Raw genomic sequence first — 121,145 nt, forward strand, 5'->3', positions numbered from 1 at the left:
TTTTTATTGGACCACCGCGTATGTCCGATAATAGAAAAAAAAACAAATAATGTGAAATTAATGCAGAATGTAATTGGGAACCGTACTTCGTATATTCAGCAGACAATACTTGCCAAAGGGGCGACCTGCATTTTACTCACTGTACTAAGATTGTAGAGCTGAAGAAATGGGCCAACTAAACCTATATTTTGCTGTATTTCCTGGTTGACTGTGCCCCCACATTTCCCATCAAACACTGGCTCCAAATCCTTCGCACAACTTACATTTACAACATTTTACACGAAATGGATTTATATATAAAACACGCCTTGCTAGCATTAAACTCCATACACAAGAGACTGCAGACGCCGGAGTCTGGAGCAACACAAAATCTGCTGGAGTAACTCAGCGGGTCGAGCAGCGTCTGTGGAGGGAAAGGAATTTCAGGACTGACGCAGGGTTTCGACCCGAAACGTCGGCAATTCCTTCCCTCCAGCTAGATGCTGCTCGACCCGCTGAGTCCCTCCAGCAGGGTAGCATTGGACTGCAGTGGTTTCATGCACTGAACTGCCATGGTTGAGAAGCGGTCTAAATTTACCGTGCCTAACTCACGTGGACCTGTGATCTTTCGTATTCAGTGCATTAATGGGATTGGTCATTCGCAAATGAAAATTGGGATTCACAATCTAAGAATGATCAGGATTTAAACTCCTGACGTAACGTTTAGCAGCGATCTGGAAGATGCCTCAAATCACTAAGTCTTTGCATGCTGTCAACTTTCGAAAGACTGTCGCAGCTTTGGAAAGAGTGGGTCAGAGACGGGGGATGCCTGGCGGCTTCAACAGACCGTGATCCAGCAGGCAAAGGGGCGCTGCTAACATTTCACCCCCTTGTTCTTCAGTGATGCAAATCTAAAGCAAAGAGAACGGGAACAAACATGGGAGACGTTAGCAAGGAAGCAGTCGAGCAATACTTGGAGAATAACCCACAGTTTGCCAAGGAATATTTTGACAGGAAGCTCAGGCCAGAGTCGATCAGTGCAGTCTTCAACGGCACAAAGGTAGAGTTGAAGGATGGAGCTTCCTTCAAGGACCTGTGCAAGTTGGAGGAGTCTGACATTGTGTTTGAGCTGGTAAGAGAGATGCAGGACGTCTCCAATGTAGAGAAACAGATGCATAAGGTACTGCAGAGGATTTTGACCCTGGTCAACGCAGACAGAGGAAGCATGTTCTCATTCAGGTCGAGGAACGGTGTCCCTGAACTGGCCACAAGACTTTTTAATGTGACCAAAGACTCCAGTTTTGAGAGTAATCTTGTGGCGCCAGAGGCCGAGATAGTCTTTCCATTGGATATGGGGGTAGTGGGATGGACGGCACACACCAAGAAGGTGCAGAATATTGCTGATGTTAAAAAAGTAAGTTATCTTTTGAATTATTTAAATATCATGCATTCAATAATATTTACCTGCATTTCAATGTAATTCACAATCTCCATTTGAATATAGGATCGTGTGTAAGCAGTTTTCTTGAAAAAGTTATCTCCGAGAATTATTGTCTGAAGTGCCCTACATTTACACATACACATAAATATTGCAGGGCGTGTGAAGTCTATACAAGATAAAATAAGTTTAAATAGAGTTGCAGGGAACTTTCAGGTTCGTTTGGAGAGCTGGGGTGAGATTTGACCAAGGTATAAGGTAGAATTGGGAAGAAATCCTATATGCTCTTTATTTTATATCTGCTCCTCGGAGCATTACCTTGTTTGGTTGTCCCTAGACTTTAAAATCTATGCACCCAATGCAAAATAACGTGATGATGCCTTGACTACACTTCTCACTTGCCCCATTTCCCCTTATCGCCTTCAGCCTGCTTCACAATTCTCTTCTTTTTCTCTATCCTTTATTTCACTCTCCAGTATTTTGCTTCCCATGCTCTCCCATGTTTTGATATCCTTTTTATTTTCTACTCTGTTTTTCTCCCCTCACTTTCTTTTCACGTCACCCTGCTTCATTTCTAGGCTTTTTCTTATAGCCCAGATTCCTCTTTCCACATTGGTGCTTTTTCTCTTCTCCTGAGGTTCCTGTGCCTTGCCCTCATACCTGACTCCTCACCCTTCCTACCCACATTTTACTGTCACCTTCAACTACTTTGCAAATGCAGCCTTCTCCATCCTACCACCCCTGCTCTCAAAGCCTGTTTTTTTTCTCTTAAGAGGTTCTTATAATGTATTGTTGGCTGGGAGAGAAAGCAAAAAATGGAGCTTGGACAAAGGTATAGACAGCAGTGGGGGGGAGGTAACAGGTCCACAGATTTTAGGGAAAACTAAAAGTAGGTCATTTGGTATGAAGAGAAGCCTCAGACCCGTGGCCTGTGGAGATGACTGCAGCATAAGGTCTATGGTGGCAGAATTGGAACTGAGGACGAGAGCGATCAGGAAGAAGAAAACAAAACTGGAGAAAGATCTCTCAAGAACATATGCCAACATCTTGGGTAAATGATTTGTCATGGGTTGTGAAAAGGAACTCCACTTAGTATAAGGAGGACTACATATGGGAAATAACATCAGAATCAGATTTATAACCACTGTCTTATGATGTGAAGTTTGTTGTTTTGCGGCAACAGTACAGTACATAAAATGACTATAAATTACAAAATAAATAAATAGTGCAAAAAAAAGGAATAATGAGGTAGTGTTTATGGGTTCATGGACTGTTCACAAATCTGATGGTGGAGGAGAAGAAGCTGTTTCTGAATTGTTGAGTGTGGGTCTTCAGGCTCCTGTACCTCCTCCCCGATGGTAGTAACTAGAAGAGGGCATGTCCTGGTGAGGGCTTGGAGGAATGATAGCATTTCCAGATACAGGGAAATCAGAAAGACGAGTATCTGATCTTGTATGCAGTAGAATTGGAATTGGTTTATTATTGTCACATGTACCAAAGCACAGTGAAAAAGTTGTCTTGCATATCATTGATGCAGATCAATTCATTACACAGTGCATTGAGGTAGTACAAGGTAAAACAATAACAAAATGCAGAATAAAATGTAACAGCTACAGAGAAAGTGCAGGTAGACAATAAGGTGCAAGGTCATAAGGAGGTAGATTGTGAGGTCAAGAGTCCATTTTATCGTACTAGGGAAGCATTCAATAGTCTTGTAACGGTGGGATAGAAGCTGTCCTTGAGCCTGGTGGTACGTGCTTTCAGGCTTTTGTATCCTCTGCCTGATGGGAGAGTGGAGAAGAGAGAATGTCTGGGGTGGGTGGGGTCTTTGATTAAGCTGGCTGCTTTACTGAGGCAGCGAAGTGTAGACAGAGTCCATGGGGAGGAAGCTGGTTTCCGTGATGTGCTGGGCTGTGTCCACAACTCTCTGCAGTTTCTTGCAGTCCCGGGCAGAGCAGTTGCCATACCAAGCTGTGATGCATCCAGATAAGATGCTGTCTATGGTGCATCAATGAGAAATTGGTGAGGGTTGATGGGGACATGGCACATTTCTTTAGCCTCCTGAGGAAGTAGAGGCGCTGGTGAGCTTTCTTGGCCATGGCGTTTACATGGTTGCACCAGGACAGGCTATTAGTGGTGTTCACTCCTAGGAACCTGAAGCTGTCACTCCTCTCGACCTCAGCAGCATTGATGTAGACAGGAGCATGTACACCGCCCCCTTTCTTGAAGTCAATGACCGGTCTTTTGTTTTGCTGACATTGAGGGAAAGGTTATTGTCATGACACCATGTTACTAAGCTTTCTATCTCCTTCCTGTACCATAACTCGTCATTATTTGAGATACGGCCCACCACGGTGGTATCATCTGCAAGCTTGTAAACGGAGTTAGAACAGAATCTGTTCTACACTCTCATGAGTGTATAGGGAGTAGAGTAAGGGGCTGAGGACGCAGCCTTGTGGGGCACCAGTTTTGAGAATAATCGTGGCGGAGGTGTTACTGCCTATCCTCACTGATTGTAGTCTGTTGGTCAGGAAGTTGGGGATCCTGTTGCAAAGGGAGGTGTTGAGTCCTGGGTCTCGGAGTTTGGTGATGAATTTGCTTGGAATTATAGTATTGAAGGCAAAGCTGTGGTCAATAAACAATAGTTTAACATAGGTGCCTTTACTGTCCAGATGCTTCAGAGATGAGTGTAGGGCATCAGATGTTAAACGTTATTATATTGTAGCTTAAGATGTGCTATTTTGAGATATGGCTTATTGATTCCATCTGACGCCTTATTGGTATGGGTGGTACGTTTAATTTCTCTTGAAAAGATCAATACCGCTTATATCAGTGATAGTCTAAAACACTACATAGAACGTTCTAGCTGCAAAGTGGCTTGTACACTGACAGCTGTCAATTATTGCCCATTTTAGATGGTCAAAATTTTTCCTTTTTCTGCTTAAGCTATAGCTGCTAATTTTATACCTATTTATATTAGTTTTATATCCTAACAAAGAGTACCTTTTATTTCTAGCAGTTCCTACATTTAAGCTGTTTTTATTTCTTAACAAAATCTTCTGCTCACTCTTAAGTTTTTGAAATAGTGCTCATGGTTCAATGAGTGTGAGAACAGTCAGTTATTTTTGGCCTCTGGTGTTAGAACAACAATGTTATTTTAATGCCATCCATTTATCATATAAATATTTCGTAGATGTCTCCTAGGTGATTCATATCATTTATTTATGATGGGAGATATGACACAGGTTAGGTGGCTTCTACTATCATTCATGAGCAGTAGTGCCATCTTATTCCTGGGAGTGTGGTGGTGATTTGAATGGGCTTTTGTTGCTGAAGCCTAACATTCTGTACTTAAATAATGTCTGCATATTATCAAGCAGCCAGCCTATTCTGTGGTCTGAACCTCCTTTCTTACTCTGATAATGATAATATAAGCCAGAGCTTATACAAATTTACAATACAAAATATCATCCTCCAAGATCATTGACCTGAAGTGTCTCTGTCTCGCAACCTGTTAAGTATTTTCAAAATTTTCTGTTTTCTTTTGCATATTTCTAATTCATTTGAGTTTTAGTTAGAAATACAACTTGTATTTAAATATGCCATTATTGTAGGAAAATTTCAAGGCACATCATCGGGGTGTTTTCAAACAAAGTCTGACGCTAAGCTACTTAAAGAGATATTAGGATGAATGACCAAACGCTTTGTCAGAGAGGTAGGTTTTAAGGAAGAGCAACTTAGGGAAGGAATTCCACATGTTCAAGTCTGGGTAGCCGAAGTCAACAGTGATCTGCAGAAACTGGAGGTCTATAGCAGGCCAAGATTAAGGGGTGTAAAAGTCAAGTTCAAGTTTATTGTTGTCATAGGCATAGATGCACAGGGTATAGATGTCATGAAAATCAGCTTTTTGCGGCAGCAGCACAGTACATTACAAGACGAGGACAAACATAAGTTAACGTACTTAAATTAACATAAATTGTAAATAACTTGCATGTCTACAAAATAGACATAACAACACTGGTGCAAGATCGTGAGAGAGAAAACAAACTTGAAGGGAGTTATGGAGATAGGGAAGAACAAGGCCATGGAAGGATTTCAACACTAGACTGAGAGCTTTAAGACTTCTGGACTGGAGGCCAGTATAGGTCTGCAAGCATTGCTGATGGGTGAATGGGGAATTTGATATGAATCAGTATACATATTTGTATTTCAGATTTTATGTAAGATGCAGATAGAATGCCAGTCATAGAATTGAATAAATATTACTATTTCTAAGATCAAATCAGAAAATGCTGGAAATATTCAGCAGGCCAGACAGCTGTTGTGGAGAGAGAAAGAAAGTTAATATTTGAGATCAGTGATCTTCATTTGTTCTAATGAAAGGGCACTGACCTGAAACATTGATTTTTGTTCCTCTGTGCACAAATGCTGGCTGAGCTGCTGAATATTGCTAGCATTTTCTGCTTTGATTCCAGATTTCCACCATCTGCAGTATTATATTTTTAACATTTTAGTTTTGTGTAGGTACTGTCAGTCCATGTATTGTGAATGTATATGAATGGCATACATGATTAGGTGATGTCCACATCTAGTGTTCATGTAACCATGATAAAAGCATGTAGTGTATGAATATTCTGTTTAATCATATGCACTGGAGAGGGTGCAGAGGCAATTAACAGGATGTTGCATGGGATGGAGCTTTTCAGTTATGGGGAGAGGCTGGATAGGCTGGGTTTGTACTTAAGCAGAGGAGGCTGAAAGGGGACCTGATCGAGATATACTAAACTGTGGGATATAGATAGGGCAGACAGTAGAAAACATTTCCCCAAAGCAGAGATCTAAATCTAGAGGGTAAGGGGTAGTAGGTTTCAAGGGGATTTGAGGAAGAAGTTTTTCACCTAGAGGATGGTTGGAATCTGAGTGATTGTTGGAGGCAAATACTCACTCAATATTTAAGAAGTACACAGACAAGCATTTGGATCACCAACACATTGAAGGCTACAGACCAAGTCCTGGTAAACAGGATTAGAAGAGATATGTGTATGATGGTCGGTATAGACACTGGGCTGAAGGACCTGTTTCTGTGATGTATGATCCTATGACTGTTATACATGCAAATTTGATGTGTGTTCATTGTTATTTAGATACAAACATAATGTACGTGCTTCACTAAATATTCATACCTAATTATTGTAATAATTGATGGACTGAATATATCTTGAATTTGTTTATATCATTAAAGAGGTTCCATAAGTCATTATGTCAAGTTCTACAGCTATTGACTCGCAACCACTTGCTAAATCATGGCAATGATGGATAATCCTTCTAAAATCATAAGGTTGATTGAGGTTGGAGATCAAGAGGGATCACAAAGACGTGCATTTTTTCAGGAGTCACCTTATCCACGCAAATTGTGTTCATCATAAGCTTGGAATGTCTGACCTAATTTCCCTTCTGGGAACTCACTTGCACGTGAATCCTTTGGGCTCTTACACATGTCATTATCCCTGTGTCTGATAAATACCTAGTAAGCCAGAACAAAACAGTGAAAATAGGCAGGTTTTTTGGATTGTCTGTATTATATAACCACAGGTCAAATTAACTTTATGGAAAGAAGGAAAACTAAATGACGTATACACTACAGGGACCAATAAATATCTTCTGTTTAGAATATCAGTGAAAGTTTAAAATTATACCATTTTCATTGTGTGAAACAAAAAAAAAATGCTTATGCTGGAGATCTGAAACAACAACTGAAAATGCCAGAAACACTCAGCAGGTCAGGCAGCATCTCTGGAGGGAGAAACAGAGATAACGTTTCAGAACCAATGAAGGATCATTGACCTAAAACATTAGCTCAGTTTCTCTCTCAACAGATGTTGCCTGACCTGCAGAGTTCTTCCAGCGTTTCTGTACTATGGGTGGGGATGAGCTCTGTACTTTGAACATTAGAATCTGCTTTGTAGCTCCATCTAAGGCAAACAATAATACTAATGGGCACTGAATGTCCAAAAGTATTTTTCTGTGGCCTTGAATTTCCATTGATTTTTGTAACATTGCAGGAAGAGTGACAAAAAGTCTTGGAGATGCTCATAAACTTTTTAGCTGAAACTTTGGAGAGATGGCAAAAAAAATCCAGGGAAACTCAAGAGCTTTCTTTCCACCAGTGATTATTCTGTGAGCTTCCCAGTCAACAGCCACTGCTTTCATGAACTTTCCCTCCTTCTCACATAGAATCTAGCTGCCTGTATCTTTGCTGGATGTTTCTTTCAATCCATTCCCGTTCAATAAAGTCACTCACCTTGACAATATAAACAGTAAGGTACTTGGATAGGAGAGAGTAGAGGGGCCTAATGCCAACAAATGGGATTAGAATAGATGGGTATCACGTTGTGGGCTCTAAGGGCCTGTTTCTGTGTCATACATTTTAATAATTCCATGAATTTGAATTAAGTGAAGTACAAGAAGATTCACCTTGACAAAAAAAAAGTGACCGACAACATGTTTTGGAGCAAACAGCAATATAACTCTTTGTTTCTGTCCTAGGATGCCCATTTTTCTGCATTTGTTGATAAGCAGACTGGGTACGTGACCATGAACATTCTAGCTGCTCCTATGGTACAGGGGAAGGAAGTACTAGCAGTCCTGATGCTGGTCAACAAAGTTGGTGAACCACAGTTCACAAAAGAAGACCAAGAGGTAAAAATAGATAACCCAGTAAGATTTTTGTGCAAGTTGTAGAATAAAATAAATCGATCGACTGATAATCTACTTGCATGTATTTTATATTCCTAGGTTTTTACAAAATATTTGAACTTTGCATCATTAGCACTGAAATTCTCCCACATAAATTACCTCTATAATGTGGAACAGCGAAGGTCACAGGTAATATTTTATAAAATTATTCCTTTCTCTAATGCCCACACATTATATTTTATTGTGAATCTGTTATTGAGAGTCTGATAGTCCATCTAATAAAGTAATGTTATGGGAAAGAAAGTTACATTATTCATTGATGGAGTTCTAACATGAGAACATTCTTCCTCACAGCTGATAAAGCAAACTGAAAGTGATTTATTATCACTGTACATTAATTATATATAATAATAAATACAAAATAACATAAATGTTCATTGCCTCCGCTCACATTGCTCAAGTATCTTGCATGCTTGATTTTTAAATCAATTTTTATCATTATCCTATATCAAGTCATTAAACAAATAAAATCAATCATTTTAATTACTTAGAGATTACTCCCTCCATTTTTTTGCAAATGGTGAGCACCTCAGCAAACATTCTTAAATGGTGGCCACTCAGATGTTGCAGTGTAAATCCAGTACATGCATAATAGATTGCAAAGATAGCATGCTATATACACAGCTAAGCTTCCCATGCCCAATGGATCATATCAAAACTATGTAGTCCTCCTTCATCCAGTCATAAAATATGTAACTTCAACACCTAATGCAAAGGGGAGGCCCCATGAACCTTCTCATCTTCAATGTTGGCAAAATACAGGTCATTGCTACAAGAGGTGAGTGACAGCAATCATCTTCAATTGGTCCATTTCAGTGTCCTTGAGGTCCACACTACAAGCCAGTCATCAGGAGTTGATTCACTTCACTTGCTATCAAGAAATGGCTGTGTACTATACACAACAAAGCTATGGGCTCCAGCAGTATCCCAGTTGAGTGTTGAGACTTGCATTCCAGAACTTGCTATATTTCTAATCAAACAGCTCTAATACATGCATAATAATGGCACCTACATGGCAAAGTGGAAAAGTGCCTCAGGGGTTTGCATTGTCTACAAATTTAGTTTACCCAGTTTCTGCCCTATCCGTGTTCTCAATCAGGAAAATAAAGGGAAGGGTTATCAACAGTGCAATCAAGCTGCACTTGCTCACTGATATTTGGTTTGCACCATCCAGCTTACAGTTTTGGCCCAAACACGGACAAGAAAGCTCAGTTCCAGAGGTGGGGTGAGAGTAGCATTGGAGGTGGTCCAAAGATGTTCATTCAGCTCATTCCTGGAGTGAGAGGATTGTCCTATCAGGAGAAGCTGATCGAGTTGGGTTTGTATTCTTTGGAGATGAAGAAGAATGAGTGGAAATCTTACTGAAACATACAGGATCCTAAGAGGACATGGCAGAGTAGATGTTGAGATGTTTTTGCGAGTGGAAGAGTTTTGAATGAAGGGACTTAGTTTTAAGATAAGAGGCTGGTCATTTCTATGCACCTCAGTTTTAAATTGGTATTGGTATTGATTTGTTATTGTCACTTGTACCAAGGTACAGTGAAAAACTTGTCTTGGATACTGTTTGTACAGATTAATTCACTACACAGTGCATTGAGGTAGTACAGGGTAAAAACAATAACAGAATACAGAGTAAAGTGTCACAGCTACAGGGAAGTGCATTGCAGGTAGACAATAAGGTACAAGGTCATAACAAGGTAGATTGTGAGGTCAAGAGTCCATATCATCAGAAAGGGGGCAGTGTACATGCACCTGTCAACATCAATGTTGCTGAGGTCGAAAGGGTTGAGAGCTTCAAGTTCCTAGGAGTGAACATCACCAATAGCCTGTCCTGGTCCAACCACGTAGACACAATGGCCAAAAAAGCTCACCAGTGCCTCTACTTCCTCAGGAGGCTAAAGAAATTTGGCATGTCCCCTTTGACACTCACCGACTTTTATCGATGCACCATAGAAGGCATTCTATCTGGATGCATCACAGCTTGGTATGGCGATTGCTCTGCCCGTAACTGCAAGAAACTGCAGAGAGTTGTGAACACAGCCCAGCACATCACAGAAACCAGCCTCCCCTCCATGGACTCGGTCTATACCTCTTGCTGCCTTGGTGAAGCAGCCAGCTTAATCAAAGACCCCACCCACCTGGGTCATTCTCTCTTCTCCCCTCTCCCATCAAGCAGAGATACAGGAGCCTGAGGGCACATACCACCAGGCTCAAGGACAGCTTCTATTCCACTGTGATAAGACTATTGAACGGTTCCCTTATACATTGACCTCACAATCTACCTTGTTATGACCTTGCACCTTACTGTCTACCTGCAATGCACTTCCCTGTAGCTGTGACACTACTCTGTATTTTGTTATTTTTTTTACCCTGTACTACCACTGTGTAATGAATTGATCTGTACGAATGGTATGCAAGACAAGTTTTTCACTGTACCTCGGTACAAGTGACAATAATAAACTAATACCAATACCAATTTAAAACTGAGATACATAGAAATTTCTTTTCAGAGAATAGTGTATCTCTGTAAATCTCTACCTCATAAAGTTGTGGAGTCTAGATCTTTACAAATATTTAAAGTGGAGCTGGATACATTTTGAAAGATTGAGAGCTATGGAGATTTGGCAGTGAGGAGGTGTTGAGGCTTGTGGTAGATCCAGCCATGATCGTACTGAATGGCGTGCAAGGTGGCCTACTCTTACTTCTATTTTCTTGTGTTCTGTGAATTAAAATTAAAAAAGGAAGTAGGCCTGGCTGATTCTGCAACAAAGGAACAATACTCTCTGGAAAATTCAAACTGGACCCTGATTCCACTTTTCCGTAATGCTGCCTTTACGTAAATAAAGCTTTGGAAACTATAAAATTATTACTGACCTCTGAGCTCAGGTTCAGTGTCACATCTGTTTAACGTAATACCTAGACATTTCCAAATTCCATGTATAAGTGAGCACAATCATTTACAGCTATTTATTTATTTATTGGTCACATGTACATCGAAACACATGGTGAAATGCGCCTTTTGCGTAGAGTGTTCTGCGGGCAGCCTGCAAGTGTCGCCACGCTTCCGGCGCCAACATAGCACGCCCACAACTTCCTAACCCGTACATCTTTGGAATGTGGGAGAAAACAGGAGCACCCGGAGGAATCCCACGCAGACTTGGGGACAACATACAAACTCCTTACAGACAGCGGTGGAAATTAACCCAGGTCACTGGCGCTGTAATAGCATTACGCTAACCGCTACACTACTGTCCTCTTGGATTCTATTTGCTATTAACCTACACTGAGATAATTTACAGGAGTCAATTAACTCACCAGCATGACTTTGGGATGTGGGAGGAAGCTGGAGCACCCAGAGAAACCCATGTGGTGACAGAGTGTGCAAACTCTGCAGACAGTAAAGGTCAAGTCCTGGCACTGTGATGCAGCTGCACCACCGTAGGGCATAAGAGTCTGTACCATTGTTCACTCTTCTGCTACAATTTCCCAAATAACCTCATTTTAGGTCTTTACATGGTCTGTAGGAAGATTTTCCTATTGGATGCCCAGAAATTTGTAAACCATGAATAAAATGGTTTGGACACATAATCTATACACTACAATCTTAACGTTCTTCAGGACTTTGTCATCATCAAAGAAAGAAGATACAGGTCATCCCCGGGTTACAAACACCTAAATTATGGACACCCCTACATACAAATGAACTCCCATGATATTATTAAATTCAAAAGTCTGACGAGCATACATACATTCATTCAAATGGCAGAAATAGTTTCCTCTTTCTCTCTGCTTTTAGTAGTTGTTCTTTACTGTCAGTCTTATATGTTATTGATGCCATTCATTACAATACTGTGGGGGGATATTTGCCACATCGAGTAATTTTTGTGCATTTTCCAGCTCATGGACAAAATCGACTTACGGATGTATGTGAAAACGGAACCTGTTTGTTACCTGGGGTTGGCCTGTAAATATCAATGTGCATGTTGATGTTTTTCAGGACACATCCAGTGGACTGCATTTAGATTGAAGCTGCCATCCACCAGAACCTCTACATATGATTACACATCAGCTTTTGGGTTCAAAGCTCCTTGTTTCTTCCAGTGAAAAGATTCATGATCATTTTTTTATCTCGTACACTTGTCGTACCTACTGCAATTTCCCACTGGCCACCCCATTGTTGGATATGGTGATGTAAATAATTCATTACACTGGACTGTTTCACAATAAACATAGAAATTCAAATCACACAATGTATCAGGTTACACCTAGAACTGGAAAAATATCAAGTGATCTGGGTTTCTTTTCTGGGCCTATTCAGTTTTCTCCTATCACCTTTCAGCTCTGCAACCCTATATTTTTCTCTATGAATGTCATAAAGACAGACACGTCACGTGAACAAGAGGAGATGGGAAAGGAATGGTAGAAACAGTCTTGAGTTTGCGTAACCCACTTTTGTTCCTGTGTTCCAAAATTTGCGTGCTTTTCTTTCACCCATAAGACTATGCCTCACCCCTCAAAAGGCAATGCCCTCACACTCAAGAGTACCCCAACTCTTGCAGCCTTTAGGTATTTCACAACTGAAGTTGTAAACCAGATATAGTGTTAGGAAATGACTTTTACCTCATGGATCCTGGTAAGTGTACTTTTGCTCCCTATCTACAGATTCTGTTATGGTCTGCCAACAAGGTGTTCGAAGAACTTACAGACATTGAACGCCAATTTCACAAAGCTTTGTACACAGTTCGACTTCATTTAAATGTTGAAAGATATTCAGTCGCTCTTCTGGATATGACCAAACAAAAGGTAGTTACTCTATCAATTATAAATCTTTCTTTGGATTGTTCTTTAAAATTAACATCCACAATCAAAAAGCATGAGTAATTAAATACATCTAATGAAATGCAACGTTTATCCTAGGAATTTTTTGATGAATGGCCAATCCTGATGGGTGAAGTTCCCCCTTATAAAGGCCCAAAGACCCCAGATGGCAGAGTGAGTTTATAGAAAATATCTCCATCTTTGCATTTCAATTTCCAAAATATACCATGTGTTTCTGTACCTCTAACAAACAACTGTCTCTCAAATTATTCAGGAAATTAACTTTTATAAGATCATTGATTATTTGCTGGTGGGAAAAGAGGAAATTAAAGTCATCCCGTAAGTATTATTAGTGTTTTACATAGTAGTAAAGCATATTTCATAAGGTAGGACATCTATAACATATAACTCTACCATCATTTTATACCTGTAGGTCTCCTCCTGCAGATCATTGGTCACTAGTGAGTGGCTTGCCAACCTATGTTGCTGAAAATGGTTTTGTAAGTAGATTTCTAAAAGCAGTTAGTATCAGTTATTTTCCTTTTTGTTTATCATTACATGAGTGAATGTGTCTTCAAGCAATTAAGGGATTTGTAATTAAAATTAAGATCATTGTGTAAAAGGGACCATATTCTTTTGTTTTCCTTAATGTATTATGAAAGAGATTGGAAGATAATTGAATGTTCTGAACACATAAAATAATACCTTTGGAGGTAGCACTTTAGATTACAAATCTACTTTACAACCAAAATCATTTGCGTAAATGAAAAGGGTTTACCTAAAGAATATGGCATAACTAATAAAACAACCTGAATTATTATAAGTCATTTAAATTGGCATCTTTCCAAAGCAAATTTCAAAATGCCACTCAGCTGATATCTCAATTTTTCTGTGGTCTTTTCGATATGAAGCAGCATTCTATAGCATAGGTTTCAGCGGCAATCTTAATGCATTAGACCTGGTGGTTTATGCAATGAACAATATCCTGTCTACCAAGTAAACTGTCTCACCTCAAGTCTGCCCACTCTTGCCTCCTGACTGGCTCATTTTTCTCTTGACATCTGAAATGTCCTAGTTTTTCAGGAAACATTTGCTTCGCTCTTCTGTGGTTGATGGAGCCCTCACCTGCATCTCCTCCATTTCCTGCACTTCTGCTCTCATCCCCCCCAACCCCTCTCCCTGGACAGGACAGAGATAGAGTTCCCTTGGTCCTCACCTTTACCCCTACTGGCCTATGCATCCAGCAGAAATACATCATTTTCGCCAGCTGCAATGGGATCCCACCACCAGTCACATCTCCCTGCCCCCCACTCTTTTCTGCTTTCCGCAGTGACCACTCTCTCCGCGACTCCCTGTTTTGATCATCTCTACCCTCCCATCCCTCCCCTCCCTGCAACATTCCACTGAAACCATAGGAGGTGCAATACCTGTCCCTACATCCCCTCCCTCATCGCCATCCATGGACCCAAACAGCCTTCCAGGTCAGACAAAGATTCACATGCACCCCCTCCAATCTCATTTACTGCATTTGGTCTCGATTTTGTCATGAACCAGCAACAAAAGAAACACACTGAGCATGATTCAGTGTTAAAAACTATTTTATTAATCACCACTTATGATAATACATAAAATAAAAGTAAAAATGTTAGTATGTTAGAATTCAAAAATGTTAAACCTTGAACGTTAACCCCAAAAACTAAACTCTTCGTGTGTGTGTGTGGCAAAGTCCAAAACTCCCAGTTCCGGAATGGTTCTTAAAGTTCAGTTCCGCAAGCCATAAGGTGAAACATGGGCAAGGGCTTCTTCAACAACCATCGTTGTCTGAAGATAAGACGTAGGCGTAGAGAAACATAGAGAGAGTAAATACGAAATCCAAATGTTCCACGATGGAACCCAAGCGACACTTCAGTGTTTACTCGGTAGTGACTTCCTCACCCCGAAAAGCATCCGAATCGTGGTCGTCCACACACAAATACCTGTTTCCTTCTACAGGTCAGCAACAAAGTGAACTCCACCGGATTACTTCCAACTTCCATACATGGATTTCAGTGGCAGACACAGTTATTGTTTCTCATCCATCGATAGAGAAAACTGGCAGGCTGGTGTCTCTCTCCCTTCTCTCTCTCTCTCCTTCTTCTTCTAACTTCTTCAACAACGTCATTACGTCCTTTATCTTCTATTGACGTATACACACTCATACACACACTCTCTATCTTAAAGGGACTTTCACTGAGTCCGTGACAATGTAGCCTCTTTTACATTGGTGTGACCAGACGTAGACAAGATTTTGAAGAACACCTGTGCTCTGTCTGCAATGGCCATCTTGACCTCTCGGCTGCATGCTTTCTCAACCCCCTTCCTATTCCTTCACTGACCTTTCATCCTCTGCCTTTCTCGCTGCCAGGGAGAGGCCCAATGCAAACTAGAGGAACAACATCTCATATTCCGCCTGGGTGGTTTACAACCCAACGGGATGAACATTGAATTTTCCAGTTTCAGATAGCCTGCACTCCCTGTGCTCCTTTCTCCCTTCTTCTGGTTGTTCCAGCCCTTCTCTGGCTCCAACCACCCTCCCCCCCCCCCCCTTTTTGTTCCTCTCCTCCACATACTACCCCCCCACACAACAGCTATTGAGTCTCCTATCCCCTCCTCCAATTGGTTCCACCTGCCCATCATTCCACCTTTATCTGGTTCCACTTATCACCTTCCTTATTTATCAGATTTCAGCATCTGCAGCCTCCTGTGTCTGCCCTATTTTTTCTCTTATCTGTCTCTACCTATCATCCACCAGCCACTCTCTCCCAATTCCACCCCTCACACTCCCCCAGCTGGCTCCATCTGCTATCATGACCCTCCTCACATGGTTCCACCTATCACTTGCCAGCCCCTGCCTCACCCCTCCCTCTCACCTCTTTATACCAGCTATCTCTCCTCTACACTCTCAGTCCTGATGCAGGGTCTTAACCCGAAATGTCAACTATCCATTTGCCTCCACAGATGTTACCTGACTCACTGAATTCCTCCAGTCGTTTGCTTTTTGTGGCTCATCTTTTTTGTTTCGGCCTTTGTCTGATTATCTGCTCCCTTATCTGATCTCACCATCAAAGGAACTTGTACCACTAACAGCCATACCTGAACCCTGACAACTGTTCACCACCTTCCACCTCTTCCTTGGGTCACAGGGTGGTCTGGTCACCCTCCACTCATATGTTTATCAACTGTTGGCAAAGATTTATAAGAGATAAGATATCTTTATTAGTCACATGTACATCGAAACACACAGTGAAATGCATCTTTTGCGTAGAGTGTTCTGGGGGCAGCCCACAAGTGTCGCCACGCTTCCGGCGCCAACATAGCATGCCCACAACTTCCTAACCCGTACGTCTTTGGAATGTGGGAGGAAACCGGAGCACCCGGAGGAAACCCACGAGACACGGGGAGAACGTACAAACTCCTTACAGACAGTGGCCGGAATTGAACCCGGGTCGCTGGCACTGTGATAGTGTTACGCTGACCACTACACTACCGTGCCTGCCCTGCACTATCCTGTTGCCTGTGAGGCTGTCTCTACCATTGACAAGCACTCTTGCTCAGTTGTTGTGGGAATGTCAACCAACAGTAATTCTCTTTTGCCTTGAACCTCCGTTGCTTTTGCTAAACTCTTTAGATTTTTGGTTCCATAACTACCTTCAAGGCTCTTGGTCCTTTCCCAGTTTCATTCCCTTTCTTCTTTCGAGACCCCCAAGTGTACCTGCTCGACTCCTTTGTTCTCTTCCTCTCATTTTAATCCAATGTCATCCTTGCTGATTAGAATCATAAAATCTTACTGGAATAATCGTTTAGAGAATATCCACTCAGACCATACGTATTCTTTAAAGGAGTAGTCCCACAACCTTGCTTGCTCCCACAACCTTTCAAACTTATTCTTGTCCATAACAAAACGCATCTGAAAGTCCCTTAAATCTAATACCACCACCCTTTCAGGCAGTGTATTCCACGCAAAACCATTTCCTCCTCTATCTCATTTGCCAACTATTTTAAAACTGACTTCCTTTTACGTGCTCTGTAAAAAAAAATCCTCACAATAACTCTTCTAGGTCCATTTTTAGCCTTCTGTAATGAGAATCAGCCCAACTTCTCCATCTCTCCACACAAATGCAGCCCCCTCATCTCTGAAGTAATCTTGGTAAATCTCCAGTGAACTCCCTCCAATATCTTGACATCTTCCCAAGGTTGAGTTATCAGAACCTTACACAATGTTCTGGCTATGGGCTGATCAGAGATTTGAAAACTGAGACCATCTTGTAACAACATCCTTCTCCAGTTTCACACTAGCCAACCTCTAGATGACTGAAGGAAGGTTACCTACAAGGAAGCAGTTCATGTTGATAAGCCTAATACCATCCATCGGGGGATTGTGTTCTATTGTTATATGTTTTTCAATGGTAGTATGCTCACTGCCCATACTTCAATGCTCAACAACTAAATTATGATTATACTAAATAGGATGTGCAGCATAGAAACAGGCCATTTGGCCCAACCCATCTATGCCAGCATTGTGGTTCATTTAGCTCTCCTTTAGCCTTTTCTCATCTAGATCTATTAAGTTAATTCTCCATTTGACATAGTTATGCAGGTTAATCACAATTTATTGAAAGGGAAAATTTCTGACACATCTGGCAGAGATTTTTGAAGGTAGAGAAGGGGGAAGTGGTAGATGTAGTATATTTGCATTTTACAGAAGATGTGTAATAAACTGCCACACAGTGGGTTGATACACAAGATGTAGATTCAAACATTTGAGAATAATATATTTAATGGGTTAAAGATTAGGTAGAGGATAGATAACAGTGAATAGGAATAAAAGGATAATTTTCTGAATGGCATGGTGGAGAGCACAAGCATCAGTGCCTGGACTTCAACTATTAACCATCTCTACCAATGACTTACATGAGGGATGGAGTATAATGGAACTGATTTTCTGTTGACATTGATTTTTCCAGTTTCTCAAGGGTGCAATCTGGGAGGGTGGCCCCCAACTGATTGGCTGAACGTTCTCTCTGACTTCCGGCCAACTCTTGTGCTGAATGGCCTTGACTGCCAACAATTTTGGTCCCTACATGTTTTCCAGGAACCCTCTTCATGATTTGGCCAGTCATTTTCCAAGCTGGATCTTTCTTGTTAGTTTTCAATATGCCAGGGCAGGACCCAGATGGAAAGCTTGCCTGGTGTGCTCTCCACCAAACTGATCATCACACTTTTTTCCACAGACTGATCCAACATGCAAACTTCTCAATTTTACACAATGGTATATAAGAGACCTGCAGTGTTACACAGGATGTACGGCACAACCTGAACCTTGTACCTTTCCTAGAGCTGTTGCCATATTGACAAACAACAGCCACTCCTTGGATTTGACTAGCAGCCTGGGACTTCAAGAACCAGGGGCAATGGCCAAGCTGTGGGATGGGAGATTCGGGCCCTCCTGCTCCTTCTCCAGCCTATTCCTCTTCCTTGGAAAGGCTAAGTTCAGCCTTTCCTCTGCGTCCTGCTAGGTTCTTGCTGGGGAATGGGCTGCTCATCCCCAGGCAGTTCTCCTCATGGCTTGGGCAGAGAGAAGATATCAGTGGTGGCCCAGACACACGGCCTGGGAGAAACTGTGAGCAGTGGTCCAGTCACGAGGCCCTGAACAGTTTGGGAATCACTGCTTCCTGCCTTCAGGAGATTCAGCCCAAGTTTCCAAATTTGCTGACAAGATTGTATGTTAATTGGCTCGGCACTTGATTTTTTTAAAGACAAAGCCGCACGAAGCCCAGCTGATCCAACAAAGTTCTCCTTGGGTGCATCTGTAAATGTGATAGAACTGGGAGAGCTGTTCCACTCTCTTGCCCACTTACTTGTGTGCACTGAATCATAGCTTTCAGCTAAGCCCCAGATCACACATTAAATACCCCAGCCCATCAGCGTTCCGATCCAACATAGGTACTGATGCAGTGGTGCAGTCAGGAGGAGTTGGCTTAGGTGCCCTTGTTATTGACTCCACAGTCTCGTAACATCAGGTCAGATTGGGACACACACATATCCTGCTGGTTATGCTATCTGCCATCTGGCCTCAGCATTTACCTATTGAACACTACCTGGATAAAGCACTGAGGGTCTCCATTAACATAGAATATACTCTGTTTGAGGACCTAAATATTCATTACCAATACTAGTGCAGAGCACTGCTACTGATTGAGCTACCTGAGTCTGAAGGATATAGATGCCAGAAAGGGTTGGGGGCTGGTGGTGAAAAGACCAACATGAGGAAGCAGTTTGATTTTTGTCCTTGTAAATGCACCAGTTGTAGATGCATCTATTTATGGGATTATTGGTAAGGGTGATTAATGCACAAGAGCTTGTGGGCCAGCCATATAAATGCTGTGGAAGAAGGCTGGGACTCTCAGAAGCTTTTCAACTGCTGCACAAGTCAGGAGTGGGATGGACAATCCCCCCAACATCAGTTGACAAGCAGTTAAAAAAAAACTGACGTTATGCAGGGCAAAGAGCTAACTCGATGAACTCCCCATGTAATGCATTAAACGTTCATTCTTTCTGTGCTGTAACGTCTCCAAGATGCTCAGCTGCAATTTGTCAAGAGTTTATCAACGATACCTCTCAACACCCTCAGCTTCTGGAGATACAAGACTGCAGATGCTGTCCTGATGGGGGTTGCCAACCTGAAACGTTGACTATTTGCCTACCTCCACAGATGCTGCCTGACTCGTTGAGTGCCTCCAGCAGTTTGTTTTTTGCTGTCCTCAAGTTCTGTCACCCAAGGTGATCAAACAAGCCTCTGGGAATACCATCATCTTCACGTTTCCCTCTAAATCACATATTATCCTGAGACACAGGAAATTCTGCAGATGCTGGAATCTGGAGCGATGCACAAAAAGTGCTGGAGGGCTCAGCAGGTCAGGCAGCATCCACGGAGGGAAATAAACAGTCGATGTTTCGGGCCGAGACCCTTCATCAGGACTGGAAAGGAAGAGGGCAGAAGCCAAAATAAGAAGGTGGGGGGAGCGGGAGGAGCACACACAGGCAGGTGATAGGTGAGTCCAGGTGATAGGTGAGTCCAGGTGATAGGTGAGTTCAGGTGATAGGTGAGTCCAGGTGAGAGGGGGAAGGTAGGTGGGCGGGGGGGGAAGAAGATGTAATAAGCTGAGAGGTGATAGGTAGAAGAGGCAAAGGGCTGAAGAAGAAGGAATCCCGTAGGAGGGCAATGGACCATGGAATAAAGGTTGGAGGAGGTGAGGGGAGGAGAGGAGATGGGCAGGTCATCAAGGCAGGGGAAGGGAGCCACAGGATTAAGGGAAGACAAAAGAGTTTGGGGGGTGGGAAGAAAAAGAAGGGGTGGGGTTACTGGAAGTTAGAGAAATCGAGTATGGGAGTGGGATGTGGAATTGAAGTGGGTGGCCACCGGGAGGTCCTGGCTGTTGCAGCGGACGGAGCAAAGGCATATTATCCTGATCTGTTACTATAATGCTGATACTTCATTGTTGCTGGGACAAAATCTTGGTACTCACTCCTTAACAGCACTTCAGGAGTAGTTTCAGTACATGAACTGCAATGGTCTAAACAGAAGCTCACCACCACTTTCTTAAGAGTGGTTTGGAATGGACAATAAATGCTGGTCTTAACAGTGATCCTCACATTCCATCACAGGACAAAAACAATGATTGTTTCTTTGAATGAGAGCACAGTTATATGAGGAGGGACTGAGTAGAATGGCCCTATATTCTGAACATTAAGAGGTGTTCACATTGAAATATATAAAATGCTCGGAGGGCTTGATAGGATGTAAAATGAAAAGTGCTTTCCCTGTTGGAAAGTTTTGAAATATAGAAATAGGAGTCTTAATTAAGGATAAGTAGTCAGCCATTTAATGGGATGAGGAAGAATTTTCTTCATTCTGAAAGTTGCTAATCTTTGAAATTCTCTGTCCAATGTATGTGGGTGCTCAGATGTTAAATATATTCAAAAATGATTTTGATAGATTTTTTGGCATTAAGGCAATCCGGGGATATCGGACAGGAATAGAAAAATCGAATTGATCTAGAAGTTCATCCAGGATCTTATTGAATCTAATTGTTATTAATCTGAACTTTGATAGATCTGCAACATGATGAATGCTCCAGCAGATGAGTACTTTATGTTTCAAGTAAGTGTAGTATTTACTTGTTGCACATATTTACACCGGATGACTATGGGCCTCTCAAATCAATGCATTTTTGTTTCAATGAAATGAACTGACCAGAGGGAAAATATTTCTGCTGAAATAATACCTGCTATGTGTCATGTTAATAAGTTCCTACAGTAATGCAAGGAATAAGTGACTGAGGCAGTATGGGATTTGTAATGTTGACAAATGCCAAAAGGCCCCATAATCAACAGTAAGATGAATAGTTGACCTATTAAGTAAAACATAAAATCTTGGAATTGTACAGCAAACTAGTTAGCATTTAAGAGAAAGGACAGGCTGGTGTTTGAGCTGTAAAGCTCTTCTATAGAACAGAATCTTTTGGTTTAAGGAGGTTACACAGCCAAGAGAACTTCCTACTGTCCTTACCTTAAGTATGGAATCTACAACATCTATCTGAACCCCAGACATGGCCTGATGTTAGGAACTTTGCAAAGAGTGGCAGTTTAGTTAACATAGCACTCTCTCACTACATCTCTGGAAGACCAGCTAGATTCAAGTCAGGAAGTGAGATATAGTCTTCAATGCAAGTGGTAAGTGTACTACCAGCTCAACCAAAGTGACATAACTAGTTTGGAATTGCCGTAATTAATAGCTGACCATTTTAAAAAAAATTTAATACTCAAAGGAATTCCATTATTATTGTTGGTTTTCTGTTCAAAGTCTTGTTACAAACTGTTCGACAGGAAAGACTACTCCCTTCATACAAGCAGATCAATTTTTTCTCGAAGGACATAACTACAGAAAAGTAGATTAAAAGGAGAGAAGGTCCAGGTCTTTAAAATGAAGATGAAAGCAGGTTACTTCACAATAAATATAGAGATAAAAATCTGAGTACAAAATTAATATATTAAACAAGAAATTAAACACATTTCTTTTGCACGCAATAGATTTCTATCATTAAAGATTAATGCTTCAACAATTATTAATGAGTTGGATGAATTTCTGACTTAAAACAAAATAGATTATGGATTCAATCCAGTAAGGAACCTGAGGATGTAGTGTATTCAGGACAATAACTAATAGTTTGTAATGAGAGGCTGATATCTCAGCATTGTTCCTTGATAATAGTTTGGGGATCAGGAGAGATTTACCTATGGTTCTTCATCCCTTGAGGAGATCTGATTCCAACATTGTCTATGACCATAGACAATCTGATGAAAGAAGTGGGTAAAATGACCTATCTCTGCCATACTTCACATTCTACTTATTCTTGACATGACATGAAGGGCTGTAAAATATTTTAATTGTTAAGTAATGTATAACTTAAACTTATAATCCAATGTTAAACATTAAGAATGAACACACTACATATATTCATATAAATAGATAGATTAAACAGATGTGTCCATTTATTGAACACACTTAGCATGATTCTTTTCCATTCCTGAACATGTCATTGACATACAGAATTAATGAATTTAAATTTATTCTGAACATCCATCTCTTCATAGGGCTGTAGCAGGTGTAGCAATTCAAAACTGTTTTAGGTTAAATTTGATTTTTGTCATGAAATTGGAAAATTTCCTTTGACAGTCTTTTAAAAATAAAATTTAAAGCTTTTGTTATAATTTACTTACACTTAAGTTATGAATTGGGGTTATCCTTTAGGGACTTACTGTGCTTACTTCTCATGGCATATCATTTGAATTCATTATTAGACAACTTGCTATATCTCACAATTTTTTTCATAGAAAGAAGCAGTGGATGAAACAGGCTGGGTTATAAAAAATGTCCTGTCTTTGCCAATCGTGAATAAGAAAGAAGAGATAGTGGGAATAGCTACATTTTACAACAGAAAGGATGGCAAACCATTTGATGAATATGATGAGCAGATCACTGAAGTAGGTACCACTGGATTTGTTTTCACTAGACTTGTAAAATTATCACTTTGAAGAGTTCAGAGAGTGCACTTTCCTTCCACTTTCCTGCTGTGCGACAAATGTCCATGCCTGCTCATGTTGCAATCAGTTTCTTAATCATGAGCAGAACCCATGGGGAAAACGCCACTCATTGAATGTCAGTGGAAGGAGAAACCAACTGAAGCAAAAGCCTGCTGCCAAATGCCAGTCCTCTGAAGTTGGTAGTGCAGATGTCAAATAGGCAAAGACATTCTTAGCGAGTGGTGGGGAGGAGTGTGATTCTTACAACCTTCAATCTGCTTCTGTGTGATTCCCACAAAATCTTTGGTCAGTAGGGACCTGGGGATTGAATCTGGGACAATTTTCAGGACACTCTTTGCTTGGGCTCCCCAGTCAGCAGAACGATTAGAGGGAGGGTCATTAATATGGGAACATTCCTTCAGGTGCAGGCTTAACGGTGCTGCTCCCTAGGTAGCCTTGGAAATCTTGGAGCAACATTAAATGGGCATCTCTTTGTATCCCAGGCTATGCTTCCCTGCAGAGGCTTTGTACTTGGAAAATGTTTTTCTCTAAACTACTGTGTGATGTTGTTGAAAGCAGATCTTGAAAAATTCCACTTCAACTTGTTTACAGTATGTTGTAAACCAAACTGAATAAAGGAGAATAATTTAGTTACAACTGAAAACAAGGTTGCCTTTGTATTGGTATTGGTATATTACTGTCACTTGTACCGAGGTACAGTGAAAAGCTTGTCCTACAAACCGATCGTACAGGTCAATTCATTACACAGTGCAGTTACATTGAGTTAGTACAAAGTGCATTGATGTAGTACAGGTAAAAACAGTAACAGTGCAGAGTAAAGTGTCACAGCTACAGAGAAAGTGCAGTGCAATAAGGTGCAAGGTCACAACAAGGTAGATCATGAGGTCGTAGTCGATCTCATTGTATAAAGGAACCGTTCAATAGTCTTATCACAGTGGGGTAGAAGCTGTCCTTAAGTCTGGTGGTACGTGCCCTGTATCTTCTACCTGATGGAAGAGGAGAGAAGAGAGAATGTCCCGGGTGGGTGGGGTCTTTGATTATGCTGGCTGCTTCACCAAGACAACAAGAGGTAAAGACAGAGTCCAAGGAGGGGAGGCTGGTGTCTGTGATGTGCTGGGCTCTCATACCTCACTGTACAGATCTCTCACCAGAGTAGTCTGTCTAATTATACTCTGTCAAATATTGAATGTAACCACCTACAAACTGTACATGGAAACTGATATCTAACCTGATATGAAAAGGGCATCTAGGAATGTTCATGAAAAAGGTTATTACCAAAGTATCAGAATCTTAAAGGATTTCTGTGGGCACAAATCTACAGGAAATAAGTAACTGTATTGCAATATAATTTCTGGTGAAGACCAAGGAAAAAATTGGTAAAGTGACTCCCAACTGCCCTTCTGCTATTCCTGAAACTCCTGATTTTTCACAACTTTTATCCTAGTTCATTTGTATTCATGGCTCCATAGGCCATGTAAAGCACTGGCATATAGGAATTCACTTCAAGTATCCAGGTTCAGAATGGGCACAAATTCAAAACAAAAATCTTATAAACAGCATGATATGGAATCATATTTCTGTATTTTATACTGATTAATTTCATAAACAGTTTCATTTAATTTATTTTTACTAAGTCTAGTACCGTTACTTTCTATGAATATATTTTTATGACAGTGATAAATAATGTTTCTATACCAGTATGAATTTTGTATCAAATTTCTGTGTGAATTGCTGATCACATCTCCACAAGAAGTTCTAGGCTAATTTCTATTGAGAGCACTTCTGGTATCGATCATCTTTACTAACTGCAGCTGCTTGTTTGCTCCAGACTTTGACACAGTTCCTGGGATGGTCACTCCTGAACACAGATACTTATGATAAAATGAATAAACTAGAAAGCAGGAAAGATATTGCTTCAGAAATGTTGATGTGCCATTCAAAGTGCACTGACAAGGAACTTCAGACCATTTTGGTAGGTGCAGCAATGGGATTTTTGATTCATTAATGAATATAAAAGAAGAAAAATAAATCAAAACCTTTTTCAATTCTACTGAGCATTTTACCCTTCCACAGAAAACAAAAGAGAAGCTGAACAAGGATGTTGCAGATTGTGAACAGAAGGAAATGATTGCGATCTTGGTAAATTACATTTGTTGTTTCTTATCCAATATTGGCTTTTAGGTAGCAATTGTGAATTGTGAATTATTTACCTTTTTTTAATCATGTCACCATAACTTGAATTTCATTGATAGAAAGAAGAACTACCTGATCCGAGCACTATTGAGCTCTATGAATTTCACTTCAGTGACTTGCCTGTTCCAGAGTTTGATCTAATCAAGTATGGAATTCGGTGTTTCTTTGAAATAAAGGCTGTTGAAAAATTCAAGATACCAGCAGATGTGAGTTTTTTAAAGCCAAGTTTCTGTTGTACCTTTTTATTCAACTAGTTACTTTGCAAGAACATAGTTGAGTGCTTTTTCACTTTTTTCTTTAAATTTGGATTCTGGAACGCTGATATCTTGGTCGAAGGTCTTTGCATTGGCTTGTCTTACAGTTCAGCAGCAGTTTCTTAGATCCTGATGTAACCGAGTCAATGAATGCAGATATCAGGAGCTGATTCAAAAATGTTAGGCTCCAAGAATCTAAATTAAGAGGTCATTGCGAAAGTAACTACGATGTATTCTCATTTGTATATTTAGATATTATTGAGAAATGGATGATTGGAATGGCCATTGCATCTTCATCCCGTGTGAGAGTTAAATTTGGCTTAGATTTCCTTTCTAATAAGAGTTAATTAAGAAAGAACGTGTACTCTTGTTTACTTTGGGAAAAGCACAATCATGGTATCAGTGACAATCGTGATAATCTATTTCTCAATAATATCCAAATTATTTTACAACCAAATATGGGTTTCTATGAAAGTGACTTTTTAAATTACTTAACACCTTCATGAGAAAGATTATGTGTTTTGCTTCAGGTATTGACTCGATGGATGTTTACGATCAGGAAAGGTTACCGTGATATCACCTACCATAACTGGCGCCACGGATTTAACGTTGGACAGACCATGTTTACACTTTTAATGGTAAGATACAATTTTTCAAATGAATTTGGGCATGGTAATTCTAACACTAAACTACTCAAATGATACTGATTTTGCCTTTATTGTGTTTTTAAAACTTTTGAATTCATTTGCAGACAGGTAAAATAAAGAAATACTATTCAGATCTAGAAGCTTTCGCCATGGTTACAGCAGCTTTTTGTCATGATATTGATCACCGTGGCACCAATAATTTGTACCAGATGAAGTAAGTGGAGTTTATTTATAATTGCTCTCAAATGTTCATTGTCCAAATGTGGCTGTGCCTGGTAGGATTTATAATTATTGACTATCTCCAATTTCCTGGAAAACGTAGTGGTTGAGCTCCTTCACGAACTGCCACAGTCAATAATACGGCAATTCCCAAAGTGATTTTTATTATATTCATTCCTGGGGTGTGTCGTCACTGGCAATGGTTGGGATTTATTGCCCATCCGTTAATGACCCAGAACCGGGTGGCCTTCTGGGTAATTCAGAGAACAACTAAGAGTCAGCACTAAATTTTCCGGTTGAGTATTGCAACATCATCCATTCCATCTGTTCTAAAAGTGAGTTTCTTGGCAAAGTGCCATAGCAAAGCTTGTGGAGGAGAAAATCAACTTGGGCAGTAACTTCCTGGCTTCTGCATTTTACTGCATACATGTGGATGCCAGACACAAAACACTTAGGATAATGATATTTTTTTATGGACATTCTGATCAATTAGGGTCAGAGTCATGACTCTTTAAACCACCACCGTGCCAAACAACTCATGGGAGCTGACGGGGAGACATCTAGGTGACCTGTTTGAGGGCAAAGGAGCCCTGACTGAGGCATATTATAAAGTTTGACCATTTACTTTAAAAATGCTCCATTACAGATCACAAGCACCTCTAGCAAGGCTGCATGGGTCTTCTATTTTGGAAAGACATCATCTTGAGTACAGTAAAATACTACTTCAGGATGAGGTCAGTATGCCAGTTATCTCTGAGTGCATCTGTGTAACATTTTATATAAAATTGTAGATATTTTAAACATTTACAGGATACACATTATTGAGGTTACTGATTTTCCTTTCCTTTCTCTTCAACGGACAGAGTATAAACATTTTTCAGAACCTGAACCAACGTCAGTATGAAACAGTCATGCATTTAATGGAAGTTGCTATAATCGCAACCGACTTGGCCTTGTATTTCAAGTATGTGCTTATTTACGTTACCTTTCCTGGAACTGCCTGCAGCAGTGAAAAGGGCATATTTTGACATTATTGCAAATGATAGGCATTAAAATACATACTAATAAATGATACTTTAACGAAAACAAAATACAGATCCCAACAAAGAGTTGACACCTAAATCATTAGAATGGTTGAATTTGAAGGTGTTGAAGATATGCATATGGGTTTCAGAGATGATAGTAAGAATGGAGGTGAGAAACCTTACTGGCAGAAACAAATTTCCTTGGTGATGATAGTGTGTGAATGTAAAAGAAGGGAATGGATTTACAAAAGGAATTCCTATAAATAAACAATGGGCACATACAATGCATCAGTGATAAATGGAAACATTTCACAGAATAAATTAATGAATGGAGTTAATATTAGAAAACACACAAAGCAACCAGTAATAGTATACTCATCATCGTGAAGATCCATATAATAATAATGAAGCAATTAAATAGAATAGTGTGATATTATAATCAGAATATAAAAGTACTTTTGACAACAGCTATGCTAAATTCTTGCAGTGCGGTTGTCACTCATACACAGTACACTGTTCTATTGAAGACTTACAGACAGAATGTCATCATTTATTTTCCTTTCTAGACTAACCTGTTATTTCCAGAATTTCCTGTTTTGTTTTAATCTCACAATGCTATATGCATTTTTATTTACCATCCCCGCATAAAGTAAAACTTTCTAGTGGGTGTGGAATAGAGCAGGAAGCCTGAACCAAAGAGAGTGAAGAGTATGAGCCATGAGAAAAAATGGATTGGTGCCAACTTCAAAAGGAGATCTAGAGATGGAACTTACAAGAGTAAAAATAATATAAATGTAGATCTTTAATTCAAATATTACTGCAGAGTAAACCAACAAAATAGGACCACAGGAAAGTGAGATAAATTGAGAAGGTATGAAAGAAAACATCCATTCTTAAACTGAAATCTGGGAATACAGATTTATTTACCAAGCAAGGTAAAAGAGGCAATAAACTGTAGTATTTCAAAATGATCACGATGAAGGAAAAGTATTGCGAAGAGGAACCAGAGCAGTAAAAGTGTTTTTTTCTGATTTCTGATTAATTAACTGACCTTATAAAGGAATTACTGTTTTGCCAAATCCGTCTGTTGTTTAGAAAACGCACATTCCCTCACCTTATTTAGAAGCTGCACATTATTAATGGAATGGAATTTCTTCATTGCAACTAAGGTTTCTTGCTTGAATGTTTAACCATGCTAAACATACCATTTGCAACTCTCCAAAACAACAATATAATAAAGGGAAGGAAATTGAATAGATGTTTGATTTGAGGATGACACCAAAGCATTTTCTAAGCCCGGTGCCTAAGGTAGGATACTGTTCAGGCCACCACTAGTCCTTTGGTCCTTTGAAAGAGCAAAAATAAATCACACAATGGGGGTGAAATTGAATTTGGGTTATTCTATTAAAGGGTGCATTAACAAAAAGGTGAGCTCTTTAAATTCTATTTGGTTCTTTCCATTTACAGAGGCAATGAAAACTGACATAGTGTTTAACCACAGGGTAAAACAATAAGCCAGTAATGCCTGTAGCCTACACTGTGACATCCTCTCAGTGGAAATAAATTAAATAGAATTGAATGGAAAATGCACCATTGCATTTTTGGAATGTTTTACAGGAAAAGGACAATGTTTCAAAAGATTGTTGACCATATTGAACAAACTGAGAATGAAGAAGAGGCCATAAAGTATATTTCTTCTGACCCAACCAAGAAAGAAATTGTCATGTATGTATATTTTGTCTTGTTGGCACATTTTTTTGGAAATACTTCTTTAATATTTTGGCAGTATTGACCAAATATCCTCTTGTACCTTTGCAGGGCAATGATGATGACAGGATGTGACTTGTCTGCTATAACAAAGCCTTGGGAAGTACAAAGCAAGGTAATAAAATTGCTGATCTGAAGCTTGCTGCACCTTGTATTATGTACCACTTTGAATTTTCAACCAACTACAATGAAAAGCCTGAAAAAGCTAAAATTGTTAACAGTTTAAGTTATTACTTTATAACAATTGCTTAAATCAAGAATTGGATTAGCATTTGAAATCTCAATACAACAAAAAAACTGATTCCAGATCACTTATATTGATTATGTTTTAAAATTCCCCATCTATTTCCTCCAAGTGTTTTAGCCTGTTTCAATGTTTGATGAAATGGATAATATGAATGGAAATTGATGGTGAAAAATGAAATAAAAAGTGTCTTGAATTAATTCCAAGAAAAATCTTTATAATTTAGAAATTTATAGAATCATGAAGCCATGGCAAATATTTTTTATATTTTGTATAGAGATACATGTCCAGAGCTTTGTAATTTTGTTTTAAGGTGATGGCATATGCAAAAGTCAATGGAATTTAATTGGCTACAAATTGCATCTGTGTTTATTGAAAGGATAAATTTACAAGTAGATTCACACTTTCAGCTTGTGATGCATGGAAAAATAGTAACAGAGAATTTTAGATAAAGTTTGGATTGAAATGGTCTATAACTTACCTAGTGCTATTTTAATAAATGGACACCGTAATGAGCCAACTGTTTGCTGTGAGGGAGTAAGCATGTTTCGGAATCCTTTCTACATTTCTATCTGTGGTATGCCAGTCACATTTACAATTATTTTCTTCACCTGTATTTTGTACTGTGTTTTTATTGCAGGTTGCACTAATGGTTGCCAATGAATTCTGGGAGCAAGGTGATTTAGAACGTACAGTTTTACAGCAGCAACCAATTGTAAGCTCTCAATACTTTAATAAATGCTGACTTAACATTAGTTCAAATCTACAACTAGGTTTCATGGATATATAGTAATATTAAATGGAAAGAATGGAGCTTCTGAATTACATTGCTGAATTTAACATGTGTATAATTAATAAGATTTATTTTTATGTAACTTTAAGGATGCTCAGAGTAGGATCATATTTCATGCCAATCAATAAACTTTGCTAAATAAAATACACACACTAGCTTAGGTTTTTTGCTGATGATCCTTCTGTTTTAAACAGCCCATGATGGACAGAAATAAAAGAGATGAACTCCCCAAACTACAAGTTGGTTTCATCGACTTTGTGTGTACCTTTGTGTATAAAGTAGGTAAAATATTCATGTTATTCCCTATCTGGTCTGAATTCTACAAATTAATTGACTAATTAAAATACAGATTTATTTATTAAAGCCTTAGCACCACTTACTCATCACAAAACTGACATTAAGTTGCTGGATGTCTTGTCCAGGAGTTTTCAAGATTCCACAAAGAAATAACACCAATGTATGATGGTCTCCAAAACAACAGAGTTGAATGGAAAACGCTGGCCGATGAGTATGAAGCGAAGATGAAGCTGATTGAAGAACAAAAGGAACAAGAAGAAATGGCAGCCAAGAAAGGTTGAGCAGCTCTTAAGTTTAGAACATTTTTTTCTCATTATTTTATCCAGATGAGCTCAAATGAGACTCCCTTTGAATTATACATAATATGTTAATAGTTGAACAACTTACATTTAAATGTGTTTTATTCTTTGCGGCAGAAACACAATCTCAGTGCTGATAATGGCAGGAACCAAAAAATACAGCAAGGTTTAAATATGTTTTTGAAGATTGGGTTTATTGGCCTGAATTGTGCTGTTTGATCGGGTGCTTCTGCCTAAAACCTATGTCCCTCAGCATGTCTTGGATCATCACCCATACATGAAGATAGGTGGAAGTTTTCCAGAAGCTGGAGATCAAATGTGGATGGATCTGATTGTTTGTTCTGTTGCTGGACATACTGTTGAGTTCAACAATGAAGCAGTAAATTATTTGTTGGTGTTTTAATTCGTTATAAAATCATTTGAATTTCTAATGTTTAAGTAATCATTTAAAAACATTTAAATCTATTTGGATGGCTTTTAGATGTCTGAATATCCAAGACACTTAAACTCTTAAAACCCTTGACCGCCAATGAGCTGTCAAAGGCTGTCAAGCAATTCTGGTAAGGCAGAGCTCAGGAAATGCTGCCAGAGGTCTTTTACTCACACCCTTGTCGGGGATGGGTTGGTAGCTCATTTAGTTCCCTGCATCTGGAAAAAGTCAGTGGGTGGGTGACAAGTTTGGGCAGGATCATTTGGCCCAGTGTTTAGTAAAATCTTATTAGATCTTACATTCTATTGAATGAAGTTTTTGTTTGAACTTTTTAGAATCAGTTTAGGTATCAAATTAACATAGAAGTCAAATCTCTCTCACCTTACTTTCCTGCAGCAGCAAACGGAGGAGTTGGAGGTGAAGAGAAAGGAAGTGTTGAAGGCAAACGTGGAGGAAAATCCAGAACATGTGAAATATTTTAAGAACCTTTACAAAACAAGTATGTTGCAAACTAAAAATGAGCACTGGTATGTCCATTGGATTAATAGTTCAACAAGCTTTCAATAAAATAACAACCTGTCACTATAAGGAAAAACCAACTCTTCTACAGTCACTGATTAATAAACTTCTATCTTAATGTCACATTGTTTACATTAGTGTAATTATCCATTAAAGACCGTGAACTTTTTTTTGTTAGCATCACATCCTTTGGAACCTATTGATTTTAGTAAGTTGTTGGGCATTTCATTTTACTGTAGTGAGTTATTTGATTTTTAGGTTTGCATATGTGACAACCAATGTAGCTACAGAAAAGTTGAAACAACATTAAAAATGGGAATTAGCGAAATAAATTTAAACTGAAAAAGAACCCTGAGTAAAAGCCTAAGAATAATGCAGTGGCTTCAAGGTGGCAAAGTATGTTCAGTTCATTCTGATTACATGAATTTTTGGGATTCCGTATCTATTTGTTTTGACCTAAAAATGAGAGGGCTTCGCAATCAACATAAGAAATTTGTTGTTACAGTGGAGTGCTGTGGAATATGAATTAGTTATGATTTAAACTGCACATTAATCCAGTCTTCTATTGCATTATAAATTTTAAAAAATATACATCTTTGAAATACTGATTTAATTTGAAAAAAAAACTATCAAATGTGCAAGGAAACAAAAAAAATATAAAGAGGAGCTTCTGCTTTTAAAACAGTGTAAAAAATGATAACATAGTAAATAATGGGGACTGAGGAAAAACAAAATGCTAGGGTATACAAGTGATCCCCTATGTTAAGGGGGTGGGGTTATGTTCCTCGAAAACGGTCTGTCTCACGCATGCATGAAGGAACAGGAATTGAAAAATAATAAATTTTGTGTTTATTTATCTATTTTTTCCCACATAAATTCTGTGAGAGTGAATTTTATTCCATATCTCAAATTCTTGGGTAGTGATTGAATTCTGCACGGGTGAATTTCCATTTCCTGAAATGCTGTAATGCAGGGGTCATCTGTAATGGCTTTTACCTCAAGCAAGGGTTGAACAAATTGGAGATGCATTAGTGATAATCTTCCAAAGCTCTTTCATTTGTATTTGAATACTAACATTATCACTTCATTACTTAGAGGTAAGGATTGAAGGGGAAAGTAGAGATTGCAGACCTACTGGTGTAACATCACATAGGAAAATTACTGGAAATTAAAATGGGGAAAAGATGACTGAGGATTGGTCGAACGCAAGCTGATCAAAGAATCACTGTAATTGTGACCTGCAAGTTATTTGAATTTTTTGATTTAACCATCATGAGTTATGGATTGCTTATGGTATTGTCTAAATGGGATCCTGAATTTATTTAATAATGTTCCCATTTAGAGATAATTACATAGTACAAGGTAATCTTGTGGCATAGGTTGTTAATTGGTTGAGCCAGAGTAAGATATAAGAAAAAAAGGATATGGATACTAATTGACAGGGTGTGGTGAGAGTGGTTTGTACTGGAACTCCAACTCATCCCCATATATTTATAGCTTGGATGAGAAAAGTAAAATAGATTTCCAATTACAGATTACTCACTTTAAGTGGGACATAAATTGTGTTAAGCAGAGTTGCAAAGGAATGTAGACATTAAATTAATGGGTAAAAGCAATAACATATGCATTTATATAGTACCTTTAATGCAGAAAACCACCCCAAGCATATCACTGGAGAGTTATACAAAGTCTGACTGGGCCACATTAAGGCACCAACGTCAAAGTAGATATTAAAGGATGAAAAAGAGGTAGAGGGTTTAATGAGGGGATTTCAGACCTGAATGCAATGCTACCAATGATCATCTGACTAAATCTGGGGACAATTCATGAAGCAGAATTGGAAGGTGCAGATTTCTCAGCTAGTCCGGGACAAATTACAGCTAGAGGGAGCATTGAGTCCTAAACTGATAAGAATTTTAAAATCAAGACAATGCTTAACCAGAAGCCAATACAAGACAGCAAGTATTGGGATGATGGTTGGAAAGAACTTGGTGCAAGTTTGAACATGCAGAGGTGTTCTCCATGAACTCAGGTTTAGTGAGGGTAGAACAAGGGAAGCTGGCCAGGTGTGCATTGGGGTACTCAGATGCAGTGGTATGGTCAGGGGTCCATCAGCTATTGAGCTGAAATAAGGAGAATGCTGTGTAATGGTACGCATGGGGAACTACACAGTGTTAGTGATGATGTGAATAACCTGGTCCAAAGCCTAGCTCTAGGCCAAAAATGACATCAAGATGGAGAACAGTCAAGTGAAATAGAGACAGTAGCTAAAGAACAGATTTTGTGAGGGGTCTGACGGCAATGACTCGTGGAAACTTATGCTCAACAAAGTACCTGATGTCAGATGGTTAATCTGACAATTTACGGACAGTGGAGAAGGGGGTCAAGAAACTTGGTGAGGTTGAGTTGGGTGTCGCCAATGTAAATTAATGCAGAGCTTGGCACCTCAGGGACATGAGCAAACGCATTAAAGCAGGAGGAGGAAAAACCATTGTAGATGATTATCTGGTTAATATTTCATAAATAAGAATGGAACCAAGCAGGTGTGGTCCCGGCCATCTGAACAATGATAGAGGAGACTTACAAGAAGATGGTATGGTCAACTCTATTAAGGACTCCAGAGAGGACAATAGGAACAGGGAGGAAGTGATTTACATTTTTCACAATTACTTTCTGGCCTAGAAATTGGACCCATTTGTGCCTGAATTTTTTCATGCACAAGTCATCAACTAAAAGTGTTTTGATGTATTAGTGCCCATATTCTACCATTTGGGTAGCTGGATCTGCAATTCACCCGAACACAGATCCCTTTTTCCCATCGTATTTCTAGAACATGATGAAATCACTGAGAGCATCTCATTTTAATTAGAGAAACTGGATCAAAAAGTTACAACTCACACCTTCAAAAAATAATTTAAAATAAAACCACACGTACGTCATGCTCAAAGTACTGATTGAGAGGTATATGGACTGTTCAGTGCAGTTCATTGACCCTTTGATCAGTGAGACACTGACTGAAGCTTCTTGGGATCACACATGGCCAAGGGGTGTGATGAGCCTTCACCATCTGTCAGGGGTTGTTCCCCAGGAGCCCATGTACCATTACCCCCTTATCTCATCCCAGTGCTCTCCCTCATCTCCATGGTAGTCACATGGTTCCCACAAGTCAAGGCACGAATGGCACAGCAGTTGCAAGCCTAGCAAGCAGTTAGCTCCTATGAAATGCCAAAGTCAGGATGTAATGCATTTACAGCAAAGCAGTCCATGGTAACAAACTCCTGAAGCCAGGATGTGTACATTTCACAACTTCTTCTGTGAACTTTCACTTGGTGTTGGTGCCTAATGCAGCACTGATCTAGCGTTTACCAAGTATACGTAACTTTCAATTTCAAGGCAAGGATAGCATTAATGCCTTTGATGAGACCTATTTTGGTGTCATGGCAACAGAAGAAATCTGATTGGTGGGGCTCTAACAATGAGCTCCAGGAAAGAAAAGATGTGTCAGATGGAATTCAATATGAGGATATTGGAAAACGTTGATGTTGAACTCAAGAAAAACAAATTGGAATGTTTTCTTCGTGAGAGATATGAGCTGTGGAGGAACAAAGGATTTGATTCCATGAATAGAAATTGCTAACAGCGAGTACAAAGGTATAAAAGGTTTATTCTATCAATGACCCTTATCAGAAGGAAACTGCATTTGAGACATTCAGACCACCACTGATGAAAACTTTCTGCTTCAATGCAAGTGTAATCATTTGGTTTCACTCTCACATATAGCCAACACAAATTAACCACTAGTATTTCTTTCCCCCAACATATCTCCATCTAGAAGTTTCCTAAGGGTTCACCTTTCATTTTCTCTTTTCTAATCTGTCCTGAGGAAATAACATTTCCTACTGTGGGATTATCATTGATTTGTACTGAGGTCCACTTCTACCTATTCACAACTTATTAACCTTTCCACTGCCTCTGTGCAATCAGACTGTTTATCTACTATCCATCTTGCACGAACATCATTTTTACCCTGGTATGAGCAAAACCAGAAACCTTTATCATCTATCATCGCTAACCACTCCAACCACTTCCACCAGCCATTTACTCAAAGTGTTTCCAACTGATTTGTTTTGCTGAGCTTTTGCTCCATATTGTGAATTAAGTGGTATCTATTTTGACTTCTCTAGGATTATTCAGCACCATCCCTTACCCTCAGTGCTTTTGCCACTGAAATGGCCATCCATGCCATTGACACCTCCCTAAAATCAACTTTGGTAATGCTTTCCCACCCACCTCTCCTCCTCCAAAAGTGTTTGAAACTCTGCTTCCAATATTCCACTCACCCATTACCCTTGTATTGGCTGACATTAACTCCTGATTTCCAAGGCCACAATCATAAAATTCTCATCTGTATTTAAAGCATAGGTCCATCTGCACCTTCTCTGCACTACCTGAATAATTGTTTCTTCCTTTAACTCTGGCCTTATTGCACCATGAATGGCTGCAGTTTCCTATAATCCCTCCCCTGGCCTTCCATTCTTAACTCTCTCCATCTCCTCCTACTTTAAGAGGCCTCCCAATCATCATGACCAAGATTTTAATCACCCCTCTTCTAATATGGTGTGCATGTTTTCCAACTACTTCTGTGAAGCACTCTTTTACCTTTTCCTCTGTTAAAGGTGTTTCATAAATGGAAGAAATTATGAATATTGTTAAGGAACAAAATGACTTTTGGTCCCTATTGAGTCTTTCAATAGCTATTCAGCAGTACAGATACTAACTTTTGGAAGAAAAAGTGCTGTATTTAAGAATGAGTATCCTATCATTTGATCCTTCTAACTGGCTAGATTTTGTGGCTGGCAGAAATGTACTTTATACCCCTATTCTATTTCTCCTTTATATGCCATCTTGCAGGTTGTCTAGTCATACTGGAGCACTGCCCGTTATAGTTCATAGCAGCTTTGGGTACAGTCAGTTTTTAGTAGGAGCTAAGAACATGGTTTTTATATACATGCAAAATTGGGAGAATTTAATAATGAGTGATGGGCAACTCCATTACCACACTTTGTGTGATGGTGTATGTGATGGAATGTGCATCTCAGATCAAAATAGCATTGATTTCATCCCTGTGATTTGACAATAGTGTTATTGCTGCTGAAATTCATACTGTAATTTTGCAACCAATAAGGAAATATGATGCAGCAAAGCCAGCAGGCCATACACATACATGGATATAAGCAGATTGTTTTGAATTGGATTGGGAATTTAACAAAGCTTTAAAGATGGACTTAGATTTAATCTTTAAATCTTCTGCTTTGAAGTATACTAAATATACTTAACCTCATTGAAGAAGGTTGGCAATATATATTCTTCAAGGATATTTGAGAAAGTATTTCAACATTGTTATAAATCAGTCAAGAGTATATAACACAGGAAAGATTAGAAAAAATGTCTTTCCCATTTCAAAAGATGGTCTTGGATTTATTGTAGATTAGATTGCTAGTTTAAAGTAACAATATCCTTGCATGTAGATTTCACTCCCCTCCTTTTGAGTTTTCAGTCACTACTGATATTGGGGAGGACCTCAGTTGTCACCCTCTTATTTTACATATTGGTGCTCAATTTCATAATGCTGTGGTGTCCCATGGAAGGTAAAGAATTAGCTTCAACAGATAATTTTACATGGCATCCTAGCAGAGAATCTACATTTTTATTTATAAGTAACTTGTTGAGTATCAGGTGGAATCTAATTTCTGTCTCTTAACACACAAATAAGATGATTTAATGCTAATTTCACAAAATATCTCTCCAGGAAACAGGAATGGCTGAGTTCTTGGAATATTGAACTGCTCCTTCTTTGAAGGGGTTAAGATGGATACAATGACTGCTCGTCTCTCAACCAAAGGTCTGACCACTGCAGAGTTCAATATGTGATTGGCTTCTATACTTCATAGAACATTACTGCTGTCATTTTTACATTGATTTCTATTTTAGTTATTTTATTTATTCCTTTTGGGTGAATAAATGGATGTAATGACAAGATTTAATGATTAAAGATGTAATCAGTAGCTGCAGGTTGCAAATAAAGCAAATGTTTCTAGGAAAATGTGGCTTTCAGTAGCTCCCTTCTCATCTCACTCTTAATAATCGCAACATCCCCAACTTATCACTTCCACTTCTCGCTGCTATCAATTTTCTGGTAAGTGGACCTTTCATTAGATGATTTCCCCTCTTTTCGTGCCCTCTTCCTCTGTCACTTTCTACATCATTAACCCTCTTGCCACTCAATAACCTGAATCTCTTCCTGTTCTATTAATCTCGTTTTCTGCATCTTTTTTCTCAGAGGCTTTATCTGCTTTCAAAATTCAGCTCCTCTCCTCAAAAAGCAAAAGTAAGTTAAAGGAATAAGGTGCTTGGTTGGTATTACTGCTCAAAGCTGTATACTAACTGTACTAACTTTCCTAAGTTTCACATTCACAAGTTTTAAAATCTAGACGAATGATAGTTTGACTTCATATTAGTAAGTACAGTTAAACAGCAAAAAAGTGGTAATTTGGAACCAAAAATGATTGAAACATTGATGTGCTTTAAAGAAGAGGTTCAGGAGCTGGAGGCAACTACTAACCCCAACATTCGTAGAATGTAGAAATTACTCAGGCAGTTTTTGTTCTGAATGGGAACAGATGAACAGGTCAACACAAAAGTGCAGCAGAAGCATTCAAAATGTAAGATTTTATACATGAACGTATTTGCAGTCTAATTGTTTTGATATATTGGAAGCATCTAAAAAAGTGAATGAAGCAATATATTTTGGTGACAAATATAGAGATAAATTCTATTACTTCCAAACAATCTTGCCCTTCAGAAATATATTTTTTCATTTTATACATTTTTAAGAGTTATTGCTTGATTGTACTTAATTAATAAATGTCTTCCTTCTGATGTCATTCTTCAAGATAGGTTTATGAGGAAAATCCTATTAGGGGATACAATTCTCTAACTTGCTGTCCTTTCATTACACAACTCTTCTGATCTTTATTCTGATTGACACAGAAATAACATTCTGAGAACATGTCCAGTGGCAAATCTGTTCTTTCTATACTAATGAACAATAGGGCATGGGCAAAGAATTCTACAGAACTGCAGTTACTTTAAAAATACAGGAATACCGTATCACAGAAGACTGTACTTGTATGTTGTACCTTCCATAATAGGATTAGAATTTAAGAAGGGCCTAGTGTATTAGTTTTACCTATCTGTGCTAAGTAGATCAGAAATCTTGCAGCTGAATGTCAATCCACATTTACACAGAACTTGTGATATAAGGCAATAAAATATTATTCAGATAAGGCTACTGGTTAGGTTCAATGTCTCAACCTATGTTTAATTGTTACACTGGGAATAAACGATTAAGGAAGACATCATACTGAGAGTGAAGTATATATCAACATTTACATTAAATGAAAGAGCACATCAATTAAAATAAATTGATTATAATTCAAACATTAATTTTAATAATACATATTTTAATATTTTAGACATTTTTCTATTTATTAAATTCTTTCTTAATTTACTACTGCCATATTGATAAAGCATTACATAACCCATAGCACTGAAAATATTCCTTCTAGTCCTTTTATGCGTCGATACTAATACTAAATTTCTATCCCTTTGTCAACTCACCATCATCATTCAACCTTCCACAATTTTGAACAGTTGTATTCGTTATCCCATTTAATTCATAGCATTCTGTTTTAATTAGAAGTTTCTTATCAAAATCACATAATTTCATGCCTGGCTTCGTACAAATTTGTAGCATTTCAATCTGCCCAAACTCCTCAGAATACTTCAAATCTTAGGAATGAAACAATGTCTTACATACATTTCTTCTCAACTCCTAGTTATAATACATGCAAGCTCTAGAAACACAAGTCCATTTTTACACTTTTAATCATCCTTTATTTTAATCCTCTTGATTATTTTGCTCTTTCAATTTAACAATAACTTTAGAGTTCATTTGCCTTCTACTCTCCTCTCTCCCAGAGTATACTGTTTCACATTTCTCTACATTTGAATTGCAATTGCCACATATCTATATGCCAGGTACCTGCTGAAATAACCTGTATTTTGCTAATACTCAGTAATTCCCTCCATGTCATTGTGCATACGGAGAACAATATTTTTGCCTCTGGAGACAGTGGACAACAAGGAAGAAACAGATTACTGGAGCATTATGGAAAAATTTAAATGTACACAGTGGTTTATTTATGAGGATGAGTCAGCTGCCTAATAAGTGGCACAGCACTAATATAAAAAGTTGCAGAAGAAATACATTTCTTAAACCTGTACAAATTGTCCTCTAAAAAAACAGAAAGCAATTTATTACTATCTTCACATAAAAAGCAGAGACTTCACTGGTTACACTTTAGGATTTCATTTACATGTAAGCATCTCACTGAAACATATCAGAATATTTTCAACTAATAAATTAATAATCAAGTTGTTGTAACTTCATTGCCTTATTTAAGGAGCAAATCTATTGAGTTATTAAACAGTTTTTCCCTTCATTTGGAGTATTATTACCTTTGAAACTTATGAAGAATATGGAAATTCCCCCAGATTACTTCAACATATTACTGAATGTAGCAGGTAGCAGTTCTTCTGTGAACATTACAATGTAATTAACTCCTGCAAAATATTTCTATTTATCTTCACAATTTGTTCGTTTGGATTTACAGTGTTCAATTTTCTTCCAGGCTTACTCCTGTTTCAATGTGAAACATAAATTGCATTCCTGTGTAAAATTATGTTTGAGTCTGAAAGGACTAATCGGATATTTGAGTAATAATTAAGGGATCTTCGTTTGGAATAAAATTAATGAAGTGATTAACCTTTGGTATCCTCTTCAAAGCACTGGTCACAGAAACATGTCTTCAAAATATTCATCAAATTCATCCTCCCTGCAGATGAAGGATAGAGTTTACCATAGTTTTCATTTCATTATTTGATTTCCTGTGGTATTGTTCACAAACAAGTTAAAATCATTCTCTTTCTGCTGCCTCTATTCCCAATCTCTATATATGTCCCCTTGTATTTGTCTTGTCTTAACTCTATACCGGTTCTGTTTTCATATTTCTCTCACACAGCCATCCTTGCTGTGTCTCTTTACAATTCTTTTTCTGAATGCCACCAAATAAAATTACAATTAACCTCATCTTTGGAAGAGAATTCTGACTCTACCCTTCCTGCATCATGCATGTTCCTTGATAGTTATTCTCAGTACCTTTATATCTTGCTCATGTTAACAGAATATTGTTTTTTCTCCAAAGTGACCTCAGTCTACTTTTCTCACAAGTTGATCTCTAGATTCTTCTTTTTCTCAAAAAACTCTGCTGAAATATAACTGATAATAATTAATGAAAAAAGAAACTTCCAATTGACACAGGAAAATAATTATTTGGAAATAGTCAAAAATTAATAGGGATTTTGCTACACAAGGATAATATTCAGGAAACTATGCCTGTGCCAATGATATTTATGCCAACGTGCCAAAAGCACAGGCTCATTAAGACCAAATGCAGTATGTGACAACACTGAAGATCTCAGGGTGCAGGGTGACAGAACACAAGTCAGGGAGTTAGCTATAAGCTTGCTTACAAACAGCATCTTCACTACATGTAAAGAAATGCATTTAATTCTCAACTGCATATGAAGAAATGTGTTTCATTCTGGTCAGTATATTAGCATGGAGTTCCAAGGTAAAAGACCCAGAACAATCATAGAAAAAAAACATAAAATCAAAACAAATACTTGATGAAGGAGGCATTTAGTCCATTGTGTCTATGCCGACTGAAAAAGAACTACCCAACCTAATCCTACCTTCTAGCACAGCATGTGATAGCTCTCCAAGTACCTTTTAAATGTGATGAGAGTTTCTGCCTCAAACACCCTTTCAGACAATGAGTTCCAAACTTCTACCACCTGGATGAAAAAAATTCCTCAATTTCCTTGCTAATTCTTCTACCAATACGTTAAATCCATGCCTCCCGGTTTTGACCATTCTAATAATTTAATAATTATATACCCATCAATTGATCTCCCTTCAGACTCCTCTATTCCAAGAAAACACCACAGCTCATCTAAGCTTTCCTCATAGCTATAGCTTTTCAGAGCTGGCAACATACACATAAATCTCCTCTGCACCCTCTCTGGTACAACTGCATCTTTCCTGTAATGTAGTGACCAGAGCTGTATGCAGTACTTAAGCTGCCTAACTAGTGCTGTATACAGTTCTAGCATAACCTCCCTGCTCTTATAGTCTATGTCCTCCTACATTTGATGCCCTTTCTTGTGAAGATGGTTGCAAAAAAATTGAAAGAACCTCACCCACATCCTCTGCCTCTTGCATCCACACACTTCCTTGCTTCCTTTTATGCCCTGCTCTTTTTTTTGTTATCCTCTTACTATTTTCATATTTATAAAAGATTGGTAGCTTTTCTTATTTTACTTGCCAATATTTTTCATACCCTTCTTTTGCTTTCCTAATTTCCCTTTTATTTTCTCTCTAGACCCTCTATGCACTTGCAGGTTCTGCTGTATTTAGCTCCTTCTTCAATGTTGCCATTGTTTAGTAAATACAAAATCACACGTCCTCTTATTGGAACTGGTATATACTGGCTAAAATAGATTTGTGTCCTCAATCACTTTTATATCGATCGTCTTCTAGTTAATATTAGAACAAAAGAAACTCCCCACTGTTAGTCCTGAAGCTTTTGAATGTCAGAAGTGTGCTTATGAATTTGTACCTCTATCTCCTTCTGCCTGTTTGGACATCTATAGATCAGTCCAAACAAGTGTGATCCATTCTCATTCTTCAGTTCAACCCTTTTAGTTTTGCTCGTTGATGCTTTAAACAATATTATCCCTTCTCACTACTGTGCTAGATTCTTTAATCAATACTGCCATTTCTCCTTGCCTTTTTTTATTACCCTATTTCCTCTGTGTAACTAGGCCATTAAGCTTTTAGTCTTATCCTTCTTTAAGCCACATTTCCACAACAGCTATATAATACTCATATGTGTCTGTCAGTGTATTCAAATCCTCTGCCTTTTTCACTTTTTTCCTTGCATTCAACATAAAGACCTTTAAATACATCCAGACTCTTTTTCTCTCTATTTTCTATCTTCTAATCTTTTTAACAAGGTAGTTAAGTAGATACCAGGGGTTAGGCATTCAGGATAAAAGAAAAGACAAAACAATTTGAAAATGTTTAGATTGGAGAAAAAGAATAAGGGTAATGAATGAGGGAAATAGTAAACTATGGAGGCAGACAGTTTTTGTATGTTCATGTCCCTGAATTGATGTTCAACTTATATCCCTTTTAATTGTTATTACATTGGGGTACGTTAGACAATAGTATGTCAGACAATGGTATGTTAGACAATGGTTATAATACTGAACTGGTAATCCAGAAGTTTGGATAAATTTCTTAGTAATACGAGTTCAAATCCCAATATGGCAATTGAGAAATTGAAATTCTATGAATTAATCAAATAACAAAGCTATTGTCAGTAATGGTGATCAGTGCCATAAAGATTCTCCTGATTCACTAATATCCCTTAGGAAAGTAAATCTGTTCTTAGTTGGTCTAGCCCAGTTACACCTGTAGACTGACAGCAATGTGACTGACTCTTCTGCTTTCTGGCCCAGCAAAACATTCTATTCCAGGACAATCAGGGATAGCCAGTAAATTCCGGGATCACATCTCATGAGTGAATAAAAAAAATACTGGATTTTTTATATTAGTATTATTTTACAGATACTCCAAAGAGAATTTATGTTCTTTCCTGACTTTTGAATATAGATGAGAATGTAAATTGGCAAGCATACCTAGTCTTATCTTCAGCATCCTGACTCGGTCCTTTCCAATATTCAGCCTCCGAGGGATCATCTGTATTTGGTGTATCTTCTGATTCTGATTTAATAATTACATTTCATTAAAAAGTGATAAAACACTAATTTTAACATGACTAAATACAATAAATGGGAAATAATCAAATATTTTGGTATTACTTTGGGATTTTTATATTAATCATTTTCAAGAAACAGGCAACTGAATAGAGCTCCTCGCTACTTCCATTTACTCAGAAATAAGGTGCTGAACTGTTTATTGTAGTTATGGAGCTAACTGACTTCTGAGCACATTAGGTAAATATGAATAAAGATCCTAATCATTGTAGAAGCATATTGTATACATAACTTTATGTGGTAAACAACTTTACCACATTAAAAAAAAGATTGAATGAAATGTAACTGAATTCCTAAAGCCAAAGAACATAGTGATATCCATAGCAAACTTAACATTATATCACTGATTTTAAAGAAATGTTTAAGTTCTTAATGAACAGGAGAATTTTCTTCAACAGTAATTGCTTGAATGCAAATGGTGTGTTTCTAACATAATGACTCCTATTCCAACTTTTGTTGTAAGTCCATTTCAAAGATCAACTGAAATTACCATGCAAAGCTCTATGGAAAATATGGTACCAGCTGCCTGCAGTACTAGTCTTCCATGCAAGTGGTACAGTTAACAGTACATTCCATTTTAAATCTATCGAATGGAATTGCTGGGTTCAATGTGAAATCGGAAACCTCCTGCACTTCCACTAAGTTGCCACCTGGTGGTGGTGGAATAGCCTCTTCTGTTGTCTCAAGAAACAAGTTCTTTCATCCTGATTTTGGAAAGCCAAGTAGATTTCTGTAAATTTTCAATCTCAACCTTTGTTCCTATGTTTTAGCCTTTTGAGCTTTTTAGTTGCCTCCACATATTCTGATCTTGCTAATGTGACATATCAGAGTTGAAAGAAGCCAGTGTTGGTGATTGTTATAATCATCATTAATTGAATCTTGTGCACTGCCAACATGCACGTGCTACAATCCTACATGCAAGTGTTGCTCAAAATGAACAATGTGATTTTTCAGATACAATATCTGGCAACAGGCAATTTTCCAAGACACAAACTGAACATATTTGTTACTCTAACTTTTGCAACTTTCTTCTTGATTCAGGACTCCACAAGCCCTCTTAGGCTTCAAATAGCATGTTCAGACTACTTAATTTAAATGACAACTTAAGAATAAGGTTAATTTTGAAGTAAGCAATAATAAAAGAAGAAAGCAAGGTTTCACTTAAGAATATTGATTAATTGAATTTGTTACAAAGCAATCAACAATTTTAAACAGCAGGATTTAAAAATCTGTAAAAGGTGGAAATCTGAAACAAAAATAGAAGATATCTCTAAAAGACTAGGTGACAATGGGCAGATGGAAAACTAATTATATTCAGAATTGCAAATAAATATTTTTAAGAGAGTAAAATGACAAAGAGAGGAGGAGAGAAAGAATAAAGTCAGAAGAGAAGGCAATGAGGAGCAGGGGGATATGGTGAAGGAACGAGTGAAGATGAGGAAGAAAGAGAGAATAAAGGAGAGAACAGAGAAAGATGGGGAAGGGGGGAAATATAAGGAGGGGAAGGAGGGGAGGAACGGAAATAAAGAGGTGGAGAAGTAGGGGAAAAATTGTGGAGGGGAGAAGGAAGAAGAGAAGGAAAAGATATACCAGAGAAAGACATAGATTGTAGAAAAAAGGATAAAGGATGGTGAAAAAGAGTGGGAAAATGTGGAGAAGGAGCAGAAAGAGTTAGAAAGGAGGGGGAAATAAAGAGATGGAGAAGAAGGTGAGAAGAGGTAGAAGAGGGTGGGAAGAGATGGAGGAGAGGGAAGAGGTAGAGAAGGCGGGGGAAGAGGTAGAGAAGGCGGGGGAAGAAGTTGATAATGGAGAAGAGGTCGACAAGGATGGGAAGAGGGAGAATGAGGGGAAGTGGTGAGAAGGGGGAAGAGGTGGAGAAGGAAGGGGAAGAGATAAAGGAGAAAAGGAGGTAAAGTGCATGGGGAATAATACAAGGAAGGAAAAGTGAAGAATGATTATTGGTACAAAAGACAAGCAATTTGTTAGATGCCATAAATAGTAAATTAATGAGAATAAATATGTCTAAAAAGCCAGTAGCAGAAAGCAGAAAACTGGTCCATAATAACTAGGTGAAAGATAATAGGAAAAGAGAAAAAGATGAGTGGAAGGTGGGAGGAAGAAAATATTTAGGAGTAGATCTGTACAAGGTTAAGCATGGTGCAAGAATTTTAACTGTGGCTCTTTCAAAGCTATTTAGGTAACATGGTTGGCTTTGAAGGGCAAGTCACCAATTCAAAACTACAGAAGCAAAAGTACCTTATGTCGGCTTTATTTAATAATAAAATGCTAATGGCTTTAACTGACAGAAAGAGCTTGCAGTTATAAAGCTCCATCACATTTTCATGTTCTTCCAAAATACTTGACAGCCAATGAATTGCTGCTGAAATTTACTCAGTTTTACAAGCTATCTTCCACACAAAGTCCCAAAAGCAGTAGTGTGTATTAGGGATCATTTAATATTTTTTGGAAATATCAATTCAGCACTAAATGCTAGGCATTAAGACAAAATTGATTCTGTGCACAAGTATTGCAGCTAGGCTTTAAATTATAACCTTCTGACTTAAATGTGATTGTGTTATCACAAAGCCTATGCCAATATCCTATCTAAAAATTGCATCAACAGATTAAACTTTTTAGGGTTCTATTGAAACAAATTTAATTCAATTGAGATCTAAAACCAAATAATGGCATATGAAAGGAATGAACACAAAATAAAAGCAATACTAAACGCAAAGTAAGAATTCATAGCAAGTATTGTTTATGAAAAGCTACCTTTATCAGAATCATGACCATCACTTTCTGTTCTGCTGGTGGAAGATTTGCCTGCATAAGTAGAAAACAAATTTCAATCTGTAACATTATATATAGGATTTAATTAAATATAATAAAACAGATGAACAAGTTAGAGGATGAACCTTCTATTTATATTAATGGGACACTGTGAAGTTTTAACCAAGAATCTAGATCTTGGTTAAGAATCAGCAGGGTTGACTACACTGTACTCAATCAATAGGGGAGAGGTTGTGGGCGGGCCTTGTTATTAGCATGGCAACAAAATATGCCCTGACTTGGGTCCAGAAGATCAGGCCCATGAGACTGTGGTTCCAGGTCCCATGCCCAATCTAGTTTCCAATCTCAGACTCAGTCTGGTAACTGTGCTTCTTGTCAACATCATGCCGGACTTAGATTCATTTTTCAGGGAGCAAGCATCACTGGCAAGACAAACATGTATTGCCCTTGAAAATGTGGCGAGCCACCTTCTTGAACAGGACAGCCCTCCAGGTGAATGTACTCCCAGAGTGCACTTTCGTGTGAACATGATAACCGAGTTCAGTTCCAGAATATAGTAAAGACGAAGAAAAGCTGATATACTTCTAAGTCAGGATGGTTTGTGACTTGGACTGGAACATGTGGTTTTCCCATACACTTTCTGCTCTTGTCCATCTTGGTGGTTGCACATTTGGAAGATTTTGTTGTAGTAATATAGGAATATTGTAGATGGTGCATACTGCGGCCAACGCACATTTTGTAAATGTGGCAGAACATGGTACACCAGCAGTAAATGAATAATGAGAATGGAATGCCAATCTAGTGGGCTTCTTAATTCTGAATGGCATTGAGGTTCTGCTTGGTTGTTGGAGTTGAACTCATCCAGACAAATGGAAAGTATTCCTTCACATTCCCAATGTGCCTCAGAGATGACAGAAAGGATTTGGGTGCCACAAACTGAGTCACTTGCAACAGGATCTCTGGTTCTGAATGACCATTGAGCTATAGAATCTATATGGCTGTCAATGACAACCTACAGAATGCTGACAGTGGGGAACTCAGTGACATCAAAGCTACTATATGTCATGGGTAGATGACAAGACTCTTGTCATCGATAGCCATTGTCTAGCATTTGTGTGACCCAAGTATTGAAGCTACTCATAAACCCATGCCTGAACGTAGTTGAAATCTTTCTGCAAGCAAATAGGGACTGCTTCATTTCCTGAAGAGTTACGAGTGGAGTTGTGTAATTATTAACGAACATTACTACTTCTAATTTTATGATAGAAGGAAGGTCATTGATAAAGCAGAAGATAAGAGAGCTTAGAACAGGATTCCTGTTATGATACATCCAACAACCATTTTCCTTTGTGCAAATTATGACTCCAACTACTGGAATGTTTTTCCCTAGATGTCCATTGACTTCTGTTTTACCACAGCTTCTTGATGCCATACTAGGTCCAATACTGGCTTTATATGAAAGGCAGTCACTCTCAATTTATGCTTGAAGTTCAACTTTTGAACCATGTTGAACCAAGATCATGATGAAACCAGGAGCCAAATGACCATGGTGAAACCCAAATTAGGCTAAGTTGAGCAAGTTAGTGGGGAATATTTGCTGTTTGATAGCACTGTCATTGATACTTTCCATCACTTTGCTGATGATTAAAAGTAGACTAATTGGACAATAATTAGTTGGACTGGATTTGTTCCTACATTTTGCGGAAAAGACACACCACAAAAATTTTCAAAATTGTCAGCGAGACGCCAATGTTATATCTATACAGGATCAGCCTGGCAAAAGGTGTAGGGCCTGATGTTGTCTGGTTGTCCAGTCCTCCCTGTTGTTTCTTGATATCATGTGGATAAAGACTGACTTCTATGATGATGGGGATTTGGAAGGGAGTTGAGTTGGATCATCCACTCGGCACTTCTGGCTGAAAATTATCACAAATGCTTTTGCTTTGTCTTTAGCACCTACAGACTGGGCCCCACAATTTTTGAGGATTGGGATATTTTTGGAGTCTTCTTCCATTAGCCATTCAATTGTCCAACATTATTAAATGTGGCAGGGGCTACAGAGCTTTGAACCAATCCATTGGTTGTAGGCTAGTTTTTGTCCATTTACTCATGAAGTTTCTGTTGTTAAGCACTTATATATTCCTGTGTTCCAGCTTCACCAGTTTGGGACTTCATTTTTAGGTACATACTGCTGCTTTTGGCCTGGTGTTCTCTACTTCTAACTGAACCAGAGTTGGTCTCCTGGTTTTGCTGTAATGATTTAATGATGGATATGTCAGGCTACGAGATGACAGATTATGGTGCAATACATTTCTGGTGCTTCTAATGGCCCAGAACACCTAATGGATACCCAGCTTTGAGCTACAGGATCTATTGTGCGTCTATCCCATTTAGCAAGACTGTAATGCCACACAAAATGAATGCTTTCCTCTGGGTGTTTCCATAAGGACTCTGTGTAATCACTCTTATCAATGACATAATAGATAAATGTATCAGTTAAGGACAAGGCCAAGGCTTATCCTTGTTCGTGGCTCACTTACTACCTCCCATGGACCTATTCTGATTACCAAGGATTTGGGCTCAGCAATGATTGGGCCCCAGGTATTCTTTTTATATTGTTATACAGCATGGAATCAGGCCCTTTGGCCCAACTCACCCATGCCAACCAAGTTGAATGTCTGAGCTAATCTCATATACCTGAGAAATGTATCTATTTATTGAATGAATAAGAACATTGTAAACTCAATAACTGAATATGTGGTGAGCCGCAGCCAAGGAGCTACATTTTCTTGTTACTTACCCGTGCTTTTAGAACATTGCTTCTCTCCGGTCTTGGTTATCTTTTCTGCTGGAGCATCATGGTGTTCCTCTTTACATTTCCTCTTTGCACCTTTTACTTCTTTCCTCCTTTAGCAATATTTAACAGACAATGTAAAAAAAAATCTGATTCCTGCAAACATTGTATTATTTTGTGCAATGCATAAATGAAACACTTATTACACCATTACTGATCCATGACATTAGCCATCCCATCAAAGTCAAAAGATCACAGGTTTGAATGCCACACTTGAGACTTGATCAGGGCTTGCTTTTCAGATTGTTTCCGAGGGATTGCTGCACTCTCAGAAGTGCCAATCATGTTTCCTTATAACAGAGAATGGCCTCCTTCTATGCTGTAAGGAAATACGATGGTAGCTGAGTAACAGTTTTGGGAAGCCAGGCAGCAAGTTACTTGTCACAGATCTGGTTCATTACCTAAAGACTTGCAAATGGAATTGAACAGTCTGCATTCATCACAGAACATTCCCACTTTGCCATTATAATGGACAGAAGGTTTTGATGAAGCACCTAAAAAAATGGTTGGGTCTGGTACTCTGCCCTAAAGACTCCAGCAGTAATGCCCTGAAGCTAGGATGATTGATCTCAAAACAACTAAAACTACATTCTTTTGTGTGAGCTATGATTCTAGTCTATTGGAGAGATTTGCTCTTTTCACATTGACATTCATTTTGCTAAGGCTTTTTAATGTTAAAATGCTTCCTTGATAGTAAAGGCAGTTACTCTCATCTCACATCTGAAATTCAGATCTTTTGTTTATGCTTGGACCAAGGCTTTGATAAAGCCAAAGCCAAGCTGAACATCAGTGATGAAAATCAAAAAAAAACTGCAGATGCCAGAGATCTAAAATAACAGAAAATGCTGGAAACACTCAGTAGGTCAGGCAGCACCCGTGGAAAGAGAAACAGTTGATGTTTCAGGTCTGGGACCCTTTGTCAGAACTGGGAAAGAGAGAAACAAGTTAAGTCAGTAGTAAAGAAGGTTCGGGAGGGTTGGGTGGAATTATGTGAAGTACTTTAATAGGGTAAGTTCAAATGGACTAATTGGGGCAGTTACAAACACATTATCCTTCTTTATCTGTGTAACATGTTATTAAAAGTGGGGCTGTGGAAATGCCCAGAAGGCCAAACTATAAGAATAGAATATGAAAACCTGAGCCAAAATGATGTCAGGCAGAAATGGCCAGGTCTAATACAGGTACAAATGGCCAAGTCTGCTAAAGAATGAATTACCTAAGGTTGCAGAGTTTGGTATTGAGCTTGCAAGTTTGCAATGTGCCCAGACAGATGATGTCAAGTGAAAACCAGTGGTGTAGCAATGCTGGACCTGCTTGGCTGGGATTTTGCTGGGTTCTGAAGGGTTACATTCTTATGGCACTCTAGATGTTGACGCAGCTGGTACAAAGCATGCTGCAGCAGAACAAATGTCTCTGTCCTATTAAACAAATCAAAGCTGATGAGAGTTCAAATAATAACAAACAGTGTACTGGAATGTTCTCGTAAAGCAAAATAGGTCACAGGATTGTAGCAGTCTTTGTAGTAACATCCATTGCAATACCGATGCAGATATATAGGAAAGACTTAATTGACCTTTTGTCTCTAGATAGGCTGGCTATGAAATAGCTACAGGATGTAGAAAGGATAAAAGGAGCCCCAAGCTTGTCCTTAAGACAATTAACCTCTGCACCAATGTGGGAAGATGAAATAGGTCTGTGAACTCAGAAGGTCAGCAGAGGAAATGTGACTACTATTAACAAGCCTGTTGAGGACAATGACTTTTGAAAGGAGGCAACATTGATTGATTGATTGATGAATCAATCAAAGGGATGTTTTGCTGTGATTGGATACTGTCCTGCAGTAGGGGTATCATCTTAGGTTGGTCAAAATGTGATAACTAACGTTTGTACATTGGTCAAGAAAAAGCTCATCTATGATGTGTAAGTTAGAAATGGATGATGCAGGTCACTTGTAATTATGCTTATAGTATAATAAGTGCAAGTTTTGATTTTTTAAGTCATCCTAGGGCTCTGTATCTGGGTGGCTTCTTTGCCACTCAAATAATTCAGTAAGAACAAAGGAAATTGGGTCTTGACTGATTACTACAGTTACAGAGAATGACTGAACTCCCACAGAATACTGTGGGTGCAGAGAGTGACTGAATTCCAATAACAGTTCCAAAGCCAATGAGGTATCAAATTTTAAGGCAGAAGGTTTTCCAAGTTTGTCTGAAATGAAACCCTAAACTCGGTGTCTAGGTAAATGCTAGGTGATCTGTTTGGTTTCATTCCAACTGTATTTCAATGCAGCAATATGATATAATTGAATGAGATCTACACTTTTCCAAAGGGCAGTTTAAATCAACTACATTGCTGTCCGTTCAAAGTCTCATACTGGGCTGACTAAAGACACCAAATTTCCTTCTCCATGGGACATTAGTAAACCAGATGTGTTCCAGATGATGTTTGATGGACCTTGCTGTTTGTTTAATCTTTCCTTAACTTGAGCAGTGATCACATCCAACATAGTTAGTTTGCAGGGAAGTATTTTGAGATAGTAGCACTGACTTTCCAGCATCCTTTGGAGACTTGACCGGAGGTTTGGCAGTAGCTTGATGAGGCATCTTCAATTCTGCACCACAGGAGGATGTTTGGATTTAGTGAAAAATGGGAGGGGTTGTATGCTTTGGCAGCAATGTGAGAAGTATCCTGAGGTCTTGAAATACTAGAGAAAGTCTTGTGGTTTGGATCTACTTACCAGGTTGAGGTTTTTGCACCACCCTCAAGGAACATTCTGAATTTGAGGCTGGCACGTGGGGTGTATCTGATTCCAGTGGGCCCTGGAATTTATAAGTACTTAAAGAGGCAGAGAATGGAAGGAAATAGACCATGTGCAAGCAGACAGGATTAGTCTGGATTGGATTCATGGAGAGCACAGACATCATGGGCTGTATTGTTCTATGTACTTGGAAAGGGAAAGTATGGTATAAGTCCCAGAGCACAGAACTGTGAAAGGTCAGATAAATTTTGACTTCATTGGGAAAGCACTGGTTCCATTATCACTGGGCAATCACAGGACTACCTGAATGCCTGGTGGTACTGGGTGAGGGGGGTCTAAGATTTCATGGGACTAGGAAGTTCCAAAGATATGATTAAATTGGGAGAATTAGAATTCAACACTATTTTGAAAAGTGCAAAAAACATGGGAAAGAGGAAGTACCCAAACTCTTATGATCTGACTGTGGTAGGTGGACATTACTTAGATCTAGAAACAATTCTTAACCTTATAATGAGTACTACATGTTGATAACAAATTTTAATGATGTTAGAAGAATAATTAGAGGGCTTTTTATTGGAACTAATGTTATTTCACCATTCCAATCGATGATTTATGGAGTTACAAAATGGATTAAAACTGAAAGTTGGTATGACGTAAATGCTTTATAATGTGTTAGCACTGTAAACATACTGAGAAAACCTCCACAGATGAGCAGGTTTTAAATGCCTGTGTATGACTAACCTCTTTTCTAAGAATTTCAGCCTATCCAATCTCAGGCAGCTTCTTGACATGATTTGGGCATTTTGGTGTTTTTAACTTTTGTTGAGCATATGACTTTAAGGTCTGTGAAGACTTCTATATGTCAGGGTTAGAGTTATCAATGAATTTATTCAGTATGTGGCCATGTTTGTTCCAAGACTTTGAAACGGATTTCAATTTTACTTTACACACTACCTTGGACATTCTCTTTTTTTGCTGCTATTTTGCCTACCATATGTGAGACACCATCCATCACATCAAAATGTCACTTTTGTGCTGAATAAAGAGAACAAAAAGCTGGACAAGAGAAACTGGGTTTGGAACGGACCTGCAAGCAAATATCTTGGTTAGAGTTAGGAGATAGGGCAAGTTCGGGAGCTTGAACATCAGAAAACACTTTCAGTCAGAACAGGATGAATAGCAATTGGCAGCACAGTATTTGACTGGGCTAAGCAAAGAAGTATGGGTCTGAGCTGTTGTTAGGATGCATTTAGGATGTTAGGAACAAAGAGGTGACTGGGAAGCTGTCTAGAGACCAAGTCTAACACTGAACCACCAAATAGGCATTTTACTTTTGTGGGCGCTCAGTGGAAGAGACCTATGGATGAAAACAGAAGTGCACATTGGTATAGCAACTAGAAATTCAAGACAGCACTTGCAGCTGGCAAAGGAAGAATGAATGAATTGAATGAAAATCCTAAAAACTGTCGATGCTGGAGATTTGAAATAAAAATAGAAAATGCTAGAAACATTCAGCAGGTCAAACAGCATATTTCCAGAATGAAATTTTAATTTTGTTTCTGTTTCTACAGATGCTGCCTGACCTTCTGATTGTTTCTAGCATTTTCTGTTTTTAATGCTTAGCTTGAAGAATATTTTATGTGGAAGTGCAGTTGAGCACAGCAGAAACTTTTCCTAAACTAATCGTAAAACAAATTTATGTAGTGCCCCTACAATGCTTCATACCAGTTGAGGTTCTCTTGAAGTGTAGTTACTGTTGCGGTGTAAAAAAACCCAGCAGCTAATTTGCGCTCAACAAGCTCCCACAATAGCAATATGATAATGATCACGTCACCTGCCTTTTGTGACTTTAACTAACAGATAAATATCGACTATGACATCCAGTATATTTCTTTTGCTCTTTTTCAAAATGGAATCCTTTGTGTCCATGTGTGCGAGAACAAGAGACCTCTCTAACATCACATATAGTGGACAATACTTCTAAAAGTACAGTACATCCACAGTTATCATTTTTTAATTTTAACTCTGCTAGAAACAAAAGAAAAACATGCAAACAGGATATGGGACTAAATGGTGCCAAAGGGATATCAAAATCAAAATCAAAATAATCAATTCGTAATCTGCAATCACCAAATAATTACAAACTTAGGCAGCAACATCAGATCCAAGCTTAGTTTGGACCTGACAGGCTCTTTATGTGAATACATGCAGCATTCATTACAAGATAGGTGAATTAATAGCATAAATGAAATAAATGGGTTTGATCTAAAAGCCATTATAGAAACATGGCTGCAAAGTGAAAAGGTTGGAAATTAAATTTTCCATGATATTTAACTTCTAGAACAGATAAGTAAAATGGAAAAGGAGGTGGGAAATTGTCTTATAAATTGAAACAAACAAAATACCTAAGGGAAATGTCAGGCTAAATGCAGTACTGATGATTCCTCTGGCCAGAGAGTTAGAGTATCCAGATGTCATGTCTCAAAATAAAGGGATGGCCTTTGAATGGAATGGATGAGAAGAAATGTCTTCACCCAAATGGCGGAAAGTCTTTGGAATTCTCTATCCCAGGGGTTAATGGAACTCCAGGCACTATATTCATGACAACAACTGACAGATTTTCGGATTTTAAGGGAATCAAGGAATATTGGGTTTGTTGAGGAAATTGGCACTGAGGTTAATGATCAGCCGTAAGCTTATTTAATGGCAGGGCAGATTTGAGGGCTGAATGGTCTATTCCTGCTTCCATTTCTTACATTGTTACCTAATATGCAATATGACACAAATAAAGCTTGTACATCTTTCTTTCCGTTTGTTTAATGCAGCAACATAGAATAATGCAACTTACCTGTGATGATAGTTCAACTTATAGGAGCACTCACTGCACACTCCTATGAAGGAAATTAAACACAATTAAAACACAAATTCAGAAAGATTAACACATTTGATTATAAATTAGAAAGCTTGATAGCTAAGTACCAACTTTTAGTCTGTATGATTTGACTGCGTTGTTTATTGCATTTTTTTCTGATCCACATTGGTCATACATTCATGCACTGCTGACATGAAACAATAATTATATATTTCAATGCATAAAATTTGAGAATGATAGTACTTGAATACCTGTGTTTAAATGTCCAGGGATTAGAGATTGATACATACAGTGTTGAATTGATCATTAGAATGACTGGTAAATTGTTAAGTTGGTTTATTAATTGATCTGTATGAACAGTATGCAAGACAAGTTTTTCACTGTACCTCGGTACAAGTGACAATAATAAACCAATTCCAATATGTCCCGAGGTACAATGAAAAACTTGTCTTGCATGTCATTCATACAGATCAATTCATTAAAAGAGTGCAATGAGGTAGTACAAGGTAAAGCAATAACAGAGTGCAGAATAAAGTGTTACAGTTACAGAGAAAGTACAGTGCTGGTAGACAATAAGGTGCAAGGTCATAACAAGGTAGATTGTGAGGAAAGAGTCCATTTTATCGTACTAGGGAACTGTTCAATAGTCTTATAACAGCAGGATAGAAGCTGTCCTTGAGCCTAGCGGTACGTACTTTCAGGCTTTTGTATCTTCTGCCCAATGAGAGAGGGGAGAAGAGAGAATTCTGGGATGGGTGGGACCTTTGATTATGAGGCTGCTTTACTGAGGCAGCAAGAAGTGTAGACAGAGTCCATGGGTGGGGAAAGCTGGTTTCTGTGATGTGCTGAGCTATGTCCATAAACTCTCCGCAGTTTCTTGCAGTCACAGGCAGAGCACTTGCCATACCAAGCCGTGATGCTTTCTATGGTGCATCAATAAAATTTGGTGAGAGTTGAAGGGGACATGGCAAATTATTTTAGCCTCCTAAGGAAGTAGAGGTGCTGGTGAGCTTTCTTGACTGTGGTGTCAACGAGGTTGGACCAGGACAGACTATTGGTGATGTTCACTCCTGGGAACTTGAAGAATGGACTGGCTTGGCTGCATTGTTACAATCTTGTGAAGTTTCATGGGTCGTTATCCTAGTACAATTAACAACTCTTGAATTTGAAGGCCTTGAGTACATAATCTCAAATTATATGGCCAAACCATATGGCCAAAAGAATACAAACCTTTCTTAAAGCAAATGCTCTTTTCAGATTTACCAGCTGCTCACATATTCCCATCTGTAAACATTTTATTTTCAAGTCCTTAAATCCAAATGATCTTACTTTCTTTATTTAATATTTCTTAAAACTGTTCCAGTTCTTTCTGCTTATCATCCATGGAAATAATGTTCACTTTTTCAATGACTGACTTACCTACCTTAGAATTAGTAAGCAGTGGCAAATTTTATTGCCTTTCCAACACCCTGCCATTTCCCAGATTCATAATCAAACAATTCCGCCCTTGTGCAGCCAAATTTGAAAGAACAATCCACTAAAAGAATTGTAGCAGTAAATAATTAACTAATCTCACAATCAACATACTTTGAATTTTAATAAACCTAAATGAGTGGTGAAACATCACATGAATATCAAAAACTAGAAGGCATACAAGATGGCTGTAATAATATGAAACATTATGTATTTTGTTTTAATAGACACTTTGTTTTGACCACCTTTAGTTTCTTTTATTATTGCTGAGTCCTGTTAGCACTTGCACGGTAACTATCAAAAACCACACATTTAATTTTGATTAATGTCAGTGTTTGGAACTGTTGTGTAAGATGATGTCAAAGGGAAAAATAGCACAGGGGACAAGGCAAGGACCCACGTTATCCTGAGGGAAAAAGTGAACAAGGGATGACACAGAGGAGGAACAGGACTAAAAAATTAAACTTGTTTGCAGTCTCAGACATTCTGTTGCTTTGCTGGACAGGAACATTTGTATTAACATTAATGCACACAGCCTTACACTATAATGAAAATTAATTCTATCTTTACACTATTTCCCCTGCCTATGCCCCAAGAGATGTTATCCCCTCTATTTAGGAACATCAGATCTAAGCCAAGTTCAGCTGAAGGTTCTGTTTTACAGATGAGACTTTAAAGTGATGCTTTGTGTATTCTGGTGATGCAGAAAATGTCTTGGCATTATTCAAAAAATGGGAGGTGATTTAATCTATTGTACTCAAGCAACACCACTGAAAACAAGAAATTAATCGGTCATTCATCTCACTGTTGTTTGTGGGATCACATTGTGGCAAATTGGCTTTTGTTTTTGTCTACATTACAATTAATTAGCTGTAAAGCACATTGGGACATTGTGACTGAAAGTCAAAGACAGTTTGTTCACTCCTTCAAGAGTGTTTGTGCTGCATGTTGAGTGTTTGTGCGCCAGGCAGCCCAAAGCAATCAGAATTTCTACATTTTTTCCATTCTCTATTTTTTCCTAGTATGTATTATGTACCATAGCCTTCAGTCACACTGACCAGTTAAAAAGCCTGCCTGCCACCACCGGCTGGGCTGTGAGTAGAGTCAAAATCTGTCCAGTGCTGAGATTTCTACACAAATGGAACACAAAACATCAGCTTTCTTACTACACTACTTAAATGTGTCATGTTTCATTATTAAAGGTGTTTAACAAGACAGCTGTTCCTCATGAACTCAATATATAGGACTACATATATGGTATTCAGTAATTCAGGTGAATTAGGGAACTAAGAAGAGCATTTTGCTATCCCTTTCTGCGACTGACAGCCACATGTCACTTTTTGCATTCTAAATTTAAGAAAATAATCAAATTAGCAAGCAGAGTTAAAGCAAGACAGCTGCTCAAACAAATAACTGCTCATACAAGAAATCACCACATAGTCCTGCAGATTAACTGACTGGATCAGCAGGAAAAGATTTATACAGTGATGTCATCTGGACTAATAATTCTGGTCAGACCCAAATATAGAAATACAATGATAAAGATGTGACTCACTCAATTTCACAAGGGCGTTTCTTTTTTCCCCATGTTCTATGTATCCAAAGTTAACCTCCCAACTTTTCAGACCTTCTTTCTTATCACAGTGTTTGTTTCCACAGCAAAATTGACCTAAAGTTGGAAAAATATTAAATGAATTTTAGTTAATTCACAAAATCACTGCCACTTGATGATATTCTGACATTTTATCAATTCTTGAAGTTTTAAGATAATCATAACTTCACAATTATGTAGAATGCAAGGTTTTAATACAAAACACAACGGCAATAAGTTTGAAGAACAGCATTTCTCTATAGTTTTAGGTGGGCATGTGAAACATTCACTGGAAGAATTTATCCTATTTCTCTTTAGAAAATATATTAACAATAATTTCTGTTAAAGAGCAAGTGGTTAATGTTAGTTGAGAACACAAAATTTACTAAATGTTTGGTTGACTCTCTTCCCATTGCTTGCCAATATTATTACTCAAGACTTTATGGTCTATCTGATTTTTGAATAAATTTGTAAAACTACAGAAGATTTTATTAAGAACCTTCTTACTGTTCATATCCAAAATCATAGAACATAGAACACCACAGCACAGTACAGGCCCTTCAGTCCACAATGTTGTGTCGACATTTTATCCTGGTCTAAGATCCAGCTAACCCTTCCCTCCCACATAGCCCTCCAATTCTCTATCATTCATGTGTCTATCTAAGAGTCTCTTAAATGTCTCTAATGTATCTGCCCCCACAACTCTGCAGGCAGTGCGTTCCACACATCCACCATTCTCTGTGTAAAAAAATTACCCCTGACATCCCCCTTATACCTTCCTCCAATCACCTTAAAATTATGTCCCCTCGTGTTAGCCATCGTCACCCTGGGAAAAAGTCTCTGACTGTCCACTCGATCTATGCCTCTTATCATCTTGTACACCTCTATCAAGTCACCTATCATCCTCCTTCTCGCCAAAGAGATTTATATAAATTAAATACGGATTTCTGATGACTAGTGTTTGGTTTAAAATGCAATGATTGAAAATTATTTAGTAAACAGTGCCATAACTGCACTAAACTCTCAAAAATGCAAATTGCATTTGTTCTAGATTAACTCTGCAGTGGTTTATACAAGCTGACAATTAATGGCTTGTTCTTGTCCTTAAATGTCTCAGGCCTCTGCAGTAAATCTTCCTTTAATTCTAATATTTATATTAGTGCCAATGGGATTACATTTTAATTCACTCTTGAGTTTATCATTAACACGAACAGTACAAATTTGTCCCTAAATGACAAAACATCCAAGGTCATCATAAAAACTTTTATAAAAGTATTGGATTCGAATTCAAAATTTGTTGCCACTTCAAAAAAATGCCAAGGCAGTACTGGCTGAATAATGCAATAAACAGGATCATGTAAAATCAAATGTTCTTGACTTGCAGAACAAAAAATGTGAAAAATGCCTTGAAGTAAACTCATTTCAATGTCTAGTAAGGGTTCTGTTACTTATATAGCTTACAATTGAGTTAAGTTTCTTTTTCTTCTGTTGCACCCCATTTTCCTCCCGAAATCAAGGGCGACTTGTTTCCATTATGGTTTTCTGCTTCTGAGCTAGCTAATGAGGACAATGAAGGAACCTCAGACTCTTTGACAAATGGGGGAGGAGGTGGCTGAGGAGGCTAGCAAGGGGTAGGTTGTGAAGTAATGAGCTCCTTTCATTGCTTACGCAGAGGTTCTGTGTGCTTCTGATACATAGCCTCAAACTTTCAAGCGCATCCTTGTATCTTTTTCTCTGCCTGCCTTATAATCTCCTGCTACAACATAGCTTGGAATGCTGTGTCTGGTTTGGGTGTCTGGTGTTGGACTTGTGAACAACATGGCTTGTTGAACATAGTTGACTGAAACTAACTAGGGCTTCAATGCTGGAGATGTTGACCTGAGATAGAGAGCATAGGTGTTGTTTCAGTTATCCTTCCAGTTAATTTGGAAGATTTTGCAAAGACAGCACTGATGGGGTTATTCCAGTGCTCAGAAGTGCCTATCCAGGTCACTCTGTATTACAATCAGGCAGACTGACAATTTGGCCCACCAAGTCCGTAACGCATTTTATGCCGGCCCCCCCCATTCCTAAAAACACCCTTCAAATTCTACTGTTCATCTACACTAGGGGCAAGTTACAATGGTCAATTAACCCATGTCTTTGGGATGCGGGAGGAATCGGAGCATTTGTAGTGCTTCTCTGCTTCTCTCTTTCAGATTATCAGCCTTTGCAATACTGAGCTATAGACTCAGGCCTAGAAATTTGTTCACACAACTCCAAAAAATTCAATGTTGTACAGTGAAAATTGGTTTAATCTGGAGAAGAGCAATTTTGAACACAATTCTGGGTGTACTAGTGCCCGTTAGCAACTTAGACACCTGACTTTTCAGCCGATTTTTGTTTGGCCTAGTACAAACTTTCCCAAATTTCGTTAATAGTGAACACAAAAATAATTATCCTTCAGTAAGATTTTCAACCTCATTGATCTGATAGAGAACTTATTTCCTCAAAGAACAACATTTTTATGAATCCTGTTTCTTCTGAATCCATGCAACTTAAACAGTGAATGCTCAAACTACATTCTGAGATCTGTGACCTCCTGCAAAGTTAACATGAGTTTGAACTGCTTTGCTAAAGGCAGTCAATGTCAGTCTCAACTTCCTAGCCTCAGGATCATACTAGTCTGCTGACAATGATCTCTGCCGGATCTCACAGCTTGCTGCTCACTGTTGGATTAGTGAGATCAATTAAACTCCCTACTTGGGAAGATAATTTTTTTTGTATAGCCATTTGCCTGCTTTGCAGACTCCCTCAGAGTGCATGCATTAATGGGCTGAACTTATGTCCTTACAGAGACCTCCCTGCTGTAGCGCAGGAGGGTCTCCATGACCCCTTTGACAAAGAACATGCTTCTAGCAGGCACTGTTTATGACCAGCATGTCCAGGTCATTCTATTCTCGTGGGAGCAGTCTACACCCTCCTCCCATCGTTGCAATCCTCTCCTAAAGCTGGAAGAGCTACGTCTTCTTAAAAATTGGCTGCAAAAGATCACACCTGTTGACTAAATGTCAGCTTCAGGGTGGGATGGGATTATAGACAGAAATCTGACAATGCTGTTGTGTGAATCTCTTGGCTGAAGTTTTCACTCTTTGTGCAATTTCGCAAACAATGTTAACGTTATTTTTGTTTATTCATTTTTAAAAATTGTTTGTTTCACTAACAGGAGCCATCATTTATTGCCTTTGTTCCCCCTAAATGCCTTTGACATGCTGGTGGTGGTGAGTCATATTTCCAAACCACCTACAGTCCTTCTGGGGAATGTACTCCCATGATGCTGCTGGGTAGGCAGTTCCTGGATTTAGATTCCAGCGATAACTAAGGAATGGTGATATATTTCCAGCTCTGGATGATGTGCAACTTGGAGGGGAACCAGCAAATGGTGTTCTTCCTATCTGTCTGTTGCTCTTGTCCTCCTGGATGGTAGGGTCACAGATCTGGGAGGTGACACTAAACACTATCTTAATGCCTTTAAAAGACATTTCTAGCCCAAACTCTGCAAAGAACAAGAGTAACATTACTCAAACTCACTTCAGTAGGAGCCTTACAACCAGAAAATAGAACAGACTTCTGTGGCCATACTATCCACGTGAACTGATTCAGAAATGAAAGGCCATTGACTAATCCATTGCTCCAATCAGTCATAATATTTCTTCTAAATTTTCACCCATTTAGTTTGCTTATGTCCTTTAGGGAAGGGAATCTACAACCTCTACTTGGTCTGTGTTCAGATTTACACCAGTTAACTACCTTCTGAACAGGCTTAGCCTTTCGGTTCAGCGATAAATTGAGTGGGTCAACAAATATTGGCCCAGTCAACAAGCCCCAAATCCTGTGAACAAATAAGATTAAAAACTTTGAAAAAAAATACCTTTTCCTGAAATTACTTCTTTATCTACTCGCCACCGAAATCCAATCTGTCAGATAAGAAGGTAAGACTAGTCATATAGTAGAAACTATAGTCAAGGTTATCAAAATAAAATTAATATAGGGAACATCCATTAAAGCAAGTTCCCTCAGAAACATTTGATGACATATATATATATTCAATCAGCATACCTTATTGTGTTTATATTGGCTCAAATCAGCAATACAATATTCTTTGAATAATTTATCATAGTATTTCTTTGCCAATGCTTTCTCCCTAAAAGATGAAGAAATCTTGTTTAGGTATTCTGAAGGACACCATCTACATTTACATACTTCAATGAAAATTAAAATTTCCTTCAAATCAACATCTTTTCTCAAGGTTCCCAGGTCCAGAACAAGCAAATATCCACCCAGCTACATATTAAATATTTTTCTCGGGGTGTCAAATCAAGTTCTACCATGTCCCTGAGCTTCTCTTCCTAATTGCTCAAGTTATAAATGCAGATCCGCCATATTTCTATAACTTCCATTATTTGCCGGTCACTGAGGTGAAACACTCAAAACAGACTTGACAAATCTTCAAAAAAACTGTTTAAAGATTGAGAATCTCAAAATAATGGGTTGGACTGTGTGGATATTTGCTGGCAATTGTGGTTTAAACTGAATTCCTAGGAAATTCCAAGAATGCTCTGCAAGATCTAAGTATCTGGAACTTACTGGTGAATGCAGGAGGTTGAGTCTGGCAGTCTGCTTCATTGCTGGACTTCCCATAGACTCCAGTGGCAGGTTTAATCTTGTTGGGATTCCCCAGCATTACACTGGGGAAAATGACCACTCAGATTGGATGTCAGGTCAAACCTAACGCACTACCCAAGACACCAGCGGCTCAGTGAAGAATGCTAACAAAGGGGAAGTTAAGCTATGTTTTTAAAATATTTTGCTATAGTTTAATGTTTTTAATTATTTTTAAAATAATCATTACTCATTTTTATAAATCTTTTTACATATCTTTAATAATTTAAAAAATTGTTCACTTCCATTATAATAGATTTTTAATGTCTCTGAATGTCAGAAACATTTAAAACTATTAAAATGAATAATGATGTTCACAGCTGGCAATGCTCCAAACTCAGCTTTGGCATCCATCAGGGATGTTTTAGGGTCAGGGCCTTCACACTACCTAAGGTAATTGACTCTGATGTAGAATACCAGAAAGATATACCCTCTGCATCCACCTAAAAGAAGAAGAGGCATAAACAAGCTGCAATTGAACAAGATGGGTGGGTGGGGGATGTGGAGGTTATATTTGAGCTAACATGATCTTTTGGGTTGGTCTTAGATAACAATTTAATATACCAATGAGAGAAACTCGATGCTTTTAAAAGAAGAGTTTACTATGAATCATATGGTTATCAATGTACGGCTTTGCTAGGACTCTTTCACCTATCAAAGTTTGCATTTGTGTCTTAGGAGCTCATTGAACAGTTTCCAATGATGGCAGCAGATTTATGCAACTACTCAAGTGGCAATAGCTTAACCTACAGAACAATATATCAAATCTTACTAAATGATTAAAAATTCCAATTTTCCAATTTATATCCCTGGATGCTTTCGAAGTAAATACTTTAATATAATAGTTATTAAATCCATTGCAGCAGTTAACAAAAATCTGAAGACATGTAAGTAATTATACAAGTTATAATAAATTATAAAAAATCACTTCAAAGGCTCTACTAAAATATTGTAACAGAATGAGCTGACATACAATTCAAGAAAATAAAATTGTTTCCCCTTGGTACTTCGTTTACATGTTCTGCAGAAGCTCTAGCTAGTAGAAGCAATAAGTATAGCTGTAAATGCTAAGGATTAATGCCTAGGAATTCATTTCCTGTCAGTAGTGCTAAATTCATTACTTAGTCCATTGTACTTTGTCTCTGAAATTTAGTTCCATTTACTTCAATGGAACTGGAATTTGGAGATAGAAGCATTGTGCAATTGCCATAGACTGTGGATACATTTCCACAAGTCAGAAACTGCCTGTAATTACCAGTTCATATCAGCTTCATCATCTTCTGTCCATAAGAATCTATGGTTCTCTCTTATCACATCCAGATCCGTTTTATCATTCACCCTGCCAACAAAAATGTTCAATAGACTCAGCAATCATGGAGCCTTAAAATCCAAACATAAAACACATTGCAGTCTTAAAAAGTGGTACCAATACAATAAATTAGGGCTACAAGTGTTTGATTTGGATCAGCAAAATAGAAAAAACTATTTAGAATATGAACAAATTAGAACTTGTTAAGCAGCACAAGTCAAAGGAAACTCTGCAAGATTTCTGGTATTCTGTCAAGTCTTAGATGACACTGCAGCCAAAGCTTTTACACTATTTAGCTCAAATGGTAGCACAAACTAGCTTCAAATGTTGGAAGTTTACACTTCCATAGCCATTCTCTTTGGATACAAATGAAATAGCAGGATTCACCCCGAACACTTTTGTTCAGTGGACAACAATAGCAAATTGATGCCAAGTTGTAGCAACACTACACCTTACAGATCTTTTTGGAATGTTTTAATATTTCAGAACTTTTCAGAGATGGGCACAATAACATCCCAGTAGTTTCTTAGAAATGTCCTATCACACAGATCATTTGCAAAGTTATGTTACTAATTATCAAATAAACCGCTGATTTTTCTGTTTTGATTTTCCGGCAATCCAGTTCTTATCATGACAGACAAATGGACATATATATTGCTCAGATGATTTTCATTTTGAGTTCTGTTGCAGCAAAAAAATCAAACATTTACCTTTATCTCAAGGGAGCTGGGAAGGACAGGATATTTGCTATGTTACAGTCAGATCTCATTTACAGTACTGCATTCAGTTCTTAGCACCACAGATCTGGAAGTATGCATAGACCATGGCTTTGGAACAACACAAATTCACCACCATTAAAATCTGGACTGGAAAGGTTAGAATATGATGCCACATTTCATGAGCTTCTGTTCTTTTAAGTACAAATTAAGGATGACCTAAATTAGGTGCTTAAGATGACTAAAGGAATTGATAGAATAGGAAGGGAGAAACTATTTCCTATTGTAGGGGACTCCAGCAAAAGGAGCATAACTTTGTAATTATAGCTCAACCTGAGATTGAGGATTTCTCTTAGGCATGGGCAATAAGGTTTACCTAGACAAATGTAGGGACAGGAGGTATCAAAACACAAATTACCCATGATTTAATGGTGGATCTGACTGAGGAACCGAATGGCCTACTCCTGTGCCTAACATTCAGGACCTGCGTTCTTCTCTATTCCTTTGTGGGTTAATTGTTACGGATGTACAATTATAAATATCATTCACAGTCTTTACTAAGCCAAATATTTAGTTGACTTGTCTTGCTACTGTTTGTACTTCAAACCTAATTAAGGAGATTATTTTCACAACGTGTCAATGTCATCAGCAGCACATGCATTGCAAGTTGAGCATTACTTACAATAATCAATTATTAAAACATTTCTTTTTGAACACTTACGTCGATCTCTTTAAGTCTTCTTTGGAGCCACCATAATAAAGCAAATAATCATTGATGTACTTCTTGTGTCGGGCATACTTTAAGAAGTTAAGAAAACTGACACTTTTCTACAGATGGCAGCACCACCACAAATATATTTCAACAACACAGTAACTGGAGCTTGACTCAAAGAGTGAGAAATAGTGATGCTACGGAACCAAGTCACGCATTACATTAGCAGGTGTATTCATTATCAAACACAATCATAAGGTAACATAATTAGTAAAATTATTTTCAGATTCTGCCAACCTAACATTAAAGGTACCAACAAGACATAGCATATCCATAGTTATTTATTCTGAAGAATAGAAAAGCTTCTCAGAAAGCGGAATTTTAAGTATCTGATGCCAAATCGCGAACAGCACTTTGCAGAAATTATTTCATATATTTGATCTTCAAATCTGAATTACAGACATGAGACATTTGTACAATCTTTGTATCTAATATCCTCAAGTCTGCCTATAGTTTGAAAATCACAAAACCTGCAGATGCTGGAAGTCTAAAATATAAACAGAAAATTCTGGAAATACTCAACATGTCAGACTGCATCTGTGAGAAGAGAAACAGAGCCAACATCTCAGTTTGTAAGAACTAGTGTAAGTACCAGTTGTGACAAGGGGTCTTCGATCTAAGGCATTAACTCTATTTCTCTTAGCACAGATGTCACCTGACCTGCTGAGTATTTCCAGCACATTCTGTTTTTATTCTGCCTATAGTTTGCTGCAATAGGTTGTCGCTTTCATTCCACCTCTAGGAGATTGGTGGTGTTTTGTGAAACAGAATTTTGTGTTGCCAGTTTTTGTTGCAGCTGGATGTCTGGAACTGTTGTTGCAGAGTCAGTTCAAAGTCAGAAGGACAACAGTTTTCCATCAACTGTTCCAATTTTTTTTCCATAACAGCAAATGCAAGTATTAAAGAGGATATCATCAACATCTGTGTTTGAAAAACAACATCTGGATTCTGCAATATTTCAATTCAACAATTAAACCAGTGCTCCTTTATCCTATTTCCTACAACCAAAGCCAGGACTTTGACAATAAACAAAAGATGTACTCAAGGCGTCTAAGTAACAATCTAAACCTTCATGCCAGCATCAGCTGTGAGAAGGTTAACACTGCAGAGCTTTTGCAGCAAAACTGACGAGCTTAAAAGCAGCTGATTAATTGTTCAGAATAAGAACATATTCAGATCAATAACACTCTGACCTAATGCATATTATGGCTCATGGTAGCATATTGTTGTAGTATGTTACTTTTCCCACTGGAAAGCTGATAATGTTTCTCATCGTTTAATTGAAATGACTATCATCACATGATATGGGTATGCCTTAAGATAGAACGAGAGTTTTTTCTTTGAGCTCGTCTCAGCCTTTTCCACACTGCCAAACTAATGCTCATCATAGTTACTATGCTAGATCTGACCTGCTGACTGCAGTGCCTGCTCTCTGGCACTCACTGCTTCAGATGGGGAGAGCTTGTCTCACTAGACCAGAGAGTGAGTAGGTATCAGGTGGGGTACTGTTGAGTAAACTTCAGACGATGGTTTGGCTTCTGACATTCTGAGGATATTTATAAACTGTTGATGCAAATAATTAAAAACTATGAATTGAAAAATAATTTTGTAAGCTTAATTTAAAAAATATCAACTCACTTGCAGATAATTGAAAAATTTAAATCAAAGTGAAATAAATTAAAAGCATACTTTTCTCATCTGCAGACTGGGAATTCCTAATGAATTAAAAAAGGTCTCCAACCTAGCATAGGATCAGAGCAGCAATCCAGCCATGTAATGCTGGGAAAGCCCAGCAAGACTGGGCTTCAATGATGGATTCCATGTGGCATTCAGTGATAGAACAGCAGCAGTGCCTGAACTTCCCTTCTCTGTTGCTTCTAAGATGAAAAAGTGCTGTTCCACGTGCCATTTCCAATCTTGACAAGGATGAATCCAAAGCTACATTCTCATTTTTTTCTAAGGTCACAAAATTGTCAGTCTCCTCATCTTAGGTGCTTCTCTCAGCTGATAACTTTTCCAGTTTGAAAACTCAAGCATGGCATTACCAAATTTCTCAGTTCCTTTCGTCTTTTCAATCTTGCTGGCATCCTACAATAAGGCCTTTATCTTTCACCATAGTTTCTTAAAACAAAATTCCCTAAAGCAGTTGAATAACAACTTCATAACTAATTTTTGCCTTAGTCTTATAATTTTTATAGATTTTTATAGCATCGATATTCTAATTACAATTATAATATTTTTGAAGAAATGTGTTTGAAATAAATATCCATGTTTATATATGCAAGATCAATATATTTTGTTAGTTTTATTTTAACTGTAAAATCCTTCTTAAGTTGCTTCTCCATTCACTATTATGAATTCTGATAGGTGATCTCTGATTTCAAGGATACAGCATCCATAGCAATAAGATGGAAACGCCGGTTTCTTGCTTCTTCCCTATTAAAATAAAAACGTTTCATGAATTACAGAAAGCAAGTTTGCTTACAGTTTATATAGCAGAAGAAAGCTCATGTACTGTTCTTCACAGTCTCAGGACATCCAAAAATGTTTCATAATCAATAAATTAATTGTGAGAGGTAATCAGTTTTGTAAGCAAATATGGAAACCAATTTGTGTACTACAATGTCCCACACACAGCATTACCTTCATATTGCTTGGCTAGTACTTACTGTCCCACATACAAGAACTCCCTGCTCTATAATAAAGAATCACAGAATCATTCACATCTAGCTGCAATAATTCCCATATCCTAAACTTCAAAACTGTTGTTATCCTTTGTCTGTGGATACTGCAACATAAAGAACAGAAGGGTTGAATTGACTCATGTGACTAAATGGTCCAATGCAAGATTTGCACAATCTGCTACAAGGGTTGCAAGTGGATGGTATAGTTTGAAAGCTACATACTTTTTAAATGCTGTATTAGCTCATTAGTTTGTTGAAGGTGACAGCAGTTTTCCAAGGCAGATAATCTATTGAAGTAATAGCATGTTAAAAATGTACTTGTTATCAGAAATCCTTAAAAAAATGGTTTTACCTGTCCCATTCATGAGCTGCAAGTTGCTTGTGGGGTAATCGAGTGTATTTTTCCTTTTGGAATGGCTTTTTAAATACTGTAGCATTATTTCTTGTCCTGGAATTAAAAATGCATGTATGTCAACTATTTAAGGCATCACAATGATCAGCAAAAAATGGCATTAAAATAAACAAATTACAATCAAAACTCTCAACACTAAACAATTTCTACAAGCTTCCAGTACTATTTGATAAGTGTACCTTAAGAGAAAACCAATTAACAAGCACTAATTTATTCATATTTGCAGTCCTATAAAAATAAGAGGTAAAAGTTAACTTTCAACGAGATAATTAAGGGGAAACAAATTCTAAGGTCTTAAATAGATTGGGCATGTGCTTGAATGAGCAACGCATAGAGTTATGGAATATGCAAGCAAGTGGGATTAGTATAGACAGGCATGATGGTTGGCATAAATGCGGTGGGCTGAAGGGCCCGTTTCTTTGCTGTACAGGTCTATGACTCTAAGTTAGTTTACACAAAATGAGATGTCAAGTTTTGTCTGATGATCTTCCTCGAAGCACATTGGGTCATTTAACTATGTAACAGGCACTTTATCCACATAGATGATGCAAAATAAATATTATCAACTATATATTACCAAATAGTGGATGTAACCATTCGAGAAGATGAATGTATTCTTAACAACATCCTAGCCTAACACATTAAAAGCCTTGTAGAAATTTTTGCTGTCGCTCTTAGAAATACATAGGTGCCTGACTAGTTCTAAAAGACAACATCCAAAAGGGAATACATCCAAAATTAACACTCTTAACCATTGTACAAAACTCTTTATTTTCAGATGGCCTTTCCAATTCTGCACAATAACACTCTGAACCTTCATAAACATTTATCTCCCTCTTTTTCCCCCAATCCCAGTCACATACCAAAGAGATTTCCTTTCCAATCTTCAATAGCATTGTCATTCCTTTTTGTTCCCAATCCCCATGCCACTGTTCAAAATAAACACCCTGAATACCTACACAGCACTATTCTTCATTCTTTCTGTTTTCAGTTTCTGATATTCTTACCTTTTTATTGCTTTCTTTCAATCTCTTGATTTAGTTCAATATCTGCTGTTTGCCAGAAAGGAGGTTATAAACTACTGCTTAGGTAACCTGTATGCTTCACTTGCATGCCATAATTCAGGTCATTGTTTCTGTCAAGGCAATGCCTTCTATGTAAAAGTCACATTCTTCATTTGAAATAATATCACCAATTGAAGTATCAGATTAGTCATAATTAAATAACATTTAAACAACTACCAAAATAAATATTTCCAGAAGATGTGTTTCTTATACTGTGGTCCTTTTGGATAAAGGGCAATTGTACCATACCTTTGACTTTTACAGTTAGATGTCTCTGCTTCATTTTCATCTTCACTGAATTCTGAATCATAACCCCCAAGACCATGCTCCTGTGGACAAAAGAAAATACTAACTATGGAACAAACATGCCCTTTTAAATTTCAGGACTTAAAATGCTTATTATTCATCGTGTGTTTATGTTTTAGAGCTTTATTTCAGAATAATTGAAATTTATTCTGCAAAATGGAAACTTTTTCGGTTGATCCCACTTTGCACATTCCTGCTCTTCATGTGCTCATCCAAGCACCTTTCAAATGTGTTGAAAGTTTTTGCCCTATCACCCTGCCTAACTACTCTTTGTATGAATGTTTTCTTCTGCAATTCCCCACTAATTCTTTTACCAATTAACTTAATTTTACATCCCTCAGTTACCAACCCCTCATCCAAGGGAGATAGATCCTTTCTGTCCATGCTTCTTAGGGGAGATTTAATTGACTTTCAGATCACTTGAAGAAGACTTAAACTTCAATTAAATTCGCCCTAAGAATTGTTTGACCTTATGAAAACAACCACAGCCTAGGGAGTCTCGCCTCATAACTATAATTCGCAAGCTTTGATGACGTACTCATAAATCATTTCTGCACTCTTTCTGATGTTATTGCATCCCTCCTGCATCAGTATCCAGAACTCACACAGTAGCCTAACTGTTGCTTTATACAATTCTCACATGACCTCCCGGTTGTGTGAATGATCCCCATCACCACCCATAAAAAGCAAATCATGTACATCCTCAAACTATCTGAAATAATTTACAACAATAAATCTATAAATATGTATTAGCTCAATCTAGAGACCACAAGTAAAATTTTCACTATTCATTTATTCTAGGGGCTTTTTTAGTAAAGATACTTCTGTTCCTTGTACTTCCTAGGATCCAGGGTATATCTGAGCTTTTCAGTCCTCCCTGGAGGCATCACCAAACATTTTTCAGGATTAAATTCCATCTGCCATTGCGCTGCCTATCTTGTCAACTTGTCAATATCATGCTGTAGTCAAAAACTATCTACTCACTCTCAACAATATCATCAATTTTGGTGTCACGTGTGAATTTAGGAATCACACTTCCTACCTTCACATCTAGTTTATTAATATTTCTAATCTCAAAAAGGGTCCTAGGATCAACCCCTGCAGTACACCACTGGTCACAGGCTTCCAATCGCAAAAACAATGCTCAACTGTTACCCTCTACATCCTATCACCAAGCCAGTTTTGGATCCAATTTTGTAAATTGTCCTGGATCCCAAGGGCTCTTATCTCTTGGACTTTCCTTGATTAATCCCCACCTCTCCAACTGCAGACTAATCCTATCCCTCGTGATTTTTTCCAATAATTTCACTATCACTGAGGTTAGACTCATCAGCCTGTAATTGTCTGGCTGCCTTTCTTGAATAAAGGTCTCATATTTGATGTCCTCTAATCATCTGGCACATCCTCTGTGGCAAGAGGTTTGGAAATTTATGTCAGCGCCTCAGCAATCTCCTCCTTTGCCTCCCTTATTAGCTTGAGTTACATTGCATCAAGCCCTGATGACTTATCCACTTTTAAGCCAACTAAAGAATCTAGTATCTTCTCCTTTTCAAAGGTAATTGGTTCTAGATTAATACTACCCACCCCCACCAGTCCCTGAATTCTTCAACTAAAATATCTTTCTCCATTCACTTGGATTCATCTAAGACCTCACCTGTGTCCTCCAGCTCGATGCATAAACTGCCACGCTGGTCCTTAATGGGCTCTACTCTTTTTTTGGTTACCCTCTTGCCCTTAATATAAGATGCTTTGGGATTTTCTTTATCTAATAATGCTTATTCAAAATTCTATTCTAAGTCACACGGAGCTGGTGCCGGAAGAGTGGCGACACTTGCAGACTGCCGACAGAACACTCTACACAAAAGATGCATTTCACTGTGTGTTTCAATGCACACGTGACTAATAAAGATCTGATCTGATCTGATCCTCTCATTCTTTGGTGGATGATTGTAAGAGCGCACTGAAAGCCTGCCAATTCCAGAAGCAAAAAGCCAAGAATTATTTTAGGTCATTGCTGGCTTAAATGCCATGATGCAACTAATAATACATAATGATCTCCCAATGCAGAAGACTAATTTGAAGCCAAGCCAATACTGCTTTATAGCAAGATAAAACAGGAAAGGGAGAGGGCAATTGAAATGCATTGTGGCCAGGCTGCGCCATAGAGCAGGAATTCGTCAACAGCAATACTGATTATTTTCATGGAATGTCCAAATCTTCATGGCCATAAAAGCAATCAAATACTTCCATTTTCATGAACAGCATCAACATGAAAATGGCCAGTGATGCACATTCCTAAAATGGTGCCTCCCGGGTGCCAGGGTCAAGGACGTCTTGGATCAGGTCCACAGCATTCTGAAGGGGGAGGGTAAACAGCCAGAGGTTGTGGTACATATTGGTACCAATGACATAGGTAGGAAAAGAGATGAGGTCCTGAAGAGGGAGTATAGGGAGCTAGGTAGGAAGCTGAAAAGCAGGACCTCAAAGGTAGTAATCTCTGGATTGCTGCCTGTGCCACGTGCCAGTGAGGGTAAGAATAGGATGATTTGGCAGATGAATGCATGGCTCAGGAATTGGTGCAGAGGGCAGGGTTTCAGATTTGTTGATCATTGGGATCTCTTCTGGGTAAGGTACGACCTGTACAAAAGGGACGGGTTACACCTGAACTGGAGGGGGACCAATATTCTTGCAAGCAGGTTTGGGAGGGTTTAAACTAGTTTGGCAGGGGGATGGGAACCAGAGTGATAGGTCAGAGGTTGGTGCATTTAGTGTACAAGTAGATGCAGAGTGTAGAAAGACCGTGAGGAAGGATAGGGATTTAAAAGGGCAAAATTGAGGTCAGTTGGATGGCTGAAGTGTGTCTACTTTAATGCAAGAAGTATCAGGAACAAGGGCGATAAACGTAGAGCATGAGTAAGTATATACAACTATGACATGGTGGCCATTACAGAAACTTGGCTGTCACAAGGGCAGGAATGCCTGCTGGATATTCCGGGGTTTACATGTTTCAAAAGGGACAGGGATGGAGGCAAAAGAGGTGGAGGAGTGGCTTTGCTGATCAGGGACAGTGTCACAGTTGTAGAAAAGGAGGATGTCCTGGAGGGATCGTCTACTGAGTCAGTGTGGGTGGAAGTCAGAAACAGAAAGGGAGCGATCACTCTATTGGGAGTATTCTACAGACCCCCCCAATAGCAGCAGAGACGCTGAGGAACAGATTGGGAGGCAGATTTTGGAGAGGTGCAAAAATAACAGGGTTGTTGTCATGGGTGATTTCAACTTCCCGAGTACTGATTGGACCCTCCTCAGTGTTAAGGGGATAGATGGGGCAGAGTTTGTTCGGTGTGTCCAGGAAGGATTCCTGACACAGTATGTGGAGGGCCGGCTAGAAGAGAGGCCATACTGGAGCTGGTACTAGGCAATGAGACTGATCAGGTTTCAGATCTCTCGGTGGGAGAGCATTTTGGAGAGAGTGACCATAACTCCTTGACCTTTACCATAGACTTGGAGAGGGCTAGGAGCAAACAATATGGGAAAGTATTTAACTGGGGGAGGGGGAATTATGATGCTATTAGGCAGGAACTTGGGAGTGTAAATTGGGACCAGATGTTCTTGGGGAAGTGCACAGTGGAAATGTGGAGGTTGTTTATGGAGTACTAGCATGGGGTTCTGGATAGGTTTGTCCCATTGAGGCAGGGTAAGGATGGTAGAGTGAAGGAACCGTGGTTGACAAGAGACGTAGAATATCTTGTCAAGAAGAAAGAAGCTTACCTGAGGTTTAGAAAGCATGGATCAGACAGGGCTCTGGACAGTTACAAGGTAGCAAGGAGGGAGCTTCAGAATGGACTTAGGAGAGCTAGAAGGGGGCATGAGAATGCCTTGGCGAGCAGGATCAAGGAAAAGCCCAAGGAGTTCTACATGTATTTGAAGAATAGGAGGATGACTAGAGTGAGGGTAGGACCGATCAGGGATAAAAGAGGAGACGTGCCTGGAGTTGGAAAAGGTAGGGGAGGTCCTTAATGAATACTTTGCTTCAGTATTCACCAGTGAGAGAGACCTTGACAATTGTGAGAATGGTGTACAACAGGCTGATATGCTAGGGCATGTCGACATGAGGAAAAAGGATGTGCTGGAACTTTTGAAAAACATTAGGATAGATAAGTCACCGGGGCCAGATGAGATATATCCAAGGTTATTATGGGAAATGAGGAAAGAGATTGCTGCGCCTTTGGTGATGATCTTCGCATCTTCACTCGCCACAGGAGTAGTGCCAGATGATTGGAGGGTGGCAAATGTTGTTCCTTTATTTAAGAAAGGGAGCAGGGATAACCCTGGGAATTATAGACCAGTGAGTCTTACTTCAGTGGTGGGCAAATTACTGGAGAAGATTCTTAGAGAAAGGATTTATGGGCATTTGGAGAAGTATAGGCTGATTAGGGACAGTCAGCATGGCTTTGTGAGGGGCAGGTCGTGCCTCACAAGCCTGACTGAATTCTTTGAGAACGTGACAAAGCACATTGATGAAGGCAGACCAGTGGATGTGGTGTACATGGATTTTAGTAAGGCGTTTTATAAGGTTCCTCATGGAAGGCTCATTCAGAAAGTCAGGAGGCATGGGATCCAGGGAAACTTGGCTGTGTGGATTCAGAATTGGCTCGCCTACAGAAGACGGAAGGTGGTGGTAGATGCAGCGTATTCTGCCTGGAGGTCGGTGACCAGTGGTGTTCCGCAGGGATCTGTTCTGGGTCCCTGCTCTTTGTGATTTTTATAAATGACTTGGATGAGGATGTGGAAAGGTGGTAAGTTTGCTGATGAAACAAAGGTTGGTGGTGTTGTGGATGGTGTAGAAAGTTGCTGTAGATTACAACAGGATATTGATAGAATGCAGACCTGGGCTGAGAAGTGGCAGATGGAGTTCAACCTGGAAAAGCGTGAAGTGATACACTTCGGGAGATCGAATTTGAGGGCAGAATACAAGGTTAATGGCAGGAATCTTAGCAGTGTGGAGGAACAGATGGATCTTGGGGTCCACATCCATATAGATCCCTCAAGGTTGCTGCGCAGGTCGATAGGGCTGTAAAGAAGGCGTATGGTGTGTTGGCCTTCATTAGTCAGGGTACTGAGTTCAAGAGCTGAGAGGTAATGTTGCAGTTCTATAAAACTCTGGTTAGACCACACTTGGAATATTGTGTTCAGTTCTGGTCGCCTCATTATAGGAAGGATGTGGAAGCTTTAGAGAGGGTGCAGAGGAGATTTACCAGGATGCTGCCTGGATTAGAAGGCATGTCTTATGAGGATAGGTTGAGTGAGGTAGGGCCTTTCTCTTTAGAGAGGAGGATGAGAGGTGTACAAGATGATAAGAGGCATAGATCGAGTGGACAGTCAGAGACTTTTTCCCAGGATGAAAATGGCTAACACAAGGGGGGCATAATTTTAAGGTGTTTGGAGGAAGATATAAGGGGGATGTCAGAGGTAAGTTTTTTACACAGAGAGTGGCAAGTGCACGGAATGCACTGCCAGCATAGATTGTGGGGGCAGATACATTAGGACATTTAAGAGACTCTTAGATAGCCACATGAATGATAGAGAAATGGAGGGCTATGTGGGAGGGAAGGGTTAGATAGATATTAGAGCAGGATAAAATGTCGTCACAGCATTGTGGGCCGAAGGGCCTGTACTGTGCTGTAATGTTCTATGGTAACATTCCTGTTACTTCAGGGAACCACAGATGAAGTATTGAAATGAGCGAATTGTCGAGACAAAGAAGTGCTCACCCACCAGTGAATCACTGTGACAGAAGCAGTGTGAGAGTACTAATCTTGGGCAGTTGGTAATCATATACAAAGCAGTTTGAGGTCTCATTAATACCAAGTTCTACTGGTGAGAGAAAATATATACCATTTTGAACTCTTTTTTGCAATGCAATGTGTGATGTCATTTGTAATCTGTCATTTTGTTTCCTAAACCATTTTATAAAACCATTAATCTAAAACCAAGAATGGTGCAGTAGCCAGTGCTGATGCCTCACGGCTCCAGCAACATGTGCTCCACCAAAATATGACAAATAAAACAGAAAACAGGGCAGAGCTAGGGTAGGTAATAGGAAGCTTTTCCTCATATTACTGGCATCTATAGCTAGAGGACATATGTTTATAGTAGAGGATAAGAGGCTGAGAGGGAATTCAAGGAGATACTTTTTCACCCAGAGGGTGGTTGGAATCTGGAGTGCACTGCCTGAGTGGCGGTGGTGGAGATAGATATCCTCATAACACTTAAGTATCTGGAAGAGCACTTGAATTGCCAAAGCATAATGAGCCAAGTGCTGGAAAACAGAATTAGTACAGATAGATACTTTACAATGTGCTTAGGCATGAGGGCAGAAGGGTCTGCTTCTGTGCTGTGTGACTCTAAAATGCTGGATATACTCAACAGGTCATTAACAGAGTTAATGTGTTGGGCTGATGATCTTTGAGCAGAACTGGAAACATGAGAAAACAAGCATGAGGTTGCAGAGAAGAAATATGGGTGAAGAAAACGAAGGGAATGTTTGTAATAGGGTAGACACCAAGAGGATCCAAACACACAGATGCTGTTGGTGCCATGCAAGGGAGGGTAGAGAAGCATTGTTAATCATAACTACTCTGTCTGAAGAAGACGTAAATAGAGAAGATGAATGAGGCTAAAGAGGACAAAACTATGCTGTAACTGTGAGATGCAGAACATGGGAGTTGCTGAAATACTGCAGATCAGGTAGTATCTCAGGAGAGAAAAAAGCTGAGTTAATGTTATAGGCTGGTAACCTTACATCAGAAACAGTGAGGTGTGATGTGACACAAACTTCAAAGGCTGACACTCTGAAATCATTGAATTTGATATTTAGTCCCAAGGGCTGCAATATACCTAGGTGTATAGTTAGGGTGAATGGTGTATAAAATCATGAGGGATGTAGATACGGTGAACGCACATAGTCTTTTTCCCAGGAAAGGGGAACTAAAAACTAGAGGGCATAGGTTTAAGGTGAGAGGTAAAGGAATTAAAGGGAACCTGAGGGGCAACTTCATGCAGAGGTGGTGCGTACTTGGAATGAGCTGCCAGAGAAAGTGGTTGAGGCAGGTACAATAACAACATTTAAAAGATATTTGGATAAATGCATGGATAGGAGAGGTTTAGAGGGATATGGGCCAAATGTGGGCAAATGGGAGTAGCTTGGTGGGCATCATGGTCGGCATGGACATGTTGGGCTGAAGGGCCTGTTTCCATGTTGTGTTACTCTATGACTCTAAGGAAGATGAAATGCTGTTCTCCTAGCTTACTTTGGGCTTTGTTGCGACAACATAAGAGGCTAAAGACAGAAAGGTCAAAATGAGAGTGGGATAAAATGTCACAGGCAACTGGATGATCAGGTTCACCCTTGCAGATTAAACCAGTCACCCTATCTGCATTCAGTTTCTCCAATATAGAGACCACATTGTGACACTAAATGCAATACACTAAACTAAAAACAACAAGTGAACCGCTACCATATACAGAAGGGCTGTTTGGAAATATGGTTGGTGTAAGAGAAGTAAAAAGGCAATGTTGCATCTCCTATGGTCACATGGAAAGAGCCGTGAGAAGGGAGTGTTGTTAGTGGTAAAAGAAGATCAGAAAGGGAGACACAGAGGGAAATGTCCCTTCAGAATGTTGAAATGGGAGTTGAGAGGAAGATATGTTTGGTGGCAGCACTTTGTTGAGGGTGGTGGAAATTACAGAGGACCATCCACTGAAAGATATGATGGAGCCAGAGAAACTAGGAGGATGGAAAGGTGTCCTCATTGGGAAGAGGTGTAGTGAAGATAATTGTGGGAGTCTGAAGACTTATAATGGATACATGTTACTACGTTATCCTCTGAGATACAGATAGAGAAGTCAAGAAAGGGACAGATATGGATATGGACCAAGTGAAAGCGAAAGCAGAGTGGAAAACAGCACTTATGAATTCTGTAAAATTGCAGGAAGTTGTACATCATGTACTGATAAAGAGATAAGGGAAGGAGTCCTGAGTAGGACAGAAACAAGAAACAGGCATAGTTTGGAACCCTGGGAGGTGTTTTAGCCTGTTCTCATCCAAAAGAACTTATTTCTTCCTACCTTGTTCCATCTGTTCTTTCTCCCATTGTTCATGCCCTGTGACACCTCTGATGCCCACTTCCACTTTGACAGTTTCCAGTTTCCTAGGCTAAGCTGGCTCATTTTCTCCATGAACATCCAACACTTGCGGGCAGCCACAGTAATGCAGCTAATAGAGCTGCTACCTCATAGCTCCAGTAACCTGGGTTCAATCCTGAACTTAGTATCTGTGTGGAGTTTGCCATTCTCCTTGTGACCACATGGGATTCCTCCAGGTGCTCCGGTTTCCTCCCACGTCCCAAAGATATGCAGGTTAGTAGGCTATGTGGCCACTGTAAATTGCCCCTAGTGTGTAGGGGAGTGATAGAATCCTAAGGGAGTTGATGGGAATGTGGGGAGAGTAAAATGGGATTAGTGTAAATAGGTGCTTGATGATCTGCATGAATTCGGGTCTATTTCCATTTTATACGACTCTATTACCTCCACAACTCATCCCACATCAGAATTGCCTAAGGGCCCTTCACTTCTTACTTGAACAGAGGGCCAATCAGCCGCCATCCACTTCGATGAGCTCTATCTTGCACTAAACAATTTAGCCTTCAACTCCGCTCATTTTTCATTTTTTAAAACTTTTTTATTTATACAGCATGGTAACAGGCCCTTCCAGCCCAACGAGCCCGTGCTGCCCAATTACACCCATGTTAACCTACTAACCTGTACCTCTTTGGAATGTGGGAGGAAACCCACGCAGACACGGGGAGAACGTACAAACTCCTTACAGACAGCAGCGGGAATTGAACCCGGATCACTGGCACTGTAATTGCGTTATGCTAACTGCTATGCTACCATGATTTTCTCTAAATCAAATGTTTAAGGTTTTTTCCTTATTTCATTTGCTGATTCTATCCACTCTCTCTCGTCATAGAATTACACAGCATCGAAAAGGCCCTTTGGCCCACAGTGTCCGCACCAACCATCTACACTAATCCCACTTGCCTGCATTAATTCCATACCCCTCTATGCCCTGCTCATTCAAGTACCTGTCAAGATGCCTCTTAAATGTTATTACTGTTCCTGCCTCAACCATCTCATTCCAGATACCAACTACGCACCTTATGCCCTCTTACCTTAAACCTAAGCCCTCTAGTTTTAGACACACCTACCATGGGAAACAGACACCTGCTATCTATCATATCTATGTCTCTAATAATTTAATATACTTCTATCATGTCACCTCTCAGCTTCCTTCACTTCACGGTAATCAGACTTAGCCTATCCAATCTCTCCTGATAAACCCTCTAATCCAGGCAAAATCTTTGTGAATTTTTTCTGCACCCTCTCTAGTTTAATCACACCATTCCTGTAGTGTAGTGACCAGAACTCCACACAACTGCTCTCACGGTCCTACTGACTTTCAAAGGACGGCAAAGTAACTCTACACTGGCTAATAGGACAAACCAAACTGACTGACATTGAGAAACTGCTGACTTTCAGGCTTTTATTATGTGAGTTTATCCTCCCAATCCCCAACAATGGCTAAACAGAGGATAATTTTAGATTAAAAGTACAGCTCAAAAAAATTCCAGAATTTGTGTGGAGGGCATTTTCCAATTCACAAAAGAAAGCAGATTGATAAACCTTGTCATCAATGACAAGCTATTCACTCTGAAAGCTATCAGCTAGTTTATGTCTGCGTGTCAAATTAACAATGAAGAAACATAATGCAGATGGTTAGGCACTAATAAGAATATAATCTAGGTGTCCAATCCGGAACTGATCATGTCACTAACCACAATCATGGAAGAGTATCAATAGTATTTGAGGAAGATATAATACAATTTGAATAAAACTATTTGGTTAAGGGATTCCAATTGTCTGTGTTGTAAGTTGCGAAGTTGAACCACATTAAGGGACAATAAACTTGGTAAGATTCTATTCCTACTGCTTATGTTCAACTTGCTTCTGACTTCTGTGTATGTGTGGCCAAATGCAAAATCCAAAATGACCTGGAGGTTAGATGCCAGTACATCTGACCTTCCAGTCTACTGCTGAACTCAACTTTACACCACAGCTGTTTGGCATATAAACAGCCACATGATTCATTTCATGATGTAAATGTTCATGTAAGTGGCTTACTTATTTTACCACTTAATTTCTTTCTAGTATTTCACAATGCTTAATTAAATGTTCTCAATTTTATTTATAATTATTTAAATCTATTTGTTTTTTTTATGATTCTGACTATCAGATATTAACAGTACAAAAGCCTTTGACAGGAGTAAATTTCAAAGGTTGTCAGAGTATTTTGGGGACAGTGCCTCAGTGGGATACAGCCACAGGCCAGCTTGTATCTTGGAACCAGCTCTACCTCATGGGATGAACCTTGGGTGTGGAGGATCAGTTCATTCAGCCCTTGGCATCTGGAGAAAGTAAATTCAGGCAGGCAGGCTGAGAGGGCCAGTCCAGTATATTCAGCCTTACATTTAAGACTTTAACTGTCAGACAAATTTATTAAATAGAAATAGAGCAAGCAAATTGTAGCAATAACACTATTCTTCATTATGTAGTTTAGTTAATTCCAAAGCAAAACAATGCAGATGCTAAATATCTGAAATAAAAACAAAAAAAAATTGGAGACCCCGATCTGAGGAAAAGTCAATAACCCAAAATATCAACTCTTCTTTACAAGGCAGTGTGACCTGCTGTGCATCTTTTTCTTTTAAGCTTAGCAAGTACCCTCCATCTGATAATTCAAAAAAGTCCACTAATTTGACTAGAGCAATTTTTAATTAAGAATAAATGCATAATTAGATTTTTCGCTTTCAAGATTAAACAATTTCTTTCCTCCTCTGAAGTCCCTTGCTGATAAATGCTTTCCAAACTGATCCACAAGTCGAACTTCAGTATCATAAGACAGGACCTGGCAGGTAAGTTTACATCTGACAAGTGGAAGTCATCTAAAAGTGAAATAATGAGATTTGGGGCCAATGTGCTGCCATTGGATAAAAAGGACAGCAAGTCCAGGGAACCCTGGATGTCAAGGTTTGCATAAAGACAAAAAAAGAAAACAATTGGCAGGGATAGAGAATTGAAAACAAGGGAGACCCTTCAGGAGTATAGACAGTGCTTGGAGGTACTTAAAGAAGATATGAGGATAAAGGGATGGCAGGAAATAGCACTGGTGGACAAGATTAAGGAAAATCCCAGAGCATCTTAGAAGTATATTGAAAGGATAACCAGGAAAAAGAGTATGGCCCATTAGGGAACAAAGGTGCAATCTGTGTGTGAAGCCAGGTGAGATCTTAAATGAATAGTTCACAACTGTATTCACCAAAGAGAAGGACATTGAGGGAGTGGGATGTTGAAATTCTGGAACACATTATCATTAAACAGGAGGTATTACATAGGCTTAAAGGTGGATAAATACCCAGGGTATGCTCAGGGCTGTTTGTTTAGCCCCCTGCTCTACTCTTTGTATACCTACAACAGCGCAGCTGAGCATAGCTTCAACGCCATCTACAAATTCGCTGATGACACCACTGTTGTTGGCAGAATCGCGGATGGTGACAAGGAGGCGTATAGGAGTAAGACAGGTCAGCTGGTTGAGTGGTGTCGTAACAACAACCTTGCACTCAACGTCAGCAAAACCAAGCAACTGATTGTGGACTTTAGGAAGGGGAAGTCAGGTGAACTAGCACCAGTCTTCATTGAAGGACTTGCGGTGAAAAGGGTGAGCAGTTTCAAGTTCCTGTGTGTCAACGTCTTGGAGGATCTATCCTGGGCCCAGCATATAGATGCAATCATGAAGAAGGCATGCCAGCACCTCTACTTTCTTAGCAGTTTAAGGAGATTCAGCATATCATCAAAGACTCAGTCGAACTTCTACAATGTACAGTGGAAAGCATTCTGACTGGTTGCATCACGGCCTGGTATGGGAACCCCAATGCACAGGAATGCAAGGGACTACAGAGTGGTGGACTCAGTCAGTTCCATCACGGGTAGAGATCTCCCCACCATCGACCCACAAAAGGCAGTACCTCAAGAAGGTGACATACATCATTAGGGACCCCCACCCCATACAGGCCACCCACACCTCAAGGTTCAACAACAACTTCTTCCCCACTGCCATAAGGTTCTTGAACCGACCTGAAAAACCCTAATCCTAACTCAGACTATACTTCATTCAACTTGCATTAATGTTGTTATGTTTTTTTGTTTATTTTGTTGTGTAAGTTATGTATAATTCATGTTAAGTTTATGCTTATCATGCTTGTAATGTACTGTGCTGCTGCTGCAAAATGGCATTTTTACCCTGGGTATGTATGGCCATGACAATAAAGTTGATCATGAATTTGAGGGTTAATGAGATGCATCTCAGGCTGCTCTGGGAGGCAAAGGAGGGGCTTGCTGAGGAAGTTTTGATGAAGGGTCTCAAACCTGAAAAGTTAACTGTTTCTTTTTCCACAAATGTTGCCAGATCTGCTCTGTGTTTCCAACATTTTCTGGTTTTATTTCAGATTTTCAGCATCTGCAGTTTCTTTGGTTTTCATTTATTGGGGATTTTTAAATCTTTGCTGACCACAGATCAGATGCCAGCTGAATGGAGGACAGCAAAATTGATACCTTTATTCAAGAAGGGCAATAGATGTAAACAGGCCTTTGAGACCAATGTCAGTGATAGGGAAGCAATTGGAAAAAATGTGACAGGCAGGATTAATTTATACATGGAAAGGCAGGGATTAATCAAAGATAGTATGGTTTTGTTAGGGAGAGATCCTGTCCGATCAATTTGAATTTTTTTGGAGAAGGAACAGAATATATTGATGAGGTCAGTGTGGTTGATGTAGTCTACATGTACTTTCAGTGAGATCTTTGACAAAGTTCCACATGGGAAACTGATCAGGTCAATGGAGGTCAGTTACAAGCATATTATGGTTCTTTGTCTGTGTAATGTGTTGTTAATAGCAAGGTCATGGGACATGCGCGGCAGGCCAGACTATACAAATAGCATAAGAAAAACTAAGCCAAAATGATCACAGCCAGAAATGGCCAATTTGATATATTGAAAGAAAGAGCGAGTTACCTAAAGTTGGAGAATTCAATATTGAATACAGAAGGCTGACATGTGACACCTCATCTTCTGCTTGGACTCGCCATATCAGAGATATTTGCTTTGTTCTAACCATCCGTCCCCCACTTTCTCTGCAACTGAAAACAATTTCTTTCTTTCTTTCTTTTTCTCTCTCTCTTTCTCTTTCCCAGTTGTGACAAAGGGTCCCAGACCTGAATCATTGACTGTTTATTTTCTCACAGATGCTGCCTGACCTGCTTAGGGCTTCCTGCATTTTCTGTTTTTATTTGGATCCAAAATCGGCTTGCTAATAAAAGTCAGAGGGCATTAGTGGAGGGCTGTTCTGTGAATGGACACCTGTTACCAGTAGTGTTAACAGGGATTGGTGCAGTTACTGCTTGTTATGTACGTTAAAGATTTGTGAATGAACCTATAAGTTATCATTATTACACTCAAAAATGACATGAAAATTGGTGGTCTTATCGATTGTGTGGAGGATAGCCTTAGGCTACAGGATGATGCTGATCAGATGGTAAGATGGGCAGAGCAATGGCAGTTGGAATTTAATCCTGATATGTCTCAGGTGATGTATTTCAGAAAGACTAATCAGGTTTGAACATGCAGAGTGATAGTAGGGAATATGGTGGAACAGAGGACCAAGGCTCCCTAAAGGGGGCAGCACAGGTAGTAAGGTGATGAATAAGGCGTATAGAATTGTGGCTTTCGTTAGCCAGAACACAACGTAAGAGCAGGGATGTTATTGTACAACTTTATAAAACGTTGGTCGGCCACAGCTAGCATACTGTGTGCAGTTCTGGTTGTTGCATTATAGGAAGGATGTAATTGCACTGGAGATGATGCAGAGAAGATGTTGCCTGGGGTGGAGTGTTTCAGACATAGAGTGGATAGACGAGGTTTGCTTTCCTTGGAGCAGTGAAGTCGGGGGATCCGAAAGGTGTGTACAAAATTATGAGGGGCATAGATAGGGTATACAGTAGGAAACTTATCCCCATTGCAGAGGTGTCTAAAACCAGAGGACATACGTTTGAGGTAAGAGGTTTAGAGGGAATATGAGAAAGATTTTATTTCACACAGACGGTGGTTGGAGTTGACAATATCCTGCCTGAGGAGATGGTGGACGTCGAGAGACTCAAGTTTAAGAAACATCTAGACAAGCACAGAATATAGAAGGTTACGGACCAAGTGCTGGTAAATGGGCGTAGTATAGATGGGTATTTGATAGTCGGCGTGGCCGTTGTGGGCCGAAGGGCCTATTTCAGTGTTGTATCACTCCATGAATTTTATAAACCCTCTGCTGAATTACACCCACATTCGAGCGAGGAGCTACTCCATGCGAACCCTTACATGCTATTCCCTCTATCGTTTCACAAGAACGGGGGATCATTTTTGCATCACTCCTACCCCTCCCCGAAACCCACTTAACCCTCCAGACCTGGACAAGATCGAATTTCGCCCGTGGGCCACTCATTCTTCGCTCCGACCTCAGCGGCGACTGGCGCAGCTGACGACGTCATAGAGCGGCGACGGGAAGGCGCGCGGGCACCGCTCGGGGGCAGGGGGCGCGCGCGGGCACCGCTCGGGGTAGGGGCGCGCGCGGGGGCTGTAGGGGGCGCGCGCGGGGGGCTGCAGGGGGCGCGCGTGGGCTGACGATGGCCCGTTGATCCGGCACAAGGCCCCGTTGACCAAGAAGGAAATGGCAGGCGAAGCCCCGTGAGGAGGGCGGGCGGTATCATCCACTTCAGAGGCGTCTAGGGTTCATTTTGTTCTCTAGAAATCCCTGCACCCATGTGTTTTTTTTTGACTGTACATTGCATTTTTTGAGGAGACTGTTAGGACCTTTGAATCTTTCCACCTGGTACTCATTTGTTGTGACAGAGCACAGCACAGCACAGACTGCCTCTTTTTCCAGACCTGGTGTCAGGCATGAAAATGATATGAAATCGGAAAACAAAAACTGGAGATGCTGGAAATTTGCTACAAAAAACAGAATGCTGCAAAAACTCAGAAGGTCGGGCAACATTTGTGGAAAGAGCCAGTTAGAGTTTTGGATATGCGACCTTTTGTACGAAAGTGACATGTTCATTGGAGCTGACTAAGTGTAATTATAGCCTCAATTCTGAAAATGTTGCTGTTGGCCTGCAAGAGGATACTGATGTTGGTTTGTTTAACCTGATGATGTTGGTTTGTTTGTCCTGATGAAGGGTCTCAGCACAAAATGTCGACTGTTTCTTTCCCTCCATCGATGCTGCCTGACCTGCTGAGTTCCTCCAGCACTTTTTGTGTATTGTTTAATCTGCCAGTGGTTTGGAGGATTTGCCAAGACAGTATTGGTAACAGCTCTCTAGTGCTTTTGGGTGCTTGGTGAAGCAGTTTATACATAAAAGCATCCAAAAAAGCAGGAATCACTAATGCCCAGTATACCACAAACTCTGTATCCAACACTCTTTTCCTGAAATGGCCAAAGGCTGTGCTGACACATTGAAGGCAACAGTGAATTTCATCACTGAGAGGTGGCTTCTGAGATATGGGAAGTGTACCATGTTTTCTAGGGTCAGTGTAACTTAATTGTTCTGATCTAGTACATCAGGATAGCTTGATTGAGTATTTTGTGGATGTTAAGTGTAAGGTTATTCTCTCTGTATGCTCCAGTGAATGTGATAGTAATGACTGAAACTTGGCTTCCCAATATATAGACAAGCAGCCTGTGTACTGCTGTTGACTGTTCTGGTGTGCAGGTGACATGGGTTGAACAGTTTTATCATTTGTCCTTGGTTTAACTCCACACCAGCAGGAAGCTTGTTGTTAGTGAGATGAGTATTGTAGGGAGAAAGATTGAGAAAAGGCAATTACTTTCCTTCTGATGAAAAACAGTATGATGCTGGAGGAACTCAGCAGGCCAGGCAGCATCCGTGAAGAAAAGCAGGCAGTCAACGTTTCAGGTCAGGACCCTTCTTCAAGAATGAAGAAGGAAAAGGGGAAGCCCAATATATGTGGGAAAAGTGGAGCAGTGATAGGTGGACAAAAGATGGGGAGCGGGGTGGGTACAAGGTGGTGATAGGTAGGTGCGGGGGAGGAGCGGAGAGCAGATCCACTGGGAGACGGGTCAAAGGTAAGGAGAAAAAAAGGGGTAGAAAAAGAGAGACTAGGAAAGGGAAGAAGAAGCATGGTTGGGGAAGGGGTGTGGGGATTACTTAATGTGGGAGAATTCAATGTTTATGCTATTAGGCTGCAAGATTCCAAGACAGAAAATGAGGTGCTGTTCCTCCAGTTTGTGCTTGGAAGTCTCCTGGCAGTGGAGGAGGCTGAGGACTGACATATCTGTGATAGTTGGGAGGGGGAGTTGAAGTGACTGGCAACAGGAAGATGCAGATTGTGGTTACAGACAGAGTGCAGGTGTTCTGCGAAACGGTCACCTAGTCTGCATTTGGTCTCACCAATGTAGAGGAGGCACACACTTGGAGCACCGAATGCAGTAGATGATATTAAGGGAGGTGCAGGTGAATCTCTGTCTCACCTGAAAGGACTGTTTGGGTCCCTGGATGGAGGTGATAGAGGTGGTGTAGGGGCAGGTGTTACACCTATGGTGGGGGCAGTGGAAAGTTCCCAGGGTGGGAGCGGGATGGGTGGGGGGAGGAGTGAACTAGGGAGTTGCGAAGAGAGCCGTCCCGGCGAAAGGGTAGGGAGTAGGGAGGGGAAGACATGCTTGGTAGTGGGGTCCCGTTGGAGATGGCGGAGAATGATGTATTGGATACATGGGCTGGTAGGATGAAATGTGAGGACTAGGGGGACCCTATCCCTGTTGGGTCTGGGAGGGGTGGGGTTGAGAGCAGAGGTGTGGGAAATGGCAGAGATACGGTTGCGAGCTCTCTCGACCACAGTCGTGGGGAAGCCACAGTTAGAAAAGAAGTTGGACGTCTCGGATCTCCCAGAGTGGAAAGCCTCATCATGGGAGCAGATGCAGAGGATGTGAAGAAATTGAGAAAAAGAAATCACGTCCTTGCAAGAGACAGGGTGGGAGGAGCTGTAATCAAGGTGTCTCTCTAGTATGACTCCCTGTGGTACGTAGGGTGGTCCATCTGTAGATACAGCAATCAGGTTTGTTTCCATTCTTGAAGATCATGATTTTGACACCTCTGGCATGTGCTTTTCTTCCCCGACATAGGACTTGAAGTTATGAATTTGTGACTGATTTTCATCTCCACTGAATTTTAGAACTTCAGAAGGGATACTGCATTTGGTCTTTATCAATTTCCTGTCGATCGGGGATGGCGGTGAGGCTGGATGGACAATTTGTAATGGAATGGAGTCAAGGACATCTATGTCAAGAACAGTTATGATTAAGGAGTTGTTTGAAATGTACCTTGCAGTGGGCGCTGACTGGTTATTTGTCCTTGAAAAGTTTTTTCCATTCTTGGGTGTTTGTGCCATAGATGATCTTAATGGCATGAAGAATCTGTGCACATCATAGTTATCAGCAAGTTGTTGGACCCCATTGCACTCTTTCTGTGCACCATTCATTCTTTTAGGTCACTGGTTTTCTGTAGGACTTACACCTCAGTCTCCTTTATAGCTATTTCTTTTTCCTGAAGTGTGGTTTTTAAATATAAGCAAAGATATGTCATCTGAAAATTTAGAAGTGGGTGTTAGGGAGTAGCCTTGCACAGTAGCATTTCCTTATAGGTCCTTGACATGGATTGCATTTCACTTAAGTCTGTGTTGCAGCACACATTCCTAGATCTTGGAGCATGTCGGTCAACAATACTTGGTCGTGATAGTTCCTTCAGCTGGAAGATCCCTGAGTTGATGATCTTCCAACTTAAGTTGATGTTGGCTTTGACACATCCAGGGAAATATAGTGTCACGTAGAGCAGTTTTGCCTGAATGAGACAAATACCAATGCATCTGTGTAAATATATTCTCCGCATAGGGGCACTCCATCAGGAGGTGGATGTTGGTCCTTCCTGTGGCTTCAAGCAGCTTATGGTAATGCTGAGGTTCTCAGCCTGATAGAAGGACCACACTGAGAAAGTTTCCTTTAACCTGTATCCAGCCTACATCCTGGTTCCTACCTGTTGTTTCTGACATCCAGATGTTCTATCAAATGGCATCAGCTGGAGAAAGAACTGCTTAATTGAGTTCACTCCTTTCTGCTGAGAACTCAAAGCACATTTTGTGTGGATCATTGTAATGGCAGCTGCATGATTGATAGGGTTCCTTTTCGGGACAAGAGGAGGAATAGACTACATATGACCAGCATAGTTGTGCTGATCATCCTTGGGAAGTAAATCACATTACCATCCAGGACACACGTAGGATTTGGATGAAGAAGAGTGCATGGGGAGGCTGAGTCCAGATGATGATGAGAACCTCATCTGTCTCCCAACAGGTTTCTTCCCCTAAAATAAACATGGCCATGTAATGCACCAGAGTAAGTTACAAAGATGAGTGAGGGTTGATTAGGATATGGTCTATCCATTCCTTCCCACCCTTTCTGCAACTTAAAACTAACTTGTTTTTCTCTCTTTCTCAGTTTTGACAAAAAGATCTTTGACCTGAAACATTGACTTTTTAATTTTTTTTCCTCATTTGCTCCCTGACAAGCTGAGTGTTTCCCACATTTTCTCTTTTTATTATCCAATCCAGAGTACACTTCATGGATCAGGGCAAAAATCATACATATTTCTTCCAGAAGCTGAATGTAGGAAGCTTGTCATCAGCAGGTTAAAAGAGGAAGACAGGTCAGTAATACCTTTGCAGATGCAAAGCATATAAACAGTACAAAATCCTTGTCATTCCTGTGTTTCATCTCATAGGTCAGAGAGAAAAGATAGAGCGTAGATCAGCTGCTGACTTTGGATGAACTGAAAATGTCTATACAGTCCTTTATGCAATTGTTTTCCAGTGGAATCGTTCTGTGCAAAAGGATACGGTCTAAAATTTAAATTAAAGCCTTTCAGATGTCAAGTTGAGAAACACTTTTACATGTTGAAGATGGTAGAAATCTGCAATTATCTTTCATAAAGAACACATGATGGTAGGTCAGTTATTAATTTTAAATTTGTGGTTGATATTTCTTAACTAAAGATGTTAAAGGGAGAAAGGTGGTATGTGGAACTGAGTCACATTTCAGCCAGGATCTCATTGCATGGTAAAACAGACGCAAGAGGCAAAATAGCCGACTTGTGTTCCTGTGGTCAACCCTCTGGTGCATTGTTCATTCAAAATAAACATGAAATTCAAAGAGTTTTGGAGGTTATTACATGGAATTTAGGAGAAGTACATTATGCTATAACGATTACAATTTGCATTTAGAGCATCTTTAGAATAGCAAAATGTCCCAAGACAATTAGGAATTATAACATGCGAAGTTTAATTCCACAAGAGTAAAATTACATGTATGCTTATGAATCATTAGTGAATTAAAAGAAATGGCCAATGTTGCCATTCCAAAAGCTGTACCATATATAGCTACTTGGTAAAGATAGTAAAATTATGTCTATTGTACCAGGAGGCTGAGATTTACCAGCAGAATGTGATGAATTGTTGGCTGCTTTAGAAAGACACCCAAAAGACACTTTACTATCAGTATCCTTCTAATAGAGGTGAACAAAAATCACTGAACTCCTTGTCTTTCCAGTCTACTGCTAGCATAATCAAAGACCCCAACCAACCCCAGACTTTCTCTCTTCTCCCCTTTCCCATTGGGCAGAAGATACAAGAGCCTGAAAGTATGTACCACCAGGTTCAAGGACAACTTCTATCCCACTGTTATAAGACTATTGAATGGTTCCCTGGTACAATAAGATGGACCCTTGACCTTACAATCTACCTTGTTACGACCTTGCACCTTATTGTCTACCTGCGCTTCACTTTCTTTGTAACTGTAACACTTTATTCTGCTGTTGTTTTACCTTGTACTACCTCAATGCACTGTGTAATGAATTGATCTGTACCAACGGAATGCAAGCCAAATTTTTCAAAGTACCCCAGTACAAGTGATAATAATAAACCAATTCCAATAATAGCCCTGCAACTACTTTATGGTGCCAAAGCACATAATACTACCTTTGTGTGTATCGGTGGGGATTTTATTGTCTCATTGTATAGCAGTGGTCAGATCTACAGAAAACTGTGTTGGTGAAAATTTGCTTTCATCTGAAGGGAATCCTTTATGCCAAGCTTATTTACAACTGAAGAAAGAGTGAAAAGATGGACCCAGGAAGATGATAACAATCATGTGCTGTCATGCTCATTGTAACTATTGACAGAACTAGAGAAAGTGGCAATGACAATAACTCAATACCCGAATAGATACTAGACATTCCATTATGATATTGCAGTACCTCAGATGATAGTGCAATTACCCAAAATATAACAAGTGTCATCTTCTTATACTCACACAATTGACCTGAGCTTGTATCTTTCAGCTAAATGCAAAAGGTCCCAATGCATTGGGTAGCAAATTTCTGGTTGGCATTTATCCCTCATCAAACATGACTAAAGCAGATTACCTAGCCATTATCACTTTACAGGTTTGCTGTGCACAGGTTGGCTAATGTGCTTTCTACATTACAGAGTGTCTGTACTTCAGAAATACTTTATTGACTGTAAAGAGCTTTGGGACATCCTGAAGCCATGGGAGATTCCACATAAATGCAAATCTATCCTTCATTGTTATTCTGGTAATCAACCTTCGTTTTGATTGCTGTTCTGCATTGGTTAGACAGGCCGAAATAAAATCTTTGTAACTTGTTCATTTTAAAATTCGTGAGCTATATCTTCAAACTTCACTCTTCAGTGCAACGGTTTCTGAGAATTGTGTTTTCTGTTTATTTAACTTGCACACTTTTCTGTCACATAAATCCACTCTTTAGCTTGTACACTAAGAACTGGAGAGTTAGAAGAACAGCAAGCTATATTGAAACTTCAAAAAGATTTATAAAATACCCCTCAATAGCAGACAATATTTTTAGAGCATTGATTCCTTGAAGGATTTTGAAAATAACATTTCAAATACTTTCAAAATATTAATGTAAATTTTAACAAAGCACCCTTCGTGAGCATGTATCAAACATATCTAACAAAATCATTTGTACCTAGAAGACTAACAGAAGATGCCAACTATTCATGGATTTAATTTTATAAGATTACCAAAGGGATTAAGTGCAATTACACTTACAGAATTTTGTACGTCAATAACATCTGTGAAAGGGAGTTTTCTCTATTTTGGGTGCAATCCAACCACGCAATTCCCATGTGGGGCTGTTGGACATAAGCAGTTCAAAATTAGTCTCTTTAGCCCAGTCTTACTCTTGTTCCAGCAACTGAACTTCCCACATTATTGTTGACAAAACTGTAACATGACAAGGTTTGTTGGCCCAAATTTTTCCTGAATTGGATCCACCGCCTGCACTTGCCTGAGTGTTCCCACTTCTTCAAACTTACCTTCTCTGTATTTAAATAACGTAATAGGGTGAAATGCAAACCCCAGAACTGTCGTAGAAGCCTTTGATAGATGGCAAAACTACACACCCTGATTTGCCATCTGTTAAAGCTGTCAAAGTTTTTCTATTCTCTGATATTCCAAAACATTTAAAAACTTAAAAATGAAATTTTAAATACATTGTAAACAAAATTAATTAAAAGTACAAAAACATGATTAAATGATTAAAAGGTTTAAACAAAATGCAAATAATTAAAAATAATGTAACTTACCTTTTACTCTCTTTTGCTTGTAGACCCATCAAGTGACTAGACTCACAAATGCTGTGCCAGGTCATGTCTGGCACAGATTCCCTGGAGAAAATGAAGGAGAACTTTAGAAAACTGTTACTCTGTCTTTGGATTCCATGGAGCAGACAACAACAGAAAACAGCTGAGAAATTGCTAGTGGAGCTTGGTTACTAAGTTTAAGATTTATGCATGTACATAGAGGTCTTGAAACTTACCAATACCTATGCTGAAAAGTGCCAGGCAATGTTGTATGGAACATAGACACTTTGCTTATATCTAACCACAGACAATTAAGTTTCCCAGGTCTTAGGGAATGTGGCAGTCAAAAAATGGCTGCTATTGAAAGAAAGTCAGAACATCACACACAATTGGTGTTATGTCTTGCTTATCACCCCTGTGATCCACTGTATGATCTCATATGCTGCCATGATGATTTGGACTCTAACCCCTTTATCAACCCTGTCCCCATCCTCACTCCTACCTATCTTTTCTTGTAGATTTTGGCTTTCAGAAGTGAGATTCCTGTTTGAAAGGCTCCCAGTCTTTTGCTGGTACTCAAGAGAGTGCTGCAGTGCATTTGTAAAATGCATTCTTTTATGTTTTCATTGCTCACAACTTGACACAGTTTGCAGAATCTATTTCCAAGCTAAATTCAGGCCATAGATGTTGATGAAGATGAACATCTATTAATACTGGTTTAATGCAAGTTTTTTACATAGCCAGACAGGATATAATAATTTTTAAAGTAGATTACAATTTCTTCCAAGAATTGGCTGTGGAGCTATTTATTTGTGGTAGAAAATAGCAAAGATAATTGAGAAAAGTTATATTCTTTGTGTGATGGCTATTGCTCATTCTGCTTTCCATCTGACTTGTCTGTTCACTCTATCTTGGCAAAAGTAAATGTACAGTTAATAACTATGTTTTAAATAAATAATTTTGAAAATCATTTTTTTTGTTTGAGAAGATCCAAACAAAACCCAACACATTTGGGTTTTCAATAATTTAATCTTTGTATATTCCAAGATTTGAAATTGACTTTATATTTTTAATTGTTATTGCTGTGATCCATGCCAGAGTTTTGGACTAACACAGAAGCTGGGAGTGGTTCTGGACAAATACATTGGCTGAGATAAAGACTATTTTTTGCATGTGTACAGAACTGGTTTTATATGAACGGAGTTATAAATGGAAAGTCTTTTAAGCTGTGAGGCAAAAGGAAATTTGAATGGAATACATTGTGTACCAAAACAGCAGCGAGGGAGTTTTCTTGAGTTTAATATGTGCTCAGTAGATTGTGTAACCATTGCTGCTTGATCAAAGTACTGAGAAAAAGTTGCTTTGCCAGAAGACAAGACACAGAAAGCAGCAAGAATTGTTTATATTCAGGAATATTCACTACAGTCATTGTGCTGAATGGATTCATAATGGGAGATGCTAGTAAATTTGCAGGAAGATTCACTCTGTTAGTCTGGATACTGAGTCTGTTTTTTTCAAAAATAGGTGCAAGAAGACCTAGACCAGTAAAATGTCCTGAAAGTTGTATATGTACCGAAGAAACAGCCCAGTGTGAAAACAGAAAATCGGTTCCTCTGAGTTTTCCCTCAGAAGTAGTTAATTTGTAAGTATTACATCACCAGAACTGCAATAGTTTTACGATAATCTGAAAATGTAAGGAACCTTGCTCTATGTACAAATTTATTTAACAATTATACAATATTTAGAAAATGATAATCCCTGGCACGAGAGTTTGTTTGTGTTTGGAATAAACCTAGCTTTTTTTTTAGGTGAATTTGGAACACATTCCATTATCAAAGTAGTTAAGATTTATTTTGAAATAATGTGAAATAACAGACAAGTCTGGTTTACTGTAATTGTCAAATCCTGCCTTATTTGAAATTGTGTGCAATTTAAAAAAATATATATATGATCATAAAGCAGAAATTTACTGGTTTGAGTGTATCTCAGTTTGATTTGATTCATGTCAGCTCATTTTGTTTTTAGGTCATTCATGAACTCTGCTTTCAGTGAAATTCCAGAAAGAAGCTTTGTGAATATAAAGTCACTCCACCTTCTGTGAGATTGGTTCTTATTTCGCAATTTTTGGTGTAGTACAGAAATGGATCTCAGGGTTCTTTGAGAATAAGAATGAATTGTCTGTGTGACTGTCCAGCAATGCAGCACTAATAGGTAGGAATGTTTCAAGCGTGGGCTATGTTTTCTCTCTATTTGTAAAAATTAGGAGAAAACTTAGCCCCTATATTCTGATATCTTACTGGATGGTAATTCAGGTTAATGGTAAACTGCAAACTTGTGATCAAATGCTATTAAAAGGTGCAAAATGGAAAATATATACTTTGCAAATTGTAGAATAGTTTTTGGATGCCCATGTGCTCTAGACAAGACTGCAGAAAAATTACCAGCTGTATGAGCTGTACAGAGGCTGGTAGTCAAAGTATTTGTTGTGCATTTTTTTTGTCTAACCATTTCTTCATTGTCATGTTATTCCCTTCTTTGGCTCAGCATCAATTTATCATATATTATTTCTCTGTAAAACATCTTGGAACAACTTCTAAAAATAATGGTGCTGCATTAATGCTGGTTGTTTGAAATACAGTACTTTATAATAATCATTGCATTTAACCTACCTTCATCATCGAAAGGACCTTTTAATATTTTGCAATAATTGAAATTCATAAAATATAAATGAGCCCCTCAAATTAACCCATTAAAATGAATTGTTCAATCATTTGAGTTACTGTTTATTAATTTGGAAAGTTATCTTTTATATTTGTGGAACTGATAATAACTCTTGGAACATAATAACTCATTTTTATGAAAATTAAAGTTAATGTCAAAATAGTTAGGTTGTACCTGTCAACTTTTAATATTTTTGAGGATTAATTATAAACTTTCATTTTTTGATTTTTTTTTGTGATGATCCAAATCTAAAGAAAAATTATTTTACAATAACTAGCTGTTCCCCTTCTACTGGAAGATAACATGAAGAATCAGAACAGGTTAACCTCCTAGATGAGAGTGAGGAGGCAGGAGGAGGAGGATGAGTAGGGCTTTCAGCAGGAGGCTATGTGCACCAGGAAATGCAGGAAGCACTACTTCTGCCTGAAGCTCACTATAGAACAATATATGTAGCATCCAACCTTCTATAAGGATGTCTTCACTGATGTGTGCCAGGTGTTTCAGTCTAACTTCAGAGCTGCCTGAGGACCACAATGCCAGTATCAGTTAATGCCAGAGTGCCCACACTGGATGCCTTCCTGGAACTGGAGTTATGTGCAACATATCACAATTCATCAGATGCTATTCTAAAAGGAGGATGTGGATGCTTTCTATTTCTGAGAGCTGGAAAGTCATGCTTCCTTGCCAGAGAGCTGCAGAGAGAGGGAGATTCATAAGGATTATGGATATCCCTGTGGTGTGCAGTGCAGCTGTGCGCAGTGCACTGCAGGAAATTTATCATTATTAGAAGGGATACCAGTCCCTTAATAGCTATACAGGTCATCCCCAGGTTACTGCAGGGTTCCGTTCCTGTGAACTGTTTTTAACCTGAACAGTTCCCAGGTTGGAAATGCAGCCGCACACTAAGTTCCCACACAGCAGAAGATGCCTGCAGCCCCCCAGCAGCCATCAATTCATCCCACCAGTATCCCAAAGGTTTGATTGTATGTACATGTTGTACACAGGTCAGGCATTCATAAGCTGGAGAGGACCTGCATGTGGTGTATGACTACATACAATGCATCATACAGGTTAATTCCTGGTATCCTGGCAGCAGCACTGATGCCTTTATTCTGTGACAGTCCACTGTGCCATTTGTATTTTAGCCTCCATGACAAAAGTTACTGGAATGTTAGGGTTATCTGCTCACCAGGTGCTGTTAATCTACTTGTGCAGTCCGAGGTCATGAATGCCATGCCTACCAGGAATGTTGGTGTATGCCCCTCTCACCAGCTGAGAAAGGGAATGGATGCCAAAAGGAATGCTATAAGGGTGCCCTCCAGAGAAATGTTAATAGATGCAGCTCGACTTCACACATCGGGGGAAAATAAATAGAGCTAAAATGCAGAATTATGTCACATGTGCTTTGATACTTGTGACTGTTGTTGTTTTCTGGTATTTGTCTGTGACCATGGCATAATAATTTTCCTCAAAAGCATCACACCTTTATTGAAGCCTTGCTCATGTAATGTCAGGCCGCATCCCTTAACGTTTGTTTTGAGGCTCTCCAAATAGTGTTCCTTTAGGCCTCCCTGGTTTCTTCCTTGGTTGGTGGGTTAGGCATACATCAATTGTTCCGCCACACCAGGATGCTGCAAGTACTTCCTCTAAGAGGGAGCAGGCAATTTAGTACGATTCCAGCAAGAATCTTCCTGGCAATGGAGAGGAGGGAAATGCTTTGATAGCTGACACAATTGTCTTTACATTGATTTTTTAAAAAATGATAATGATGTTCTCATTGTTTAAGTCAGTATGCTCCACTTTAAAGAGCAGCAAACAGAGCTTGTTCGTCAGCATTTCTCCCTAGGGTTTCATGGTTTCACCTGGCATTCCATCAGGTTTTGTTCTTCATTTGCGCCACTGCCATTCAGACTTCCTCAGATGTTGATAGGTTAATGATGGACAGACTGCTTATGAAGGATAAAATTATCATCAGCCATAGTTTTACAATTAGAAACTTTTCAAAATATTCCTTCCAGCACCCTCTGGTAGAAGAGTACTATCTTCTTCAGGTCTCAGCAGCATAAGGCCACAAGAGCTTGGTCCGTACAAGGTCTTTGCCTCATAGAAAAGCTCCACATATTATGTTTGTCAGCAAATATTTGGATTTCTTTTGCTTTGTCCACCCATGTTTGTTTTTGACATCTTGATTCTTACTTGAGCCATAATTTTGAGCAGAAGGAAAGTGCCCTGTTTTGACAGGATAATTACTATTTCTTCCAGTCAAAGGAAGCTTTCCTCTTCTAGTCCAAGAGGGCTGCAATCTCATAGTTATTGTTGTATTAGTCCTGATGGCTTTGGCAGCAAGGCCCATAGATTCCCTGATTTGTTTAAGACTTCTCGATCTTCTTTGGTACTTATGTTGTTGTTTCCAAGTGTATACATGGATAATTTGTTTCTGATGTGTGCTTGGAAATTCCTGGCTCAGTGAGAATCAAAGTCTTTGGATGTTGTATTGCTATCTGTGCAATTCGGAATACTTTCTGCATTTTGGTGCAGCATTGATGGACATGACTAATCTCATCAAAAGGTGGTCAATGCAATGGTCATTGGTTCTATCTGCAAAACAGCAAAACAACCCCTTGATCCTATCTTTTTAAAATGATATTGTTTAAGAGATGCCATTCTGAATATGCAAAGCTGTCAGGTTATTTTGTATTGCCTTACCAAAGCATTTTCTGAGTAAAAGAGTATCTTTGAAATTGCTCATGGCCACACCTTTCTTACCAATAGTACCATTCCATACATTAAAATTTAGGTCCCCTCTTGCGTAATGACTCCTGAAGAGTATTATCTGTCTGTATTTGAAATGGATGGTGGAATTTTGTCAAGAACAAGATCAATATAGAAGGATTCTTTTTGTTCTTTAGTGTCAAGTGGGAAATGGCATTAACCAGTTGGATGTGGATGGTCACAACCAGTTGGGGAGTTCAGTAAGACAGATGATTAGGAGCTCTTGATCACAAAGCTAATACCATGTAATTTCTTTTAGCTTGCTGGTTTGCCTTTCCAAAAGAAGACATAGCCCTCACTACCTTCCCTCAGGTAGCCTTCATCCATAGCTTTTGCCTCAGAGGTTGTGAGGTTGGTGTTGAACCTCAAGTATCCTCAGGTGGCAATTGCTTTTCTGTTTTTGTGTCTTTTGCCCTTTAACTTGACAAGTAGAGTACAGACAATCACAATTTCAAAAAACATTTTTATATTTCTACTGCATTAGGACTGACACCAATTAGATATGTTAACTAGATAGGCGTAGTAGGATTTCCTATAGTTTGTGCACCTTTTCGAACCCCTTCCGAAATGAGATTAAGAGAGTGGTTCCTATACAGGTCTACTCACCGTGGTCTCAGCTGACAAAAATATTCCCTTAACCTGTCCATGGGCATGTGAGGATTGTTTTGTAGTCACTGCTTCCGTGTAGGTCTGTAACTAGCATCTCTGGGTGACCACTTTATCTGTACCCACTGTCACTCATCACTACAGAATTTTGTGAATAAGGATGAGGATAAGCCTACTCATGGGTAGTTTACTTTGGGGAGCTGTAGCATACCAACAGCCACTCAAGGAGGCACCTGTATCTGGTGGCAAAGAAAGGCCAAGAACACTAAGGTTTCTTCTTCCCTTGCAGCCTTCACCATCTTCTTTGTCCTTCAGATCTTTGTGTTGGGCTGAGTTTTATCTTGTATCTTACTGCTATGTGTGATCCTGCCTGAAATGTTCTTAGGGTCTTTAGTATGTACAAGCTTCACAACAGCAAGGTAGCAGCCCAGGGAAAAGATAAAAGCAAGCTGTGAGGTATAACTGTGAAATCTGCATAGGATATGGTGAAGCATATGATTGTGTGATAGTGATCATTGTAAGGTGAATGATGTAGGTATGTGGTGTGATGCATGGAGTAGTGTATAAGGTTCATGAAGCATTTGGTGGTTATGGCATTTGAAGTCGGATTCACTGGCTTTAACACCTTGACCAAAAGTGTGAATTCATTGAATACTGCATCCAAATCCTTGCAGCTTGACCCTTGGCATACATCTACATAGTAGTCTCCTCCCACTACCCTTTTGAACATATGTTTGGAAGACTATTCAACCAAGTTGGTACAATTTCCACCATATGGTACTGCTCTCCTTTAAGAGGAATAGACTAGCTTTAAACTATCCAAGTTAGCCTAAAATGGTGCTAGCCAATCACAAAATTGGGCCCTCTGCTGATGCAATAAATCTCTTTTTGGCTGGTGAAATAATTATAATGAGCAGGCAGCATGAATTTTGCATATTGCCAGCAATGAGTCTAATGTGGGATAAAGATAGAGTGTGACCCTTGCATCCATTTTCTGCACGATCCTACCTTGCTTCCATCGCCTTACATTTTATTGAGCCTTGTATGCCTTGCAGGACTGAAGGTGTTACATTTGAATGCACACAGTATACGAAACAAGGTAGATGAGCTTATAGCGCAGTTAGAAATTGGCAGGTACGACGATGTGGACATCACAGAATCGTAGCTGAAAGAAGATCACAGCTGGGAGTTAAACATCCAAGACTACACATTCTATTTGAAAAGACAGACAGGTGGGCAGAGGGGGTGGGGTGGCTCTGTTGGTAAAAAAAAATGAAATCAAATCCTTAGCAAGAAGTGACATGGGATCAGAAGATGTAGAATCCTTGTGGGTAGAGTTAAGAAATTGCAAGGGTGAAAAGACCCTGATGGGAGTTACATACAGGCCTCCAAATAGTAGCAAGGATGTGGGGTACAAATTACAACAAGAGATAGAAAAGGATTGTAAGAAAGACAATGTTATAGTGGTCATGGGTGATTTCGATATGCAGGTAGACTGGGAAAATAAGGTTGGCACTGGATCTCAAGAGAAGGAATTTGTAGAATGCCTACAAGATGGCTTTTTAGAGCAGCTTGTGGTCGAACCCACTAGGGAAAAGGCAATTCTGGATTTGGTGTTGTGCAGTGAACTAGACTTGATTAGGGAGCTTAAGGTAAAGGAACCCTTAGGAGGCAGTGATCATAATATGATAGAATTCACCCTGTAGTTTGAGAGAAGGAAGCTAAAATTGGACGTATCGGTATTACAGTTGAGTAAAGATAACTACAGAGGCGTGAGAGAGGAGCTGGCCAAGGCTGATTGGAAGGGGATCCTAGCAGGGATGACGGTAGAGCAGCAATGGCAGGAGTTTCTGGGAGTAATTTGGAAAATGCTGGATCATTTCATCCCAAAGAAGAAGCAGCTTTCTAAAGGGAGGATGAGGCAACCGTGGCTGACAAGGGAAGTCAAAGACAGCACAAAAGCAAAAGAGAGGACATACAATATTGCAAAAATTAGTGGGAAACTAGAGGATTGGGAAGCTTTCAAGAACCAACAGAAGGCAACTAAAAATACAATAAGGGAAGAAAAAATGGAATATGAATGTAAGTTAGCCCATAATATAAAAGAGGATACCAAAAGTTTTTTCAGATATATAAAGAGTGAAAGAGAGTCAAGAGTGGACATTGGACTGCTGGAAAATGATGCTGGAGAAGTAGCAATGGGGAACAAAGAAATGATGGATAACTGAATAAGTATTTAGCATCAGTCTTCAGTGTGGAAGGCATCAACAATATGCCAGAAATTCGAGAGAGTCAGGGGGCAGAAGTGAGTGTAGTCACTATTACTAAGAAGAAGGTGCTTGGGGAGCTGAAAGGTCCAAAGGTAGATAAGTCACCTGGACCGGATGGAGTACACCCTAGGGTTCTGAAAGAGGTAGCTCAAGAGATTGTGGAGGCATTAGTAGTGATCTTTCAAGGATCACTAGAGTCAGGATTGGTTCCAGAGGACTGGAAATTGCAAATGTCACACCACTCTTTACGAAGGGAGGGAGGCAAAAGACTGGAAATTATAGGCTGGTTAGCCTGACTTCGGTGGTTGGTAGATTTTAGAGTCCATTATTAAGGATGAGGTTTCAGGGTACTTGAAAGGATATGGTAAAATAGGCCAAAGTCAGCATGGTTTCCTTAAAGGGAAATCTTGCCTGACAAATCTGTTGGAATTCTTTGAAGAAGTAAAAGGCAGGATAGACAAAGGAGAGTCAGTAGAGTTTGTTTACTTGGATTTTCAGAAGGCCTTTGACAAGGTGCTGCATGTGAGGCCACTAAACAAGATAGGAGCCCATGGTATTAAAGGAAAGGTACTAGCATGGATAGAAGATTGGCTGACTAGCAGAAGGCAAAGAGTGGGAATAAAGGAGGCCTTTTCTGGTTGGCTGCCGGTGACTAGTGGTGTCCCACAAGGGGTTGGTGTTGGGTCCGCTACTTTTCACGTTATATGTTAATTATCTGGATGATGGAATTAACAGTTTTGTGGCCAAGTTTGCGGATGATACAAAGATAGGTGGAGGGGCAGGTAGTGTTGAGGAAACGGAGTCTGCAGACGGACTTGGACAGGTTGGGAGAATGGGCAAAGAAGTGGCAGATGGAATACAGCGTAGGGAAGTGTATGGTCATGCACCTTGGTAGAAGGAATAAAGGTGTAGACTATTTTCTAAACTGAGAGAGAATTCAGAAATTGGAGGTGCAAAGGGACTTGGGAGTCCTAGTGCAGGATTCCCTAAAGGTTAAGTTGCAGGTTGAGTCAGTAGTAAGGAAGGCAAATGCAATGTTAGCATTAATTTCGAGAGGACTAGAATATAAAAGCAAGGATGTAATGCTGAGGCTTTATAAGGTGTTGGTCATACCACATTTGGAGTATTGTGAGCAGTTTTGGGCCCCATATCTAAGGAAGGATGTGCTGGCATTGGAGAGGGTCCAGAGGAAGTTTATGAGAATGATCTTGGGGATGAAAGGGTTAATGTATGAGACGCATTTGATGGTTCTGGGCCTGTACTCGCTGGAGTTTAGAAGGATGAGGGGGGGATCTCATTGAAACTTACCGAATATTGAAAGGCCTGGATATAGTGGGTGTGGAGAGGATGTTTCCAGTAGTGGGAGAGCCTAGGACCAGAGGGCACAGCTTCAGAATAAAAGGATGTCCCTTTAAAACTGAGATGAGGATGAATTTCTTTAGCCAGAGGGTGGTGAATCTGTGGAATACATTGCCACAGATGGCTGTGGAGGCTGAGTTATTGGGTATATTTAAAGCAGAGGTTGATAGGTTCTTGATTAGTAAGGGTGTCAAAGGTTACAGGGAGAAGCCAAGAGAATGAAGTTGAGAGGGAAAAATAAATCAGCCGTAATCAAATGGTGGAGCAGACTCGATGGGCCGAATGGCCTAATTCTGTTCCTGTGTCTTATTGATTCTGCTCATGTTATCATCTTGTGTAGTTAATACTGAAGCCTAAAATAATTCTCTTAACGTTCCATTTGGTTTGTTTATAAAAATTAAAGAACAATGAACTCAAAACTGATCCTTTGGGAGTTCCAATACAAACCACTCATTTAGAAGATCATCCTATCATCACTTATCTGCTTCCTATCATTAAACTGATTTCATTTCCATGCATTTATTTTCCCTTTAAAACCAGGGACTTCCAACTTGTTAAGAGCTTGCTATGTGCCATTTTGCTGAATGCTTCTGAAAATCCAAATATAGAACATTTTTTCACTGTAGCATTATAGAATTTTTGATTAACTTCTCTGTTACCTCAACAGAGAATTCACTTATGATAGTCAGAAGTAGTTAAACAAGTTCATGTTAGCTGTCCTTGATTATCCCACATCTTTTCAAATGAAGGTTTATTTAGTTCCTGATAATGGTTTATCAACAGCTTCCCAAGGTCTTGTGTTCATAATTCCCCTCTCCTCCTCCATTGTAACATTCACGCCATCACCACCAATAATGTTTTATACCTGGTTTCCATTGTGAAAACAGATTCACAATACTCATTTAATACTTTAGTCAGGTCCTCTGCCAAAGTATGAAAACTTCCCTTTGGATTTTTCATTAGCCCAGTTTTTTTCCAATGCCAACCTCTAACACTAATATTAGAGTCACAGAGTCATAGACTCCATTAATATCTTGGGGTTCAGTTTTATGTTGCCTGTTGTACTCATTACCGATCTTTGCTTTGGCCATTTTTTTCAATTCCTTCTTATACTTTTAATAACCTTCTTAAATATTAAATGAACCTTACTACTGGCAATATATGTGGACTCTGGTACCTCCTTGTAGTTGACTGCACAGATCTGGAAACAGGACATACACATTCTCACGCTACAGATATATTGGGCTCAGTGAATAAAAGAAGCAGAATGAAGAATCACAACAATGAGAAAAATATAGCTAAAATATTGCTGTCAAAGGGTAAAAAAAATGTATATTTTGCAACTGCATAGGCCCTTTAATCAGGAACCACTAATATACTGCCATATTTCTTAAGGTGAACTTTGTCATTGACTTTAACTTCGTCAATGTAGCTTCGAAATAGTAAATTAAGAATTTTATTGAGCTTTAAAGATTTGTTTGGTTTTGTAAACATTAATAAATTGTCTTTTTTAACAGTTTGTTCACTTCAAACACATTTTATTTGATTGCCAATGATGCATTCAAGGGCCTTGATCATCTGGAATATCTGTAAGTAGATGCCAAATCATCGTATTGGAAAGAAAATCAAACATCCCATGTTATGTCATTATTTGTAATAATCAATGTACTATAACATTATTTTTTTCTACAGCTTTATAGAAAATAATAAAATCCAGTCCATTTCAAGGCATGCTCTCCGAGGACTTCAGACCCTTACTCATTTGTAAGTTCATTACTGCTTTTTAATCAGTAAACATTGTTAACACAATGTTGAATTTAGAATTTTTAAATAAAAACAAAATCATTGCAGTCATTAGGATTAATATTACTCATTTGTTTATTAACAACAACACAGCTGGCCCAGTGTTTAGGTTTTTGTTAATTAACTCTTGCCGTTTGTTCAATTATCTACTGATATATAATCATCTTGAAATTAACTTCTTAAATCTATGTTAGCAAGATCTAATTAACTGCAGCAGAGATTTAAGTGATGAAATGCTTTGCTCATATTGACAAATTTGCTGCTCCGAATTGAGATTAGGAAAAAAGGGATCTTGTTGCTCTATATCCTTTTTCATTAGGTCAGATTGTGCTGGATGCTGGCAGCTGCCTGATCTTCAAGATCGCCATCTACTGATACGATAAATCATTCTTCAAAAGCAAGCTGTAAACTGCAACAGGGCTTCATGTGACAAAGTGGAGAAGCCCTGTCACCTGGTTGACCCTCACTAGCTTTGCAAATGACAAAGCTGGGGGAGAGTTTTACTTCCTGACAAAGCTGTAAGGAAGCAAATTTCATAGACATTTAAAAACTATTAAAATTGAAACAGATAATTTTTAAAAAAGCTAATAAGATTGTAAAAAAGCATTAAAACATAAAAACATGGATATAATTAAAAACATAAAGTGAGATGGTATAAATTTTTTAAAAACCTCTCTTTTGCCTTCTAATCAGTAGGCCTAGAATCCCAAATGAAATCAATGGTGACTCAGATCCTGTGTCATTCTGGGAAATTGCATAAAGTGAAGGAAATTGCAAAAGGAGCCTTGAAATGTCCTTGGCAAGTAGGATTAAAGAGAATCCCAAGGCATTTTATACTTACCTTAAAAATAATAGGATAACTAGGGAGAGGGTAGGATCACTCATGTATAAAGGAGGAAATTGATGCTTGGAGTCAGAGTATGTTGGCAAGGTACTGAATGAGTACTTTGCATCGGTATTCACTAAGGGGAAGGACGTGGAGGATAGCAAAAGCAGCGTGGGTCATGCTGATGTACTAGAGCATTTTGAGATCAAGAAGAAGGTGTGCTGGGTCTTTTGCAGTGCATGAAGGGATGCAGGGCCTGATGGGATATATCCCACGTTGTTGAAAGAGGCAAGAGAGGAGATTGCTGGGGCCTTGATGAAGTTCTTTGTATCCTCACTAGCAACAGGCGAGGTCCTAAAGGACTGGAGAGTAGGCAATGTTGTTCCTTTGTTCAAGAAAGAAAATAGGGAGAATCTAGAAAGTTATAGGCCAATGAGCCTCACATTAGTGGTAGAGAAGCTATTGGAGATGATTCTTAGGGATAGGATTTACATGCATTTGGAAAAGCATGACCTGATTAGGAACAGCATTCCTTTGTCTGGGACAGGTAATATCTTACAAATTTGATTGATGAGAGTAGGGCTGTGGACATTGTCTACATGAACTTTAGTAAGGCGTTTGACAAGGTCCCTCATGGTAGGCTGAACCAAAAGATTAAGATGCGTGGGAGCCATGGTGACTTAATAGCTTGGATTCAGAAGGCAGAGGGTAGTGGTGGAAGGATATTATTCTGGCTGGAGGTCTGTGACCAGTGGTGTTCCACAGGGATCTATGCTGGGACCTCGATTGTTTGTGATATATATAAATGACTTGGATGGAAATGTAGATGGGTGGCTTAGTAAGTTTGCAGACAACACAAAGATTGGTGGGCAGAGAAGAAGATTGCCAAAGGGTACTGCAGGATATAGCTCAGTTGCAGATATGGGCAGAGAAATGGCAGATGGAGTTTAATCTGGCCAAATGTGAGGTATCACAGTTTGGGAGGTCAAATGTAAGTGGTAAGTATACAGTTAATGGCAGGAACCTTAACAGCATTGATGTACAGAGGGATCTTAGGGACCAAGTCCATAGCTCCCTGAAAGTGGCCACACAAGTAGATAGGGTGGTAAAGGCGGCATATGGCATGCTTTACTTCATATGTCGGGGCACTGAATATAACAGTAAGGAAGTCATATTGCAGCTATATAAAACTTCGGTTAGGCCACACTTGGAGTATTGTGTCCTGTTCTGGTTGCCACATTATTGGAAGGATTTAGAGGCTTTGGAAAGGGTGCAGAAGATTATTACTAGAATGCTGCCCGGATTAGAGGATATGATGAAAAAGGAGAGGTTGGGCAAACTTGATTGTTTTCTCTGGAGCACCAGAGGCTGAGAGGGGACCTGATAGAAGTTTATAAAATTATGAAAGGCATAGGTAGGGTAGATAGTCAGAAACTGTTTCCCAGGGTAGAAATATCAAATACTGGAAGACATGTATTTAAGGTGAGAGGGGGAAAGTTTAAAAGAGATGTGCAGGTCAAGTTTTTTACACAGAGTGAGAGGTGCCTGGAATGGGCTGCCAGGGGTAATGGTGGAAGCAGATACAATAGTATTTGCATTTAAGAGGCTTTTATATAGACACATGAGTATGCAGGGAATGGAGGGATACAGATCATGTGCAGGCAGTATAGATTTAGTTTATTTTGGCGTTATATTCGGCACAGACTAATTGCAGCATGTCATGAAAGGTGAGCTTGTACCTACAAGTCAGTAAGTCTGGATAAAGTCTTCTGCTTTTGACAGTGCATGCATTGAAGTCTGTGATTTACTGAAGTTTAAATGGTTAAATGCTGCCTGTTCCAGCTGGAATAACTGACTTCAATCAGCAAGATTTGCCCAGTATCTTTTATATGGCTGTCTTATGTACTTAGAAAAGGTCCTTTATGAGAGATACCCAAAAAGCCATTTTTTAGGCACAGCATATTGTTGGACTTGTGCCTAATATTTCTAATCTTTTGCTGACCTCTGAAATGGACAATGTCAGAGGCACTTTCAATTTTATTGTATGAACAGGAAGTCGTACTTTAATATGCTTTTATGGATATTGTTCTATTTACCGTCCTATGAGTTTCCTAAATTCATTGGGAAACACTGCATTTATCCACAAAGAAAGGCATTTGCTAATCACAAAGCCTGTTTCCCCTTAATCATTGTGCCACTTACTAAATTTCCAAAGTCTTTCACTTTCCAATCAGATGCTATGATCACGTCCTAATCCAGGATTTGAGCCCTTTACTTAAACTGATACTTTCATGGATTAATGAGAGAGATCTACGTTGTTGAAGTTATCATCTTTCAGTTCAGTATTAAACCAAGGTGGCAAAAAAGAGCATTGCACATATGCTGACATAAAAACAGAAAATACTGAAAACATTCAGCAAGTCATACAGCATCTGTAGAAGAAGAAAGAGAGTTAACATTACAGGTTGATAAACCATCACCAGAACAGTTCTGATGAAGGGTCATTGGCCTGAAACATTAAGTCTGATTTTCTTTCCAGAGATGTTACCTGACATGCTGAGTATATCCAGCATTACTGTTTTTATTTCAGCTTTCCAGCATATGAAGTTTTTTTGATTTTCAGTTACTGTTGGATCCACATAATACTGCAAGGTTTGCAGAAAAGTTTACATGGAGGTATCTGATATTTAGGGTTCAATTGATAACAAAGCTTTTCTTAATTATTGCTAAATCTATCCATTCATTTTTATATTCTGATACATTATTTCAGAACTTATACAGAATCAATGCCATTCTCACTTTTTATGTTCTATCACTACAATTTTAATTTCTGTAAACAAATTACTGTCATTATAATATGATCAGAGATAAATGTCATATTTTAATCCTGCAGTGCAAATGAGCACACACTCTGACACTTTGAATGGAAATATGCTGGATAAAAATAAAGTTGTGTCAGTAATCAGAAATAAGTATCCTTGCTGACAATTTTAAATTAAGATAAGTTAAAATACTAACTTTTTACTTCCTGAAGCTGTGCTTTGGTTTAAGTCCATCCTATACAATTAAGATAATACTCATACTTTGCCACTAAAGACAGAAAAATTATATAAGTTACAAAAATAAATAACAAGTGCAAAAGGAATAATGAGGTAGTGTTCATGGGTTCATGGACCATTCAGAAATCTGATGGCAGAGGGGAAGAAGCTGTTCCTGAAATGTTGAGTGTGGGTCTTCAGGCCCCTGTACCTCCTCCCCGATGGTAGTAATGAGAAGAGGGCACGACCTGGATGGTTAGTGTCCGTAATAATGATGCTGCCTTCTTGAGGTACCGCCTCTTGAAGATGTCCTTGATGGCGGGAAGGGTCGTGCCCATGATGGAGCTGACTGAGTCTACAACCCTCTGCAGCCTCTTTCGATCCTGCACATTGGAGCCTCCATACCAGGCAGTGATGCAACCAGTCAGAATGCTCTCCAGCATATATCTGTAGAAATTTGCAAGAATCTTTGGTGACCTACCAAATCTCCTCAAACAACTAATGAAGTAGAGCCACTGATGTGCCTTCTTCATGATTGCATCAATGTGTTGGACCCAAGATAAATCTTCTGAGATGTTGACGCCCAGGAACTTGAAGCTGCTCACTCTTTCCACCGCTGACTCCTCAATGAGGACTGGTGTGTGTTCTCCCAACTTCCCCTTCCTGAAGTTCACAATCAATTCCTTGGTCTTTCTGACATCGAGTGCGAGATTGTTGTTGTGACACCACTCAACCAACCGATCTATCTCACTCCTGCACGCCTCCTCATCACCATCTGAGATTCTGCCAACAACAGTGGTGTCATCGATGAATTTATAGATGGTGTTTGAGCTGTGCCTAGCTACACAGTCATGAGTGTAGACAGAGTAGAGCAGTGGGCCAAGCACGCATCCTTGAGGTGCACCTGTGTTGATTGTCTGCACGGAGGAGATATTACTACCGATCCGCACTGACTGGTCTCCTGATAAGGAAGTCAAGGATCCAGTTGCAGAGGGAGGTACAGAGGCCCAGGTTTTGAAGCTTGTCGATTAGTACTGGCCATTATGGCCGTTATGATCAATCTCATTCAATTAAGAATGTGCAATTTATCTTAACGTATTAATACCAAAATACACTTTCCTACAGCTGTCTTAATAGCTATTAGATATTGAAGAAAGGAAAGTGAATGTAATAGTTCATAAATTATATCTTACTAATATTTTTCTTTTACTTTTGTTTGCTTTTAACAGAAGTTTGGCGAATAATAACCTTCAAACTCTTCCTAAAGACTTATTCAAAGACCTGGATGCATTAACCAATGTGTAAGAACTATTGGTACCTTCTGAAACTTTATTCCTTTTTTAGTGCTTAAGATGTATGAAATTTTTGCAGAAAAGGCCAGTAGTTCCGTACAGATATACCAAAATTTACCTGAGTAACCAAAAGGTGGTTCAGGACTCCTGTGCAATGTGTTTGTGAATGCAGAAATCCTGAAGTTCCACACAGCTGATTAAACTGTCAAGTATAATGTGTCCCTATATGGGACCCAGTGGTAGAAAGGAAACCTTTTATGTGATGTTGGGAATCAGAATCAGGTTTATTATCAGTGACATATGTTGTGAAATTTGTTGTTTTGCGGCAGCAGTACAGTGCAAGACATAAAGACAAAAATTACTATAAGTTACAAAAATAAATAACTAGTGCAAAAGAGGAATAATTAGGTAGTGTTCATGGGTACATGGACTGTTCACAAATCTGATGGCAGAGGGGAAGAAGCTGTTCCTGAAACAATGAGTGTGGGTCTTCAGGCTCCTGTACCTCCTCCCCAATGGTAGTAACGTGAAGAGGGCATATCCCAGGTGGTGAGGGTCCTTAATAATGGATGCTGCCTTCTTGAGGCACCGCCTCTTGAAGATGTCCTCGATGGTGGGGAGGGTTGTGCCTGTGATGGAGCTGGCTGAGTCTACAATCCTTTGCAGCCTTTTTCGATCCTGCACATTGGAGCCTCCATAACAGGCGGAGATGCAACCAGTCAGAATGCTCTCCACTGTACAACTGTGGAAATTTGCAAGTCTTTGGTGACAAACTAAATCTTCTCAAACACCTAATGAAGTAGAACTGCTGGCGTCCCTTCTTCATGATTATATCAATGTGTTGGGCCCAAGGTAGATCCTCTGACATGTTGATGTCAAGGAACTTGAAGCTGCTCACCCTATCCACCATTGATCCCTCAATGAGGACTGGTGTGTGTTCTCCTGACTTCCCCTTTCTGAAGTCCACAATCAATTCCTGGATCTTGCTGACACTGAGTGCGAGGTTGTTGTCGTGACGCCACTCAACCAACCGATCTCTCTCACTCCTGCACCCCTCCTCATCACCATCTGAGATTCTGCCAACAATAGTGGTGTCATCGGCCAATTTATAGATGGTATTTGAGCTGTGCCTAGCCACACAGTCATGAGTGTAGAGAGAGTAGAGCAGTGGGCCAAGCATGCATCCTTGAAGTGCGCCTGTGTTGATTGTCAGCGAGGAGGAGACATTACTACCAGTCCGCACTGACTGTGGTCTCCCGATAAGGAAGTCAAGGATCCAGTTGCAGAGGGAGGTACTGAGGCCCAGGTTTTGAAGCTTGTTGATTAATACTGAGGGAATGATGATGTTGAATGCTGAGCTGGAATCAATAAACAGCAGCCTGACGTATGTTTTGCTGTTGTCTAGGTGCTCCAAAGCTGAGTGGAGAGCCAGTGAGATTGCATCTGCTGTAGACCTGTTGTGGCTGTAGGCAAATTGCAGCAGGTCCAGGTCCTTGTTCAGGAAAGAGTTAATTCTAGCCGTGACCATCGTCTCAAAGCACTTCATCACGGTAGATGTGAGTGCTACTGGGTGATAGTCATTGAGGCAGCTCACCCTGCTCTTCTTGGGCACCGGTGTCATTGATGCTTTTTTGAAGCAGGTGGGAACTTCCGACTGCAGCAGTGAGAGGTTGAAGATGTCCTTGAACACTCCAGCCAGCTGGTCAGCACAGATTTTCAGTATCCTGCTCGGCACACCGTCGGTGCCTGACGTCTTGCGAGAGTTCATCCTCTTGTTCTGACATCAGCCTCTGAGATAGAGATCACAGGGTCGCCAGATGCTGTGGGGATTTGCACAGGTGTAGTGTTATTCTGCCATTCAAAGTGTGCATAAAAGGCATTGAGCTCATTGGGGAGTGAAGCATCACCACCATTTATGCTGTTAGGTTTTGCTTATGCCATAGATGGATCATGCATCCGATCATGCACGGCAATGGCATCCAACCCCGCCACAGCTGTCATGCATCCGATTGTGTCTCTAACTTCACACGGAATTGCCTTTTCACTTGCATGATGGCCTTCCGTAGGTCGTACCTGGACTTCTTGTATGGTTCTGGATTGCCGGTCTTGAATGCCACAGATCTAGCCCTCAGCAGACTGCGAATCTCCTGGTTCATCCAGGGCTTCTGGTTTGGGAAGACTTGGTATGTTCTCGAAGGCTCACGCTCGTCCACGCAGGTCTTGATGAAGTCAGTGACGGGATATTTGCAGGTTGCAAGTACATTGTTCAATCATTTTGAGTTAATTTAAATGAATTAATTAAAAATTTTATTTGGACTTCTGGTGTTCTGTGGACTTTTTAGGTGTTTACATTATTTCACTTTTTCTAAATTGGATTATTATTTTTTAGTACTTTAAGAGCATTTGTGAATGCAAAAGATGTGGAGGTTCAGCTGCATGTAAGGGATTAGGAAGGGTGTTCAGGAAAGTCAGGGAGTTGAGGCCAGGGGCAACTGAGGGGGTCAGGCTGTCTTGATGATGGGGGCAGTAGGAGATGAAGGAATCAGCGAGTCAGGTAATAAGATCATTGTTGGGAGGGGCTGGGAACGTCAGTACTGTGAGGCATGACTCCCAGGTTGGGGTGGGGACATGTGAAGGGTAGAAGTTATGTAATAGGACTTATCTTGCTGAAGTCCAAGACTAGAATTGCACAGGTTGTTTCAGGAGTGACTTACAATGGTTGGTTCTCTGAGTATCCTGGTCTAATTCCTCTGTCAATTAGATGCACTCAGGTGACTCATACTAGCAAAAACCAATTTGAATGTTCTTTATCATTCATTTCCCAGAAATGCTGAAATAAACCAGTGTTATCATTGAAATTTTATGCCAGTGTATCATTTCAAGGCTTGTAGTCTCCTGATAAAACTATGGTCTTTAGTGTAGATCTCCATCAAGTAGGTGCTAGAACATTGTTTCCTGTCCATAGCTTCTCATAACTTAGGGCACTAATGACTCGAACAGAGCCCTGGTTCATGACTCCTTTGACAAAAGCAGCACTGAAACTTGCAGAAAACTGCCACAACATTATTGCAGAAAACATTGAAACAAAGGTTCAGGTACATTGATTTATTGGGGGAGTCATTGTAAGTCCAGCATGCCAGGTTTCTGCAAGCTGCTTCAACAATTTTTGCATCTCATGGAGAAGAGAGACCTCAACCAATGGTAGCAAAAAACTTTGACCAGGACCCCAAAAATTCTGCATAATAAATCATTCACTCAAAAGGAATTTTAGACACCTGTAATTTAGTGCCTGAAATATACCTTTCCTGACAGTCATGCACATGATCCAACTATGGCAAGAAGTAGAATCCATGACACTGGTTGTCTCTGCTTCTAGATCAATGCATATTTGTCTCATTTTCATAGTTACTTTTTATGATGGTACCAACAGATACCAATATCTTTTCACTTGCCCTTAGACCTCTCTGGACTACCAGGTCAACCCACGCACATCTAGTAATACTCCTCATTATAGAATAGTTCCAATTTCAAAAGGACCAACATTGGAGGAGAGCTGCATCATTTAAAATGGAGGTGTTTTCTAACCACTTAGCTTTCTGTTCATAAACAACCCATGACTAAAAGTGGACATTAGCTCTCTAAAGTCTGCGGTTCAGAAAATCCAATCTGCTGACCCTTGTGTATTCCCAATGGATCACACAGTGCTTGCTAAGAATGCTGCCGAGTGCTAATTGTAACTGAGCTGACTTTGTGTTATCCAGTACCTACACCATGTGCGGTGCCTGAAGAGCAATGGCCTAAACTACATTATAGCCCTTGCATTCTGCTATTTTAGCTACATGATTCAGCTTTCCACCACCTGGTTGGTTGTTGTTCTACAATGACTGTACATGATGAATCTACTGTAACTCCTCTTTTAGTCTTAGCTGTAACAACAGAAAATGCTAGAAATACACAGCGGGGCAGTTGCCATCTATAGAAAGATGAATAACAATTCAAGTTTCAGGCAGGTCATTGACTTTTCATCAGAACTGGAAATAATTATAAGATGCAGAGAAAGGGGGAACTAAAGGAAAGAACAAAAGGAAAATTCTATGATAGTTTGGAGGATGGACGAGGTTAAATGACTGAAAAGGGTGATGGTACAAGGCAAAAGAAATAACCAAAAAGATAAATGATGTTAAAGGATGTGAAATAGCGTTAATTGAATCATGGTCTGAAATTGTTAGACTCCACTTTGAGCCTGGATGGTTGTAACGTGCCTCAATTATAAGATAAGGTGTTGTTCCTTGAACTTATGTTGAGCTTGACTGAAACAAATAAGGAGACTTGGGGTATGGAGGGAGTAGAGTAGAAGCAGGACAGAGAATTTAAATGACAGGGAAACAGAAGCTCTTGGCTGTGCTTGTGGACTGAATAGAAATGTTCTACAGGGCAGTTTGTTCTCTCCAGTGCGGAGGAGGCTGCATCATGATAATATTGCTGAGTGATTCCAGTATGCTTTGTTTCATCTCAAATATCTAGTAACTTAGTCCTTGTCCCACCTAATGCAGGCAAATGGGATTAGTGTAGATAGGCAAAAAGGCCAGCACAGATGTGGTGGACCAAAGAATTTAACCTGTTTGCATTGAGCTTCTAAATCAGACTTGTAAACACTAATTAGAAACATTAGATCTTGCACTACATCAACCATTCCCCCAAGCCTGACATTACTCTTCTTAAAAAGTATCCACAGCTTTCTAAAACTTCCACTAATTCTTAACTATTTATGTATTTTATCCTGAAGCTTGACCACATTAAGCTTGAATAAAACTCTATGAAATGCCAATTGCAAGGCCAAGGATACCATGTTGCAGTAAATTTAACACAGTCCACTTGAGATATTTTAGCATAGCTCAACATTTTTGTGCCTACATAATGAAAGTGTTTAAAAAGATGGCTGGGTACTTTCTGAGCCAATTCCTTCTTCCATAAATGAACTGTGGACCGCTTATGTGTATGACACACATACAAGAGCATGCACAGTGGAACCAAATGGCATATAATGCTTGTTTTCATATTACTTGCCCAAAATTGTGCTGCAAAGATGAGGCTTGCAAAAGGAATACGAATGCTACCCTCAATTGGATAGCATCCTGCTACATGGTTATTTACAGGACTTGATTTTACTTGGGCTGCTGCTGGGAGTCAAAGACATCCACTTTCTACCAGATAGGTTCCTTCTTTAAGTTTGATAGAGATTGCTCCCTTGCATCATTGTCTCCCAGTCCTGCTCCTTACTGTTGATATCCTCAGGTGTCAACCCCATGATCAATCCCCACCTTCTTATCTTCCTGACCCACTCCTCCTCCCTCTGATTGTCTCCTGGCTAATCATCCCCCCCAACCAGCTTCCCCCTTCGCTGATCTGTGCTCCCATCCAACCACTCATCACCATTCCTAATTGTATTTTCACAGGATCCTCTTCCTATCTTTCCCACAATCCTCTCCTCCCTGCCATGCTCTTCCCCTTGCAAAATTCTTCCTCGTGATCCTTCTCCTTGAGATCCACACTCCTTGAAATCCTTTCCCTGTGATCCTTTCCCCGTGATCTCCCTCCTAAGTATTTCATCCCAGTGATCATTTCCCCTCAACAATTCTATGTTCTGTGATCCTTTCTCCCATATTCCTGCCCTCCTACAATTCTCTCCCCTGTGATCACACACCCTGCGATCTAACCCCCTGTGCAGTCCGACCTATGTTATTACATCCTATGATTCTTTCCCTCATGATCCTTCCCACTCAACCAACTTCCTCCTTAGCTGATTTGTGCTCCCATTCAACCCACACATCACTGCCCCAATTGTTTTTGCAGCTGGGTTCCCCCATGACCCTCTCTTGTAGTCCTTACCCTCTGCCACCTGTTCCCTGCTGTGATCTTTTCCCATCTGTGATCCTTTCTGCTGTGATCCTTTGCACTGTGAGATCCTATCTCACCACTTTCCAAACCCCTGGCAATTCTTTTTCCCCCCAGTTCTCTTTCCACCTGTGATTTTACACCCCTCTCACACTTGTCTTTACCTCCCCTCTCCACCTTCTTCCTCTGCCATTTTTCTTCTCCCCACCCCATCCAATCTGTGGACACCCGATCTCCATTATCTGCAATGGCAAGAAATTGCATGTTTCCTCTTATGGGGGGTTCCTGTGTGATATGACATTAGTTTCTGAGGGCCTGGTACAATCTGGAAAAGATGATACCTCCAACAATACCTGCCCCAGGGTTGAGGTCAGATTATGTGCTGACTTCATAGTTAGACATGACCATGACCTTCTGAAGCATTGTTGTAGGCTTATTAAAGATAAAAATGCCTGCTAACAGTTAATTGTTTTATAATGATTACAAGTTGCTCAAGTGATAAGGGTGTGAGTTCACATATTATTTGCATAGATTATCTTCATGCTGAAACAAGATTCCTTTCAGTAGGATGGAAAGAAAGATGGAATTGTTTTTATGAAGTGCCTTTATGACCTTGTGAAGTCTCAAAATATTTTATTGACAATTGCATTGTGCATTTTAAATATAGTGACTTCTGTGACTTAGGAAGTTTGGCAGCCAATCTGACTACAGGCAGCAATAAAATGATTGCTTGTTGGGGGATAAATATTGCTCTTTGTCATATCCATCTGACTTGGAGGCAAGAATGCTACCACTGAGCCATAACTGATAAGAATTTGACATTAATAAAATAATCACTGTACCTTTATTGATTTTGAAAAATATCACACATTATTATATAATCATGAGATTTGCCTCATGTCACCAATTAAAACTGCGTTTCTTCACAGAGAACTTGGCGGCAATTCATTCCACTGTGGTTGCAAATTGAAATGGCTGGTGGTATGGTTGAGTAACACCAATGCAACCGTTGATCAGATCTCTTGTGCAAGTCCAGTGCAGTATAAAGGAAGGAAGATAAGCAGCCTCCCACTGAAAGAATTTGACTGCATGATCGCAGGTGACTCAATCGGACATATATTTGTACATGGAGTAGAGCTGCAATTAGAGTTTCCAAATTGATAGTATCCTGCATCCTGAAAGTTGTAAATTTCAGTGGAAACTGAGACTTCTTATGATGCTTTTCCTCTGCTATTTATATCTAGATGGCTTTACCATCAGCCTTTTCCTGACGGGAAACTGGCTGATCCAGGTGTAGATATCCACTAAACAATTATCAATGCTGCCATATGATTGATCAATACAGGTACATTGTGTTGGATTTGATTCCCAGTAGTTCCTTCTCCATTCTGCAACCCATATGAAGGCATCAGTTTGGTACTGATATTTTGGTAAAGTATATTTCTTATTTCACTGGTTTGATTCTATTTGATTAGATTTCTTTAAGCATCAGTTTAAGTGGGCAAAACCAAACCAGAAAATTCCAGGAGATCCTCCACGTGAGGTATCCCTAGAGAAGTAGGCATGTCTAGTCCAGCATTCAGGCTGGCTGCCTCAAAAACAAAAACAGTCTCTTCAACATGCATATTTGCAAATCTCATTCTAATGTGCAGTAATAAGCTGGTTTGTCTGATATGTTTTCCATTAAGATGAGATTCTTGAGTCATTTATAAGAGAGGAGTAGTTGAGGTGATTTATAGTTACATTCTTCAGGGCTTTTTCTTTGCTTATCATCCCGTAAGTGAGCCCTATCTACCTACCACAATGATAGGGATGGAATTGGACCCCATTGAGCACCAGTGCAGAATATAGAGATGGAACCATTTGAGCCTATGCTTGTCATAATAGAGCCCAGCACTTTTGGAATAAACAGGCCTTTAAAAAAACTCATTAATTTTTTCCTACCTTTTTCTCACCATGGGACTGTAGTGTATATTATTTTTTGCAAGATGATACCTGTGCAGAATGAGATTGTATGTAGTGCCTGCAGGGCTTTACCTGATGCACATTGATGCTTCTTGTTCCTAGCCATCTTCCACAATACATTCCATTTCCTAATGCTCATTCCCTTAGGGCCTTTTCTGGTGATTTCAACACTACAGAGTTTCACTTAATCAAAAAGTAAACTTCATTTCACTTGTAGGTTCCTTTAATCTGGATAACTAATTAAAGGAGAAAAAATCTTCTGCTGTCTTAGATTTGGTAATACATAAATGATTAAATTCGGACAGCTATAATTAATGTATGGTTCTCTTTCTTTTCATAGATTTTGCTCCTTACCAGACCCTGAAATTTCAATCTATGTCAGTTGAAAGCTTCAATTACATGAGTGATATTTATGTAATGATTGCGCAACCTTTTGCTGGGAACTGCACCATCCTTGAATGGGATCACGTGGAAATGGTCTTTAGGAATTTCGACAACATTACTGGTATGAATGCCTCTCATTTAAGTTGGGAAAAAAAATTAGTTTCTTTGTTCATTGTTTCTGATTTTCTTTGTGGATCTCTACACAGGCACTTCAACAATTTTCTGTAAACCATTGATCGTTGAGGGTCAGCTATTTGTTGTTGTTGCCCAGCTCTTTGGTGGCTCCTACATATATAAAAGAGATACTTCTGCCAATAAGTTTATTAAATTGCAGGATATTGACATTTTAAAAATAAAAAAACCAAATGACATTGAATCATTTCAAATAGAGGGAGAATGGTTCTTCATTATTGCAGATAGTTCAAAGGGTGGAACTACAACCATATACAAATGGAATGGAAATGGATTTTATTCTCACCAATTATTGCATCGTTGGTACAGAGATATAGATGTGGAGTACATTGAAATAGCCAACAAACCACACTTAATCTTGTTAAGTAGTTCCCAACGGCCTGTTGTCTATCAGTGGAACAAAGGAAAGAAAGAATTTATTTGGCGCATTGATATTCCTGATACAGAAGATGTACATGCAGTCAAACATTTTAAAATCAAAGATAATTTATACATTTGCTTAACAAGATTCCTTGGTGACTCTAAGGTAATGAAATGGGAAGGCTCCATGTTTGTGGAAGTACAGACATTTCCATCCAGAGGATCCATGGTATTGCAGCCTCTTCAAATAAATAAGTGGCAATATGCTTTTCTGGGAAATGACTACTCGCTCACCCAGATTTCTCAGTGGGATACAGACAAAAGAAAATTTGTGAAATTTAATGAAATCTTTATCCAGGCTCCAAGGGCATTCACTTCTGTATTAGCAGACAACCGAGAGTTTTTGTTTGCATCAAGTTTTAAAGGTAGTACACAAATATATGAACACATTCTAATTGATACAAGTGGGACCTAAAAGGCTGACCAAGAGCTGTTTCAGGAAAGTTTTTTTTTGGAAGTACAAGTATAAACAAATATTTTAGTTAAGTCCATGTGGGATTTTGTACTGTTCTATTTTTCTGTTGTAGTCAACACTGCAAGGTAATCAATAATTCCTGTTACTTTTCAATAATTTTACAGTTAAGTAACATTTTTAGCTCTTCTGCAAGTTGTTATTCTGAATGAACCTAACATACTTAATGGATACCTTCATGCATAATCACCATAGATGGTTGGGAATTGCTAAGGTAACTGGTTGGATCATTTTGCTAATATTTGCTCAGATTCAAAATGGTCACTTTGGTTTGTTTTGTTTTACTTCATGCAAATATGTCTTTCCCCTTGAGGTTTATAAAATCGCTGGTGAAGCAAGCTCAAGTTAGCTGCATTGATCAGATAATTCATACATTCAACTTTTCCCTGCACAAAATAAGTCTGTAGGACAGATTGTGCAGATCACTGTGTTTAATGAAACTAGAAATTTGTCCCTAGCAATACGATCTTGTGGTATCATGATTTTGTGTGCTACATGATTCAATTTTAATGAAAAATCACTGCAAAGGAAAATTATGGACTTACTGTAAGTCCTAAGAAGTCTGTGATTTTTCTTCCAGGTACTCCATACGTCTGAACCACTATTGCATTACAGGCCTTCAGTCATGCGCAAAGACATGTAAAAGGCAGGCTTTTGGATATTATTTCTGGGATTTTGTATCTTTTGTGCATTTCCCATAGACAGTGTGGGTCACTTATTCATAAACAGGCCTTCACAATGTTTGGAAAATCTGCTTCAGTGTCATTTAAAATGAGCCTGCCTGAGGAGGTCCCAGGCCGTGAAGTCTGATTCTGGGAACATGTCTCAAGTCGGGCTTCTTTACATGATATACTTACTTATCATGACATCATGATGGCTGTCCCTTGGGCACAGTACCTCACTGAAGTCATGACCCCCACTCAATTAGTTTGAGGTGACCCTGATTGACACCACCACCCAATGACTTCCCAGCTTAATATTTCTATCAATCTGTAGCAGCCAACCAATGCCCCTAAAACAGTCTAACACAGTTCTCTACCAACCCCCAACAGCAATCAGAACCCATTGCTGATAACCCTACCTGCCCCTCAAAGTCCTGATACCCCAAACCATTGGCCTCTCTCCCTGTCATGAATCCCACCCCGGCAGACCTGGAGTTATCTGATTTTCTTTCACAAGGGCAGAGTGCATGAAAATTGAATAAGGCTTATTCATTAGCACACATTGTCATGGGTTAGTTGGCTTGCTATACACCACTCTGTTAATGTGCCTAAATAAGTGTGATTTTATTTCTATTCTTTATGAATGAATTTATAATATAACCACACATCGTTGTGTTTTCTTCTCATTATTTCATTCCCTCTTCCAATCATTGCCATACATAAGTATGGAAATTACTGCTGAAGTTATGGTGGACAAATTCATCCACTAAGGTTTTAATGTCTTTTTAAACACTACTGTATATTTTATAATGCGAAACTCTCATCTTTATTGTAAATCTTATGTTTCTAAAATTAAGTGAATCACGAGTAACAGGATTGGTTTTTCACTGAAGAGAAGGGATTCTAAATACTTAAAATAATTGCATTTTTTTTCCTGTGAGATTTGGAAATCACCTCCAAGTAATCTTGTAATTGTAATAGTTTGGTACATTGAAACCATGTCATGACTCAAACGCTTGTTCTGGTTTTGAGGTGTAATTTTGAAAGATGCATATGCACTTGGAATTTGAATTTGAAGAGAATTACAGTCAAAGCTGGAAACAACAGGCACCTTTAATAACTTAACCAATAGTCCATCCATCTATCAGTTTGGAAATATACAAACTTTATACCGACAATGCTGGAAGTTAGCTCCAGCAGTATCTATGGAGAGAGACCAAATAAACTTTGCCAATCAATAAACTCATCAGTTCAATATGTAACAGGCTTAAGGCAATACAGGTGCAGTGTAAACTGGACAGGAGGAAAGAATACAAGGGATTGGACAGAAGACAGGAGAGATAAAATTACTAAAGGGTGATTCTCCAAAGCAAAGACTGTTTTAATAGGACAAATAAAAAGGAGGCAAAAGATGGGTCAAGGTGACTTACACCTAGGAATAGCAGAATCATGATCCAAAATTTTTTGAACTCAATATGGAGTCAGTGGTGCCTGATGAAAAATGAAGAACAATCCCTTGAAGTTTCATTGAGCTTCATTAGAATGGCACAGTAAACTAACAGAGAGGTCAAAGTGTGGAAGAGTAAAGTGACAGGTGACTAAAGTCTTGAGGTCTGTTGAACTGAACAAAGCTGTTCTGCAAAGTGGTCACACAGTCTGATCTTACTCTCCCCAGTAGAGAGAAGACCATGTCATTAGCAACAACTAGAGAATCTCAAGTTGAAGGAAGTACATGGTAATTATTGTTTCGTGTGGAAACAGTAGGAAGGGAGGAACTAAGAGGGCAAGTTGCACTGGGAACTGCCCTAGAAAGCTTTGCAAGGTTGATAAGCATTAAAATATTAATTCATTTTGTAGTGTATTTCTACAGTATGTACAAAATCAACATTGTTGCTGTGAAAGTGAATTTATAGATCATTTTATTAACAAATACCTAATAAAGAAATCACATTTACAGGAGATAAACTGTCTAAACATGTAACTAATAAGATTTCTTATTCAAAATACTGCATTGTGGATCAACTAAATACTTGGGATATATTTGACCTGAAATTACCTGAATGTTTTTGGAAAGTGGCTACCATTTTACCACAACACTAACAGTGAAGTGATCGAGATAGTCCCACACCTGACTCCAGAGAGAAGCAATGTTATCCTGATTAGACAATCCATTCCCACACCCATTCATTTATACCCAACATTTATTTATAACTCCACTGTCCTGAAAAGCCAGATTTAAAATGTGCTCAAGGGTGGGGGTGGTTGCAATTCTTATGCATACTCAAAATTGATTTAAATAGCATTTTAAATTTCTGAATGCTAAATGAGAACAATAGTTAATTTTCTTGCTCAGGAACATCCAAGTTAACATTATTTATGACAATCAGGTAATATTGTATTGCTTGTATTGG

General features: G+C 39.2%; 3 protein-coding genes across 6 annotated transcripts; 2 read left to right on the forward strand and 1 right to left on the reverse strand.

The window, feature by feature from the left end:
* The first annotated feature begins 916 nt into the window (after window positions 1-916).
* pde6c (phosphodiesterase 6C, cGMP-specific, cone, alpha prime) lies at window positions 917-31,784 on the forward strand. 2 transcript variants are annotated; one of them, XM_052027426.1, is made up of 22 exons: window positions 917-1,393; window positions 7,964-8,116; window positions 8,213-8,302; window positions 12,836-12,976; window positions 13,091-13,165; window positions 13,266-13,330; window positions 13,425-13,491; window positions 21,144-21,191; window positions 22,925-23,074; window positions 24,963-25,106; window positions 25,208-25,273; window positions 25,387-25,533; window positions 26,112-26,219; window positions 26,333-26,442; window positions 27,094-27,181; window positions 27,311-27,411; window positions 29,090-29,197; window positions 29,291-29,354; window positions 30,124-30,198; window positions 30,471-30,554; window positions 30,699-30,849; window positions 31,732-31,784. In XM_052027426.1, the coding sequence occupies exons 1-22, from the start codon at window positions 917-919 to the stop codon at window positions 31,782-31,784; spliced, it is 2,565 nt and encodes an 854-aa protein (XP_051883386.1). The 2 variants fall into 2 exon arrangements, with proteins under 2 accessions (XP_051883386.1, XP_051883387.1); XM_052027427.1 differs by lacking the exon at window positions 31,732-31,784 and having other exon boundaries at window positions 30,699-30,854.
* An 8,276-nt stretch (window positions 31,785-40,060) lies between these two features.
* Window positions 40,061-84,832, reverse strand: fra10ac1 (FRA10A associated CGG repeat 1). The gene is made up of 14 exons (XM_052027470.1): window positions 84,778-84,832; window positions 70,091-70,170; window positions 68,718-68,813; window positions 68,072-68,117; window positions 65,631-65,707; window positions 64,140-64,223; window positions 62,282-62,366; window positions 62,094-62,139; window positions 58,148-58,261; window positions 55,096-55,138; window positions 49,436-49,542; window positions 46,618-46,668; window positions 43,708-43,792; window positions 40,061-40,778 (listed from the first exon to the last, which is right to left on the reverse strand). The coding sequence occupies exons 1-14, from the start codon at window positions 84,811-84,813 to the stop codon at window positions 40,736-40,738; spliced, it is 993 nt and encodes a 330-aa protein (XP_051883430.1). The 5' UTR covers window positions 84,814-84,832; the 3' UTR covers window positions 40,061-40,735.
* Window positions 84,833-93,243: 8,411 nt separating this feature from the next.
* Window positions 93,244-120,687, forward strand: lgi1b (leucine-rich, glioma inactivated 1b). 3 transcript variants are annotated; one of them, XM_052027829.1, is made up of 9 exons: window positions 93,244-93,285; window positions 93,582-93,699; window positions 94,083-94,154; window positions 103,303-103,374; window positions 103,478-103,549; window positions 108,682-108,753; window positions 115,569-115,738; window positions 116,945-117,109; window positions 117,195-120,687. In XM_052027829.1, the coding sequence occupies exons 1-9, from the start codon at window positions 93,267-93,269 to the stop codon at window positions 118,013-118,015; spliced, it is 1,581 nt and encodes a 526-aa protein (XP_051883789.1). In that variant the 5' UTR covers window positions 93,244-93,266; the 3' UTR covers window positions 118,016-120,687. The 3 variants fall into 3 exon arrangements, with proteins under 3 accessions (XP_051883789.1, XP_051883788.1, XP_051883790.1); XM_052027828.1 differs by lacking the exon at window positions 93,244-93,285 and having other exon boundaries at window positions 93,296-93,699; XM_052027830.1 differs by lacking the exons at window positions 93,244-93,285; window positions 94,083-94,154 and having other exon boundaries at window positions 93,296-93,699.
* The last annotated feature ends 458 nt before the right edge of the window (window positions 120,688-121,145 follow it).

This window comes from Pristis pectinata, chromosome 12, assembly GCF_009764475.1.
Source record: "Pristis pectinata isolate sPriPec2 chromosome 12, sPriPec2.1.pri, whole genome shotgun sequence".
NCBI lineage: Eukaryota > Metazoa > Chordata > Chondrichthyes > Rhinopristiformes > Pristidae > Pristis > Pristis pectinata.

Bases quoted from the DNA above. Each gene is read 5' to 3' on its own strand.
- pde6c (XM_052027426.1), top strand. From the start codon at position 917: ATGGGAGACGTTAGCAAGGAAGCAGTCGAGCAATACTTGGAGAATAAC. The intron at 13,492-21,143 runs GTAAGTAGATTT...GAACTTTGATAG, and splicing joins ATGTTGCTGAAAATGGTTTT to ATCTGCAACATGATGAATGC. The intron at 21,192-22,924 runs GTAAGTGTAGTA...TTTTTTTCATAG, and splicing joins ATGAGTACTTTATGTTTCAA to AAAGAAGCAGTGGATGAAAC.
- fra10ac1 (XM_052027470.1), bottom strand. From the start codon at position 84,813: ATGAGTGGCCCACGGGCGAAATTCGATCTTGTCCAG. The intron at 58,262-62,093 runs GTATTTTTTTTC...TTCCAACTTTAG, and splicing joins AGAAGTAATTTCAGGAAAAG to GTCAATTTTGCTGTGGAAAC. The intron at 43,793-46,617 runs GTAGCTTTTCAT...TTATTAAATCAG, and splicing joins TGGTCATGATTCTGATAAAG to AATCAGAAGATACACCAAAT.
- lgi1b (XM_052027828.1), top strand. From the start codon at position 93,506: ATGGGAGATGCTAGTAAATTTGCAGGAAGATTCACTCTGTTAGTCTGG. The intron at 94,155-103,302 runs GTGAGATTGGTT...CTTTTTTAACAG, and splicing joins ATAAAGTCACTCCACCTTCT to TTTGTTCACTTCAAACACAT. The intron at 115,739-116,944 runs GTGACTCAATCG...TTCTTTTCATAG, and splicing joins ATTTGACTGCATGATCGCAG to ATTTTGCTCCTTACCAGACC.